This window comes from Brachycentrus maculatus, unplaced genomic scaffold (genome assembly GCF_059751285.1).
Source record: "Brachycentrus maculatus isolate JH-2025_06_01 unplaced genomic scaffold, ASM5975128v1 h1tg000096l, whole genome shotgun sequence".
Lineage (NCBI taxonomy): Eukaryota > Metazoa > Arthropoda > Insecta > Trichoptera > Brachycentridae > Brachycentrus > Brachycentrus maculatus.
Window position 1 is genome coordinate 772053 of NW_028280850.1, and position 144179 is coordinate 916231.

General features: G+C 30.9%; 7 protein-coding genes across 13 annotated transcripts in view; 5 read left to right on the top strand and 2 right to left on the bottom strand.

The window, feature by feature from the left end:
- The first annotated feature begins 3124 nt into the window (after positions 1 to 3124).
- On the top strand, positions 3125 to 30727 carry LOC148310429 (uncharacterized). 3 transcript variants are annotated; one of them, XM_088258457.1, is made up of 4 exons: positions 3125 to 3388; positions 16269 to 16515; positions 23400 to 23666; positions 29815 to 30727. In XM_088258457.1, the coding sequence occupies exons 1-4, from the start codon at positions 3368 to 3370 to the stop codon at positions 30054 to 30056; spliced, it is 777 nt and encodes a 258-aa protein (XP_088114583.1). In that variant the 5' UTR covers positions 3125 to 3367; the 3' UTR covers positions 30057 to 30727. The 3 variants fall into 3 exon arrangements, with proteins under 3 accessions (XP_088114583.1, XP_088114584.1, XP_088114585.1); XM_088258458.1 differs by having other exon boundaries at positions 23400 to 23660; XM_088258459.1 differs by having other exon boundaries at positions 23400 to 23702; positions 29815 to 29893.
- Positions 30728 to 31317: 590 nt separating this feature from the next.
- On the top strand, positions 31318 to 37763 carry LOC148310430 (solute carrier family 25 protein Shawn-like). Its single transcript, XM_088258449.1, has 9 exons — positions 31318 to 31708; positions 31797 to 31957; positions 32294 to 32456; positions 33406 to 33528; positions 33621 to 33719; positions 34784 to 34890; positions 35101 to 35182; positions 35848 to 36052; positions 37582 to 37763. Exons 1-9 carry the CDS (start codon positions 31594 to 31596, stop codon positions 37613 to 37615), a joined length of 1089 nt encoding a protein of 362 aa, XP_088114575.1. The 5' UTR covers positions 31318 to 31593; the 3' UTR covers positions 37616 to 37763.
- Positions 37764 to 41187: 3424 nt separating this feature from the next.
- Positions 41188 to 42121, bottom strand: LOC148310431 (U6 snRNA-associated Sm-like protein LSm8). The gene has a single exon (XM_088258450.1). It carries the CDS (start codon positions 41969 to 41971, stop codon positions 41681 to 41683), a length of 291 nt encoding a protein of 96 aa, XP_088114576.1. The 5' UTR covers positions 41972 to 42121; the 3' UTR covers positions 41188 to 41680.
- A 2594-nt stretch (positions 42122 to 44715) lies between these two features.
- LOC148310432 (uncharacterized) lies at positions 44716 to 46976 on the top strand. The gene is made up of 5 exons (XM_088258452.1): positions 44716 to 44908; positions 45537 to 45614; positions 45699 to 45791; positions 46129 to 46231; positions 46615 to 46976. Exons 1-5 carry the CDS (start codon positions 44803 to 44805, stop codon positions 46664 to 46666), a joined length of 432 nt encoding a protein of 143 aa, XP_088114578.1. The 5' UTR covers positions 44716 to 44802; the 3' UTR covers positions 46667 to 46976.
- A 517-nt stretch (positions 46977 to 47493) lies between these two features.
- LOC148310433 (RUN and FYVE domain-containing protein 2-like) lies at positions 47494 to 86522 on the top strand. 5 transcript variants are annotated; one of them, XM_088258461.1, is made up of 15 exons: positions 47494 to 47755; positions 49197 to 49401; positions 50039 to 50217; positions 52442 to 52551; positions 53821 to 54028; positions 55812 to 55984; positions 58581 to 58717; positions 60781 to 60845; positions 61730 to 61867; positions 63893 to 64033; positions 73492 to 73589; positions 77739 to 77880; positions 81748 to 81822; positions 83440 to 83697; positions 85004 to 86522. In XM_088258461.1, the coding sequence occupies exons 2-15, from the start codon at positions 49239 to 49241 to the stop codon at positions 85127 to 85129; spliced, it is 2013 nt and encodes a 670-aa protein (XP_088114587.1). In that variant the 5' UTR covers positions 47494 to 47755; positions 49197 to 49238; the 3' UTR covers positions 85130 to 86522. The 5 variants fall into 5 exon arrangements, with proteins under 5 accessions (XP_088114587.1, XP_088114586.1, XP_088114588.1 ...); XM_088258460.1 differs by lacking the exon at positions 49197 to 49401; XM_088258462.1 differs by lacking the exons at positions 49197 to 49401; positions 85004 to 86522 and having other exon boundaries at positions 83440 to 83801.
- Positions 86523 to 97403: 10881 nt separating this feature from the next.
- Positions 97404 to 144179, bottom strand: part of Sol1 (CUB domain-containing protein Sol1) — a 243900-nt gene continuing 197124 nt past the window's right edge. Inside the window, exons 10-14 of the mRNA XM_088258466.1 lie at positions 102520 to 102706; positions 101523 to 101713; positions 100293 to 100500; positions 99435 to 99682; positions 97404 to 98313 (exon numbers count right to left, since the gene is read on the bottom strand). Of these exons, the coding sequence (XP_088114592.1) occupies positions 98252 to 98313; positions 99435 to 99682; positions 100293 to 100500; positions 101523 to 101713; positions 102520 to 102706 (896 nt within the window). The 3' untranslated portion in view covers positions 97404 to 98251. The remainder of the gene's footprint in view (positions 98314 to 99434; positions 99683 to 100292; positions 100501 to 101522; positions 101714 to 102519; positions 102707 to 144179) is intronic.
- DNAlig3 (DNA ligase 3) lies at positions 103402 to 110079 on the top strand. The gene is made up of 4 exons (XM_088258465.1): positions 103402 to 105181; positions 105951 to 106104; positions 107450 to 107713; positions 108571 to 110079. Exons 1-4 carry the CDS (start codon positions 103541 to 103543, stop codon positions 109401 to 109403), a joined length of 2892 nt encoding a protein of 963 aa, XP_088114591.1. The 5' UTR covers positions 103402 to 103540; the 3' UTR covers positions 109404 to 110079.

Genomic DNA, 144179 nt, shown 5'->3' on the forward strand with positions numbered 1-144179 from the left:
CATTTCATCTCTCTGAATTTGTAAAATAATCAACGTATTTACGTGTGAAAAAAATAGCACTATTTCTTAAAATCTATTGTGACACCTGTTTCGATGCATTCCGCATCATTATCACCGGTGTTTTAAAATGATGCGGAACGTAGCGAAACACGTACCTATCACAATAGATTTGAAGAAATAGTGGTATTTACCAATTAAAACTTAAATGAAAAATGAATAGATATTACCACAAAGAGACTGTCGAATCGATTAATGAAATTTTAAAAAATAGCTCTTGGGAAAAAGATTTTTTCGCAAACTTTTTTCTATATTTTTATAAATTATTGGAGACAAAGATCTATTCATTATTTTCATAATTATTTTCCAAAAAACTTTTTTATTTATTTAAAAATATATAAAAAAAATTTTAGACTAACAAAATATATGTATGTAATTATAAAATGTCGATTTAAAAAATAACGTAAAGTATTTTATATTAAACGATTAAAAAACATTCACGAATGCCTTAAAAAAGAAGGATTTTTGAGGATTTTCTACGCTTATTATAATTATTTTTTGTAGATTTTACCATGGGGCTTGACCACGGGGTACCAACAATTAATAAAAACTACATTGACTAACTTGCCTCTATTTAATCTAACCGAAATTTATACTAATCCAGCTTTATCTTAAATTTAATTTCAATTTTTGTAGTGAGTAAATAGTAATAGAAAAAAACTTTGGAAGGGCTTTTTTTCCAAAATGCTATCTATACATCGAAATGCCTAACCGCAAGCTTGCCAAATTGAACAAACTCTTATCGTTTAACAATCAAATATGTTTCTATAATAATATTCCATACTTAACCAATACTTTTATATTTTCTTATGCACATTACCATTGAATATTTTTGTTATTGTCAATAAATCTATGTAAATATAAAAGTTGAAAGTTAAATCGTTTTTAATGAATATAAAAAAAAAACATATGTGTCGCCTAATTTAAAAATCCGCCAGATCCATGTATGTCAATTTTACATAAAAATTAAAATTCTCCAGGTAACATTTATGTTTTAAAGATTTGTCAATCTTTACATAAGATATTATGAAATAGAGAATTTTCCCATTTTTTTGGATTTTTTTTCGGTATTTAAAAAAAACAAGAGACACAAACCGATAATGACGACATCTTAATTTATGACCTATCCCCACTCTTAGATTGGCCGATATGGGTCAGAAGGCAAGTTTCATGAATATAGGGAAATTTGAAATACAACGATGTTTTTTAGTATTTTTTAGTAGGGTTTTTATGTAAATAAATATTTAAAACAATAAAACCCACAATTGGCATTCCGATAGAGTACTTATTTTATAATCTTATAAAATTGGATATGGCGGATTTTGAAAGTAGGCGACACATATAACAAAAAAATTATGAAATATTTAAAGTAGGTTTTTAAAAAAATGCAATTTGAAATTGGATTTAAAAATTATAAAAATGCACTATGCAAATATCCTTATTATCCTTGATCGTAGACAAGCCTCGGGTAATATTTTTTTGACTGTAACTGTTATTCAAGGTCTATTAAAATCTAAAAACTATCTTGATATAACGAACTACAATTTATTGTCGTAAATGCATCAAGTATCAAATATGTATAATGCTAACAAGAGTAATTCCAAGAACTCACACTAGGGCGTATAACATGCAAATTAAGACTGTATTGCAATGATTAACAAATCGTTTGATCCAAATTTTTAACATATTTATATTATAATTAGTATCAAGCGATTATAAACATGAATTTTGACATGTACGTCAAAAAGCTCCAGTTTCAAATCCAACGCCCATGTTGCAACTGCTTCTGCATAAAATAAAGGACAAGAAAAACAGGGCTGGCTTAGATAATTAACTAATTAAATTAAAGAAATAACTCTATATAATATAAGAAAGTAGTAAAAATATCATCATGGGCCAGTGTCGTAAGTATTGCTTTAATATTTTGTATATTAAAAGCATTGTTAACTTTGTAGTGTGGTTATATAACACTCTCCCTATCATTCATCGTTTACTTTGTTTAATACCATAGAAAAAAAAGTGGTATTACATAAAGTGAACGATGATAAGGTGAGTGTTATTGATTTGGTATTAACTTGATGATTTAAATATAAAAATTGAACACTTGCATAAGAGTACTTTTGTGTTTATTAAAGCAAACACGACTTGTTTCTAGGACTATGGATGTACTCATCAAAAGGTGAAAATACGAAGAGTTTGTATTTTCGCCTGTTGGTGAGAACATGTTATTGAGTAGAAGAGCCTTCCCGCAGTTATTTGTGCTAGAACTACTCCCGAGCCATGCTTACGGACATGTGCCCCTAAATAATGCCAGTTTTTTTTTATATTTGTAGCATAGATTTTGTATGGATATTGACAGTTTATTTTGTAAAAAGAAGTCTTAAAAAATCCATAAAAGTCAACACTATATGGAAAAGAAAGATTATTTTTTTAAATACACTCGTTAATTACCGCTTATTGGGTTTTATTTCATTACACAAGACTAGTTTAAAAAACTACAGTTGTTTTCATCGACAGGTGATCACAAAAACGACAGAAATATAGAAATAACGTAAGGGTTGTGAGAGAATTCAATAAAGAATTTAAAAATGCAAATGTGTCGGGTTGTGTTCCCGTGATTAGTGTCGCGGACTCTTAATACACAGATTCTCGGTTCGAACCCACTCTACCACAATTTGATTCCTATTTCTAATAATGAGCCACTTAGACTCAAAGAAATAGTATGAAATAGAAATATTTGTGTAAATAATAAAAACACAAATATTTCAAAAAAAAAATTAGGTGATGATTTCTATGCATATTTCCATGTGCTATATTTTACATTGATAAATATCAGATCAAAAGTTAAATAAATGTGTTTTTGTAGATTGCCAATAAATAATGCACAGATATTTATTTATACGACGTAATTTTTTTATTAAAACATACTAATTTTAAAGTAACGCTAGTTTTTCTTAAGCCGAATCCAGACCTGTGTTAAACAGTGCAAATTGGGTGGGTACTTGCAATATATTTCGTGTATTGAGCCCACCGCAACGCATTTTAGTGGGCGCATCAAGAAAAAGAAAGTACTGGACGGACCTTACATCATTTCGCTCACCATCACCGAACGCAGAGGTCTTATTCATTATACAACCGCCATACCATCGCCATACTCGTATTTCGGCGGGAAACGCGCTCGACATAACCATAGAAAATCTGCATTTCCACGAACTGTCACGCGCTGACGTTCGCGTGATGTACATTATACCGGCGCCATTTTCAATTTAGTTAAGGTTTTAAGTGAAGTGCTCGACTTTTAGTTTTAAAAATGGATATCCGAGCCCTATGGGTAAGTCATTCATAGACAATTGTTATAAAATAAATTGTATTTACGTTTTTTCTCACATTTTACTTGATAAAATTATATTTAACAAGTAAATACTTTTTGTAAGATTTTGAAAATAAAGTACAAATAAGTTCACTCTTTTTTTTAATAAGTGGTATTTTTGTAATTAGGAACCGTCGATTGGAATCAAATAAATAAAATATTAAAGAATGAAACTGCATTTAGGTTGGATAAAACTTTATATAAAGATTTTTACATAACTCCTGTAATTGGAGATAATCAATGAACAAGTATTTGGACACACTCAAAATATTTTGCACAAACGTATATGTATGTAATTTTTTACATATTACTACGTATGTGCAAAATATGCGTTTATCGAATGAATGTAGATTTTTTTTTAAATATAAAAATAATTAGCATGAATACAATTTGTCTGTATATTATTAATTGTATTTTATTTAAATTAAAAAAAAGTGAGAACATAATTATTAAATATTTCAATTATTAATTTATTTTTGATGAAAATAATTATTCAATTGAAACAATTATGATTTAAAAATTAAAAGTTTGATCCGATTTCTATCCGATGTTAGTCTGTAAACAGACGCCTCCACAGGCCCGATCGGCACAGCAAACAGACACGAAAATTCTCTGTGGTATCTCCAGGGAATTTTTAGTATTCGCCATGGGCTCACATCTCGAAGGCTTCTAATATTCTTAAAACTTTTTCGCCTATATAACGCGTCTCGCAAACATACAGCAAAAGACTCCACACATATCGCTTACTCCTTTCAAGAACGTCATAAATCAAAAATCGACAATTTTGAGTTGTGCATGTTTTCGGAATGCCCAGAAAATGTACTTTATCCTAGCAAAAGAGGCATATTTTTAACCTAATATTTACCCGCTACAGGGCAGAAAGTATTGGTTTTGCATTTTGAAGAAAAGGTATTGTTTTTTTTAATAAAAACTATTTTCTTTTAAATGAACCAAAATTTTTCAAAAGGAGAAAAAATATTCAGGTTGTATCTAAAAAGATCTGTTGCACAGTAAAAAGTTTAATAAGTGACTTGATATTTATTTTCAATGCATTCTATTATATTTTTAAACTTCAAAAACGTTTTCCTGAAAAATCAAGTTTTTTGATTTATGACGTTCTTGAAAGGAGTGAGCGATATGTATGTCTGGACGCATTGCTTGTGGAACTTAAGGTCCACGTTGTTGCACTCGAAAAATGATATAAAATTCGTAATATTCGTGTTTTTTTGTAAATAACACGTGTTGAATTCCCGTTTAAATAAACTGTAATATAATCCTGTTAGTGAAATCGAAAATCAGTACTAGAGCGAAAAATCGAATTATTTATGCTCAACGCATAACGGTTTCTAAAAAGGCCATTGTCAAACTGCTCATGAACTTCGTTAATTTTTAACCTTTGCTTTTTTGTGATAAACATTTAGATTGACCGATTGGAACGATAATCAATTATCATATGCCTCGTCCATATACTATGCATTTAAAAGGTAGAAAAGGAGAGATCGCTAAACTTCTGTGTTTGCAGACATAATACATAATAATAATAATACCCGATAATTTAACGAACCATATTTATTTTTTATTATTTATTCGGGAATTGTACAGCTTACATATAAAAAATGATATAATAAACAATAGTTACATTAACAATTATAAACATTACATTACATTAACAAAAATAGTTAATAGATTTATATTATCCACTGACACTTCGTGATGGAATTGCATTTTTAATATATTATTAGATTAAAACCAATAATTTGATACCAGTCTGATGATGTCGGTAACGACAAAACTCGGTCGCTGGTCAAATAAAAATAAAGTGGAAAAGCTAAAAATATTGGTTTTAATCTAATAATATATTAAAAAATAGTTACGTTAAAAAAAGCCAATTAAACAATTCCACATTTATATTATAAAACTATTAAAAAACGTTCAGAGATTAAACAAAAAAAAAACAAAAAAGGGTATTATATAAAATAATAGATTTAGCAGGAAGGAGACGGAAAGGAGAGGAATTAATAAGGGTGGTTAAAGGATTTTTTTTTATAGTTAAGAAGTTTAAAAATATATTTATAAATATAAGCATACTAGAGCCATTTTCGTAAAAGTCTACCCCAAGAACGCGAAGTTGTGTTATTTTTTGACAAAAATGTTGTTGGCAGAGAGAGAAAAAATATTTTCATGATGATAGATGACAACTTTGAAAGTCTATATAAGTATTAGAAAAAAATTCCCCATTGGTGACAAAGCAAGAAACTTTTCTTTATTTATCATTATAATAAATTCAATATTTTGAAACACAAAATAAAGGTGAAATAGTCTATTGAGTGTTTGTTTTATTATAAAAAAAATAAAACCCCTATCCTCACCCTAATGGTGCATAGGGCACTGCGTCATATAAACGCAGTGTTATCTTGATCGTTTACACATGAAGGAAAGGTGATCAGCCCTCCGCTTCAAGTACCAGTCCAGGGTAGTATTGAATAAATATTACAGTGAAAAAATCACTCATATTTATTCTTACCCCCCCCTGGGAATCGAACCCGGGTCCTCCAGAACGGTAGCCGAGCGTACTGACCATTACACTACGGAGGCTACTATATATATATATATAAATATATATATATATATATATATATATATATATATATATATATATATATATATATACTACTATATATATATATATAATTATATATATATATATATATATATATATATATATATATATATATATATATATATATATATATATATATATATATATATATATATATATATATATATATATATATATATATATATATATATATATATATATATATATATATATATATATATATATATATATATATATATATATATATATATATATATATATATATAAATATATATATATATATATATATTGGGTTGATGCAAAAGTTTTGACCGTTTTTTACATATATTTTTTTTATTATTTTTTTTCTTGTGTATTATTTATTTTATAAATTATATAATTTCCATCAGTTCTTATAACCTTCTCCCATCTTTCTATCAACTTATTAATACCAGTAGTATAAAATTCCGTGGATTTTGATGCGAAAAATGAAGTAAGGGATGTTTTTACCTGCTCTATTGAATAATTTTTTTCATCATTTAAATTTTTTTGCAGTGATCGGAATAAATAAAATTCAGAAAGAGCAAGATCTGGAGAATACAGTGGATGCTTGATAACATCCCAATTTAACTCATTTAGCTTGTGTTGGGTCATCATAGCCACATGTGGTCGCGCGTTGTCGTGATGAAACACTGCCCCTTTTCTGTTTACCAATTCTGGTCTATCCTTTTGAAGGACCATGTTCAATTTGGATAAATGCTGACAATATCGTTCTGCTGTACTTGTCTGATTGTGTTCCAAGAGTTCAAATTACACAATACCCTTATTATTCCACCAAACACAAAGTATAACTTTTTTTTTATGGATTTCGGCCTTCAAAGTTGTTAATAGGGCTTGTCCAGGTATAGTCCAATGTCTTTTTCTTGTCACGTTGTTGTACACGACCCATTTCTCATCTCCCGTCACCAAACGATGCAAAAAAGGTTCATGTTTTTGTCTCGCACTCAAAGCAACGCGCGTTGAAACACGATCCAATAAATTGGCAGCCGACCATTGATGAGGTATCCAAACCTCGTACCGCGAAACCATTTCCATACGCTTCAAATGTCTTAATGCGATTGTTTGGTTGACTCCCATCATTGACACAATCTCTCTGATGGTTAGACGTGGATTGGTGTCAATTATGACTTTTAATTCGTCTTCATCAGACTTCAATGGCCGCCCGGTACGTGGTTTATCAATGAGTGAAAAATCTCCAGATCGGAATTTTGCAAACCATCTTCGTACCTGTCGAACTTTGATGACATCTGCTCCGTACACTTCACAAATGTTTTTGGTTGCCACACTCGCGGTATTGTCTTTACGGAATTCATAAAGTAAACAATGACGTAAATGCACTTTATCGAACGACATTTTGAAAAAATACAAGGGGTTATTACTGTACTCTGGCCAGGCCAAAACTGAATAGAAAGTAGAGGGAAAGCATCCTTTATACAATGGAATCATAAAAAAAGAAGATACTATTCATAATTTATGAAAAAAAAAATTTTACCTGGGATCATAAAAAACGGTCATTACTTTTGCATCAACCCAATATATATATATATATATATATATATATATATATATATATATATATATATATATATATATATATATATATATATATATATATATATATATATATATATATATTTCTTTTTCAGAATTCGTGAACAAGTAAACAAGTTTTTGGACACATTTAAAATGTTGTAAACAAATATAGCTATTATTTAATATACTCGTATGTACATGTGCACATACATACTTGTGTTTAAATCATAATTCGTATCCACCGAAATCATGTTGCATTATCTTGTATGTGATCTCAAAGAGTTGATGTTTGTTAAATTTAAGTTTGCAAGACTTACATGTAATACAGTCTTTGTTTGTTTCCTAATTAGAATTAAATTGTAACGGATACAAAATAATTTTAAAATGATTCTTATTATTTAAAGACGATAAATTTCTTTTATAAAATTATTTTTAAAATGTCCAGTGTTTGAAATAAAATGTATTATTTGATGAATGACACATCACATTTTAGGTAATAATAGATTCAGACAAACTTCTTTTTAATTATGTCAAACCTTTACCAAACGATTTAGCGTTATCAATTATAAGTTGCTTTTTATATATATATATATATATATATATATATATATATATATATATATATATATATATATATATATATATATATATATATATATATATATATATATATATATATATATATATATATATATATATATATATATATATATATATATATATATATATATATATATATATATATATATATATATATATATATATATATATTTATATATATATATATATATATATATAAATATATATATATATATATATATATATATATATATATATATATATATATATATATATACGACGATTAAATGCGGTGCCCTATGCGCCACTTAGGTCAAATGAAGTAAAAAAAAAATTAAATTAAAAAAATGTTTTCTATCTCTTTTTTTCATTACAAGATAATATACTATCTTGTAATGTATAATTTATTATTCTGCTAGTAGCTTGGTCGTTTGTTATACGAGTATTACATAAATATTTCAATCGATAACATGAAATAATCACATCATTAAAATGCATAAAAATCTAAATTCTGCAACAAATCGAGCGGCCGGTGTACAAACACTGCAAGCATATTTCACACTTCCTTTGTGTTTTGAAAGCTTGGAGCAATTATTGTATGTAAGATACCTAGAAACGTTCATTGATAGTCACGATTTAAAGGAATGAATTATTCCAAGGTAAATAATATTCGATGTAAAATATGCATTCTATTTTACTAAGAAATGAATTTGAGATAGTACATTTATCAAACAAAAAAAATGATTAGAGAGTACTTGCAATTATAAAATTCATTACGTGACCGTCTGCACGAGGAGCCACACGTGTCTCCGCGCACAGTAATAATAAAAACATAATGAAATGATATGTTTTTAGAAAATACATTTGTATATAAATTCTGGCCAATGTCTGTACCCGATGGATTCTCCAGTTCTTTGGACACGTTGCACGTGTCAACGAGGATAGCCTGGAACGACTAGTTGTGATCGGTAGCCTGGAGAGAAAGAGAGGGAGAGGAAGATCGCTACACGATGGACCGATCAAATTAAGGCAGCAGCAGGCACCTCGTTGGTTGGAGCGCTACGTGCAGCGCAGTCAAGGGATAACTGGAGAAGAATCATCGCTTCCACAAGGGTCACAAACATCAGCAATGAGGAATAAGACGGTGAAGAAGACATACATATATTGAAAAAATATTATTATCAACTCCTTACCTTCCAATAATTTTTTTTTTCAATGCCTTATATTTATTTCAAAGAAAAACTTTTTTAATACAATAACTGTGTGTCAAGTAGAAAATTCAATTAGGTAAAATGTTACCTGGGTTTAAATAAAATTAAGTTGCGGGCGATCGATTATCTCGCCTTAAGTAACATCCAGATTTTTTATTGATATATCAACATATATGAAGGAGAATATAGAAGTATGGGCTTTTACAGAGCTTAAAACTTGGCATAGGCTAGTTTAAATGATTGGCTTTCAGTAATCGAATCCATATACCGAATTAGATGACAACATCTCTTAATGAATTTATATGGAGGTGTACGTGTCAATATTTTGAGTCAATAGTTGAAAAAAATATGAAAGTCTGGGCATTTACAGAAATTACTTTCTGACAGAGTGGTGTGGCATTCTATCTTCTTTGCCTACCACTGCAAAGGCGGTGTGATTGTGAGTGAGTGATCGTGTTTTCTTTCGATAAACACATTTGTATTAGTGAAGTAGAGTTTTTAAGTGGTATTACGCAAAGTGAATGATGAATGATAAGGAAAGTGTTATTTACATATGTGCTTATTTAAGATGGTTAAAAAATGTGTTAACACTTCGCTCACTCCTTTCAAGAACGTCATAAATCAAAAAACTTGATTTTTCAGGAGAACGCTTTTAAAGTTTAAAAATATAATACAATGTATTAAAAACAAATATCAAGCCACTTATTAAAAATTTTACTGTGCAATACATCTTTTTAGGTAAAACCTGAATGTTTTTTCTCCATTTGAAAAATATTTAATATATTTAAAAAAATAATTAAACAATATCTTTTCTTCAAAATACAAAAACATCACAACCTTCAGGTTTTACCTAAAAAGATTTGTTACAAAATAGTTCAATAAGTGGCTTGATATTTATATTTGAAACATTGTATTATATTTTTAAACTTTAAAAACGTTCTCCTGAAAAATCTATTTTTTTGATTTATGACGTTCTTGAAAGGAGTGAGCGATATGTCATGCGAGTAAGTTAGGAAAGGCACTGATTTTCTACCTATATGGAATGCACACCCCTGGGTACGAGTATTATGTACTTGTTATTATGTATTATTGGTATGTGGAAATATTGTTAAGAATATAAGAGCAAGTGTTTACACGAAATATATATGCTTATCTATTATGCCTAGTATTCGTTAAATACCAATTTAATTTTCTTACAACCCAGGAAACATTTTACGTAATTGTTTTTTTTTCTTAAAACATTGTTTTTGCATTGAGCAAAATATTTTATCCTTCAAAATAATTATATGGTTTTTAAAAGAAAAGAAGGAATTAAAAATAAATTACATAGTAATTGAAAGGTAAGGAATTAAAAACAAAGTAAAAAAAATATTTTGTTTACTGTATATCTATATATTCTAAAAAACGAAAACAAAATCCAATATTTGGACATTATTTTAAAAAATCGGGTGTGAACAGACATGTTGTGACCTCTCCAGCGGTCTCCGGCGGAAAGAATTCTGTACTTGCGAATATCCCCTTAACACTTGTCTTGTACTCGTATAAAATTATTAATTTGGAGTTACTTACATATGTAGAAATATTGTAAAAAATAATGTTGGAGCAAGTGAAATGGGCAAGTGAAAAAGCGACATATCGTTTACTCCTTTCAAGAACGTCATAAACCAAAAATCGACAATTTTCAGTTGTGCATGTTTTCGAAATGCCCAGAAAATGTACTATATCCCAGCAAAAGAGGCATATTTTTAACTAAATATTTACAGGGCAGAAAGTATTGTTTTTGCATTTTGAAGAAAAGGTATTGGTTAAGTATTTTTTTTTAAATTTACTAAATATTTTTCAAATGGAGAAAAAACCTTCAGGTTTTACCTAAAAAGATCTGTTGCACACTAAAAAGTTCAATAAGTGGCTTTTTTATTTATGACGTTCTTGAAAGGAGTGAGCGATATCAGACGATGTATACTCGTATATTTTATAAAGTTATCATATTATTTTGTGCATTATCGTGTTATAAAGCGCTCAATCCGTGATTGTTATTCGTTTTTTTTTAATCTTATGTCTGACGTCATTCGTGAGTTATTTTGTTAGCTTCTGTTCTCGACATCTTTCATTTTCTTCAAACACGAGCCTACAAAAGAATACACAAGAATGTCATTGAACCTGATTTGAAGGTTCCCACGGAGCTGATTTTAAACTTACATAACTTGAATACAAAACTGAGAAGAAGTTTGTTTGTACACATGAATAAAAAATGAACTGATTATTACGTTAATTTATTTATTGATTTGGCGTTTAATTTGTAGAACTCCATTTTAATTTATGTATTAATTTTGAATCAAACAGTTGTATTTTATTAACAAAAACACATAAAAAATTATACTGTGACAATTGTTTCGCCTTGTTAGGGCATTATCAAACAAATGTGAAGATCAAATGGACTACGGTCCTTATGTAGCTATACAATTCTAAGTGATAGTTTTAACACGTGCAGCAATAATTTATGGGAGACAACAGTAGCTAATGGGGGATGTCGGTATGTACCCGTATATTTATTTCTAGAAAATAAATATAAGGCGAAACAATTGTCACAATATAATTTTTTATGTGTTTTTGTTAATAAAATACAACTTAGTAGACTCAAAAAATCTGTGTTTGATTTAAAATTGATACATAAATTACGTTAATTTATTTCAATCTACTTAGTTTATTTGTTGAAACTTATCTTGATCTTATGTTTAATTCAATCACTAATGATGAATTCTAATTCATCATTACGTCAGAAATTATGTATATGGTACCTTTTTCAACTAAGCTGGGATTCCATAAAGAATTTGACAAATCACTTTATAGTAGTATAACTTTCAATTTGTTTTGTAAAACGTCCAATTTAAAGTGAAAAATATGTAAAAATTTTCATCTCCAATATTATGAGTATGTGCAAATTTTGTTCACAAATTCTGGTTTTCAATGTATTTTTTGTAAAGTAAAAAATGTCCTAACAATTCAATCCATTTTTAGTGGAGCTACTTGAATTTGAATAATTTTGGATACTTTGATCCTTTTATACACATTTTGGGATTGGAATAATCGTAAATAGTAGGTATACGTATAGGTGACTCTTTTTTTTCATAAAAAAATCAGTAGAATTATGAACCATAGTTCGGCTGTCCAAACTCAAAACACAGTAAGGGACATTTTTTGTAGTACGTTTTTTTTTTTGCATTTTTGGACTAAGTAGATTCTACTTAGTCAAAAAATGCAAAAAAACGTACCTATTACAAAAAAATGTCCCTTACTGTGTTTTAAGTTTGGACAGCCGAGTTATATTTATATTAATATCACAGATTTTGGTATTTTTAAAAATATTTTTAAAATTATCTTAGAATGATCCAAAGTACTTTTAAAATGATGACAGTAGGTATACGTGCAGGTAATTGTTTCTTTTTTGTCAAAAAAACAGTACTATCATCTTTAATCGTGTTTTGATTTTCGACTAGTTAGATTAATTAAGTCCTGTTTTTTAGTATTTTGGCAGGATTGTCTGAATAAATATTGTCTGCATCCGTGGTGTAATGCCGAGCGTGTTTAGCTACCGTGCTGGAGGTCGCGGGTTCGATTCCCAGGCGTGAGTAAAAATAAACATTATTGATTTTACACTCTAATATTTATTGAATATTATCCTGAACTGGTTCCTGAAGAGCAGGAGTGATCACCTTGCTTTCGCGTAAGTAGCGATCAAGATAACACTGCGTCAATGTAATGTGCAGTGCCCTATGCACCGTTGGGTATGGATAAGGGATAAGGGAGTTTCTCGGTTCGAACCCACTCTACCACAATTTGATACCTATTTATAATGATGAGCCGCGTAGGCTCACAGAAATAGTATGAAATTGAAATATTTGAGTAAATAATAAAAACACACATTTTTCACTTTTTTTTTAAATTTTTGTTCATTAAATTCAGGTTTTGTTCAGGATTCATAGTTGATTCGTATTTGAGAAAAGATTCTTCCTTTTTAGATCAATCTAACCGGATGAAAACACGATCATCGATGTTGTCGGTAAAAAATTAGCGTCATAGAGACGTCACGGTGTGCTGGTTACCGTCTTACACAACGCCATGAGAGGATTTTCCCATCGGAGATGGATTATGGTCTACTTCGTGAGACCTTTCCAAACTTGCGGTTTCGTAAACGTCATCACACACTGAATTTTGGCGGTAGATCAATATCGTATTGTTCATAGAGTTGGGTGTCGCGAAATTAGCATAATATTTGTATTGAAACATTTTGGCAAATGAAATGAGCATTCATATGAAAATGGGATACTAGATTTGTCTATTTAAATATTTGAATATCAACATTTTGAGTGCGTCCAAATACTTGTTTATTATTATACAAAATCTGGATTATCTCCAATCACAGGAGTTATTTTCATATTGTTTTTTATTTATTGTTTCGGCATTAACTTTGTGGTAAGACATGTTACAATGATTAAAGAAAACACTTCGTTTTTTACCACTTGAGTTTTATTAGACTACATGTTTCAGAAGTTAAACTTCCATCATTCAGGTCTGTATAATAACTTATATATGTATGTTATTATACAGACCTGAATGAAGGAAGTTTAACTTCTGAAACATGTAGTCTAATAAAACTCAAGTGGTAAAAAACGAAGTGTTTTCTTTAATCATATTGTTTTTTGGCATCTCATCAAAGATGAAAATCCCGTAAATGCCCAGACTTCAGACAAAAAGAATATGGAAGTCTGGGCATTTACGGGATTTTCATCTTTGATGAGATGGAAAAAAATTAAAATCGTCATTTTAAGTTAAATCACGCCTAAATTGATTTTGTCGTAATGGCAAGCACATTTCACTATCGCGCGGTAGCGAAGAGGCCATGGGCTCGATTCCCAGATGTCAAAATAAATATATAAATAAAGTGTTTTGTCACTCTAGTATTTATTTGATTCTATCCTGAACTGGTACCCGAAGCACAGAATTGCTAAGAAAACGTTGCAGTGCTCTATGCATCATTGGCTGTGGATAAGGGTCAGAAGAAAGAGATTTAAAATATAATTTAAAAATTTAAAATTACTCAAATTTATGTAAAATATATTTATTTGTAAAATTTTAAGTGACTAATTTGATTTATTTATAAGTTTTACTTTGTGTACATTTGTTCCTATGTCTTTAAAACCGTAAGCTCTTTTTCATTTAGACACCCTTATTTTTAATACATTCTTATTTTAATACATCTTCCTTATTTTTCTTGATATGTATTGAAATGTCAAATAAAAACAATTTGATAATAAAAAAATATTGGAACAAAAAATTTCTTCGACCTTAATTCATGTTTATTTTAACAATATAAAGGTTTATTTATGAATATGCTTTGTATTGTAGAATACTAGCCAAACAAATTTTAAAAGCAAAATTGTTAAGGTACTTGTACCGTGTGTTATTATTTGGCCAAATGTTTTCGCCATCACAAAAAACGTTAATTCGCTAGAAAACTTTCTAGTTTCAAAGCAGACAGATGTAATAATGACTGTGATGAACTTGTACCACGAATACTGGTTAGAAGTCACGGTGAAAAGTAAGCTCTTTTATCGTAATCGTGTATGTAATGTAATCGACATAATATTATGTAGTGGAGTCTACCATATAAAATACTAGGCGAATCAGATATTGTTATAAGGTACATAAATCGACTGTAACCTACCATTAGCGGGAATGAGATAAATAATTACTTTTCTGTATACATAATAGGTCATAATCGCTCACTCCTTTCAACAACGTCAAATATCAAAACTCCTCAATTCTCAGTTGTGCGTGTTTTCGGAATGCCCAGAAAATGAACTATATCCCAGCTAAAGCGGAATATTTTTTACTTAATATTTACCCGCTACAGGGCAAAAAGTGTGGTTTTTGCATTTTGAAGAAAAAGTATTATTTAATTATTTATTTAAATATACTAAATATTTTTCAAATGGAGAAAAAACCTTCAGGTTTTACCTAAAAAGATTTGTTGTACAGTAAAAAGTTTAATAAATGGCTTTATATTTATTTTTAATACATTCTATTATATTCTTAAACTTTAAAAACGATATCCAGCAAAATCAAGTTTTTTGATATATGACGTTGTTGAAAGGAGTGAGTGATATAAAAAGTATCGGCGGTTTTTTCCACGAGATGATATTGATGCCTATATATCAGGCAATACTTATCCGATTGTTTCGAATGAACTTTTACTTAAAAGGGGACATTTTAATTTATATTTTTGGAAAAATTGTTTTCCAATTCAATTGTTTTTGTAAAAAGTTATATTGATTTGAGAATGAATTAAATATCTGAATTTATACGATAGAGGCTTTTTTTGCTCCATCTCTTTCCTTTACCGAGACATTCATTATCCAAATAGCCGCAAAATTGTATTAATTTGATACATGTTTTGGCAACAGCATAATTTTATGTTAACTATGAACTCTTTTATCTCAAAACTACTATTTTAACTTGCGGCTATTTGCCTATGCACATTAGTGCAGCACTATTCACACACTTATAACTACATAAAATATTTTTTGGGAAATAAATTGACTTTGTTTTTCGATCCACTCACATTTTTAAAAAAAACTAACTAGTTTCGGCAACAACCTGTTGCCCTCTTCAGGGTTTGTTTTATAAAACAAACCCTGAAGAGGGCAACAGGTTGTTGTCGAAACTAGTTGTTTTTTTTATAAAAATGTAAGTGGATCAAAAAACAAAGTAATTTTATTTCTCCAATATATATTACAAAGATCCACAATGTTAATGCTTTAAATATTCAAAATATATTAATATTGATTAAATTTTACAGATCACGGTGTCCTTGGTCATTGGCAGCACTTCAGGGTTGAATGTAGGACCATGCAGGAGCAACAAGCTGCTCGCCGAAGGGCGCACTCTGGGGCTCCTGTTCGGGCCTTGGGGGCAAGGCCAGGGCTGGGGGCAGGACTGGGGCCAGGCAGACGACTGCGCCCCCACGGCCGGGGACATCGCCCCCTCCGAGAGCCCCCAACACGGAGAGGATTACGTTGATCCTGTACACAGTGAGGAAGAGACTGGTATGAACTTAAAACTTTTTTTTATTTTATTTATAATTTTTTTAATTTATTTTCTTAAATGCACATTACAATTGTGGAGGTTTTCACCAAGACGTTATATTTCTATTGTAAATGATTTTAAGTAATCAGGAATTTTAGCTTGTAAAATTGTTACGTTTCGGTGCGATTTATTGATTTCACACTCTAATTAATATCTCGATAGAATACTTTTTTCAATAATAAAGTTATTATAAAAAATATCACATAAACAATATTATATAAATTAAACTGCGACCGTAGAAGTTCATACATTGGTATGACTTCCAGAAAAAAAACGAGAATCAGGGAACATGAATTATGCCTAGCATTTCACAAATCGTCGTTTCAATTATGTTAAAGAAAAATATCTCCGTGTTTTATATATTAAATTAAATTGAACAAAAAAGCAATATTGAAATTTCGCAAATCGTCCTTCCAATTATGTTGAAAATTTTCTTTGTTTCATATGTATATTAAATTGAATAACAAATTTATATTAATATTTCACCAATCGTCCTTCCAATTATGTTGAAAATTTTCTCTGTGTCATATTTATATTAAATTGAACAACAAAACAATATTAACATTTCGCAAATCGTCCTTCCAATTATGTTGAAAGTTTTCCTTATGTCATCAGATGGCAAAGGTTGAGGGATATCGAACGTGAATTGCAAAATTTAATGCAAATCAATTGTTACTGATTATACACTATGCAATTGCTAATTAAAGATTTTATCACCACCAGACAATGACGATTCATTAATGATAAAGACGGCGTCGTTATATATTGTTTTAAATTTAATCTCAGCAAAAATAAAGAAGAGTCATTTTTAACATTCATCATTCTACCCGTGATTTAAAACCACACCACTCAAATTTGGAAAGTTGTTTTTATCTTTCGACTGATTTGTATAAACATTTTTAATTTGTTTGCTTATAGATTAAGTTGGAAGTAATACTTTAAAAAATCATTCAGTTTGGTATATATCATAATATCATCAAATTCTTAAAGTTTTAATTCAATCAATTATAATATTTTTTACATCTCATCAAAGATGAAGAAGAAAATGGAAGTCTGGGCATTAACGGGGCTGACGACCGTCATAGGCTGGTATTAGTGACTACTTTACACACGTGTAATATTCACAAATTTTTCCCATTATTGACAACCCCACTATTCAAATTCTTGGAAGTTCTATATATATAAACCAATTTCGAATTATTGTTCTTGAATCACTGGAATTTCACTAGAGACGTCTATTGGTGAGATGAAAAGAAGCTTTTTATTGAGCAGCAACTCTTTTATTAGTATGTGAGATCCGAATCCTGGATTTTAATCACACACACGAGAAACGCCAAAATTATCATTCTCATTTTTTTTATTTCGGCTTATAATTTGATCAGTTAATTTATTTACAACAGTAATAAATAATTCAGAGTATTTGGACAGACTCAAAATGTTGCAATTAAAATGGTTTGATGTATGCTTCTGTCAATCAACGTTTGTTTTTATTTGTTTTAACGCAGAGTGAGTAGATATGTAGTTTTTTTATTGAAATGCAGATGAAAAATACGATTTCTAATAATATGGAGTGAATATTTATGTAAGCCTAAGCGGCTCATTATTAGAAATAGGTATCAAATTGTGGTAGAGTGGGTTCGAACCGAGAATCTCTGACTCTGAGTCCGCGACACTAACCACGGGACCACCACCCGATACTGAATCTACCCATTAATTAATGATTCTACCCATTAAAATGTTTAAAATGTCAAAATGATTTACAATAATTAAATGTAACTACTTTTTTTCAATGTTACAAATGATAATTTCCTTATCATTACTTTAGATTTGGTATTAATAAAATATAAATCGTATTTCGAACTATGAAATTATTGATTTCTTGGAAAATTCACCGTGAAATATTATGGGCAACCACTTATTATTTACATAGAATAAGAATAATTTTGGCGTCAATTGGATATAATTACTTAAATATTTTTCAATGAAACTATTGATAATTCATTACATAATATTATAAATTTACATTTATATTTTATTTTATATAATACCAGTAATTATTCTTTTCGGATATCGCTGATTAAAACCTCATGCATACTTGTTTCATAATCAATCAAACACTTTGCTTGACTACGAAATTATTGCATTGGAATAGCAGTGCTGTGTTTTTTCTACATCCAAACCTATTATGGACACGAAATAGCCTATACAGGTAAAGATTTTTATCAAAACAAAAATGGAAAGTTTTTCAAATCACCGATGTCTATCGCGCAAATGTTATTTTTTTATTATTTAATTCCATAAATATTTTAATGATTATATATGCTTTAAATCTGAAAAATAAAAAATAAATGATGACTTACATAGCGCCATTTTATACATATATATAAAATAGAACGCATTCGGGGATCAAAAATAAATGATCTGAAAAAGTACTTTATGGATAGATAAACAATATGTAGTCATATTTTCTTATTTTGTTTTTACCTTATGTTTTTTATATTTTCTCATTTGTTATATTTTCTCATTTTTTATATTTTCTTTTAAATATGCTTCTTACCTTATGTTTTTCTCATTTATTTATTTTTAATATGCTTGCTATGCCCATTTATTATACCTGCTTATTGTTTTTATATTTTGCCATGTATTAGTTTTGGTTATTTAAAAAAAATCGTTTTTGTAACTTTATTATTTGTGTTCCAGTCTTGTTCACCTTAATCTCATATCCCAAAATGAGAAATAGAAATTACATATCGGGAATATTAAATATATGACTTATGTATGTAATATGTTTTGAAAAAATAAATAATAAAATAAATACTTCAAGGGCGCTTCACTGTGATTTCATTGAGGAAAGGAAAAAGTTTTTAAAAATTTAAAGAAATAAATTAGCGTTTTTATTATTTACAAAAATACTTAAATTCATACTATTTCTATGAGCCAAAGTAGCTCATTATTAAAAATAGGTATCAAATTGTGGTAGAGTGGGTTTGAAACCAGAAACTCAAGTGATCAATTTAGGCGTGAGTAAATTGATCACTTAAACCAGTCTATGACGGTCGTAAGCCCCGTAAATGCCCAGACTTCCATATTCCTCTTCATCTTTATTGAGATGTCAAAAAACTAGGTACGAAATTTTGTTTTAAATTACATTTTTAAGTGTTAAAAAACCTTCGAAATTATCCATACCGCGCCGCCATCTTATCTAACGCAATATACTGTATCTATTGAACAAACCATTAATAATTCACATTAGACCAATGATAATAATTATTCAATGTCGAGATCCCCGTGCCTTGTGCTTGAATGAATTCGATACAAATTGCTGATCTGATAAAATTAATTTAAAAAATACAAAATTGTTTATTTCCATATAAACCTTGATCCAATAAATCACCCATCCATTTTGAACCAATCGCTTTTTTTGAAAATAATGTTTAAATGCTTCAGGTGGTTTTACCTTAAAATGATGATGTTAATTAAAATTAATTAAAGAAGGGATAATTTATTACACGAATCTGTAATTTACACTGTTTGGTTCAGTTATTTCTTCTTCTTCTTTCTTGTGGCCTATTTTAGGAAGGATTAGCCTCCTGCGATGTCGATTCCCAGCTGTCAATCCATCTTTTTGGTGGCCTGCCCGGGAGTTGTCTACCTTGCAGTATACCGCGCAGTGTAATGTGAGGGAGTCTGGATGATTCCATTCTCTCACATGCGTATACTATTGTCTTCTTCTTTGCCTTCCCCACCTTACGACATCTTCGATCTCGCATATTTCTCCTATCCTGGTATTCCTGATTCTATCTCGTAGACTCTTGCCAGATATGCTTCTTAGAGTCTTCATTTCTGATACTCTAGGTGCATTTTTTGTTGCTGCGGTGTCATCCTGCATTCATGCGGTGTCATGAAGTGCTCAGGTCAGGAGTTGTAATACTCGGCGTGTGTGTATGAGATGCATGAATGTGGAAGGGGCGAAGATGTTTCGGAAAAACAGAATGGTGAGGGTTTTTATTCTCTCTTTCTCTAAAAGGATAATGTTTCTTTTTGTCGTATAAAGAATAAAATACTCTCCTTGTCATCCATTGTTTAATTTGTGTAATACCACTTTTATAAACACTTATTCGTGACTAAGTGCATAGATGTTTATAACAATGGTATTACACAAAGTAAACAATGGACGAAAAGGAGAGTATTTTATTACCATACCACAAAGTTATCAATGCATTTAACATACAAAATATATAAAGAATAGCTTACAAAATAATTACTATAAATATATGTTTTAATGTTATTGTTCTAATAAAAATTGGTAGATAAAATTTGAAGGATAAATTTTATTCCTTAGTTACTAAATTATATGTTTTTATAAATTTGTCATAAGAATCAAACATTATACATAGTTTTCCTTATATTACAACACTACAACCTTATATAAAACAGGTATTTGTTTCTATAATTTCATATCATACCTTACATATCGTAAGAAACCCGAAACACGCACATTCGCAAATCGTTTCAATAAACGTATTCTGACGAATTTGGCACGAAGTTTGGTGTAATTATTATGCAATTTGCATTATCAAATCAGAAGTCGGCGATCTATGTGGGTCATGCAGGTTCCTCTACCCACAATACAAGTTTTCGATCCAAAATTATGGCGGTTCGAGTTAAATGACACTAATCGACACACGCCGACATATTTCCATACGTGTGTTCGTACGCGTCATAATCGATGAAAACATAGTACAATATAATAGTGTACACGTAAGTATAAGCCAGGGCCGCTTTTGTTTACCGAAATCCTCACCGCGGGTAATCAAGGTCCAATTAGGGACACAAATGATGCATCACCAAATAAAGCCTTCTTCTTCTTAGTGTAGGTTTTGTGGCCTGTTTTAAAAAGGGATTTGCCTTCTGCATATAAAAATAATATTTTCCCCAATTCATTCACAGTGAAGCGCCCTTGAGGTATTTTTTTACGAAAATGGCGCTATATAAGTTATCCAATTTTATTATTATTATTATTTCTGCGATGTCGATTCCCAGCTGTCAAACCATCTCTTTGGTGGACTGCCCGGGAGTCGTGTACATTGGCATAAATAAATATATATTATATATATATATATATATATATATATATATATATATATATATATATATATATATATATATATATATATATATATATATATATATATATATATATATATATATATATATATATACATATTTCAAAAAACTTAATTTTTCAGGAGTTCGTTTTTAAAGTTTAAAAATATAATCAAATGTATTAAAAATACATATCAAGCCACCTATTGAACTTTTTACTGTGCAACAGTTCTTTTAAGGTAAAACCTGAGTATGTTTTCTCCATTTGAAAAATATTTGATATATTTAAAAAAATAATTGAACAATACATTTTCTTCAAAATGGAAAAACAACACTTTCTGCCCTGCAGCGGGTAAATATTGAGTTCAAAATATGCCGCTTTTGCTGGGATATAGTACATTATCTGGGCATTCCGAAAATATGCTCAACTGAAAATTGTCGATTTTTGGTTTATGACGTTCTTGAAAGGAGTGAGCGATATGTCGCTTTATTTGCGGCAGTATCTATGGTTGATTTCAGTAAGTTTTATTTAGTAGAGACGCTTTTATAAACAATAAATCCAGACTTCCATATTGTTGAGATGGTTAAATGCAAAAATAATTCCTAAACGGAGAAACCCATATGAGATTTGTGAACGTCGATTTGAACTCAGCCAAAATTTGCAAACTCGATATTTGTCCAATTTGTGATTCAACTATTACCTCAGTACTGGCCTGTAAAGGTACCCACACACGTGCCTTTTCACTTTCGTTTTATTTGAATGTGCGTTCGTCCGTAATATGGATAAAAGGACTATATTACGAAACGTGTATGTTTGAAACTAAATTAGATAAGAATACCAATTAACTGCTCTTCGATTACTGATTACGGTGTTTTTTTCCCATACTCGTTTCATACATAAATTTACGTAATTACTGTGTAATACCCAACGCAAAGAGCATACCTACATGCCATACCTTTGAACATACGCCGGTAATAGAACTAAATCAATCTGCCAATAAAAACCTAATAATACGTCACAGCAGTGGTCCTCAAACGGAGGTTCGCCACTGGTACCCTGTGCTGCTGATATATAAATATGAAAACGAAATATGAAATTTGCTCACAGTACAAAAATGATTTGCACTTTCAAAGGCTAGGTTATTAAAATATTTTTCGCGATACTTTGTGGGACATTTTATAAAACTTTATACAATACAACTAGAGCTTTGATTTAAACCCCTTTTATTTACGTACTTTTTATTTATTTATTTTATTTACGTTTTTATGTACTTTTCTCTAACCCGATTATCCATCGAACCAGGGAACTCCAGCACGGAAGAAAATTACTACACCACGGAGGCGGACACGTTATTAAAAAAAATAAACTGTTCACGTATTTTGACAAGTATTTGGACACTCAAAATGTTGTGACAAAATCATGTCAAAAGGCTTGCAGCACTAATGTGTAAAGGCAAATAGCCGCAAGTTAAAATAGTAGTTTTGAGATAAAAGAGTTCATAGTTTACTTAAAATTATGTTTTATACCAAAATATGTATCAAATTAATAAAATTTTGCGGCTATTTGGATTATAAATATTTCGGTAAAGGAAAGAGATAGAGCAAACTCTGTGACTGTATATGATAGAGGCCAGTTATAAGAATGCTTTAAGACGTGTTAAACCAAACAGCCGTAACTTGAGTTACGGCTAGTTGCCTTTACACATTAGTGCATAATCCAGTTTTTTTCTATCCATAGATTACCAAGACAACTACCGCCCTCCAGATAGGCCCCAGACTAGCAATGGCAACACTGGGGGCTTCCTTGACTGGCTGCCTCCGGGCGTCATCACCCAAGACAGCTGGCCCCAGAAGCCCCAGAGGCCGCCGCGGCCTGCCAGGCCCCAGTTCCCCGGTTGGCTGGCCGGTTGGTTCAGCCACGGGCCCAACAGGCCCCAGAAGCCCCACAGGCCCCCCAGACCCCCCCGGCCGACGAGACCCCCTTGGGGCAACCGCCCCGGTGAGAGTATGAATGTTTCTTAACGAGATTAGACCCGAATAGGTAAAAAAACATACTATTTCTATCCTAACATGGGCTTGCTAAATAGTAGCTTAACCTAGTGTGGGTATGTACTACATTCTAAGGTAACCGTGTTATATAATTATCAATTACAAATCAAAGGAAAATAGTTCGTACACTTTAATACACTAGTATTGTAGATGAATATTGGGGGAACATAAATGGTGAGAATATCAATGTTTCTTAACGAGATTATACCCGAATAGGTGAAAAAAACATACTGTTTCTATCCTAACATGGGCTTGCTAAATAGTGGCTTAACCTAGTGTGTGTACGTACTACATTATAAGGTAAACCTTTTGTTCAATTATTAATTACTACATTATAAGGTACCTAACCGTTTTTTATCATTACACATTATAGTAAAATAGTTCGTACACTTTAATATAGTAATATTGTAGATGAACATTACGACCAACCGCCTAGGCGAGGATATGAATGTTTCTTAACGAGATTAGACCCGAATAGGTAAAAAAAAACATACTGTTTCTATCCTAACATGGGCTTGCTAAATAGTACCTTTACCTTGTGTGCGTATGTACTACATTATAAGGTAACCATTTTGTTTGATTATATTTTTTAGTAAAAAAGTTCGTACACTTTAATACAGTAATATTGTACATATATACATATATAAACATTAGAGGCAACCGCCTCGGTGAGAATATGAATGATTCTTGACGAGATTAGACCCAAATAGGTAAAAAAAAATATTGTTTCTATCCTAACATGGGCTTGCTAAATAGTAGCTTAATCCATTGTGCGTATATGATACATTCTAAGGTACCGTAAAGTGGGTATACTTTGCACCATGGGTGATACTTTGCACCACCTTCTGTAAAGAAATTGTAGAGCTGGTCATCTCTGATACATGTCATTTTTCATTCTACTTTCTATTGTTTCTGATAGATGGCACTTCAATCCACTTTTTAGTTTACAGAAGTAACAGTCGGTCGCTATTGCTTCAATGCGTTTTTCCTGTCCGAACGTAAAGAAAGTTTTCTGTCTGAAAATTGTGTCCGAAAAAATCCAGTGGAATCAGTATACTGAAACTAGTTACAACAAGTGAGTGGTCTCTAAATCATAGGTAGATAGGCCCTGCTTTTCTCAAATACTGTATTTTTTAGTTACGTTGTCAAGTTTATGTAAAAATAATATTTTTTTAAGAACTGACTTGTATTGGCCACATTTGGGGTAACATTGCACCAAGTGCAAAGTATCCACAAAAGGCCATAGTTAATTAATTTGATGAAAAGTCTTAAAACGGATAATACAACTTGACATGTTTGCTAAATATCTATTGGTTTTGTGTACTTACTTAATTCCTGATGGTATATTTTTTTCAAAAATGTCAAGAACACACAAACAGCGGCCTTATGCCAGACGATACTGCAATTTTACACCGAAGAGAGTGGAGCAGTGTGTGGAGGTCATTCGAAATGGTACAATCAGTCAAAGAAAGGCTGAAGAAATTTTCAAAATCCCCAGAAGGACGATTAACTATAAGCTCAAAGGTCAGCACACAAAACCTGTGGGAAAACCTCCGATATGTGACAAGTGCGAAGAGCAATCCTTCGTAAACTGCATAGTAGACATGAGTGAGTACGGTTTCCCAGTGAGTGTTTTTAACATTCGCTACATTCTAATAGCCTATTTGGATAGATTTGGCAGAAGAGTACGAATATTAAAGAACAACGTACCAGGCTCTAAATGGATAAGATCATTTTTGCAAAGACATAAAACCTTGACTGTTGCTAAAACTAGTCAGTTGCTTAATCGGTTGCCATTAAAAGCGTATGACGATGACGTGCGCCAGAGTTTTCAACAGTTTTTGGAAGAAAACAGATTCAACCCAAAGAATTCAGTCTTAAAACGCAGGAAAACAATACCGATAGAACCAGGTTAGAGCATTGCTCACAATCCAAATGTCGAAATGAACGTTGACGAGACACAAATGCTACCTGAACCAACTACATCAATGATCCCACCTTCCACATCGAAACTTCCAGCATATCTAGCATTAACTGATTATAGTTGACACGGAAGCTTTGAGGAAGAGGGAGAAGAACAAAAACGATGACTGAAACCAGTTATCGTATTTGTTCTTCCGTTTCATTAGGACCAGTAAAAAAGAAGGTGGGAAAATATGTCGTATTTCATTATGAAGGAGAAAATTTTCCGGGACAGATTTTGGAAATAAAGAAAGACAGAGCTGTTAAATCCATGCAGGAGAGTCTCAAAACGTGGAAGTGGCCGATGAAGGATGACTTTCTTCAATATTCTTGGAAGGATGTAGCGGGTTCCATAAAAGAACCGAAAATGCAATCCAAAAGAGGTTTCTTTACCGTCCCGGAACTTGACCATATTTAGACCTAATTTAATTTTGATTCCTATTACCTATATAGTACGATATGTTTTAATATCCACCTTTTATTTTATATAACTTAAAACCTTCAGTATTGAAAAAAAAAACATTTTTGTTAGATTTTTCAATATTTAAAAAAAAAAAATTGTATCAAGTGTCTTATTTTTCCATAATTATACAATATTATAATCTGCATTTAGTGAACTGTGAGCCAAAACCCTTCATAAGGTGCAACAAAACTTGTAGGATAGCCTTTACTTTGCATAAATTTGGATTCTAGTACGAAAAGTGTAGAGAAAATATCATGGTGCAAAGTTGTACTTTACCCCGGGATACTTTGCACCAAAATATAAATATAAAAAAAAATACAGGCAAAATAGATAAAAATTTAAAAACGTATCAGACATGTTACAGGTATATGTGTTATTACATTGCAATAGTTGAAACCTCAGAAAAAGTAAAAAACCTGATCTGAATAGACAATTTTTTGAAAAAATGCAGTATTTTGGTGCAATGTAAACCCACTTTACGGTAACAATATTCTTGTGTAATTATTAATTACATATTATAGTAAAATAGTTAGTACACTTTAGTACAATAATATTTTAGAATTAAATTGTGAATGTGGACAGGATATAAGGGAAGCCAACAATACTTTATTCCGGTGCCCTCTCATAACAGACTTCCTAAAGAGCTTAACCACTTCCCCCCCCCCTTTTTTTAAAATTATAAATCGACGTGCCCTACGTAAAGTGTTACGTAACTACATTTTTGTCCATTTTGAGATAGTTGGTGTATGTTATCAACTGACCGTTATCTACAAATAAAAACAAACAAAAAAATGAATTACGCCTAGTTTTCAGGCGTATAAGACGCTATCTACATCGAATTTTCGAAATGAACTGAACTCCTAAAACGCTGACTTATGTTTTGTTTAAAACTTTATGGTTTATCAAAATTAAGTATTTTGACAAAGCATAAAGTTTTAAAACGATTTAATACATTGTTTAATACATTTTATCGTGTTTTTAAATGTTTACTACTAGTTTAGAATTTCAGATAAAACCGTTAATTAATTTTAAAAATACGTTGAAAAAATCTTCTATGCTCCCTCCTGTAAAGTAACAGATTTGCAGATAGAGTACCTACTTTACGTAGGGGCCGTCGAAATATTCGTGTTTTTATTATTTACATAAATATTTCAATTTCATACTATCTCTGTGAGCCTAAGCGGCTCACTATTAGAAATAGGTATCAAACTGTGGTAGAGTGGGTTCGAACCGAGAATCTCTGACTTAAGGGTCCGCGACACTAACCACGTTACCACAACCCGTCACAGGATTTTTGTTCGGGATTTTTCTTCTTCACTAAAATAAAATTGAAATATCAGGTCATATTATTTATTTAAAAGTTTACATAATTTATTTGTGAAAAAAGTATTATTATTTAGTCGTTGTTTTATTGTTGTATTTTTATGTTGGTCCTTAATGTTACTAAAAAATATATATAAATTAACAAAATTCATTATTAACCTTATGTAAATAGGATATAATAAAAATAATAATAAATTTGAATAACTTATATAGAGCCATTTTCGTAAAATACTACCTCAAGGGCGACACTATCAGGTGTTGTTACTAAATTATATTATGCAATATTTTATAATGCGTTTGTAAATAAAGTCAATGGACGCTAGACAAAGAGTCCGCAACGAGTGTTGAATTCAACACTTATGTGTGGAATTTAACATTACTTATATTTTTAAAAAAATAAAATAAAATACAACCGCTTATTAAAAATCCGCGAGATTAAAAAAGTTAAACTTTTTTTATACAATAAAATACCTTTAACGTCTTGACATTGGAGTAATTTGGTTGTCAATTATGGGTAAAATGGTGAATATGAAAGTGTATTTAATGATGTCTTAAATCAGCCAATGATAGGTCACAATTCTGTAAATACCCAGAATTATATTTCCCCATTCCTTTTAACCTTTTTCTCATTATGAATATATCAATATGATCTTTGCTTTCTTTGAAAACAGTTAATTCATTGATATTTTAGTAAAAATCGTTTTTCATCAAAGCTCTCTCCAGTGATACTTCACACCGTTTATATTCTCTAAAATCAGCCAATGACAGGTCGTAAGTGATATATAATAAATTACCTAGTTGTAAAAATACTTAGACTAATATTTTCTTATCCTAATAAACTTCTTCTATCGTGATATATCAATAAAATCCTCAAATAAAAGTATTTTTTGAAAACAGGTAATTAGTTAGTTGATATTTGAATAACACCTGATTTTTCAAATTATTTTTTGACATCTAAACATGTTTATGGAAGTCTGGTAATAGATATAAAAAATAATATAAAATAATCTCTATAATTGGAGTTAATCCTGATTTGTGAAGAAGTATTTGGACACACTCAAAATGTTGTTAACATCTGATTTTCTTTAAAGATCTACCCTACTCCATTCATATTCTCATATATTTTTTTAATTGACCGATGGGTCATCTATTACATATTCCAAAAAAACGAAGTGGATGAATTATTGTTGAAGTTATTAACCGTGTTTTTTTTACTAATTACGTATGTAATATCGCATTTCATAGACAAAAGTATATAGCTTTAAAAAAAGTAGGTACCAAAAAAACTACTTTTCATTATTTTTATATGGCAACTGTATTTGCAGAGAAAGCCGTCCGCGAAATTCATTATCAAGTGTATTGCGATATTGTTTTTCTCATTTTTTTATTATTACATATTAGTATGTCAAACGTGTAGGCTTTTAAGTACTTAAACATCCTTGAGGTTGATTGTTTAATATTATAATATGGGTAGGACCGGGAATTTTAAATATTTAGTAATTAACATACATAGGCATGGGTATTTATTTTTTCAACCTTAGAATAAGGAATTTAATGTTATGTTTTGCAAACCATGAGCTCTAAAATACTATAATCTGTGAGCTATAAGAAGCAGGATTTGGAATTGACCGGATAAAATCGAATATAAATTAATAATCATAAAAAGGAAAATGTAAAATTTATTAACCTGATCCAGACCTTTCAATTAAACTTAAATTATGTATCACCTCATATTTTAAAGAAGATAAATTTTGAGTTTTTAAAACAGCAACATTTTTTTTTATTTAATTCTTTTTTATTATCTCATAAAAAATTACACAATTTTGTTTACAGTTTTTTTATATTACACGTATCTACCTACTCATTTATTATATACAGTCAAACTCGGTTATAATGAGGATGAAGGGACCGACTGAATTGGCTCGTTATAACCGTTCCTCGTTATATCATGGATCGTGGATCTATCGTGGAGTGAATCTGCGCTTCTTCTTCTTCCTGGCTCCATCCCAACTTATCATCTTTGTAAACTGTTGAGGTCTGCTCTCCTCGTTCTCAGGTTTTAGGTCCTTCTATCGTATAAATATAAGTGAATTTTTCACTCCATATTACCCTGGACTGGTACTTGAAGCGAAGGGCTGATCACCTTTCCTTCCTGTGTTAACGATCAAGATAATACTGCATCCCATACGATGCAGTGCCCTATGCACCATTGGGTGCGGATAAGGGTTAGAAGAAAAATAATTTAATAACATAAAAAGAGGTGGAAAAACAGGAGAAATACGAAAAATAAAACTGTAAAATAGGTGGAAAAGTAAAATAAAGATATCAAAAATAATCGTGAAAATTATATTTCCAGACGACATCAAACCTGTATATGAACACATCGAAGACGAGGAACCGAACCCTTTATGGAAGCCCGGTGGAGTAGTGGGAGGCCCCAGTAACGATATTATACCAGTAACCCAAGATCTCAGCAACTGGTCAAGACCGCCAACACCACGTCCCACCAGACCAATGATTCCTGGATATCCAAACGACTCAAGAACCAAAACTCCAGGAATACTGGAATCATTCATAGGGCTCATTTTTAAGAGTTGAATACCAGCATTGATCGTACTAATGCATATTAAATGAACATAGTGTTGGACTGACTTTTAAAAAAATAGCGATTTTTAATATCGATATTGATCCGGTGTTCTATATAATTTCAAAATCGGTTCTTCAAATATGAGGGAGAAAATTTTGGCAAATTAATTACATCAAATTGTATTTTTTACTTTTTCATACATGAAATATTTACATGGTTGACTCTATCAACTTGGCAGTCAAACTTAAGGGTGTACTCTCAAATATACAAATTCAGCACGCGTCCAGCTGCGCGGGAAGCCACACGTGTTGTCCGCGCACATTTTATTTTAGAATAAATATTATATGGTTATGAATAACCATAACGCTATAAATAAGGGTTCGAGTTCCGCAAGTCATTTAAGATTATTTTTAAAATAAAAATTAATAGAATATTGGTAAATTTCTCATTTTTTTTTGTTCAATACAAAGCGTATAAAAAATTAGAAGTGCCTTATTTTAAAAAAATAACTATTTAAAAAATACTTTATTAATACTTACTAATTGTGTTTCAACATTTTTTAAATTCTGTTTATTCCCCAAAACTCTTTTAGTAAATGTAAATTACTTATAATTTAAAATTATCTATTTATTCTAGAATTAAATAATATTACGTTATGCAATAAGTATGGATGAAATTTTAAATTGTGAGTTTGTTTATTAATAGCATTTTTATTTTATTTTTGAAACATTAATAATATTTTTGATTGAAAATAACTGTTTTTTGCATAATATTGTATAATATCAACCTTGTATATTTTTTATATAAAAAATGATTTTCTCATAAAAATGTGTTGTTTTAATTTTTATAAAAAGGAATAAAGAAATGAGCTTATTAAGGTAGCTTTTAAATATTTACATATTGAATCAAATTATAATAAACATGGTACGGCTGTCCAAACTCAAAACACAGTAAGGGACATTTTTTTGTAGTACGTTTTTTTTTGCATTTTTGGATTAAGTAGATTCTACTTAGTCCAAAAATGCAAAAAAACGTATTACAAAAAAATGTCCCTTACTGTGTTTTAAGTTTGGACAGCCGAGTACCAGTTGAATGCAATTCAGACTTTCTTCTTATCTCAGCGTCCAGTGGATTTTAGACTGATGCAGAAAGCAAAGTCAAGTAACTATTATAAAATAACTAAAATTTTATATTTTCCCACGTAAAGTAGGTAGGTACCTAATTGAGAGTAAGTATATTGTTTATGGTCTTCTGTCCAGTTTCCCATCACTATGTTACTTCAATCCTTTTGGTTATCGGTTAAAAATATATGAAATAAATAAATAAAAAAACAGATGTTATCAGAGAGATGTCAGTCAAAGATTTGTGAAGTCGGCGTTTCTTGTACGAAGTGATAATACGTCTTAATATTGGGATTACTTTAGTGACCATTCGAGATTAAATAAGTTCTATCAAAAGTAGTTATCACTCGTAAAATGAAGGAATGTCAAAATTAGATTTTTGAATTAAGTACACCTTGTTCATCAAATTGCACAATATTTATACAAAATGTCTAACCAAGTGATTTCTCGTAAAGTCGATATTGACGATCCGCGATTTCGTATCAGGCCGATTCAGCAAATGTCAGCGGCATGTACTGGGGCATTATTAACCTCACTTTTCAGTGAGTATTTTGATATTTTAAAATTGTTTTCAATAATGCTACACGATCTTCATACCCAAAAATTATGTCGCCTTCTTTATATTTCCAGTGACTCCTCTGGATGTAATTAAAATACGCATGCAAACGCAGCAAAAAACGATGTTGTCTAATAAATGTTACTTGTATTGTAATGGATTGATGGATCACTTATGTCCTTGTGGTCCTGGAATATCTCCCATGCAAGGAAAAGTAATTTATAGGGGCACCTTCGTAAGTAATCAATATTCTTATTATTCTATTATATATTTCCAAAAAAAAAATTGGAAATATACTGAGAAAAATTTGGCACAATAAGTATGCCAAATACTTGAAAGTGGTCAGGTTAGGAGTCGAAACAATCGGCGGGTATGTATGAGGAGATGCATGAACGTGGAAGAGGCGAAGTATGTTTGCCAGGACAGAATGGTGTTGCGTTCTATTCTCTCTGCCTACCCCTGCGGAGAAGCGGCGTGATGGATAGTTAGTTAGTTCTATAGTTAGGTAATTTAATTTTTTTTTCAGATTTCTGGGGCTGCAATGTAAAATTGAATATTTTTTGTGTTTTAGGATGCCATGGTTAAGATAACTCGGATGGAAGGATTTACAACGTTATGGTCGGGTTTGAGTCCAACTTTATTCCTAGCTGTTCCCAGTACCGTCATTTACTTTGTATTTTATGAACAAATGAGAGTTAGGTTAAAAGATCGCTACACGGAATATACTGGAAATCGTAAGAATTTCTTCACATTTTCTTTTTTTATACACTACTTATCACATTGACTACCAAAAACCGACTAGTGGGCTAGAAATACTATATGGAAAACCTTTGTGTATCAGTGGCGGTCGGTGACTTTTTGTAGAAGGAATGCTGGACATCAAATGTTTATACTCGTACTTACTACGTACTAGATATCAAATATGCACATCTAGACGCCATCTCCATAAATCCATAAATCAATAATTACAGATACAAAACATGGTTAATTAACAGTCTAGAAGTTAACCTGTCCGGGAGTATGGCCGTACATGTACGGCCATACCAAACTTTCCTCAAAGGAGTATAGCTGCGCTTGTAATTAAAGCCCTGTGACATTTATATCTAAAATGGCACTTATACTGCCATCTGTGGTTATATTGAAATAATATAATTACAAATCAAATCATGTTTACTGGCGTAATTTTTTTTAATAGAAAATATGTTGCTTATAGCATTGACTATGATATAAAATTATAAAAATTAAAAAAAAATCTAGCAAAAATAACTCACTCCCAGATAAAGTTTTGACCGCAAAAACTCACACTCTGACATTCAATAAAAAAATATTGAAAAATCATATAAACTGGAAAATATTGTTATTTAATGCCTATCATATTATCAGAAATATAAATAAAATCTGCCATGTTTCCATATAAAATCTTCATTAAAAGTCATCAATCAATGAGTTAAAAGGTAAATGAGTCATTCTGATAGATTTTGGTATTAGCAGTTAGTATTCTTGTAGCCATTGGTGTAAAGCATTTAGTTATAGTTATAATAGTTTAAACATAAGTAAAAACCATTTTAATTTTGGATTATTTAGATCATGTCCAATTCACTCTGGTGCAAACAATATTTACCAAAATTATATAATATTTTTGATAAAATTTTGTGCTCAAATTAGAAAAATTATTATTATTAGAAAACCAACCTATGTGGATTCCTCTGATGTCTGGTTCCGTAGCCAGAACCACTGCTGTTACGATGGTCTCACCCATTGAACTCGTCAGAACCAAAATGCAATCCCAAAGAAAATCATTTAGCGGTAAGTATTCTTAGAACTACAATTGGAAGTATTATGATTTTTCTAGTCTAATGAGATTGAAACATAAATAATTCTTGTGATTTTTTATTCAGAAACACGTTCAGCTGTCAGGGAGTTAATTAAAGTGAGAGGGGTCAAAGGACTTTGGCGAGGCTTGGGGCCAACCCTTATGCGTGACGTTCCTTTTTCTGGTAATTTTATAATTTACTGAAATTACCTTAATAATTTTCCACATCTTATAGGGAAGGCGAGTTTTACAGTCCGCCAATCGCCGTTTGCAGGAGACTAATCACAATAACCAAAAATTATACAGCTGTAGCAGGAAATAATTTTTTGCTTATGTTGCGATATTTAAGGCTTATAGTGACATCTGTTGAATTTTCGTTAAAGCTTTTATTATAAGAGATTATTATTAAAATTATATTAGTGTAAAATTATTAGAATGTTAAGTTATTATTAGTGTAAAATTACTTTTAGTTTACAATGCTAAATTATATGTGCAAATGAGAAACTAATTATCAAAAACATAATAATATTGTCTTAATATTTTTTCTTTTGGTATCCAAAAGATTTAAACGTTTAAATGATTTACATGCTACCGCAATTGATACATTACGTGAGCGGAATACGCCTGCATCATTCATTAACTTATATGCTCGACCGGTCCCGCATGATCTTTATGAGAATTATGATTTTGAACAAACATTTGGATTTTTACCCGTATTTAGATAATTTACTAATTAAATATGATGTTTTGAATATTGAAAGCATTAACTTTGTGGATCATATTGATATATTATTTCGAGAAATAAAAATACTTTGTGTTCTGATCCACTCACATTTTTATTAACCAACTAGTTTTGGCAACAACCTGTTGCCCTCTTCAGGGTTTCATTTATTTATAAATGATACTCTGAAGAGGGCAACAGGTTGTTGCCGAAACTAGTTGGTTAATAAAAATGTGAGTGGATCAGAACACAAAGTATTTTTATTTCTCGAAATAATAAATTAAATATGAGTTTACTGCCAGGTTGAATAGACTGACTAATTTCCATATTTACATACCAGAAATGTAGTAGTAGGATATTTTCATATGCTAATGCATATTATTTTCAAAAACATCTTATCATTATTTTTACATCTCGGTGAACAGTGCACTAAAAAAAAAGCTTGAAATAAAAATACAACATATTCATAAATGACAATAACGTAAGGCTTTCTATGATTACCTTGTTGATGTTTTCTTGTTTTTCAGGTGTTTATTGGACTAATTTTGAAACAATTAAGAAACATTTTGGAAAACCAAATCCCAGCGACAACTCTTTTGCATTCAATTTCGCAGCAGGCGGTGTATCCGGTTGTGTAAGCATTATCTTTTCCTGTTTTTAGTTTTCAAACTTTGTAACATAAATATTTTAAATGTGTGAACTTTCAAACCTATGGTTACGAACGCTCCGGATCACTACTTATTTAGACTACAAACTAAAAGAAATGAGAAAAGATTCTTGAAAATACATACACGTGACGTCAGTCAATAAAATAATAATTGAAAATGTGATTTTTGTTATTTAGTTTGCTGCCATTCTTACTCTGCCGTTTGACGTTGTGAAAACCCACCAGCAAATTGAATTAGGAGAAAAGGAAATATATTCAGGTAAGCTAAATTCCAAGACCTCCCACTTTGTACTACATAAATGGATTATTTAAATTTTATTTTATGAAATTCATAAGCCAATGGCTCGGATATACATATTATCAATAGATGCAAGAGTAAAAAAAAACTATGGCATTCATCTGAGCCAAGCCAATATTGGCCCCATGTAAATAATGATTTCGAGATAAAAAAAAATGTCCACAAGCCAGTTTTTTAAACCAATCTATCCATCTAATTTCCTTAATTTCAGCGATTCTAATTATTTTAATAAAAAAATAACATACATGTTCCTAATAAGTATTTCATACTATATCATATAAAAATTTAATTTTACACAGAGGTTAGCAATCTTTTTATTAAACATGAATGCTAAATTAAATTTCAGTTTTCTATTATTTTATTTATTTTTCAAATTATTTTTCTTATCAGTTAGTTATACTTATTTTACAGGTATATAAATTCCCCTTTTTATAATTGATAGTTTCTCCCCAGCCAAAAAATGCTTTATGTCTATAGGTAGCTAACAAATAAATTATATCAAGTAAAAAAATCCTCTTATCTTTATATATAATAAATGTGGGAAAATTAACACAAATTCATGCATCATGTGGATTCAGCGTTCCCCATTGACTGTGTAAAATAAAATACAATTTTATACTTTTCAGTCGACCCCAAGTACAAGCCGAAAGGACTGCTGGAGATGTTGCAGAATATTTACCGGAATCACGGTTTCCGGGGACTCTTCACCGGCCTTAGCCCAAGAATTTGTAAAGTTGCTCCGGCGTGTGCTATAATGATCGCTTCATTCGAATACGGGAAGAAGTTCTTCCAAGAGTACAACATGCAGATGTACATCAAGGGTGAAACCAAGTAAAGATGTGTTTTCTATTACTGCATGCGCTTTCCGCTTTGAACTGAAAACGTTTTGTTGGTTTTTGTTATTTGTGACTGTTAGTAACAAATGTGTATTTATGTGTATCGCTCTACCGTTTGAAAAATGACAATCCAAAATACGGGGTGATTTACTATGACCTTTTATTCCATAGACTTTCATTGAGAGATTACGGTTGATTCGTGTTTAATTGTTGCGGTAATTTTGTTTAGTATTGTTTGACATTTCATCTAGTTTCTGTTATGTGTGAATGATGTAACAAATGTATATTTATGTGTATCACTCTACCGTTTGAAAAGTGACAATCCAAAATACAGGGTGATTCGTTATGACCTTTTTTCTATAGACTTTCATCAACAAATTACGGTTGAGTTGTGTTGAATTGTCTTGGTTATTTTGTTTAGTATTGTTGGACATTTCATCATGGAAAGAAATTACAGCAATGACGTTTACAAATTGTTCGATTCCAAGATCTGTGTTTTCAACCAAAATTTAATTCACAACATTTTGAGAGTGTCTAAATATTTTTTCACAAATCTGGATTATGTCCACTTAGGAGTTATTTTAATTTATTTTTAACATCTTGAAATAGATGAAGAATATGGAAGCCTGAGTATTTACAGGGCTTACACCTATCATAGGCTCGATTAAGTGATCACTTTACTTGCATGTAACATTCACCAATTCTACCCATGATTGACAACTACAAGTGGTTTTAAATACTCAGTCTTATAATTTTTTTAAATACATACATATGAGATAACAATAACATCTTAGTAAAAACTTTCTCTCTTAAGGGAAAACAAGAGTAGATAGAAAACAATTATTGACATAAGACATTCTACTCTCTATTTGAGGGAGTATGTAATGTTGAATGGTCTAGTCATTAAATAAATAGAATGTGTAACATAATTCTAACTAAGACTTTTACTAAAAAACAGTCTTTTAATGCATGAAGTAGTTTTAGTTTTTATGAGTTTAATAAATATATTTTATTTTTTCAATTCTCAATTGCTTCACACACCCTGTTGCGTTAACCTTTATTTGTTGTAATAGTTTGAAATGTTTATTTGTACTTGACTTCAACAATTTGACTTTTGGAGCTTTTCCTGTGCATTTTATACAATATTATAAGTTTTATTTTTGTAGGCATTTTTATATACCTTAGCAGTACTTTTTCGGGCATTTTGTTTTGTTTTCAGCATGACCTTTGTGATTTTTCTCTATATAATATGGATGTCATAAGCTACCAAAATTCTTATATACAATTCTAAACCTCCAACTGTTTAGATATCAGAATACTTTCAACGAATAGAATTCTTTCAACGATTCTTTGCTTTTTCACTACTACATTTGAAAAAAAAAAATCAATAAGTTAATTCAAACATTTATTTAGTACTACATACTTTTTATTTCACTTCTTTGTATGATTAGTATAAGTAATAAATACATTATCTTTTTCATATTATACTCAAATACTCATGCATTGATTTAACATTATTTTCAGAATTCCACGGTACAACTTTGCTTATGGAAATTAACCTGCAACAATGGCACAAAGCTTTAAAAAATACATTATTTAATATAAATAAAAAAAATATAGAATTGTGCCTGTTTTGTAACTATACAAATAATGCTGGTTCTCTTGTAAAAATGGTTACCACCTCACCAAAAAATAATTACATAAATAGATCATTCATTTTATGTTGTTAATATATTTAAGTTTTAGGTCTATGGGTGATTTTATTTATTTTTTTCTATGGCAATCAATTACACTCATTTTATTATAAATACAAATGGTATTTGTGCATCTTAAAAATTCACTTTAAATGTTTTAAATTACGAATATTTTAAAGTTATTATGACGGAGTAGGAACACAAATAATTATTTGTTAAATACATATACATTTGTTCCATGAGTGTAAATATAGTGTTTTTTTTTTAAATAAAGGTGATAAATTTTTAGGATGACATAAAGCGTAGAATCTAATTGTAAAAGCAGAGGTGTGCATTCTATATAGGCAGAAAAGCAGTGCCTACCTTGGATTACTCGTGTTCCATGTAGAAACACAACCAGTGCCTACTATGCCTAGTACTAAGTATTGCCTACCTTATCCTACCACCCAACTCTACTGCTTACCCTGATTAAAAACTCTGTGTACGCTACTGTATAAAAATATTAAAATTAAAAGTATATTATTATCACATACATGTATTGGTGTTCTGTAATGTTTAATTCACACACATGTTCAGTGTCCTTTATAGAGAACTCCTTTAATAATAGTACATAATAATGTATTCAAGTTTTATTTAGTTGTTATTTAACAATTATTTTAAAAAAAAACACACATAGGACAATAATATATACGCCTTTTGTTATATTAATATTATAAGAGAAATTAAGTATGTATAATTTGTAATTTCAGTTTCATAAATATAGGAAACAGGAGAGTAATAGATTTCTCCTGATATTTATTCAATATTACTGTGGACTGGTACCTGAAGCGCAGGACACCTTTCACGTATTTGGCAATAAAGATAATACTACTTCTAAAGGATACAGTGCCCTATACACCATTGAGTGTATATAAGGGTTTTAAGGAAGAATGAAAATGGAGTGATTTGATTGCTACACAATTTCTCTTCATTCTTTAGATGCACTAAAAAATAATGCCTTTAATAATCTGTTACTATTTTATTTTTATCGTCTTGAATGTATGTAATACACATTGTGATAGGTTTATTTGAGAATTGTGTCCAAAATACTCCTGGATTTTTTATATTAACCGGGTAATAAAATTTAACGGTTTTTATGTTTTCATAGCCATAATTGGAAAAATATCTAATATTCGTTATATGTATTGGTATTGTGAAGCAACCAACCATAATGAAATTTCCTAAAGAAAAGACTTTAATTGTGCAATCATAAAATATCAGCTTGGCTCTTCCAATATATTGTTAACTAAATCGACATAAAATTATGTATATCTGGCTATTGAATAAAATAAAATAAAATTGTTTTTATAATTGTCAATGACAATGTTTCTTATTTTTAAATAATTACCATAAACAGTTGTATAGAGTAAACATTGTTTCAATTTACACATTAATTTACTTTTAAATTAAAATAATTGTTAATTATTTAACAAAATAGAATGAAGAAAAAATGTAATGGAGTACAATCATTGTTACATGCGTACATATTTTAAAATGTTATTTAAATGGTATGTAATAGTTTATTATTTTTGCTGTAAAAACTTTAATTTATAAAATATATTATTGTCATTCTTTAAAAATGAATAGTGTTTTTTAATAATTACAATGAAATCTTCCATAAATAGTTTCTATAACCGAAACATTCTACTGTTCACAACTGTAAAATTAAAATTTTTCCTATTAATTGTGTTATTACAAATCGTGATACAATATTTGATTTACGAGTTACATGTAGTTAAATTACATAGTTTCTTTAAGTTTTTGTATAATTCAATTTTAATTTAAATAAATAAAAATTTCAAAAATTGTTTTGTCACATTGATCATTTTATTCACAATATATTACTTTTTGTTTTATAAAAATTAACAATTTTAGTGAAAAGTTTTGTTTGCAAGAACTCAAGATAATAATAATAAACATAATATACAAACCAATACTCAGTCAAGAATTTAAACTTTTTTATTTGTAGGATAAAGGAATTGATAATAGTGTGCCCATAGTTGCCATTTAAATATATCGATATAAATATACATTGTACACACTCCTGCAAAATTATGGTCCATATTTGATGTACATATATAAATATTACTCTTGGTTTTATGTATGTTGATTTATTATAATTATCAATATGATGTGTTGTCAAATATTGAGTTGTAGAAAAATCTCTGTGATATATCAATAAGTTGTTAGCTTTAAACATTTGTTCCAGTATGTTACGAATTAGTTTCACATACCAATAAACTAATATTTTTAATTGAAAGTTGTTTTTTTACTTGAATTATTCCTTCCTTGTCCACATTCTATGGTGCATAGCATACTTCTTTCAGAATAATAAGTGGTGTCTTAATAACCTTATTAAACCGGAAATACTTTTGCGGTTTTTTGTGCAAAATAAAGACTTTTATAACCATATTACATAGATAAAAATTGAAGTATTCTATTTTTCGAATTTAAACAAAAAAGTTTTTGTCATAATGCTTTGTTTAGCTCAGGTAGGTACTCATTTTACATATAAAATATTTTACTGTGCAAGCAATCTATGTATTATGATTGATTACGCATTTCGTGATGTAATTAAAAATGTTACTAATGGATATTAAATACACGAAAAATATTTTTAAGAAATCTGTAAATCAAAATTCACTAAATGTATGGGTTCAAATAAGATCCTTTATAATGATTAGTTCAAATTAGTTCAACGCATAACAAAACATATTTAAAATATTATATTTAGTTATTTGTACTGTAATGATATTGCAAAGCTGCATGCTAGTATCAAAACAACAAAATCGTGCAAGATTTTAGAAAATACCAACACCGCATGCGATTTTGACAATATTAAACTACTGCATAGTATGTACTAAAACAGCCCTAAACAGGGTTTAATTGTTATTGGATTATTTTTACCTCTTCTTTTTAGTCCTTTTATTGCTGTACGGATGTGAATCGTGGCACCTCACCAAAGCTCAAAGCAAGAAACTAGCAAGTTTTGAAAATGGGTGCCTGAGGCGAATACTGGGTAAATAGTGGATGTGAGGAGAAGAACTCAACAGTCCCTCATACAGGAAGTCCTGAAGAGAAGGTGGACATGTCCTTAGAATGCCACCTGAGAGCATCAACCCCTCATGTCTCTTCTTCCAACCCCGAGGATTCCGGCGCCCCGGAAGGCCGCTGACAAGCATTCACCGACTATACTCAGCGGACGCCGGACTGACCTGGGAGGAAGCGAAGGAGATGGCGCGTGACAGAGTGACTTGGAGGCGTCTCATGTTGGCCATATGCTCCACCTAGGGAGTGAACATGGAAAGAAGAAGAAGAGTTTTAGTCCTCTGAAGTCCATGGTAAGAGTGTAAAAGGCTAATAAAAATTTAGGTGATAGGTAATTAAAAGAAGCTGATAAATATATAAATTATTTAATCTGGAACCAAATAATTATACCTAATAGTATTTCTATTACATGTAGATGACAAGAATATCAATATATATGAAATATTTCTTCATAAAGTTATCTAACAGTTACAGATTTAGGTTCTTCCGCCATTGGGTGGCCTATAAAGAAAAAACATGAGAAAGAAATTTGAGATGCCACAAATATGTCCCTGAGTTGTGCTTGCTAGCTTCACTTATTAAAAACATACTTATTTTTATTGCAATTTCTTGGCTACGCCACAAATTCACCTTTTTGGGATGACTTATTTTTCCCACCCAATTGGCAGATGAAACCAGATATAAAGTTAAACAAGATGGTAAGTTAAATACCAAAGAATGAGAATTACAAAACATGAGGTTAGATGAAATATTTGGTAGTCCTTCCGAGATGGCTTCAATATGGTAGTGTGTAAAAATGCACACTTCTTTTTCTTTTCATTTCTTCAAGATCCTTAAATTATTTAAAATATTACTGCATTCAGCGGTTCTGCTTTTATACTCGCTAACACCAGTCTGCTGTCCACCGATTCGTCGATTTGTCCGACAATGGCCACATTGTCTCCCCGGATTATATGCAGACCCAAAACAACTTGCGCGACGCCAGCGGTAGATGAATATACTCGTTCGTGTGACTCGTCCAGAATAAGATTGATGGTTTGATCGAATCCTTTCAAAGTTCCAATAAAATTTCTGCCATCGGAGGTTATTATTGACACTGTGTGGTTAACGAATGATTCCAATCCTGAAGCCATGTTTGGAATAACCCGATGATATTGCAGAACTTGATTTTTGTAAAAAATATGAAGGTTTTCTTCAAATACTCGTAAATATCTGTAAATGAGAATGCCGCCAATAATTATTTCGCTTGGTTATTTTCAATTCGAATCGAATGTCAACGTTTGACAGATAACGTATATCTATGACTTTTCCCTAGTCTATGATTTAGAGATGTTATTCATTAATCGATATGGAACGTGGAATTGTACATAATGGAAAAAGTTTTCACCTCGCACGATATCATTTAGGTAGCGTACAGAACAAAAGGATCAATGCCAAAATTTGACCTAAACTAAACCGAAAATTCTTTACCGTTCCTAACCTCTTGATTAAGCAAAATGTGATAAAAATGTCGGTTTCGTATCTTGTTGGTTTCATTCATTTCTTGGTCAATTTTTACACATTGAAGGAAAACATTTTACTTATTAAAAGGCATGTTTTGATTACCCATCAACATTTATGTGAAATAAAACAACTGGAAATATTTAGCTACATAGATACCAGGTATCACTATTTTTAAAACTCATTCTCAAATGTTTTCTGTTTTCTTTTGGATCTCCTGTAAGTTTTTTTTAATGAGCCTATTTTTCTCGTATACCGTGTACCTAGCCCTAAAATGAGTGGCGTCATGCAGAAAGGAACCAGTCCGCATTCAGCTCGAAGATGCTAAGGCTTGAATTCAATTATTCCATTATTATGAATGCCTATAGTGAAACTATTACGTTCCAGCTGTATCCGGCTACGCTTTGCTTTTTTACTTATTTTATTTCTTTTATATGTAATTTACCATTGCTTATAAAACAATAAAAATATATAAAATGTAAGAAAAAACAAAGCACGCTGTCCGCCATGAGGAATATTTAGTACTGGCCGTGTTGCTGTTACGTTCAACAGATGGCGCTGCTATTGTGATAAAAAAAATCGTATCGCAGATTCACATTTTATATTTTCAGCAAACAAAAATTCACATTTTTATTTTGTATTTTATGAACTTAATCCACTCAGCCCGTTTTGATTTTCTTTCAATGTTGATTAGATTTTACGGATAAAAATATCAGCTGTGCTGGAGCTGATTTCAATATGAAAGATCACCCAAAATGTGATTAAAATTTAATCACTTTTTTTTTCAAATTTGTGGACTGCAAAAAAATGAAGTCAATACCGGTGCCTGTATGAAAGAGAACTAATTATATTGTATTTGCTTATTTCAAATAAAATGGTTTATTTCAACATAAAGTACATAATTTTAGAGGTTATATTACGCTATCGTTTTTTATTGTTTCCATCCCTTTGCTTACGCAACTTATAAAACGTGAATATAAAATACTTTTCTCTTTTCTTTTAATGAACAAAAGGGTGGTCTAATCTGCATTTGTCGTAACCTTTCTGAGGGTTGAAAACGAAGTAATAAAATGTCAGTTTTTCAGCGGGGGGTTGTCAAATGCAAGATTTGCGGAAAAGCTAGTACAAAATATTACATCTTATATCGGATGACGTAACGCATCGGGGTTGTCGATGGGATGAAAATTAATATATGGATTTAAAAAAAAACTCTTATAAAACATGAAGTGTAAATTTTATTTTTATTTCTTTCTTTAAATTTTAAGGGTGTAATTACATACATATATCATATATACATATAATATTCCCGATGAGTAATTTCTATTTCTCATTTTGATAATGGGAGACAAAATCTTAATTACTTCTTAATACAAGTTTGTATTTTTTTTTTGAAAATTTGGAGGACGTATGATATACAGTGGTATGAAACAATGTATAACGAATGTATTGAACTAATACCACGACTCTTATGTTTTTTTGAAGAATAAAAATACGATTTTCGTAAATACCGTTTGAAAATAGGGATCAAATGGTAGCAGAGCGAGGGTCGAACTTTGGATACTTCGCGATACTAACCCCGATATCACAAAGCGACATATTCTCGTACATTAAAATATTACTTATTCCCATCGACCGTTGCGGTGCCCTATGCACCATATGGGTGCGGAGTGTCGCTTTGCGCGTTTAAAGGAGAAACACGTTTAAAACTGGTTAAAGGAGCGTGTCGTCGGTCTGGTGGTTAAAGCCCAATACATTTGTCCTAGGGCTTGGATCGACAAAGCTTCCCCTACCATGCTTCTCATACCTCCATGCTGTGACCGAAAGGCATCTAGAGGAAGACCAAAGAATTCATGGATGCTGCAGAAATAAAGTACGATTCAAAGGCATGGCCTAAGTGACGTTGCTCATCAGGACGAGGAGAGCTAACTCCAACAGTCTACAAAGATGATAAGTTGGTAAAGAAGATACTTAGACTCATCCCTATTCAAAAGAATACATTTATTAATTAATTATACCTACTTATATGAATTAATTATGCTATATTTCTTAATAGTTTGTTATGCCATTAATCGTTATATAAGTACAAACTTAAAGCATGACAAACTATTAAGTATATAAGTACAAACTTTAATAGCATAACAAACTATTAAGCAATATAGCATAATTAATTAATATAGGTACCAAGATGGAATTGAACGCACCTTTCCCATATTCCAATACGTTTTACGAAAAAAACATTCTTAAAATAAAATAGTAAATATTTCAAACGCGGGAAAAATCCGAAAATATATTTTTGCCACCCCTGTTTTTTTGTCATAGGCAAGACGTAACATCGCCCTCTGAAAAAGTATATAAACACGATTTTCCTAAAAACTCCACGTCTTTTTCAAAAGAGTATTCACTGAGCTGGTTGTAGGTTTTTCAAAAAAAAATCACGTAAACAAGAGCAATACATAAGTAAGAGATGGCCAAGGGTACAATGAAAATGTCATTTATATTATTCATATTTTTATTTGGATTAACCAAACTCGTTGTCGCTACTACGAAAGACGGATTTAACATATACAAAGGTAATCTCGTTACTTACATAATATCGCAACGTTAATAATTACCGTATCAACTCAAATAAAACGCAATGTTTTTTTTCTTCTTTTAAATAAAATCTACATTCGCATTACGTTGGACATATTAACTACAATTCTGTACCAAAATCGGCGAATATTTTGGTCAAAAAATATATAATTAGTTTTGTTAGTTATCTGCGATTCCACTTACATAATGTAATAATGGTAAATCAATTAAATTATATTAAATTGAATTAAAATAATAAGTAAACATATTAGATACTGTCTATCGTCTTAGATATAGTAACCTACACCTGATAATACAAAACCAACGAGCCCATTATGTGTTACTGAATGCAATAAAAATGAAAAATTTATAACATTTTAGCGTCTCATGTAAGGAGGATTCATATAAGAAACGGTGACCGAATACCGTGTTCTTTGGCAAATAGGTATTTCTAACTAACCGACGTATTTTTTAAAATTTATTAAAAAAACAATTAACATAACGATTCAATTTAAAATTCATACGGGCATGTGATGTATATTTTTTTAATGACATCAGCTCCATGCGTTTTATATGTTTATAATCAAATAAAATACTGTAGGTGGTCTGTTTTTATTTTATTTATAGATTTACTACGAGGCAAGGGAGAAGAAGAAAGTGACGTTGCCGAACTAATAGACGATGGAAGAGGATCGAAAGTGTCGTGTATGTAGTATTGTAGATATTATCATATGTATATTTTCGATCTAATCATTTAACAGTTAATATTTTAAACTTTATACCTTACAGATTTTTATCGCACTCCGGCACAACTAGGAATCAATCTAAGAAGTGGACAAATTTCGTCGGAGTTGGGAAAGAGAACTATAAACCGATTCAAAAGTAAAATTTACGTGTGTAGTAATAGCGTTAAGTTTAAATACATATATTAAAAAAAAAGAGTAGTTGAATCAAAACAGTAAATATATTTCAAACGTCATGTAAATTATTTCATTATACAGTACAACGTTGACATAGGTATCCATTTATCTTGGGGAATTATATAATGGGTTAGTGTTTTAAATTGTATTTTTACATTTTAACTAGCAGAAACAACTGTTGAGTCATTTAAAATTGAAATGCAATTTAAAAACATTAATTTCCCTATAACGTCCCCTCCGATAACGCGTTACCTATCTCAGCATTATAGGGGCGTTTACTATGAATGCTTTTTTTCCAGATTTCATGTTGGGAAAGGAAATGCTAGCTGAAGGTGAAGTACAAAAGAGGGGATCTGAATTATTAGAATGGGCTTTGTCTAACCGTCAGAATTTTAACCAAGAGTAGGTATTTTTTACCTTTTACTGCCGACTGATACATCAATTGTATAGATCATTAAATTATACCTGGTATTATTCACTTAAATTTCATGCTATAGATTTAAGTCGTTCTGGAATTTCCTTCAATCGTTGTTAAAGGTATAAAATTGCAAGAATCTTTTTGTATTGCAATAAGTCACATTCATTGTTTGATAGAAGTTACAAAAGTGATTTATAAAAATCCAAATTAATTTACTTTGAAAATTTGGCTAGCGGCATTATATGTTTATAAATTTATTAATATTTAAATATATAAATATATGTACATCAAATTGTTTGTGCCTGTACTCTTCTTCTTCTGTGATGTAAATTTTAAACTGATGATTTATTTTTTTGAATGACTTTAGTGGCCCATCTCAATACGTCACGATGAATCGACCAGTTCCATTCGAAGAATAATCACAAGGAAATTATAAAAAAAGACCCACAATAGCTTCATTCACATGGACCTGCGCATTCTCAAAAATGGATATGAATATGGAAAAATGGAAATAAATATCTAGATATTTAAGTTACATTATATAATTGTATTGTATCTATCGTAAATGACATCTTTATTGGCCTTTGTAAATATTACTGTGTTAACGAATAAAAAATAATTATACATTTAGCGAAATATCTATATATTCCTTTATAAGTCTAAAAAAGGTAGTACAATGCTCTGACATAACCGGTGTTTTTTTTTAACAATACAACAAATTTGAACAAATATTAAGTTTTAATATACAAAAAAAATCTAACCCAACCAAAGAAACATTGTATATAAGAAAAATGTAGGGAGAATAAATAAACCTTAAAAATATAATTTTATACCAGTAGGTAAAGATGAAATGTCTGTCGATGAAATCTGGCCACGCATTAGGAAAATAAATATACTTTTTTGGATTTTATGAAATGTATTTCTTAGAAATGCATTTATTTTGTATCAGTTCATATACCTAGTATTAAGTTTTTTTTAAATAAAGATAAAATAACGCTTTCCTTGATGTGTTTCTGTTGATAGCGATTGCAGAATACATGCTTAATTTGGTCGTTGATGCTGATTACATTTTATGTTTTATAAATACATACTCGTGAAAGCACGGCTGCGATTATTTGTGTAAAGGTAGCCTTAACATATATGAGTACCTGCCTGTTACCTTACTATCGCGTAAAAAATATAATTTTCTATCATTGCAACATTCTTTATCAGTTTGTTGGCAGCACTGAAAAATGACAAAGTTGACAGATAAATAATTGCGATATGGTTTGAGAGTTTGACACACATTTCATATGTATTTTATTTTATTATAAACATGGCAGCTGCTAATAGCGAGGGCTGCAGATCGCCAATTGATAATTTTAGTGCTAGCTCGCCCGAAACCCCAGTGACAAGAACTGAAAGTGTCAATTATTCCAAAACAAGTTCACTATCGTCCTCCAATCGGGAATTATGGCCAGAGTTATTAGTTTCAAAGCCTGGGACGCCTTTAGAAAGCATCAAATTAAGTAAGTGGTTCTAATAAATTGTTTCCTTTTTATCAAAATTTGTTCACTTCCTGCTGTTCTGCAAAAACGTTTGGGTAATATCACAATAGTGTAGGAGTGTGATATCTGATCCAATCTTATCAATCTTATTTATTAAATTAAATTGTTTATTATATCTATTTGCTTTCTAATTATTTTTGTCATAACGAACGTATTAATAAATTAATATGTTTATTATAAGTCCACCCTTACTCCGAGTTCTGTGTATTACAGATTGAATGAAATGAAAAAAACAAATAAGTAGTATAATATTTTGTTACTGATCTATGAACGTTTGTCTTTGTCCATTTCGATAATGTAGTGGTAAGCACATTTGACGACAATAGGTTACTGTAAACTACCACCTGAAACATAAATCTGAATATATTGCCTTTGTATAATTTACGATAATGATGACACTACATCCATATTTAGTGCCCTATGCACCAATAAAAAATGAACAACATTTTCTTTTTTATTTTGAAGTTTTTTTAAATTAACTAATAAGTTATAGTGTATACGTATCTTTAGTTTTATTTTATTTAAAAAATAATAATTAATTGTTAAATATCAACAAATATGATACTTTAAGAACAGGAATACATATTAGCAATATTTAATTGCATAAATACATCATAAATAAAATATTAAAAATATGTATTAAAAACGTCAATTTTAAATTATACACAAACTATTTTGAAAACTGTTGTTCCATTCTGTTTTTAAATATTTGCAAAATGTTTAGTTGTTTTGCCAATAGATGGCATAGTTGAATCAAGTTATTGATCCATATTCTACCCCTCGCTAGCAAGTACTGAACCACCCTCCCTGTGAGGGAGGCTTACTCACCAGATCAATAACATCATAACCCCCAAATTTATACAACAATTGGTCAGTTTGTTTCCGAAAAAATAAATAATATCTCAAATACAGTGCTGTATGATCGTTCCAAAATTAAAAACACTCATTCAAAATGTAGTGAAATGTGTAGAAAAAATGTGTGGGTGAAATGTGTAGAAAAAATTGCATTATGAAATAAACATATTGTGACATTTGCACCAATATACAAGTGTTTTTTTTGTATTTCTTGTCAGTATCGAAAGGATCTTGACACTGAATGGTGTTTTAGTAAATAAATATTAAGCTAAAAGCTTAATATTTACTGCATTTAAATTTTCTCACTTGCTTTTCAAACAAAGAGAATATTGAGGTCTTGATGTAAAGTGCACTTATAAAAAAAGCTTTTAAAATAAGGCTTTTTCCGCTTGCGCTAATAATTACACGTTGATTAGGGTGAGGTTTGCACGTTTCGAAAGATAGATTTCAAAGGCGATTTCGCTTATCGCTTTGTATGTTATTTTGCCATCGCATTTATTAAAAAAGCAGTCAAATGCGTTCGCTGAATTCTCCCGGCGGTCCACAGGGAACTGTCCCAACATCTCCCGGGGCCCAGGCAGACCCCGACATGGCAGGTGCCCAGGACACCATCTACCTGTGCAACTTTAGGGTCTCGGTGGACGGAGAGTGGCTATGCCTCAAGGAGCTGCAGGATTTGGACATGCAGGAGTCTTACACCGCTCAATCTGAGCATGTCACATCTCCCGATGAACATATCTCACCTATTCTGGGTACTTGTCTAACAATTCTGTTTGCCGAATGTTCCATTATGCCATATAAAATTTCCATTTTTTTAAAATAATGAAATGAACACAGTTTATATATTTTTTTGACATCTCATCATAGATGAAGAAGAATATGAAAGTGTGGACATTTACAAGGCTTACGACCGTCTTACGCTGGTTTAAGTTCCCGGGTTCAATTCCCAGGGGGAGTCAAATAAATATAAGTGATTTTTTCACTGTAATATTTATTCAATATTGCCCTGGACTGGTACCTGAAGCGGATGGTTAATTACATTTTCTTCATGTGTAAACGATCAAGATAACACTGTGTTTATATGACGCAGTACCCTATGCACCATTGGGGTGCGGATAAGGGTTTTACTAACTTTTATTATATACACAAATATTTCAATTTCATACTATTTCTGTGAGCCTAAGCGGCTCATTATTAGAAATAGGTATCAAATTGTGGTAGAGTGGGTTCGAACCGAGAAACTCTGACTTAAGAGTCCGTGACACTAACCACGGGACCACAACCCAACGCTTCATGATTTAAGACCTTTGCAGAGATTTCTGTGAAGTAAAGCTTTTGATTGATCATATGTTACAAGTCATTTTATGCTATGTTTTGTTTTTTTTTTAGATCGGGATCCTGTAGTCATTGAGCGTAGCAACCTTGTGAACATCTCTAAGCTAGTAGTCAAGGAGTTGATAGAGCAATCCCTGAGGTATGGTCGGATGCTGGATACAGATCATCTTCCACTCCGACACTTCTTCATAGTATTGGAACATGTTCTCCGTCATGGTCTCAAACCAAAGAAGGTATTTAAAGATTTTTAATTTTTATTAACCGGTTAATGCTAGGATTTATATATATATATATATATATATATATATATATATATATATATATATATATATATATATATATATAAATATATATATATATATATATATATATATATATATATATATATATATATATATATATATATATATATATATATATATATATATATATATATATATATATATATATATATATATATATATATATATATATATATATATATATATATATATATATATATATATATATATATATATATATATATATATATATATATATATATATATATATATATATATATATATATATATATATATATATATATATATATATATATATATATATATATATATATATAAATATATATATATATATATATATATATATATATATATATATTTATATATATATATATATATATATATATATATATATATATATATATATATATATATATATATATATATATATATATATATATATATATATATATATATATATATATATATATATATATATATATATATATATATATATATATATATATATATATATATATATATATATATATATATTTATATATATATATATTATTATATATATATATATTATTATATTTATATATATATATATATATATATATATATATATATATATATATATATATATATATATATATATATATATATATATATATATATATATATATATATATATATATATATATATATATATATAATATATATATATATATATATATATATATATATATATATATATATATATATATATATATATATATATATATATATATATATATATATATATATATATATATATATATATATATATATATATATATATATATATAATATATATATATATATATATATATATATATAATATATATATATATATATATATATATATAATATATATATATATATATATATATATATATATATATATATATATATATATATATATATATATATATATATATATATATATATATATATATATATATATATATATATATATATATATATATATATATATATATATATATATATATATATAATATATATATATATATATATATATATATTTATTTATAATTTTTATTTTATTTATTTAAATAATAAATATTTTTATGAGTGAACGCTGTTGAAATGCGCTCCCTCAGACGATGTGTGGAAAATCATTCTTCTTATTCTTCTTTCTGTGCCACTTGTAACGAAGATCGACGATCATCATGGCTATCTTCAATTTTCATGCTGCAGCTCGGAACAGAGATTTGGTGCTTCTGCCAAACCATTGTCGTAGGTTTTTCAGCCATGATGTCCTTCGGCGTCCTTGAGTTGAGGAAAATCATTGTATTACAGAATTAAAACAAAGATATAAGAAAGGAATGTAATGCTCAACAAGGAATAATTGAAAAGATTAGGAAGAGTTCTTTACGGTGGTCGGCTGTCCAAACTCAAAACACAGTAAGGGATATTTTTTTGTAGTACGTTTTTTTTTGCATTTTTGGACTAAGTAGATTCTACTTAGTCCGAAAATTATAAAAAAAACGTACTACAAAAAATTGTCCCTTACTGTGTTTTAAGTTTGGACAGCCGTGGTATGGGCATGTGGAGCGAATGGATAGCGAGAGAATGACTAAGAAAATATATGTGGCGAATGTGAGCGGGAAAACAGAACGAGGACGACCGAAAACGAGCGCGATCAGATCAATCAGAACCTAAAATCTGGTGGTGTCAAAAGTCTGCGAAATCGGAGGGCATGTATGACTAGATGTATGGATGTGAAGGAGGCGAGGAGTGTATGTTAGGACAGAAGAGTGTGGCGTTCCATCCTTTCTGCCTACCCCTGCGGAAAACAGCGTGATTAGTAGTAGTAGTAGTATTTATTAAAAAAAATATTATACAATATTTTTACATTTAAACATATGGCAAACTTATAATTTTAGTTTCGCTGTGCCTCTCCAAACAAGAGACTGAGCTCTTGTGCTTGGAGAGGGACTTACAATCAAGGTTTATTGTATCATATTATCATATTACCCAACAATTCAATATGGAATTCTACCAACTGTCTGCAGTTACAATGAATAAATTAATTCTACATTCTTTGTCTGTGTTGAAATTTGAATAAAATAGCGTATTTTTTTATTAAATATGGTTTTCGGTTGTTCAGGGTCTATTGGGGCCGAAGAAAGAGCTTTGGGACATTCTGCAGATGGTGGAGAAGTTTGCTCCGGAAGCACAAGACATAACGGCAAGTGTTCGAGACTTGCCGACTGTCAGGTAAAATATTGGTTTTTTTATTACTAGAAGGATATTATTAACCAGAGCAAGATAACATGTGGCCCTGAATAAACGGTACATAGGTTAAGAACCTCCGAAAAATATTTAATTTAAATAGAGTTATAAATATTCTCAATATTATTAATTTTTAAAGCAGTATTGCATTATTCAACAACAATTACCTGGGGACACCATGCGTGGATATGAAGATCGGAATTGAGACACAAATCATTCCCAAGATCTAAGCATACTCTACCTTGGTTGGCATAATATACAATATTTCCCAGAAACGTCAGGACAATCACTACCACAGCATGCAAACAACACTACCCTTCACTATCATAGCACTATTTACACACTTAAAACTACACAAAATGTTTAACACACGTGTTAAACATTAATGTGTTAAACATTTTGTGTAGTTTTCAGTGTGTAAATAGTGCTATGGTAGTGAAGGATAGTATTGTTTGCATGCTGTGGTAGTGATTGTCCTGACGAAGAGACGGGTACATCTCGAAACCGGAAGACATTAAAATCTCGGTGAGTGGTTATGTACTAATATTATTAACAGTTTTGTAAAAAAAAATTAAACAGTTATAAATACTTTATACATAAGAATTATAATGAAATATCTCTGAAATTTTTAATTTTAGACGGAAAAGTGTTAATTATCATATAAACGCAGTGTTATCTGGATCGTTAACACATGAAGGAAATGTGATCAGCCCTCCGCTTCAGGTACCAGTCCAGGGTAGTATTGAATAAATATTAGAGTGAAAAAATCACTTATATTTATTTGACCCCACCGTGGGAATCGAACCCGAGACCTCCAGTTCGGTAGTTGACTATTACGCTACGGAGGCGGAATTTTTGATTTTAGTATACTTTTTTACATGTTATCACGTGGAATGTATCAACTTTGTAAATGAAGAGTTTAATCTATATACCATGCAGTTATGGATTTTTCTTATTTTGTATCTGGGTCGTGTATTTCGTGCAGAGAAATATTACATTCTGCAAATTTTAATGATGGGAAAAATAGGAGGATACCGAGGACTTGGCAGAAAGCAAGCATCGTGGCTTTACTGGACCGGGGTGAGAGAGGTGGAAGAGTTGTTCCGGACTCGGATGTTTTGGCAGAGTGATCGCCAACGTTGGGGGGACCTAATAAGGCACACAAAGAAAAAGTTATGGAATAGCTAGAGACACACGCCGATTGCGCCATTTCAAATATGTATATCATGTGTTAATTTTGAGGTATTCTCTTAGGACGGCGATGGGCAGAGCCCGGGCGTGGCTCCGACTGGCCCTGATGCAGAAGAAGCTGGCGGACTATCTGCGCGTCCTGCTGGAGCATCGTGAGCAAGCCCTGGACGAGTACTTCGAGCCCCACGCTCTCGTGTTGAGCGACGAGGCTGTTGTCATCATGGGGCTGCTTCTCGGTCTGAACGTTATCGACTGTAACCTATGTGTCAAGGTAACTATTATATTAACCTGTTAACCGGGCGGGACGCATAAATATGTCAAACGTAAACAATATCGGGTACATGTAGGACATATGAATACGTCCTTGAAATATATGTTTATTATATAGTTAATATAGTTTTGGGTTGTGGTCCCGTGGTTAGTGTCGCTGACTCTTAAGCCAGAGTTTCTCGGTGCGAATCCACTTTACCACAATTTGATACCTATTTCTAATAATGAGCCGCTTAGGCTCACAGAAATAGTATGAAATTGAAATATTTGTGTAAATAATATAAACACAAATATTTCTCTTTTTTTAAAAAAAAAAAAAATTATATTTATGAACATATATTTTTCGAACAACAAAAGTATTAGTCATCCATACATGTCTCGACATGAATTTAAGACACGGAGTGAATCAGTGTTCGCGTCCGTTACAAGTTGCGTAATTGGACAGCGGACCGCCCGGTTAACAGGTTGACACATTTCGAGCAGGTATTTTTTATGCCTGCAGACCGTTGGCGACGGGATTTGATAATTATGTACATATAGTTAAGACCTTAAGATTGGTATACAATATTCATATTAAAACATTGGATAATTTGTTATTTTTTGCCTTTGAAATGAGGCTGGCGCAGAAAGTAAAAATACCCTTCCCGTCCTTAAGCATAAATCGACCGAATGGGTAGAATTACCTTTCCCGTCCTTAGTGTGTTAATCTATAATATGTGTTGTGCATAGTTTCACAAGTTACTTAACCATGAACATAACAAGCTAATTTGAAAGTCAGCAGCAGAGGTTGTCTGAACTTGATGACTCGTTAGAGGCAAGCTTCATTGAGATTCTACTTTCTTAGTGACAGTTTAAACCATTAGTCGTTGTATTTTTTTTGAGATACTGAGGATGATTACTGAATACCCATTTCTGGATCACATGTTTGTTGGGTGCCCGTTAAATGACGGCTACCCGAGCTTCCTTTCAGACCTCACCAGCATTAATATCCCATTTCCCACTAATATCTCAACCTTATTAACCTCCCCTAAAAAACTTACCTTACAAAATAATTTGTAATTTTCTTTAAGTTAATTGTATCAATTTATCCGTCCCCGTAGTGTAATGGTCAGTGAGCTCGCCTACCGTACCGGAGGTCCCGGGTTCGATTCCCAGGTGAGGTTAAATAAGTGATTTTTTCACTGTAATATTTTTTCAATATTACCCTGGACTGGTACCTGAAGCGAAGGGCTGATCACCTTTCCTTCACGTGTTAACGATCAAGATAACACTGCGTTTATATAAACAGTACCCTGTGCACCATTGGGGTGCGGATAAGGGTTTGAAGAACAAGAATTGTATCAATTTGTAAAGGTGTATGATGGATGTAAAATAACTCACTAATCAAACTTACATTACTAATAAAACTAACCCTACTAAAAGGAATACTTTAATTTTCTCAATATTATATTAATATTTAAAGCATTTACTTTGTGGTTAGTCATTTTTACTTATTTTTTTTTACAAAAATATTAATAATATTAATATATAACCACTCACAGTGAGTGGTTATATACTTATATTGATTATATTAACATTTTTGTAAAAAAAAAATAAGGAATACTTTAAATTCAAATGTAAAAAGTGTAAATAAAAAATAACTCGACACTGGCTAGAACACTCTAGAAGTGTGAAAAGCCATAAAAAAAACAAAAAGAAGAAATTATAGACTTCCCATTCAACCCTCTTGTATATATATGTATCTTTTGAAAAATATAAAGTTGTTTTCTCTTTTTTGTTCCTAGGAGGAAGACCTGGACAGTCAGCAGGGAGTGATAGACTTCTCCCTGTACTTGCGGGGCTCCAATGGGGATTCGGAGCCAGCCCAGCCGCAGCAGCAACCCGGGCCCCATCGCATGCAGATAGCCGCAGTCCTCGATCAAAAGAACTACATCGAAGAGCTCAACAGGCATCTCAAGTGAGTCTATTACTAAATTGTTGCTACTGATAGGCATACAACAATTGAAAATCATCATCAAATATTTTCGTGAAGGCAAGACGGGTTTGTGTCGCGTTGTGGTCCCGTGGTTAGTGTCGCGTACTCTTAAGTCAGAGTTTCTCAGTTCGAACCCACTTTACCAAAATTTGATACCTATTTCTAACAATGAGTTGCTTAGGCTCACAGAAATAGTATGAAATAATAAGTGTAAATAATAAAAACACAAATATTTCTCTTAAAAAAAAGGACATGCATTTACAACTGATAGTTATACAACAATATAAAATCGTCATCTTTGTCATTTTCGTGAAGGCAAGACTCTGGAAATTGGAGGTGTTAAAAGAAAGGCGAACCTTAGGCCATTGTACATATAATTTTTTGAAAAGTTTTGTACCTGATTTTTGGAATAGGAGCAGTTGTTTTTTTATTTTATTTTAAACTTTTTTTATACATATTTGAAAAATGTTTAGTCAGAATAGTTTTTTTTCAAATTATCTTTTTTTATAACAGATAGTAAAATTATCTTTGTTACTATGATTTCTTATTTCTTCAGTTTATTTGTATCAAATTTTAAATATGATATCTGATAAAATCTTGATACAGTAAAATGATTTAAGAAAACACCTTACATACATTTCTGCTAAATTATTATTTTTACCATAAATGTTGCAGACAATGTTTTACTTTAAGAAATGCAATTGATTTTTTCAATTAAAGCATACATGTATGCAACTTTTCGAAATTGAGTAATGTGGCTTTCAATCATGGGTAGAATGGTGATGGTTACACAGTATACAAAGTGACCAAAAAAACCAGCCAATGGCAGGTTTTAAGCCCTATAATGTTCAGATTTTCATATTCCTACCTCAATTGACTTCTTCATTTATTTTGAAATATTGATAAAATTCTTCACATGAATAACCCTGAAACAGAGCGAATTCAACATTTGTTTACATACTCAAAATAGTGTCAATCTATTTGTTTTTAATTTAATTTACACTTTGTTTTTCGGTTACTTTAAATATTGTTTTTTATTAAAATTCTGAGAAAATAATAGATAAGAAACGTGCATTCTTATATTATCTATAAGTTGTTCAAATAATTTTATCAATTTTACAATCAGATTGAGGGAAAACACCGTATTACTACGATTTGCTTTTTCCATTATTTAATATTTTAAGAGTGACATCCGTGTCCTGTAAAGGATGCAGATAAGCATTTTAATTATTTTAGTTTTTATTTGTAAAAAAAATAACTGAAAAAAGAATTTAGGTAACATATCGCTCACTCCTTTCAAGAACGTCATAAATCAAAAAACTTGATTTTTCAGTAGAACGTTTTTAAAGTTTAAAAATATAATACAATGTATTAAAAATATATATCAAGCCACTTATTGAACTTTTTACTGTGCAACAAATCTTTTTAGGTAAAACCTGAAGATTTTTTCTGCATTTGAAAAATATTTAGTATATTTAAAAAAATAATTAAACAATACCTTTTTCTCAAAATGCAAAAACAATACTTTCTACCCTGCAGAGGGTAAATTTTAAGTTAAAAATATGCCTCTTTTGCTGGGATATAGTACATTTTCTGGGCATTCCACAAACATGCACAACTGAATATTGACGATTTTTGATTTATGACGTTCTTGAAAGGAGTGAGCGATATTACATACACAATCCACATACTTTAAGAGACTTGTCTGACTCATCTGAAGGTAGCATCATTATAAATTATAAGAGCAGTTCATTAACTTAACACACAAAAACTCATATTTTATACTTTAATATATTTCGAGAAATTTAGTTTTTCATCAAAAGGTTAAAAAGACCAACCTTTTTAATGAAATATTAAGTAAAAATGTAACTCCAAAATTATACATACTTTTTATAAATATGTATTGAAAACTATATTAAAATTATACAATTTATGCAAGTGTAAAATGTCAATTTGTGATTATTATTATAACTATTACTTTGTTATTATTCAATGAACCCAGTATTAAAATTTTGAGGTGTTCATTAACACATTTAGATGATCAAACAATACTTCATATAAAGTAAACATTTGCTCATATTAACACACACATAAAGCTATTCATTACTGATTCACTTGTGCAATGTATGTATTACTAACCATTTAAATCTGAGATTGCGGTGTTATCACCTGTCAAATTATATTATTTTGTGTAGGTACCATCGACCTTCTAGGAAACCACAGTGCAAATAATATTACATCATCTTCCCACGATGCTCTTCACCAGTATTTATTTGTAGAATATTCATTTTATGAGTCACAATCCAAAGATAAATGTAATTGTGTTTGACAGTCTATTGTGAAACGTCTTCGAGTCAAGTACTGTTTCCAATTGATTTGTTTTGTTTAGCCTCGGATTGTCAAAACAAATTTACAGTTAATGGTCCATTGTGTTGTAAATTTAATTTAATAATATTTATTTTTTGTTTTGTTTTTTGTTGTTGTGGAAACATGCGGAGTTAACGTTCAGTGTCTTGAAGTTTGAGTCTTTTTGTTCAGTTTTCACGAACATGTCTCGATTTAATTTTCGATTCTCCAGCGCTACCGTGACCAATCTCCAAACAAAGGTGGAAGCCTTGACCACGACAAATGCTCTGATGAAGGAAGATCTTGCGATTGCCAAAAACAACATGCTACAGTTATGCGAGGAGAATAATCAGCTGAAGCATGCCTTGGGTGAGTAAAAACATGTATATATTGGACAGTGGCATGCGCAGATAATTAATTAGGGTAGGCCAGGGGCCGGCAACTAGTAGCTTGCGAGCCGCATGTGGCTCTTTCTTTATTAAATTCAAAATGACATTTTTTACAATTTTTATTTTTATTTCTTTATTATTCTTTGCCTGAAAGAAATTAGGACTTTTGTACTAAGTGTACTTTAGTTTTATTCTGTCTTCTTTGCTTAATAAATTCAAAATGCATAATAAAATAAATAAATCATTGAATGCTAAAAGGTACCTTTCAATAATTTTTGAGTAACAGAGATACTTACAAAAAAAACGTTTTATTCTTAAATAGAAAAAGGCGTTGTCAATTTTTTTTGTGCTGATTTATACATCTATGATAGACGTTTAAATCTGCTCAAAATGTATCTCTGATTAAAAATCTATTACCTGAAACATATGTGAAAGTTACTTTGAACTTTTAATAAATTTAAAAGTTAAATTATTGTAAATTAAAAATTGTCTCCCCAAAAATTTCCAAATCGTTTTGCTACTCACATTTGGCTCTTTTGGTCCAAGAGGTTGCCGACCCCTGGAGTAGAGGTAGGTAGTAAGGTAAGCTAGGTACTACTTAGTAAGAAAGTAGGGTAGGTACTGGTTGCGTTTTTATATGTCACGTGGGTAAGTTAGGATAGGCAATGCTTTTCTGCCTACACGGAATGCACGCCCCTGATATTGGATGGCGTGGAATGCTCTTTCACTAGTACATAGTTAGAAACAGTATGAGATAATCTTTAGAGAAAAAATAAAAATGCATTTGTTTGCTAAACAATTTCCACAATCTCCTTTTCTCGAACTAAATCACAGTGAAGCGCCCTTGAAGTAGTATTTATGATAATTGCGCTTTGTAAAATTATCCAAAATTATTATTTTAATTATGTATTTGTATTCTCATGTATGTTATAAGTTACAATAGCATTTGCAATGTCACCAAAACTCTTTATTCTTAAACATTCTCCATATGCATTTTTTTTATTAAAATTTATACAATTTTCTTACGTTGAGTAATCTTGAAGTGATTGGTTTCTCAATATTTTTTTTAATTTTTTTTTATATTCTTTATTTTATAGTCATTCAAGCAAAGTGAGCAATAGACTTCCTTGAGCATTGTCAAAGTTTTTTTTCTTAAACGTCTAGTTATCTTTTTATACCTGTGACTAAAAGTTTCAAGTGCACTTTTTGTAATTTTTTTTTTAACAATATGTATTGGAATGAAGTAACAAAATATTTTTATATTTATTATTCTGTATTAAAACTATGGTTTGTATGTACATACTTAACTAATGCAAAATGATACATTTCATAATTTACATACAGTTGATTCACCTTTTCAGAACATTTTGTATTTTTTCATATTATTTAGCACTAGCTGTACCCGTTCGCGCTTTGCTATGACTCAGTTTCGTTAAAGAGAATACAGTAAACCCCGCTTCAAATTGAATTTTTACATTTTAACTAGCGGAAAAGACTGAAATGAGTCATTCAAAATTAAAATACAATTTAAAAACATTTACCCCAAATAAAGTTCCATCCGACAACGCGGTACCTATCTCAACGTATTCACATGTTTGATTTCACAATACTTTTGATCAAACAACAATGCAATCGAAAACGTTCTCTTGCGTGTTCTGAAATGTGTGAATACTTAGGTGTTCTGGTGATTTAGATAATCGTGGTGCATCATGGAAAACTGATTGGAGATTCAATTCGACATGTTATAAATTTGTCCGCCTCCATAGTGCAATGGTCAGCACGCTCGGCTACCGTTCTGGAGATCTCAGGTTCGATTTCCAGGGGGGGTGAAATAAATATAAGTGATTTTTTCACCTAAATATTTATTTAATATTACCCTGGACTGGTCCCTGAGGCGGAGGGCTGATCACCTTTCCTTCGCGTGTTAATGATCAAGATAACACTGCATTTATATGATGATAAGGGTTAGAAAGAAGAAGAAGACTTATGTATACATGTGTATATTTCTATATTAAAAAAAATACATATTCTAATTCTGTTTAGGTCAGGACTTGCATCATCGTGACAACAGATTAAGGATCACCGAAATATATTCAACGGAAGAAGAGGTTCGTTAATATGTGTAGTATAATTCTACTACTATAATAAAAATACTGACTATTATCTGCGCCCAATGGTGCATAGCACACTGTATCAAATTGATGCAATATTGACTAACTAACTTTCTAACAATTTCGCCGCTTCCCCGAAGGCGTAGACAAAGATAAAAGAATGCCACACCTATCTGTCATTACAAATATCTGCCTTTTCCATATTCATTCATCTTCTCAATCATGCCTACTGATTATTCCACTTTATTTATTGATTATTCCAAGTATTTGAGATACTTGATCATTCTGAGTTTTCATCGGTCTTTCTCTACTTCTGTCTCCAACAATATTTGCCTCATAAATTTGTTTTACTGTTCTTCCTTCACTCATTTAATTCACTGGCCAAACCATCTCAACACTCCTCTGTTAATTTGCTGGATAATGCTCATTTCAGCCTTACATTTTTTCCTTACATCATCATTCGAACATCTATAGTACATAATTTTATCGCACATTCACCCGAGAGATTGAAGCGCCCTTGAAGTATTATTTTACAAAAATGGCGCTGTATAAGTTATCCAATTTTATTATTTATTATTATTATTGCATTTCGACTGCCTTCAGTTTGTTTTCATCCTTCCATTTCCAACTCCATGCTTCAATTCCATACGTTTTGGAACCAGGACTCCGTTGTGTACTGTCAGTTAAGCTTTCACTGATAGGTTTTTATTTTAATTAAAGTGAAAAAAAACTTATATTAAAAAAAAAAACATAATACCGAAGCAAACATACCACTCACCTACATAGTTTGAGTCTACATACATAATCCTCGACATTTTGTATTACAATCTTTAAATATTTTTTTACTTCAATATTTTTATTTCTTTGTATTATTTTTGCAGGAAAAAGCGAGCAATAAAAGTTTGAACGGGAGTGAAAAAGATAAGAATAAGGAGAAAGAGACAGATAGTGAATTGATGAAGGTGGTAGAAGAAGAGAGAAGCAAAAGACAAGAAATTCAAAAGGAAATGGAACTACAGGTAAAAATTATTTATTAATAATTAATTGACATTATGATTTATATACAGTGAAACCTCTATCTATCGTTTTTAAAGGGACTGCGGGAAAACAATGAATGCGGGATTAAGAGGTCAATACTCAAATAGATACGAACGAGTAAAGATCCCGTCCTCCCAATCTGCATAACCATTCGTAGGCTAAAATTCTAAGAAGAATACATGTTTCAGATGCAAAAAAAAATATTTAAAAAAAATACAAACCTGAATAGAATTTAAAAAAAATACTTTTTTTTTAACTGTTTTATTTTCGCAAGTCAATAGTTTATTTTAGGCTTTGCAAATAGTATTTTTTTCAGCATCGGTTATTGAATGTGCGTTGTAGAAAGTTTTCTTTCAAAGAGTGTGCTCGCTTCTGGAAATGCAGGTACAGGCAGCGGCTCCTTTTCATCAATATCGACCTCACCTGCTATCGATAGTTTCTATCCCATACGTTGCCGTTTAATGTAAGAAAATTGGAAATAATGTAAAAAAACAGACAAAATGTATCAAATATGCAGCTTAATTCGAATGATAAATGCGGTAAATGGTGATAGAGAAACGATCTATGCGGTTTAGTTTAGTATGAAGTTAAGTCGGGATTGAAGAAATAAACGACTCATCCGGGAAAATGATTATTCGAGGAACGATAGATAGAGGTTTCACTGTATCAATCATACTATTCCATCATAATAATATGATGAATAAAATATATTTATAAGACCAATTTTTTGAGTTTATGAGAACATCTACAGTTCTCAAATTAATTGTGTTTACATTAATAAACTCAAAAGTTGTCTTATACAAGTGTTTTATTTTATTTTTATTTTGATTTATATCAAGACTTTGCACCAAATACATATGTGTCGCCAACTTTCAAAATCCGCCAGATCCAATTTTATGAGATTTTAAAATAAACACTATATCGGAATGTTAATTGTGGGTTTAATTCTTGAAAATATTTATTTACTTGAAAACCTTGCTAAAAAATACTTAAAAACAGCGTTGTATTTAAAATTCCGCTATATTCATGGAATTTGCCTTCTGACCCATATCGGCCAATCACAGAGCGGGATAGGTCAAAAATTAATATGACGTCATTATCGGTTTCTGTCTCGTGTTTTTATTTAAATACTTAAAAAAATTCCAAAAAAATGGGAAAATTCTCTATATCATAATATTTTATCTAAAGATAGAAAAATCTTAGTAACATAAATGTTACCTGGAGAATTTACAATTTTTTGTAAAATCAACTTACATGGATCTGGCGGATTTTTAGTAGGCGACACATACCTGCAATAGTAGAATTTTATCGACAAATATTAGCAATGTTTTTATTATTTATTGTATCAGACAGCGAATTTTTTAAAACCGGTCAAATACCACTTAGTAAGCCCTGGGATGCTCCATCTTCTTTCGTATAAAAACAATAGATCTTCATCTCAATTTGATACACCTATGATATTGAAAAATATTGATGTTAAAGAAGTTATTTTTCTTGAATGTTTTTCGCAGATACTTTGTGCCATATTTTATAAACTTTATAAAATAAAACTGCTCTGTTTTTAACCACTTTTTATTGGTACTTTTCTCCAACCGGTTTCGACAAGAACTCGGTCATCACCAAGGTTTAGTACATGTTTAACCCCGATGATGACAAGGTTTTTGTCGAAACCGGTTGGAAAAAAGTATCAATAAAAAGTGATTAACCCTTTTTCGGTCCCCGAAAATTAAAAAAAATAATCTAGGTAGACAGTTACATTCCAATTGGAAAAGAGTATTTTGTCCTCTGCCCCACATACTGTTGTAATATATACGAGTGACAAAAATGTAAGCTTGGAATTAAAATAAATAATATTAATGATGAAAAAAATGTGGAATTACATCCGACATGGGACCTAAGAGGAAATAATGGATGTCAAATGAGATTTAACATTGGACCAGTAAGGATTAAAAACAAAATAGTTTTATTTTATTATGTTTAAAACTAGTTATGTTTAAAATGTTTAGATGTGCCTAAAAGCCGAGATGGAAGTGGCTATGAAGCTTCTCGAGAAAGATATCCACGAGAAACAAGACACAATAGTGTCTCTGAGGAGACAGCTTGATGACATCAAACTGATCAACTTGGAGATGTACAAGAAATTGCAGGTAAGATTTCATAACCAGCACCCACCACCCACACACACACACACCGCATTCAATACTATCATCCCACATCTGCTATAACTTATAATGTCTTCAGCATATCATGATAGTGTGTAGGCATAAACCCGTAGGCCTCCGTGGTGTAATGGTTACCGTGTTTAGCTACCGTGCTGGAGGTGCCGGGTTCGATTCCCAGGGGGGATGAAAATAAATTACACTCTAATGTTTATTTAATATTTCCCCGGACTAGTCCCTGAAGCACAGGAGTGATCACCTTGTATTTATGAGAGTAACAATCAAGATAAAACTGCGTCAATACGATGCAGGGCCCTATGCACCATTGGGTGCAGATAAGGGTCAGAAAAGTAGGCATATATGTAGTCACCGTTCTGTGTGTATCATGTCAGGTCCCCCTGATGTTGACTATCAGCTGCGAGGGATTGTCCTTGTCTTGGGCAGCTCTAAACAGTCCTGATCCCCATCCAATCTCATATATTCCAGAGCCAGGAGATATGGCTCACTCCTTTCAACAACATCATATACAATATTAAAAAACTTGATTTTTCAAGAGATCTTTTTTAAAGTTTAAAAATATAGTGAAATGTATTAAAAATAAATTTCAAGTCACTTATTGAACTTTTTACTGTGCAACAGATCTTTTTAGTAAAACCTGAATGTTTTATCTCCAATTGAATTTTTTTTTGGATATTAAAAAAAAAAAAAAAACAATACCTTTTCTTCAAAATGCAAAAACAACACTTTCGGCCCTGTAGCGGGTAAATATTAAGTTAATAATATGCCGCTTTTGCTGGGATATAGTACATTTTCTGGGCATTCTGAAAACATGCACAACTGAAAATTTACAATTTTTGATATATGACGTTGTTGAAAGGAGTGAGCTATATGTCTTCTGCCCACATCTCGTCGACCCTCTATTTTGCATAACACTACAAAATAAACTAACTAACCATCATGCCAAGAGAATAGAACGCCACCTAATCGGTCTTTGCAAACAATCTTTGCCTCTTCTACATGCATGTATCTCCACATACATACCTACTGATTATTCTGACCTGAGACTTGATCACTTTCACTGAAGTATGCTTGATCATGTCAAGTTTACTACAAAATATGACGCCTATACTTTAGACCATGGGTCGGCAACCTTTTGTTGTAAAAGGGCCAAATATTTTTCATGGGGATCAGTGCGGGCCACACTTGCAGTAGGTATACATACAAAATTTATGTACAAATATTTTAGTTTTAAAAATAAAACGCTAAGTGTATATTTTAACGACATTTGTTGTATTTAATAAAATCAATGAGATTCCCTTCGCTCCCTTTCTCGCTTCCTTTCACTCGATTGTGTATAATGTCGTCCGTCATGTGCGTTGCGGCGAGAATCTCGCGGGCCGCACCAAGATGTCTCGCGGGCCGCAGGTTGCCGACCCATGCTTTAGACTATGATAGCTTTGAAAAAAATATATTTTAAGGTAATTGTAGTTTCATTAATTGATTCAGCATTTTGTGGTAATCTTTTTAAATAAATTATAATAGGTAAATCATTTTGTGGTAATGTACTCGATAAATATCACCATTGTGACACATGTTTTGAGACATCCAGCTTCATTGTATGGTGTTTGATAATGTTGAATGCATGGAAACATGTCGCTCACTCCTTTCAAGAACGTCATAAATCAAAAAACTTGATTTTTCAGGAGAACGTTTTTAAAGTTTAAAAATATAATACAATGTATTAAAAATAAATATCAAGCCACGTATTGAACTTTTTACTATGCAACAGATCTTTTTGGTAAAACCTGAAGTTTTTTCTCCATTTGAAAAATATTGAGTAAATTAAAAAAAATAATTAAACTATACTTTTTCTTCAAAATGCAAAAACAACACTTTCTGCCCTGTAGCGGGTAAATATTAAGTTAAAAATATGCCTCTTTTGCTGGGATTTAGTACATTTTAAGGGCATTCCGAAAACATGCACAACTGAAAGTTGACGATTTTTGATTTATGACGTTCTTGAAAGGAGTAAGCGATATGTTAAAAAACAAACTTAAATATATTGTATCTATTATTTTATTAAAAAAACTGTTTTATTTGTATGAAGTCAACTAGCAGAACTATTTAAACAAAATCATATTTGTAAATAAAGGCAGTATCTTTATGGTATTTAAACAGGATATTCAAAATTTCAGTGTGTCTCTGATACCAGATGATATCACACATAAAATCAGTACCGTAGAACGGGGCTAATTGAACTTTGATGTGTTACTTGAGCCCAGTACAAAAAAGAGATATAAATCTGTATTTATAAATCTTTAAATCTGGTTTACAATAATGAATGTATCGTGACAATAAGTGTCACCTGTCAGGGAAACAATGAATCATGTCGATACGTTCATTATTGTAGACCAAATACAGATATAATTTTTTTTTTGGTCTGGGCTCAAGTAACACATCAAAGTTCAAGTAGCCCCGTTCTACGGTAGTGTCAATAACTGGGAGGGAGGGTGTCTACTTTATATCCGTATACCCTACATACATATATACATATCTTGCTTCTTTTGTAATGTATCATATAATTAACAATTTTTTTTCAGTATTCAGTCAAAAATGTATTTTTATAGAATGCATATATTACAATTTTTATTATTATTTAGCTGGATCATCAGAGAATATTGGTGTACTAAAAACAATAATTTAATTAAGATTATTGACATTTTATTTGATTTTATTATTTAATGAATTCAAATAAAATCCCAAAAATCTTTAATATTATAATTATTTTAATTCTGTGCATGTTAGTTATGATTGATTTTTGGTTGGTTAATTAATTCATTATAACTATAAATTAAAGCATTCAAGTGGTATGATATGTTACAAAATTAAGTTTTCATTTTTACGTTCAAAGTTCTTCATATTATAAATGAATAACTTTGGAAAGATAGATTTTTAAAAGTGGTATTTCAATCAAACTAATTTGTGATGTAAAAAAATATACATAATGTTAGGTTAATTTCAGATTCCAATTGATTTGATTGTACATTCTTGGCCGTCCTCGTTCTGTTCTCCCATGCAAATTTACCAATTATAGTCTCTTAGTCTTCTCTCGTCATCCATTCATACCACATGTCTATACCACTTCAAAGAACCCTTTTTAAACTTTTCAATTATCTTTAACTCAGCCTTATGTTATAAAGACTTTTAAAATTGTATTATGTATACCTACATATTTTATTGAATGCTTAGTCTGTTTTTCTTAGTCTTAACCACTTCTATTCTTAGAAAATTATTTCTTATATGGTATATATTTTTTGCAGAGATTAATTTACATATGTTATGTATCGCTACATAAAGCTTAAACTTTTAATTTTAATTTTATTTTAATTTTAAACTTGTGTATGCCTTTATTATGTATAATTATGTACACATGGTATTTAAAGAAATATTTAATATTTTATTATTTGATACAAAAATTATTAGGCAATTTTATAATTTATTTTGTATTTGTAGCTTTGTGCACCAATTTCAAATGACATACGATATATGGAGGGTGTTAGTTGCAAAATTAGAATATTACAATAAAGTAGTACATAAAACTATATTTTGATATGATTGACTTATTTTTAGGCTAGGTCATAGTTTCCCAATGCGGTCCATATGGACTCCCAAAGGTTGATTTTGACTTGCAAGGGATCTACGACTACGGATCCCTTTTTGGCAGATAATCATCAGTATTACTAGACTTGTACCAAAAACTTTGCACAGAATTGTTTGAAATATCAAGGCAAATAGCATCAGCTGGCAAAAATACATTTGAAGTTTATAATAAGTGTAGGAAAATTAAATATTTGGCACGCAGGGGGTCTACGGAAAACAAAAAAAAGTAACAACTGGTCTCCAGGGCGAAAAAGTTTGGGAAACTATGGGTTAGGTAGATGATTCTTTTTTTGTATATTAAAAGCATTGTTAACATTGTGGTATAGTAATATAACACTCTCCTTATCATTCATCGTTCACATTGTGTAATACCACTTAAAAACACTACTTCATAACTACCAATTTCGGAATAACCATTCCATTATCAGTCTACAGTTGACCTAATAATAGAATTATACAACATTTTGAGTGTGTCCAAATACTTGTTCACAAAATCTGGATTATCTCTAATTAAAGGAGTTATTTTCATATTCTTTTTTGACTTTGATGAGAAGTCAAAAAATAATATAATAATAGAATGCTTATTCTGAAATCGGTAGTCATGAAGTAGTGTTTTTATGTAGTATTACACAAAGTGAATGATGAATGATAAGGAGAGGACAATCCTTGTTTGTCTGTTTGTTTCTAATACCCCCATATATAATGCATTTTTAATTAATTTGATATTTTGTATATTCTCAAAACTGTAGTGTATTTTATATTAAATTTTATGTATGTTGAATTAATTGTAGGAATGTTTTCAATTAATCGTATTTAATTCATTATCTTAGCAATATTATATATATATATATATATATATATATATATATATATATATATATATATATATATATATATATATATATATATTTATTTTTATTTTTTATTTTTTATCTTAAACACTTGATTAGAATCTTCTTACAAAATTTTTAAACCCATCCAAGGAATGCGAAATGGAACTCACGCAAAAGGGTGAGATGGTGTCTCGGCTACAGTGCAAGGCTGAACAGATTGGCAAGATCCTCAATAACCTGGAGAAGTACAATCACTTGATCAACCAAGACGGCGAGGGGAAGAGCGCCCGCTCGCCATCTTGCGAGAAGAGCCTAAAGTCGCCCTCGGACGCCAAGGTGCCCGGGAAGAGCTCCCTCAGCCTCCTCGGCGACCAGGCCAAGAAGAAAGACGACGGACCGCCCCACAAGAAACTGGACCTGAAAGAGATACCCCCGTTTAAAATGAAGACCAAACGCGTCGAAGAACTAGCCTCTTCTCCCGTCGGGCCTAGCAATGCCGTCTCGGACATGTAAAACTTGAAATCACATACAGTAGAGTCTTGGTTTTCCGACCTTCGGTTATCCGACCTTCGGTTATCCGACCATCAGTTATCCGACCTTCGGTTATCCGACCTTCGGTTATCCGACCTTCGGTTATCCGACCTTCGGTTATCCGACCTTCCGAGTTGTCCGACCTACCAGGGCAATGCTCCTTTTCTTTACCCCGACTGCACGCATTATATTCGCGCGCTAGCCGACAGTCCTCAGTCCTATTTGCCGTAAGTGCATTTTGATGTTTCAGTTCGTTACATTCAGTTATGTTACATGTACATATTTGAAAAGTTTTCCATGTGCAAATAAACCTAACACGTTTTCAACATCGTTTTTATCATTTTCCGTGTTATCCGACCTTGCCGCGGCCGGTTTACGTCGGATAATCGAGACTCTACTGTATTAACACATTGTTGCGGGGCATTTTTTTCATCAACCCCGATCCTAATTACTCTCAGTCTGCCACCCGACCCTCAGTATACTAATCGTAAGTGACCGCAAACGTAATTCCCATCTGTAAAATGTTTTTTGGCGTCTTGTACCTACCAAAAGCAAGTAAATGTGTATAATGCTTTTAAGCGTCTCCCACTCTCTGCCAACAGTATATAAAAGACGCTTTCAAGCGTTTCTCGCAAACAATGTCTTTGTAAACTGTGTCTGCACATGTTATCTCAAAATCATACATTTTAGTTAGAGATATTATTATTATTAGTCATTATTTTTGTTATAAAATAAACTTCTTGGTGGGCTGCTTGCCTACTAAAATCGTTCTGGGTAAGAATGATTGGCTCATAAGAGTCGTAAGATTAGAATCATTGTCAAAAATGAAAGTGATATTACTGATTTCTCATTTTATATTTAAGGTCAACATTGCACCATCAACTTATTTCTGTCGGGCAGTTTTTTCATCAACCCCGACGCTAATTAGTATATTAATTAGTGTCGTGTACTAATCACAAGTAACTGCAAACCCAATTCCCAACTGTACAATGTTTTTTGGTCTCTTGAACTCTACCAAAAGTAAGCAAATAGAACGCTTTTAAGCGTCTCCCGCTCTCTACCAACAGTATATAAAAGACGCTTTTAAGCGTTACCCGCAAACAATGTGTTAAAACTATTTTAGATTTGTGTTGTGATAGATGTGAAATTTATAACGTCATTTTATTTTTATTATTAAGTATAAGAGTATAATAATGTGAAGCCAAGCGTTGGCTTTATTTTATTAATAAACTTCTTTTATATAATTATTATAAAAATAGTACTTAGAGTGTCATTAAACCTCATTGGTATATTTTGTCACCTGAATGTAAAAATGTCACGCGTTCAAGTCGCGTGACAGTCAATTGAATTTTTATTCATATTTTGTGTTCTTCACACAACTCTTGTTATGCAGAAGGTTCCTAGTCAAATTAATTAGTATTCATTTGTCATGAATCTAAATAATAATACACATTAACTTTGTGGAATAACATAATGATTTTGATATTAAAATTACACACTTATGATCACTTTTGAGTTTATTAATGTAAACACAATTTGTTTCGGGAACAACAGATGTTCTAGTCGTGTTTACATTAATAATCTTAAAAGTGGTGTTAAACAAGGGTTTTGTTTTTATATTTAAAATACATATTATGCAATAATTAATAAATCATGATTCGAATTCATGAATTAAAATTAGCTATATGCTACGAAATTATAAAAATATTAGGAATGAATTTGTAGTGTGATATTAAAAAATTGCATTTCTTAACTAAGGCTATGATCGTACGGGGATTTGCGCATATTTTGACAATTTTTTTAATATTCATTTTGTTATAATCGAATAAATGGTGGCTGTTTAAAAGCTGCTTACTTAATTTGTTTTTTTTTTTTAATATATAAAAAAAACTATGATTTGTACATAAACTATTTGAACGAGGACATTTTAAAATGTACAGAACTAAATATGTCAAAATACATTTGGTTTACTCCGCAAGTCCTGTGAGCATCTGAGAGTTTAAAAATGTACCTTAGTTCTGTCATATAATATATAACATTTTTTGGGGACCTGTTTGATAGCTGGACGTAATTGGAATCATCCAGTGTCTGTAAAAATATGTGCGGTACATCTCTATATGAACATATCCTAACAGTTAAGCACAAAAGCACCAATCAAATGTTACAGACAAAATTGTTGTGGATAGATTGGTTGTGGTACAAAATATTGTTATTTTTTCTTTTTCATATCACCAATACAAGTTGTTATATTATAAACAAATGAAAACAAAGAAAAGTGCTTATATTTAGAAATAATAAAACAAAATTATGCTTAGAAATAATAAATATAAAATGGACAAATAAACCTTGAAAAAATGACACACATCATATTTAAATGAACGATAAAAAGCATATAATAAATGATATTAGTTTTCGGTAAAAATTAATCAATAATTAAAACGAAAAATAAATCCAAAATCATATTTTAGACATTTTAAATTGTTTTATTGTATAAAATAAAATCAATTGTATGATTCCTTATTTACAATTTAATAAATAACATATTATAACCCTGGATTAAAAGGAATTGAAGACAGTCGAAATAAGTACAAGATGAATTAAAATAATGATATCTCAATAAATTAAAAAAAGTGTAAATGTGTGTATACTTTAGTACACTTTAAAAATTATATGCCAAATGATCACATAGCACAATTTTTGTATGAAATTCTCAAAAAGTTGCAATAATTATTATTTGCGACATTTTTTTAATACACCTTTTTTATTATTTGATATTGCTACACCGGAATGTCAGAAATACCAATGATTGTGAAAATAATTTATTTATAAGGTTCCCTTATCTGTATTACTGGGTAACTGTATAATAAGACTTGCACATGGTTGTTGAATTTTCCACACTTGCATAATATTAATATTTTAACTATGGGTAGGTAATAATACGCCCATGCTGGTAATTTTAAATCATGAATTGTCATGCCTAAGAATGCCGTAATTATCCCAAGAAATGTCTCTGCTTGTCATGTCTTAGTATGTCATTATTATGCCATGAGATGTCTCCGCATGTTCCAATTTTGACACTGTCAAAAACACCTTTAGTAATAACGAGAATTAAGTTGTATGTCTAAACATGGAACATTTGCAAAGCCGGCATAGCTAGCTAGCATGGACACATGAACATTTTAACTCTGTTTTTGCAGTTAAAAGGTTAAGTAAATTGAGAGTCAATCTATTTGTCTATTGTGGTACATAATATGGTTAAATCATTGAAAAATACATACCGCTCACTCTTTTCAAGAACGTCATAAATCAAAAAACTAGATTTTTCAGGAGAACGTTTTTAAAGTTTAAAAATATAATACAATGTATTAAAAATAAATATCAAGCCACTTACAGAACTTTTTACTGTGCAACAGATCTTTTAAGTAAAACCTGAAGGTTTTTTTCTCCATTTGAAAAATATTTAGTATATTTTTAAAAAAATTATTAAACAACACATTTTCTTCAAAATGTAAAAACAACACTTTCTGCCCTGTAGCGGGTAAATATTAAGTTAAAATTATGCCTTCTTTGCTGGGATATAGTACATTTTCTGGGCATTCCGAAAACATGCACAACTGAAAATTGACGATTTTTTATTTATGACGTTCTTGAAAGGAGTGAGCGATACAACAGCTTCAACAAGTCTATAATTAAATCATTCAATAATAATAAAAAAAATTGTATTCCAATTTAATGTTCAATTATGGTACATTTATGGCACCTCACTTTATGTGTTGTCTTGTTTTGTATTGGCAAAAAAATTACAAAATACTTGTTTTGAAGTTGATCAACTTAATTTTAAAAATCGACAATATATTTATGATAATTATCATCAAATGTTCTTGCAATACTGAAATGTAATGATTTTCTCTAAGGCACTGCTTTTTCAAAAGTAATTCCTATATTGAGTATGGTTAGTCTTTGCTTGATGATCAGTTTATGTTCTACCAAATTTGTAAAGGGATAATATGATTAATTTAATGTAGTATTGGTAGGCAGCAGCCGTAAGCATAAGTGGTCATCAAATGAGGTGTTCATTGAGCGAGGACTACCTTTATATCATCAGGTTAATGCCAAAGTCGCAAATATATGAAGAAAAAATATTTTAAAATGTTGAATTTTGAAGTTCAGAATTGGTATCGCAAGTAATTTATAAGGCTACTAATCTAGATATCTAAAGAATGTATAATTTAAGACGTGAAGATTGTAAATGGGGATTTGCAACTTTGGCATTCGCATCACAATATCAACATTTACGAAAGCAGTAGAATTTTATAATTGTATAGATGCTATATTTATATTATTTGTTGATGTGCTGGTTAGCCGCAGATTGTTCCACGGAAAAGCGAGTATTGTTTTGTTTACCGTTGCCATTTGTTTTAGGTGTGCGAAAGTTCGTTGAAGCATAGAACAGAGTTGATAACGAAATTGGAAGAAAAGACTGAATCTATGGCGAAAACAATTGAACAACTTGATGGAAAGTAGGTTGAAATCGCTTTTTGTGTGTTTTTTTTTTTAACAAATTAACAAATAAAATAATACACACTAACATATTTTTGTGCCATCTATATTAACTATCGGCTGTGGAATATGATGAAGGGAATTGTGATATTTGATGTGTTAACAATTTTCTTGTGGTTTAATGTTACGTTTTTATTTACTAACGGATTATAACATAACCTGTTGAATTTTTTAATTTTTTACTAATTGAAGGTGTTGGAGACAAACATCACTGTGAAAAAAAATCACTTTTTCGCTATATCTAATTCTTAAACATCAGATTTGATATTGAAACTTGTCTATGGCAAGAAATCATAAGAAAGAAAAAGATTGTTTAAAAATACTAAATGTTTTTTTTCTTCATGAAATCCACTTCTATACCCTAAATATAGAGATTATATTATGACAATTTTTTAACATTTTGATATCCAAGATATTTCAAAAATTTTAAATACCCTTTATTGGCATAAACTTTGTGGCATTAGATAATGATTTTAAAATTAAAATAAAACACTTGTGCAAGACAACTTTTTTGAGTTTATTAATGTTAACATCTGTAGTTCTCGAAACTACTTGTGGTCACATTAATAAACTCAAAAAAGTGGTCTAATACAAAAGTGTTTTATTTTTATAACTAAAAATAAAATATTATTATTTTTTAGTCCTAAATGTCACCATACTAGTTGTCGTTTGAACATGCTTATTAAAAATAGGTGTAATACATTTTACCCATCTCTAAAACGTACATAATCACCCTTCTGTTTACATAAAATTCAAAACTTTCACTTTTTACCTTTTGTTAGGGCTGTAGATTTGAAACCAGGAACTTCCAGTCAGAGTCTAAGCAATTTTAGGAACTTCTTCAAATGGAGCCAGGAATCGGTTAAAATACACCATCGTAGGCTCCGATCCAAATATAACATATAAACCAATTGCTGCATCTCTTTATTATTTATTATTTTTAAACACATATTTTGTTGAAAACTATTTAATAACAGATATATAAGTATATAGCAAACCTTTAAATTTAGATTTATAAGTATCTTGTAAATACATCAAATATCACAATTCGGTGTTGGTTACATTTGAAATATCGCGTGGGAACAACCTTGATTCTAGTATAATGTACTCAGTATTGTAGAAAAATTAAACTTGTAGATAAATTTACTATGTATTTAATGCAAGTTCAATTGGAAATAGTTTTCGGTCACTCACAGATAATCAGGATATTCATTATAATTTTTTACTTTGTTTTAGTAAAAAAAAACAAGAACACTAGAATACTTTGGTATTGAATGTATTATATTGTAATTGTCTCAAAGTACTGAAAACTTTTCCCAATTCTATTTGAAATGTAAAAATGTAAACATGGATATTGGCAAACCTACGCTACAAGCAGCTGACATGTTTTTGGTATAAAAATGTAAATCAAATTTTAAAATTGTATAATTTGTGATAAGTACGCTTTATATAACCAGAGATTAAACGTAGTTTTACACATTATCAGTATTTATACATTTTAAGCTAAAGAAATTTGTGTACAATACATTATTGATTGTGCTATTAACATTTTTAAAAAGATGTGCTTGTTCGTAAAAAAATTCAATGCTTCTGTAAGGTTTTTTGTTGATAAATAAATCACTATGCATTGAAAAAATGTTTTTCAATCAAGTAACGCTACTTGTCCCCTACATTATCAGTATATATATATATTTTTACATTTATATTTTATATATATATATATATATATATATATATATATATATATATATATATATATATATATATATATATATATATATATGTATATATATATATATATATATATGTATATATATATATATATATATATATATATATATATATATATATATATACATATATATATATATATATATATATATATATATATATATATATATATATATATATATATATATATATATATATTTATTTTTACTCTTTAATTTTTTTATTTTATTTTGTAGGTTTGCCATATCTTTTTTTACATTTATTCGTAATGGAAAGTTCTTTTTTATCATTATTTTCATATAGAAATGTGAATATCAGAGGAATAAAAGCTTCTTAGAGATGCGACTGTCTACCTCTATAGGTTGGCGCGTTTAGCTACCCAGCTGGAAGCTCCGGGTTCGATTCCCAGAGGGGGGAGGTTAAAATAAATACAAGTGATTTTTTTTTCCAATATGTATTTAATATAGAAACTCATTCCTCTTACATAGAAACTCATACATAAAAAACCCATAGAAACTCATTCCTCTTACATTTGTACACATTTAAAGTAATGTTTTGTTTAAAAAATGTGATTAATGCACCAATGTTATCATTTAAGAACTTTTCATTATTATTATTATTTAAAAAAAAATTGTTTGTTTTTTTTTGTATTTTGTTTTCTTTATCGTTATAAAAATAATAGAAATGCGCTGACTTCTCTACTGATTCAGATGAATGCATTTTGAAGGTACTAGAGGTCACAAATCGCTCACTCCTTTCAAGAACGTCATAAATCAAAATACTTGATTTTTCACGAGAATGTGTTTAAATGTTGAAAATATAAAACAATGTATTACAAATAAATATCAAGCCACTTACTGAACTTTTTACTGTGCAACAGATCTTTTTAGGTACAACCTGAAGTTTTTTTCTCCATTTGAAAAATATTTTGTATATTTAAAAAAATTATTAAGCAATACCTTTTCTTCAAAATGCAAAAACAACACTTTCTGCCCTGTAGCGGGTAAATATTTAGTTAAAAATATGCCTCTTTTGCTGGGATATAGTACATTTTTTGGGTATTCCAAAAACATGCAAAACTAAAAATTGACGATTTTCGATTTATGACGTTCTTGAAAAGAGTGAGCGAAATATGAAGTTATTATAGTGGAAATGCGATAATTTGTCACTCCTAGATTATGGGATATTGTCACTAGATTATGGGATGTTCGTAAAATTTACGACGGACATCCAAACCGTGGGGAGCACTGAGGCAACGTAATGAATGCAGTGTTTTACCAATATTTTATGTTCGTATTTTACGTAAAGTTCTCAAAAAACATGTCGCGTTTATTTAAAAATGTTTTTAGTAAACATTTTTGGTAAAATGCGAGTTCCTTATAATTGTACATTTTACGATAGTCCCGTATTCCCGTTTTCTAGGGTTAACAGGCATTAAGAAATACATTAAACCTCAATATAATAGACTAATTGGGGGGAGGAGGTGTCCATTAAAGCGGATAGTCCGTTATATAAAAAAAATGCTTAAAATAAAACAATAAACTTTAAAAAAATATAAACACTGTATATAAATATAAATAAACAATACAAAACACGAACAAAATTCCATTGTATTCGGGCACTTATAATAACGACGCGCTTTCTTTCGTTAATCTTGTTTTGAAAAATGAATCAAGTTTTGTTTGTCTTTTTGAAGTTTCGAGATATAGTTTGTGATTACCATGACCTGTACAAATTATTTACATGCGGCAACACTTGAATTTAAGTATATATGACATAAACATGAAGTTTTTTTTTATATATTATTTTGAGAAATAAAAAGACTTAGTTTTTTTATTCACTCACATTTTTATTAACAACCAACTAGTTTCGGCAACAACCTGTTGCCCTCTTCAGGGTGTAATTTATGACTTTTAGTCATAAATTTGACTTTAAGTCATTAATTAAACCTTGAAGAGGGCAACAGGTTGTTGCCGAAACTAGTTGGTTGTTAATAAAAATGTGAGTGGATCAAAAAACAAAGTCTTTTTATTTCTGAAAGTAATATATCAATATGATCCACAAAGTTAATGCTTTCAATATTCAAAACATTTTTTTTTACATTTTACCGGATTTTGTTTTTTATATTCGAAGTTTGTTAAATAGAGGTCCGTTATATTGAGGTTTTACTGTATATACATGGAGGTTCTCTATTATGTTATTGGGATTGCTTAAATTAAAAGTGGAATGGGAGTACCTTTTTATAAAACATTTTAAAATAAAGTCGTTTAAAAAAAAATCTTCCCATCATTTCGAGGTAACACAATCTTTTTGACACTTTTTTGGTATGAAAAAAAGATGACGAAGTATTGTTGGAGCTAACGCAGGGATCTTTGCAGATTGAATTTAGAGAAGGATGCAAAATTAAAAAGAGAGGAAACATCGAGGGTTCTGGGAGTGAGAGCAGCTGAGGCGGAGAAGGTGGCATCCGCAGCTGAGAGCGATTTGAGAATAGAACGGGAATGGAGAATATCATTGCAGGTAAATAAAGTTCTACATTTTCTGCAAGCTTTGGTATGGTGTTGAATCTCCTAGAATTTGCCTAGAATTTTCACTCATGAATTACATGCAATTATAGTAACTTTAAGCATAAAGAGTAAATCCACTCACGAGTAGGCATAGGCTATGAAACTTATAAAGTTGAAGCCTGAGTAGGGACATGATAAACGGTGTTGCATAAGCTGTAGCTAGATTTCAGAGTCACTTTGATGTTAAATAATAAAAAAAAATCTCACAGATTGTTGCTGTCATGTTCAACAGATGGCGCTGACGTTGCAGCAAAAAAACATTGTTTAAAAAAAAAATGTTTTTTTACGTGTCATAGGCATTATATACAAACACAGGATACAATTCACTGTGTCAAAATTGCAAAGCAATCAGCAAATTACTTTGTGAGATTAACCCTTTCCGGTCCCCCAAAGAAGTAAAAATACAATCCAGGTAGACAGTTACACGTTACAATGGGCTAAAATTCATTTGTCCTCTGCTCCACATACTGTTGTAATAAATACGAATGAAAAAAAATTTGACTGAACACACTATCGACTGGAAAGGTATTTCTACCCGTTCAATCGATTGATGCTTAAGGACGGGAAGGGTATTTTTACCTTCTGTGCTGGCCTCATTTCAAAATCAGAAAAAAAGAATTACATAAGTATTTATTGTTTTTATATAAATTCTTTAGAAAAAAATTAATGTCCATTACATATAAATCTTGAAAAAATATATAAAAAAGACTATTATACCATTAATTATATAAAACATTAAACCATGAGTGTAAGTCCTTCTCCAAGCACAAGAGCTCAGTCTCTTTTTTGGAGAGGCACAGCGAATCTAAAACTAAAAGTTTGCCATATATTTAAATGTGCAAATATTGTATAATTTAAAAAAAAATATATTAAATAAATATTACTACAGTATCTACTCAATGAATTAGGGCCACGCAGAATTTCACGCAATTTCTCAATTCAAACAGGAATAACTCAGAGAAAACCTTAAATAAAACAACATTGAATTTTATTTACACATGAACACTTTATTACGCTTAAATTATGCATATATTTTCATATGAATATAGTTAGTATTTAGTATTTCCACCTTTGGCAGAAATAACTGCCTCAATTCTTTTTGGCATACTTAAAATGCACTGTTTTATTATGTTTTTTATTTCTTCGTCTTCTGACCAATTTTTTTGAATATTTTTTTTTTGACAGTCTACTGTCGGATTTGGAAATGAGTAAACCTTATTTTTTAACATGCTCCATACGTTTTCTATAGGATTAAGGTCCGGAGAATTTCCAGGCCAGGGGAGCAAAGGCAGATTTTTGTTAGACAAAAATTTTATTATTGATTTAGCCCGGTGGCAAGGTGCCCCATCCTGCATGAAGGTGTATGGACCTTCTGTTGGGTCGAGTGTATGGTAGAAGGGCAATAAAATTCGTTCGAGGACCTGCTTATAGGAATTTTGGTTCATTGTTCCTTCCACGAAAAACAACGGCCCAAGTAAATTGTTAATAATACATGACCATATCATTGTTGCAGGGGGGTGTTTGATAACTTTTACCACACAGGCCTCATTGTAACGTTCCATTGGTGCTCTCCTGACGAATCGACGGCTCTCTGTCACGGCTTCTAACCGGCACTCATCACTAAAGATGACCTGAAAAATAATGAAAATTTAAGTTTAATTCAAATATATAAGTTTATTTACTAAAATGATATGTTGAAAATTCAATTTAAATAAATACCTTTTTCCAATCATCTACCGAGTAATTTCGATGTAGCCTGGCCCATTTTAATCGATCCGCTTTCATTCGTGGTGTCAATTTTGGTACTTTTACAGGGCGCCTGCATTTCAGATTTACTTCGTAAAGACGTTGCCTCAGTGTTGATACCGATATATTTATACCCTCTTCTTCCAATTTTATTTTTAATGTTTTAACTGATGCACTACGGTTTTTTAACGCACTTTGAACGATTTTTCGATCAGTCCTCGGTGTTGATTTTCTAATCCTACGACAGTTCTTTCGCCGATTGCTGGAGGCGGGTGACTGATTTTTTATTGATTTTGAAATTCTGTCCACTGTTTGATGAGAAACGTTTTCTTTTTTTGAAATTTCTCTATTAGATAGTATTCCTAATTTCAGTAGCACTATAACACTAGACTTTTTTTCCTCAGAAATGTCTTTACTTTTTCCCATTTTGTCTTTTTCAAAAAAAACACTTGTGTTTACAAAAAAAAATTATACTTTATGAACTAAAATTAAAAATTAAGTTTTTTTCACAAGACACGATAACTATATAACCTCTCTGAACAAAACAATAACCAGAACTCAAGAAACTTCACTAATAAATAAGATAGGACTAATTTTTGAACTTTCAACTATCTGTCTACCTGTGCTAATTAGGGACCTTTCTCAGAAAAAGGGTTTTAAATTTTGTAAAGGCTTAAATAATCCAGGTATATTTTACATATTATTGAAGGTAATATACATGATATTAGATGTCGATAGAAAACTTAAAGTATTTATGTAAAATAAATATAATAATCCAAAAGATTTCAGAGTATTCAAAAAAATAATGGGTGGCCCTAATTCATTGAGTAGATACTGTACTACCACTAATGTAGTAATGTAATGTTTAGAAAATGTATTATGTTGTACTTAAAATGTAACTATATTAACTAAATAATTAAAAAAATAAAAAATAAATAAAATATATATATATATATATATATATATATATATATATATATATATATATATATATATATATATATATATATATATATATATATATATATATATATATATATGAATATTATGTACCAATATCTTTGTTAAGGTGTTAACTATATGTACATAATTATTGAATCCCGTCGCCAGCGGTCCACAGACGTTAAAAACACCTATAATACTAATGATGAAAAAAATGTCAAATGATATTCGACATGGGACCTACGAGGAAAAAATCAATGTTGAATGAGATTCGGCATAGGACCGATAAGGGTTAAGGGTTTTAAACAAATGGAACATTTGTATTTTAATTTATAAAGATTCACTGGGTTAATACCAATTTTTATTAAAATGTATTGTGACCTAGGTTTGTGTCTAATCATCGGGCCCTCTTATCCCATCCAAAGCCAATACTTTTATTATTTATACTGCAATTTAATGAATAGTTCTAGTGCCAAATACGATAGGAAATGAAATGAAGTTTTGCAGAAGTCGATGTATCTAGAACTACCTTTAACCTTTGTCCGCCTGGTCAGCACGCTCGGCTACCGTTCTGGAGGTTCTGGGTTCGATCCCCAGGGGGGGACAAATAAATATAAGTGTTTTTTTCACTCTAATATTTATTCAATATTACCCTGGACTGGTACCTGAAGCGGATGGCTGATCACCTTTCCTTCATGTATTAAAGATCAAGATAACACTGCGTTTATATAATGCAGTGCCCTGTGCACCTTTGGGGTGCGGATAAGTGTTTGAAGAAGAGTGATGTTAGAAAAAACATTTTAAAACAAAAAACATTTTTATATCTCACGCAATAAAAATTAAATATGTATTTTAAAAATATATTAAAACATAAAAATGAAAGGAAGAATAATGGCGTACTGATACTACTGTTCTTCTAAAATTTCAAATTAACTCAAAGTTAATTTGAAATTATGCCAAAATGCGTGTTTCGGTGCATTTCGCATCATTATCAAACACTGTATGTGAAGCTTTGCTTAAATTTGTGAGTTTGTACCCTTGGGATCCCGAAAGATGAGGAGGAAATAGACGCTTTTTATCATATTTCATTGCATTGTTTAAAAATAGAAGTCAATGATTTATATTTTTACAGGAAACTATGATGAAAGACAGAGACAGAATATCAGAACTGCAGCAGGATATTGAAGCACTCAAGCATGTTGAAAAGGTTTGTTAAAAACTCTCTTGAAATGTGATCTTCTACATTCTAATCCGTATACCCTATCAATCCCAAAATTAAACCACTTACAGTAACAGAAAGGCTCTTACAAAAATAACTTCTAAGTGGACAAACCCAGTTTTGAACACACGCAAAATTTGTGAATAAAATAACTGGTCAAAGGATAATGAAAATTTTAAATCATGTTTTAAGGCATCTGCCAGTATGTAAAATAATTTCGGAAGAATCTTAATACATTTCATAAATATTTCATGGTCGTACAGGAGAAAGTGACCAAGTGCATTTGTTTACAAAAACGTGATCATTGACTATTTGACATCTTACTAGCTTAATATTGCCCTGAAAAATTCCCAAAGCGATTTTAAACTTGGAAGTATAATATATTGACTTGTTAAAAATGACAAACTGCATCGATGTTTATTTTCTTGCCAAACAAAAGTGACTTAAATATTTTGCTTTTTATATTTTGTTAGTTGGTTACTTTCTCCTGTACGATGACGATTTGTGCCAAATAAAAAAAAAACTTAACTCAACCGTACACGGTGACTTTTTGTTATTTTAACATCTCAAAAAATAAAAAGAAAAAAAATATGGAATTCCGGATATTTACAGTGCTTATGGCCTGTCATAGGCTGATTAAGTGATCACTTTACACACATGCAACGTTCACCAATTCTACCCATGATTGGTAACCACACTTACTCAAATTTTTGGAACTCCTAGATATATTGATCAATCTCGTAACACAGTACATAGGTCATAAGCCCTGTAAATCCTTAGACTTCCATATTCTTCTTCACCCATGTTGAGATGACAGAAAAGTAAAAATAACTCCTAAGTGGAGATAATCCAGATTTGTGAACAAATATTTGGACACACTCAAAATGTTGTAAATAATTTAACTGGTCAAATTATAACCTAAAATGATAAAAGTGAAAATGATATTTTCTGGCGTTTCTCATGTATGTGATTATAATGCAGGATACGGACCTCACATACTAATATAAGAGTTTCTGCTTAGTAAAAAGCTTCTTTACATCTCACCAGTCTCTAGTGAAGTTCTGGTGATTCAAGAACAAGGTTTCTAAATTGGTTCATATATATAGAACTTCCAAGAATTTGAGTAGTGTGGTTGTCAATAATGGGTGGAATTGGTGAATGTTACACGTGTGTAAAGTGATTACTTAAACCAGCCTATGACGGTCGTCAGCCCCGTAAATGCCCAGACTTCCATATTCTTCTTCATCTTTGATGAGACGTCAAAAAATAATATTGTGTATGCCTTTATTATGTATAATTATGTACACATAAAGAAATATTTAACATTTTATTATTTGATACAAAAATTATTAGGCAATTTTTTAAAGCGGTTTCGTACTATACCTATGTGCACCAATTTCAAATGACATCCGATAAATGGAGGGTGTTAGTTGCAAAATTAGAATATTACAAAAAAGTAGTAAAACTATATTAAATTAAAACTATGTACTAAAACTAGGGTTCTCAGCCCCGTAAATGCCCAGACTTCCATATCTTTTACATCTTTGATGAGATATCAAAGAATAATAAAAGGATTCAGGATTTGAATTCTTTTGTGTGTTTCAGAAAAACACGAAGCTCGAGGAGGAGCTGGAGTCCCTGCAGGCCAAGTACGCGGACGCGCAGACGACGCTAGAGGAGATCGGCGACGCGCTCAGCGCCGACAAGCTGCGCCTGGCCGAGGTGCTGGAGGCGGCGGGGGGTGTCGGGGGCGGCGATCCCGCGGGGGGCGTGGGCGGCGCTGGCAGGGGCCGCTGGACCAGCGACAGCCAGGCCACGCGCTGCCGCGGCTGCGACAAGGAGTTCAACATCGCCAGAAGGAAGGTATGAGAAATCGCTCGCTCCTTTCAAGAACGTCAAATCAAAAAACTTGATTTTTCAGGATAATACTTTTCTATTAAGGTTACGCAATCATATTACTTTCATTATCAGATAAATATCATTATGTTTCATATCACCAGAATCAACAGGCATAATTGTATTGGTAACATCTTTATCTGAAAATGTCATATTTTTACTATATTGTGTGAACATGTCGCTCACTCCGTTCTACAACATCATCTATCAAAAAACTTGATTTTTCAGGAGAATGTTTTTAAAGTTTAAAAATATAATAAAATGTCTTAAAAATAAATACCAAGCCACTTACTGAACTTTTTACTGTGCAACAGATACCTTTTCTTCAAAATGCAAAACCAACACTTTCTGCCCTGTAGCGGGTAAATATTAAGTTAAAAATATGCCGCTTTTGCTGTGATATAGTAAATTTTTTGGGCATTCCGAAAACATGCACAACTGAAAATTGTAGATTTTTGATTTATGACGTTCTTGAAAGTGAGCGACATGTCCATAAGTGTATTTCACTCTTGATTCAAATCTGACCATATAAAATCACAAATACATCAAGCAAAATCAAATATACCACGTTTGGCCAAAACTCTGAGCATGTCGCAATAAAGCTCTATAACACGAGTTGTCAACCTGGTCCGTACCGCCCGCTTCTTCTTCTTCTTCTTCATGAGCCCTCTGACCTCCACTGCTGAATATAGGCCTCTTCCCCTTTCCATTTCTTCCGGTTGGTTGCTGCTTGCACACAGTTTTTACCCCCCACAGCGATCATGTCCTCGGACCATCTCTTTTGGGGTCTTCCGACACCTCTTTTGTTCTCCCAAGGCTTCTATCGTAAAATTATTGGGGTCCTGTCTTGCCCACCAGTGGGCATTAACGACTTCACACAAAAAAGTGAAAAAATAACTCCTGATTGGAGAAAACCCAGTTTTGTGAACCAGTATTTGGACACACTCAAAATGTTGTAAAAATGGATAGATTACTACAATCATTTAATGAAACTATTTATAAAATGGCTAAAGCTAATGGTCAGCATGCTTGGCTACCATACTGGAGGTCTCGGGTTCGATTCCCAGGGGGGGGGGTTAATAAATATAAACTATTTTTTTTACTTTAATATTCACTCCATATTACCCTGGACTGGTATCTGAGGGCTGATCACCTTTCCTTCATTTATTGAAGATCAAGTTAACACTGCGTTTATAAGATGCAGTGCCTTATGCAGCATTGGGTGCGGATGAGGGTTGAAATGAAAAAGGCTAATTTGTAACCTTTCTTTCAGCATCATTGTCGCCGTTGCGGGCAGATATTCTGCGGGGCTTGCAGTGAAGGGTCCATGGCGCTCGAAGGGCACCCTCGTCCTGTGAGGGTGTGTGACACCTGTCGCAGTTCAGTGTCCAACACATGATATCACGCTATCCACTATTGTTAATCTCCATTTATCCTAAGCCCGAATACAGGACCCTAATTTTACGAATATTACGAATATAGAACCCTATTTATTGTAACTGCAGGCAGTTGGTAGAATTCCATATTGAATTGTTGGGTAATGTATCCAAAATAAAACAAGGTTCGTTGGATTGAATTCCACATTTATTTATGGATATGTTAATGCGTGACGCGTTTCGTCTTCTTAGGACATTATCAAACACTCTAAATAAATGTAGAATTCAATCCAACGAACCTTGTTTTATTTTGGATAGTGAAATAATAACAACAATAGAACCCTATGTTTGTGACAGTGAAATGAGTCACCTCGGGACCCTAATTTTACAAATATAGAACCCTTTGTTTGCGACAGTGAAATGAGTCACTATCTTTCATTAATTTATTTATAAATTTGGCGTTTAATTTGTAGAACTCTATTTTAATTTATGTATTAAATGTTAAATCAAACACTGATTGTTTTCAGTCTACTAAGTTGTATTTTATTGTTTAAAAAAAAACACATAAAATTAATCTTGTGACAATTGTTTCGCCTAGTTAAAATAAAGTCTTTTATCAACCCTGGCCCTAATTAGTATACTAATTAGGGTCTTACACTAATCACAAGTAACCGCAAACATTTGGCATCTCTCGTGCTCTACCGAATGTAAGCAGATAGAACACTTATAAACGCTTCACGCTCTCTACCAACAGATTTATTTACCAAGCGTTTCCCGCAAACAATGTGTTAAGGTACATTGAAACAAGTCCTATGGTCTAGGGTTAGCAGGCATTAAGTAATATAAACATGGAGGTTCTCTATTATGTAAATTGGAATGCTTAAATTAAAAGTGGAATGGGAGTGCCTTTTATTATGAAGAGTTAAGTTTCAAGGTAACAAAATCTTGTAAGCAGTTAGAATGCTTATAAGCGTCCCCTAATATCTACCAACAGTATGGAAAATACAGTTTTAAGCGTTTTTTAAACTTGTGGTCATCACTGCATCATTGTTTAAAATTTATTGAAAGTCACTTTCATTTCATGGTCTGTTCGGGCTTATTGATAAATCCTTTATATTTTATCGACAAATGTTATTTATTAAATAAATATTTTTACTGTTAGATTACTAAGCAATTTAAAAGACTTTTCCAGCCAAAGTAATAATTGTAGTACCTATCTCCGCTTTCAACGCTTTCATCAAAGTCTGCAATATTTGAAAGGATTACTCAATACATTGTGTGACCAAATAAATATATTGACGTGCCCTATGTAAAGTGCTTTAACTACATTTTTGTCAATTTTGAGATATTTAGTATATGTTTTCAACTCACCGTTGAATCTACAAATTTAAACAAACACAAAAAAATAAAAATAAATTACGCCTAGTTTTCAGATATAAGACGCTATCTACATCGAATTTTCGAAATGAACTGAACTCCTAAAATGCTAACTACTTAATTTTGACAAAGCATTAAGTTTTAAAACGATTGAATACAATATTTTATTGTGTTTTTGAATTTTTAATACTAGTTTAGAATTTCAGATAAAACCGTTAATCAATAAAAAAAAATACGTTGAAAAAATCTTCTAAGCTCTCTCCTGGAAAGTTACAAATTTGCCGATAGAGTACTTTATGTAGGGGCCGTTGATAAAATCTACCTTAGAATGATCAAAGTGCAAATTGACACCCTCTTTGTAAGAAAATATTTCCATAACTACGCATTTACTAAATTTTTTGATTATGATAACGTATGACATTTCATTTATCCAAAAATTAATTGATTTGTGTATGGCCAAGTCTGAGTAGGAATGCGAAACTGATGTTATTTTTATATTTAACTGTAAATTATTGATGTTTGCTTAACTTTAAACAGTGACAGTTTGCTAATCCGAATGCTCCGTAATCCGAGATGCGCTATAATCCGAACAATTTTTACTCTGATGACGGCGAGCAGCTGATGTCAGTTGAGTAAAAAATTACACCTTCTGGAGCTGCGAAAGCTTTCATCATAGCTATCAACTAAGCGGAAGAAGTCGTGCATAATATGGACTGAGAAATTGATGGTTTTGAGACGAATGTGTGATCTAGCCCTTAAACACCATCTAGGTTTGTTGGTTTAAAAGAAAATATCAATTTTTTTCAAGCTAAAGTAAAAATGTTAATTTTTCAAATTATTCATTCAGTACTCAATCTCTCTCTCTGGTCTCAATCCTGCGGATTGGTCTGTAGCAACAGATGACATCTCTTTTGCCATTCTCGCCTATTTTCGGAAGTCCTCTTCAGCTCCTCATTCGTCGAGCAGTCCATGTCTTCGCATAAGTCACTTAGGTATTCGTGGCGTGGGCGTCCTCTGGCGTTTATTCCCTCAATCGTCCCCTCTATTATTTGGTGCAGGAAACCCTCTTGTCTTAGCACGTGGCTAATCCATTCGGCGCGTCTTTTAGAGATAGTCGCGAGTAGGTCCTTTCTTTCCTTGATCAATCGTTGTATCTCGTCGCTGGAGATGTGGTCTCTCCAGGATATCCCGAGCATTCTTAGTACTAAATAAAAATGAAAATAAAGAGCATTTTCATACACCGAAATTTCCTGTTTTCTCTCATTATTCTTAAAACATTCAGTAATCTAAACGACCCACTGCACGATTTACGTTCGAATTATCTAGCTGGCACTGTATATTTACTTCAATATTTTTTGTTATGTACATACGAATATGCTTGTAAATTTGACCACACTTGTCTAAATATGTTTGTATATTATAAGATCTAAAATGTCCATTAAGTAAATGAAAAGAATATAGGTGACTGTTTTCTGATTACATTATTGTATGACTTTTTGAGATGTTATTCCTGTTTGGTATTCAATATTTTTTCATGAATGATTTTTATATTATTTGATGTCCAGGGATGAGGATTTTTTTTGAGATCATTTGAAAAAAGTTGAATTGCACGGGTATTATTGATTTGGCATTAATTTTGTGAAATAACATGATTTAAATATAAAAATTGAACAATAAGACCTACCACTGTTGAGTTTGTTAATGTATGAAGATTTTTTTAAAGGAGTAACCCGCAAAGTCTCTATTTTTAGAGTAAGGATAGGGAAGGTAAATGAGAAAATTACATCGCAAACACCCAGACCAGTTGAAAATAAATATTTCTTGAATTAATTTTGCAATTGGCGGAAATCGAACCTGCGATGCCAGTTTTGCAGTCAAGCGTCTACCCAACTACATTGTCAATTCCCTGTCAACTGTTGAGAATATCTGTAGTTCTCAAAACTAGTTGTGTCTACATTGATGAACTCAACAGTGGTCTTAAACAAGTGGTCTTATAACAGTGGTCTTGTTGTGTATGTGGATATTGTTATTATTTCTATGATATCCTATTATATATATTATTTATTTAATTAAATTTATTTAAACTTCATGTACAGAAAAAAAAGTACATTGGCGGGCTAGTTGCTAAAAAGTATATTACATAGTATAAGTCGTACAAGTTGTAATATTTCAATTGAAATTCATTCTTTATCACAAGAATGGACAAGAAATGGATATTTTTTTTTCACTTGTCATAGCATATGCAAATTAAACGATGTATAACGATGTATATCACAAATCGAAAATGAATTATTTTTGCTTTGTGTATCTTACTTTTGACCAAGCTTTACATAAAGTCTTTTTATTCCATTTTTATGATCTCTTTTGTATTTTACATAAATTGAGAATTATTTATTCGTTTGATAAAAAAATTATTATAATTTTTTAATAAAATAAAACCGAGAAGTGCCTCAATTACACACTTATATCTCGAATAATTTAGTTTTTTTTAATAAAAAAGTTTAAGATATTTATAAAGCTTAAATAAATGTTAACAAGTAAACAGATACAGTAAAAAACATTAATTTGAAATTGAAGGGATTAAAATAAAATAAATATGTAGTTTATTAGAATGAATTAATTTTTTTTTATAAAAACTCATACATGACTGATGTCTTCTTTCTTAACGCTTATCTGCACCAAATGGTGCATAGGGCACTGCGTCATATCTACACAGTTTCATGATTGTTAATTGCATGAACGTAAGGTGATCTGTCCCGCGCTCTTTGTTTAGGGTGATAATAAAATAATATGTCAGTGAAAATCACCAATATTTATTTTTATCCCCCCAGGAATCAATCCCGGGAAGTACCGTAGCCTATTATGTTTACCACTAAACTACAGAGGCGGACAAATTGTGATGTAACAAGGCGTGATAACACAAGCAGTGAATGAAATTGATTAAAAATAAATTTGTTTTTGTTATTTTGGTAAAAAAAAGAAAAACTTATTTAAAAATTTTGATTATAATATTTTTTAGGGGGGTGAGAATTACATTATGTTTTTCAAAATAAGCCTAAATTTTAATCATGAACATTTAAATTATCTGGCTTTTACTGTATCTAGTTTTGTGCTGTTACATGTTTATTCATATTACAAAACAACTCAAAGAACAAATTAAATTTATAAGACAAATTAAATTCTTCAAAGTATGGTTTAAAAAAAAATTAAATGGTGATCTTTTTTGTGTTGGGGTTTTTTTTAAAGAAAATTAATTGGTGATTTTGATGTTTCTCTTATTTTAAAACAAAATGCCTTGTGTCAGGTATAATTTGTCAAAATACTACTTGGATCAAGATTTGCTGTGCTATTTAATTGTAAATCTAAAATAAATTTTTTAAACAAACTGCGCAATAAACAATAATCATTATTAATCAAATAATGTACATTTTACATTTTTTATTTAGTTTAGTCTGTGTACCTATGTATTTAATATTAATTTATTTTACTAAGATTTATAGTTATTTCTTACTCTTAAAAGTGCAATAAATAATAATGTGTATGTTTTTAAGTTAATATTTATTAAAAGGTAATTATTTATATAATATAAGTTTAAACTATTATTAATATGTATGTTCTTAAAGTCATTATAAAAAAGCAATTACAAGTAATAAAACATAGAATTATTTTTAAAAAAAACAGAATTTCAAATAAAATGTTCAGAAATCCAAAAATATGTGATAAATAATTCTCAATTGTAAAATGATCTATTGAAAACTTTTGAAAAGTAAATATTTTCTTCATGCTACATCTTGATATGTGGTATATTTTTCAGGGGTTAGATCCAGTGCTTGAGTACAATAAATTAAAAAATATTAATTATGTTTTAATAAGCTCATAAAAAACGAAATACGTATTTCAAAAAATTAAATAATTAAAATAATTTTTAATTTATGTACATCTTGTCTGTATATTGTTGATTCTTTATTATATTAAACGAAGTGAATTGTCCGCCTCCGTAGTGTAATGGTCAGCACGCTCGGCTACCGTTCTGGAGGTCCCGGGTTCGATTCCCAAGGGGGGTAAAATAAATATTAGTGATTTTTTCACTGTCATATTTATTCAATATTACCCTGGACTGGTTCCTTGAAGCGGAGGGCTGATCACCTTTCCTTCATGTGTAAACGATCAAGATAACACTGCGTTTATATAACGCAGTGCCCTATGCACCATTGGGGTGCGGATAAGGGTTTAATTAAAATTAAATTAAATATGTTTTGTTGAAATATTACATGATCTGAATGTAAATAACAATAATATTTAGGTTTTAAATTATTTTAATATTGATCATTTATATTTAAAAAAAAAAGACATTTCCTATCTAAGACAAGATTTCGGATTGAAAATTCTTCTTGTAAAAAAATATTCAGTTTAAAATGTGTGAGATTAGATTGCTACAAAATTTTTGCAATCCTTTCTTTAATTCAAATAAGATAATATAATTTATATTTGAAGCACTAACTTTGTGATTTTCCATTTTATAATTAAAATGTAACTTTGTTTTAAAATCACTATAAATATTTTATTATTACTTAATTATAATGTCTACTGGTTTCGAAGCTAACCGCTTCTTTATCAAGACTGATTAAAACAATTAAGCAGTATTAATAGTATTAATCAGTCTTGATAAAGAAGCGGTTAGCTTCGAAACCGGTAGACATTATAATTAAGTTATAATAAAATATTGATGGTGATTTTAAAACAAAGTTACATTTTAATTATAAATAAGATGAATTTTTGCTGTTAAGGTATGTAAAATTGTTTTATAGAACTTTTGAAAAGTGTATAGTAATATTCCTATGTATGTTTGTAAATTTTGCTTCAAAGAATTTTATAAATTTATATATAGAAAATAAAGTATGTTGTTGAGAAGATATTTTTTATTGCATATATTATTAACATTGCCACTTATCATTAGCTTCTCCGAGAGTGTGGCTGAACCTTATAGTTCCAAAGAAGTATGGATGAGGTATTATTACATCTTTGCGTACAACTTAAGCATCAAAATTTTTTTTTAAATTTAAAAATAGGACTTGTAGTGACACCTGTTGATTCCTTTGCATGGTTTCTTGAATTTTTTACTTTACTTATAACCCTTATCCGCACCCAATGGTGCATAGGTCACTGCATCGAATTGACGCAGTGTTATCGTAATCATTACTTACATGAAGGCAAGGTGATCACTCTTGCGCTTCAGGAACCAGTCCAGGGTAATATTAAATAAATATTACAGTGTAAAATCACTTATATTTATTTTCACCCCCCCTGGGAATCGAACAAAGGACCTCCAGCACGGTAGCTAAACACGCTAACCATTACACCACGGAGGCGGACTTTTACTTTCTTTTCTGGAATTTTTACTTCCTTTAACATAATAAAATAAAACAATTATAACATTTTATTTATTTTTTTTTTTTATTTTTATTGAAAGGGATAATTAAAACACATTTCTCTTCACACATTTCTTTATATATATCAGTGTCAGTACAAATTGATATTGAATACCTTTTAAATATAAAAAAAAAACAGAAAAACATAAACTATTGCTTAGTTAATTAAAATATTAACATGAATTATTAAGAATAAACTTTGAAAAAAAAAGTATCTTTTTAGAGAAATGAAGTCATAATAATATATTTAAAAAAGGTATTAAAACATTTTTATTTTAAAATAGGTATAATAATAAAATTAAATAACTTTATTATAAAATGAAACCTTGGATAAATTTTTATTTTTTATTTCGAGCAGCTAACATCTAAAGTGGCCTACATAAGAGTAAAAGCATTAAAACATTGACTGCCAATAGAATACAATATTTTCTGTTTTATGGTTTAATTTTATCAAATAGACATGAATTCAATAATTGTATTAAGGTGGAGACTGACCGGAGCATTTCGTCTTAACATAACGTCGTAACATCGCTTGTGGGGAGCATCAGCCAGCATCCAAAACTATGGATGGAGCGCTTGGCTCGCTGTACTGACTGCCTGAATGCTCGCATCGTAACATGTTTCGTTACGACAAAATGCTCCGATTAGTCGTCGCCCTTAGATTTCATATAATTTTATGGTAAATCATTGAGTATTTTCATGTGTCAGACACGGGTAACTTTAAAGGGGCAATTGGAAGAGTTAAAAATATGTATGGTGCTGTGTCAAACACCTTGTCAAGGTGAGTGCGGAGTCGTGTCACTCTGAAAAGCAATTTATATAGTGCTTGTGTTTGACAGCTCAGAAAATGAAGTCAAAATGAGGTAAATAGTGTCTACCACTTGTGGCCAGCAGGGGGCAATTGGAATGTCTTGTGGAAGTGACATGACAGTCAACGTGTAAAGACTAAGAAGCATATCAGGTAAGAATCTTCGAGATAGAATAAGAAACACCAGGATCAGGGAAATATGTGAGATCGAAGATGTCGTTAGGTGGGGAAGGCAACGAAGGAGACAATGGTATGCGCATGTGAGGAGAATGGAACCATCCAGACTCCCCCTCATCGCACTATACGGCCAACCCCATGGTAGACGACTCCCGGGCAGCCCACCAAAGAGATGGGTCGATAGCTGGGAATCGACATCGCAGGAGGCTAATCTCTCTTGAAAACAGGCCACAAGGCCTACAACAAGATGAAGAAGAAGAAGCTTATTGATTTTGATTTTGAAAGTGATGATCAATTATTAAATTCAGTAAAACATTTCCTTTTAATGCTTATTTTTTGTTTGTTATTCCATTTCATCACTTCTTAACTCTCAATATACCCAACTATTTTTAGTGACTTTTGATTAATTCATGCGGCGGTGACTTTGTGCTAAAATCTTTCCATTTTTAATTCATGTTTTGCTTAGTAAATACTAGTATTTCTTCAAATCTATTGTGACACGCGTTTCGACGCATTCTGCATCATTTTACAGTGTTTGAAAATGATGGGGAATGCCACGAAACACGTGTCATAGATTTAGTGTTAACTAAGTAAAACTTTTTGAAAAAAAAACAATTTTTTTATGAGATGTTTCGATATGTTTAATTTTTGCAATGATATATTCTAATCAAAAACATTGTAATATTGACCACTTTATTTCGATGCTAGCTCTCATGAATTCAAATTATGTTTAGTGGCATAAATTATACATAAGTAATTAGGTACTAATATTAAAATTCAGTGGGTAAAAATATGTTCTTAACACTCTAAAGGGTTATTTTTATTGCTTATCTATTACATGATTGACAGTATTTACAAATTCTAGTAGTTACTATTAGTCCTATATTAAAATTCCATGCGCGGCGCAGTATTTCTTAAACCAATACATAAACATACAAATGAGTTTCAATAAATTTGTAGAAGTGACATTTATACAAATAAATTGAGTTAATTGTATTTTATCCTTGTAGTGGTAAGCTTCATCAGCGTTTTTCAAACATAATAAATATAAATAATAAAACCCTTATCCGCACCCCAATGGTGCACCATTGCATAGGGCACTGCATTATATAAACGCAGTGTTATCTTGATCGTTTACACATGAAGGAAGGGTGATCAGCCCTCCGCTTCTGGTACCAGTCCAGGGTAATATTGAATAAATATTACAGTGAAAAAATCACTAAGATTTATTTTACCCCCCTTGGGAATCAAACCCGGGACCTCCAGAACGGTAGCCGAGCGTGCTGACCATTACACTACAGAGGCGGACAGAACAAACATTTTTTCAAACATAATTATATTTAGTTGAGCAGTTGTATTCTAAAACCAGTTTGAATTAAATATGGTGCAGCTTACACTTTTTTTAACTTGTTAACTACCATGTCAGTTTTTCGGAATTTCTGTCTAAAAAGCCAATTTCATTTAATCATGTTCAATGCAAATATTCCTTTATTTCTTGATTTTGAATACATTTTTTATAATTATATTTTCTGTTCATTTATTAAAAAATTTTCTGTTCATGTAAGCCAGCATTGATTTTTGTTCTCTTCCCATGCGCCATCTATCCATATTAGCACTGATATACTAGGAATTTTACTGTAGCTGCACGAATACGGCAAGTAAACACAGTACGAGATAACTCGTAGTCAGCGTCCTAGCAATGAATGTATCTACGAGTTACCTCGTATTTGGCAGTCAGCGTGTTAAAAATTGAAATTTTTTCGTTTACCAGATTTGGTCACATCCTTGATGGAGAATACACTTGAAGCATCAACTTTCAAACGATCTTTACGAGGTAATATAAGTCAAATTCTCGTAAAACCTATAGATTCAAGTAACGAACACCAAGTAGAAGAACCAGAACCAAAAAAACGTAAATATTGCGCATTTTGTTCGTACAAAAAGAAAAGAATGCCAAAATTAGTGTGCTGTAAATGTAAAAAGTCAGTATGTGGCGAGCATAAAGTTGATGTGTGTGTAGTCTGCGTTTAAATTATCACTGTTCACTAAAAGTCTGATTGTGTTTGATGTTTGTCCTACGCAGAAGATTTAAAAAAAACTTAATAGTTTATTTAAAAAAAATGTTTTACTTGATTTTTCAGTTATTTTTTGTTTGTTTGTGAATTCAGGAATAATATTAAGTTTCTTCATAATAAAGAGCTGCGATCGTATTTTGATTGATAAAAATGTGTTTTGTTCTTAGTTTATTTCCTAACCTATATTTCCTTCAAGTAATAAACCTAAAATAGGTATATTTTTGCCTATAGACGGTCAATTATATGTGTACGTCTCTGAGATGTATGCAGTTTCCGTAGTGTAATGGTCAGCACGCTCGGCTACCGTTCTAGACGTCCCGCATTCGTTTTCCAGGGGGGGGGGTTAAATAAATATAAGTGATTTTTTCACTCCAATATTTATTCAATATTACCCTGGACTGGTACCTGACACGGAGGGCTGGTCACCTTTCCTTCATGTGTTAACGATTGAGATAACACTGCGTTTATATGATGCAGTGCCCTATGCACCATCGTGTGCAGATGAGGGTTTGCCAGGAGCGGTCAAGTGGATGGAGAGTCTAACCCTTTGCCCGCAATATGGCCTAATAGTCTAGAAAACTCTATTTACCGCCATATGCCATACAAAAAGTAAAGCAACATCGTTCCGATGTAACATATAATTTTGCTGGTTCCTTCAATGACCTTACAAACGAGTTATTGGGTTGATGCAAAAGTTTTGACCGTTTTTTACATATATTTTTTTTTTAAATTTTTTTCTTGTGTATTATTTATTTAATAAATTATATAATTTCCATAATTTCTTATAACCTTCTTCCATCTTTCTATCAACTTATTAATACCAGTAGTATAAAATTCCGCGGATTTTAATGCGAAAAATGAAGTAAGGGATGTTTTTACCTGCTCTATTGAATAATTTTTTTCATCATTAAAATTTTTTCGCAGTGATCAGAATAAATAAAAATCAGAAAGAACAAGATCTGGAAAATACAGTGGATGCTTGATAACATCCCAATTTAACTCATTTAGCTTGTGTTGGGTCATCATAGCCACATGTGGTCGCGCGTTGTCGTGATGAAACACTGCCCCTTATCTGTTTACCAATTCTGGTCTATCCTTTTGAAGGACCATGTTCAATTTGGATAATTGCTGACAATATCGTTCTGCTGTACTTGTCTTATCGTGTTCCAAGAGTTCAAAATACACAATACCCTTATTATTCCACCAAACACAAAGTATAACTTTTTTTTATGGATTTCGGCCTTCGAAGTTGTTAATGGGGCTTGTCCAGGTATAGTCCAATGTCTTTTTCTTGTCACGTTGTTGTACACGACCCATTTCTCATCTCCCGTCACCAAACGATGCAAAAAAGGTTCATGTTTTTGTCTCGCACTCAAAGCAACGCGCGTTGAAACACGATCCAATAAATTGGCAGCCGACAATTGATGAGGTATCCAAACGTCGTACCGCGAAACCATTTCCATACGCTTCAAATGTCTTAATGCGATTGTTTGGTTGACTCCCATCATTGACACAATCTCCCTGATGGTTAGACGTGGATTGGTGTCAATTATGACTTTTAATTCGTCGTCATCAGACTTCAATGGCCGCCCGGTACGTGGTTTATCAATGAGTGAAAAATCTCCAGATCGGAATTTTGCAAACCATCTTCGTACCTGTCGAACTTTGATGACATCTGCTCCATACACTTCACAAATGTTTTTGGTTGCCACACTCGCGGTATTGTCTTTACGGAATTCATAAAGTAAACAATACGTAAATGCACTTTATCGAACGACACTTTGAAAAAATACAAGGGGTTATTACTGTATTCTGGCCAGGCCAAAACTGAATAGAAAGTAGAGGGAAAGCATCTTTTATACAATGGAATCATAAAATAAGAAGATACTATTCATAATTTATGAATTTTTTTTTTTACCTGGGATCATAAAAAACGGTCATTACTTTTGCATCAACCCAATACATTGAGTAAAACATTTATGCTTGAAATCAAGAAAAAAAATATGAAGAAGGCCACTAAGGAAAAAATACAAAATCCCTTATAAATGTCACTTCTTTCCTTTATTTTTTAACTCCCTCAAAAAACTTTCAACCTGTGATAAAGGGACTTTTGATAACATTAATTCTACCAAGATGTGCTGAAACAGAATTTGGGTTGTGTTAGATATTTACAGATGGACTGTTTATTATTTTGCATGTGCAAATCTAATTGACGTGATTGGTAAACAAGAATTGTGATTTTAAATTCATCTATGTATTTGAGTTAAAATTCTAAAATTAACGATAACCTCAGTTCTTGTGCTTAATTACATAGAATATTTTATTGCTGTTTTAAAATAATTTCAATTATTCATAACATGATTCATAATTGCAAAACTAATCCATAAAATTAAAGCCCAGTGAAAAATAATAAGTAGTCATTTGATTGATATTTTTTTTGTTGGTAACAGTTTATATTTTGTCATTGTGTTAGGAATATATATTTTAAAAAATATTTATGCTTACCGTTTTATGTAATTATTCTGATCTTTTAATTTGACAACTAATCACATGTGATTGATAACACTGACCATTTAAAATTGGTAAGTACAGACCATTATGATAAACATATGCTGACAATTTATTAGATTTATTGACCAAAATACCAAAAAGTAAAAATGTTAATTTCTGATCTATTAATTAAACAACTAATCACACAAATATTGATCAATGACATGATCATTTATACAATTGGTAAGTACAGACCATTTTGATGTAAATATTACTGACAAATTATTTGATACACTGACCAAAATACCAAATAATAAAAATATAAACACCTGATTTTAATTTAACAACTAGTCTCATATATGTTGAATGATGATACTGACTGTTTATAATTGGTAAGCACATACCATTTTGATATACAAATTACTGACAAAATATTTAATACGAAATAAATATGTCTTTTAAAATTGTTTCTGGACAAAAATAAATTAATGGCATTTATAATGGATTTACCGATTGTTGTTATACAGGAAATATTATTGAAACAGGTTTATTTTTTTCCTTTGTAATATTTTTAAAATATCCTGTGTAAATTCAGAAGGTAGAATGTATTATTTGTCCGATAAAAATATGTATATAAAATTATCTTAACAATTCTTATTTACATATCTACATTAGAATTTTGTTTTGATTATTTACAATATTATTATTGTATAATGAGACCTAGAAAACCATATTCGATACTGGTATTATTTGAAGTATCTGCCTTGATAGTATGCCCTCGAAGTTCATTCAATTCACAGCAGCTAGAGTAGAGGCAACACAGAGGATTGTAACTGCGATGAGAGATGATTCTAGAAGAAGCAAAAGTTAGTTTATAATATAGATTGATTTTAATATTTACCTCACTGATGATTGGTGCTGAGATTACTAAAACAGAGTACAGAGATTTAAATCACGGGAAAGATGAATTGATCATAACATTCAAATAAAGTAGGGAACAAAATTAAGAAAATGTGTTAGATACATATCGCTCACTCCTTTCAAGAACGTCATAAATAAAAAAACTTGATTTTTCAGTGTTAAAGTTTAAAAATATAATACAATATTTTAAAAATAAATATCAAGCCACTTATTGAAGTTTTTACTGTGCAACAGATCTTTTAAGGAAAAACCTGAAGGTTTTTTCTCCATTTGAAAAATATTTAGTATATTTAAAAAAATAATTAAACAATACCTTTTCTTCAAAATACAAAAACAATACTTTCTGCCCTGTAGCGGGTAAATATTAAGTTAAAAATATACCTCTTTTGCTGGGATCTAGTACATTTTCTGGGCATTCCGAAAACATGCACAACTGAAAATTGACAATTTTTGATTTATGACGTTCTTGAAAGGAGTGAGCGATATGTTATATGGATTAACTGCAAATTGTTACTGTATCCACCCTTGTATTGTCATCTCTGGATCTCTGCTGCTGAGACATGGACCATAAAAGCAGCAGAAAGGAGAAAACTTGACGCTTTCAAAATGTGGTGTTTGAGGCGCATGCTCCGAATTCGGTGGACAGCTAGACGCACCAACGAGTCTATTCACAAGGAAGTACACTTAGATGGCTTGACTCTGACTAATGTCTGTACGCCACGGATTCTTCAGTTCTTTAGACACGTTGCGCGTGGCAATGAGGATAGCTTGGAATGAAGAGTTGTGATCGGTGGCCTGGAGGGGAAGAAAGGAAGAGGAAGATCCCCACCCGATAGACCGATAAAGTTTAGTCAGCAGCAGGCACCTCGATGGTTGGAGCGCTACATGCAGCGCAGTCAAGGGATAACTGGAGAAGAGTCATTGCTTCCACAAGGGTCACAACCCTCAGTAATGAGGATAAGACAGAGAAGAAGTCATCCCTGGAAATCACGATGGTCAGCAGTAATCGAGACGAAAGAGTAAAAGACCAATGAAAAAGTACAAAACTTACCAAAAATAGCTGCAGAACTCCTGTTGTCCGGTTTCATGCTGTATGATTCCACTTCGTCCAAGAACTGATAATTGGCCTTGAAGCCAGTTCCATCCAGCCTGTCGTTAGATCTAAAAGTTACCCTGAAGAACTTTCTGTCTGATTCGATGTGGAACTCTTTTAGCTGCCCACAGTATCGGTTATATTTTCTATCTCTGGCCATAAAATTTGAAAATTCTACATAATCGCTTGCTGATATTGCTTCACACCTGCAAATTGATATTTTATTTTTATTTTGAATATTTGATTAGTAAAAAAGATTTTCATATGTGGATGTAATAGATTTGTGAATTTATTCATCAGAGAATTATCTGAGTAAATGACTCTCCCAACCTATGTTGGAGCCATGACATCAATTTATGATCTGCAAACAGACTGTGGAGGGTAAATATGAGAAAAAGCCCTTTAAAAAATTCTGGTCCGATCCTTGTGAATAGACAATGAGTAGAGTATATTTTAAAAACACTTTTATATAACTTTATTTGATTTGATGCTGTAAAAACTCGTCAATTATATTTTTTAATTTTTATATTTGTAAACTTTTGCCTGATAATTTTAAGTGTTAACAAAATAACAACAGCAGTGAATGAGATCGGAAATTTAAATAAATTAAAACAAGGAAATAAGTGTTTTTTTAGATCTATTCTTATAATTTTATTTCGAATTTTGTATGAAATATTTCTTTGGGTTTAGAATTAAACATATTTTTTGAATTATCAAAAGTTTTGAGCAATTGAATCAGAATTAAGAAATACATTTTTGAATTATGGCAAAATTCGAATGATGGTTGTTCTACTTTTTACTGTATTATTTACTCACGGCAGAACTCCCTCTACATCAAAGTAGGTGAAGTGCAGATGAACCTTTTGGTGTGGTGCTCCATGGAAGAAGTAATGGCACTCCGTGTCCCTCGGGTAAGGCCCGGGATAGTTGGGCGAACTGAATGTCCCGTTCCCCGCCTCCGAGCTGTTGTACACAAAGGCACACGGGAACTCAGCTAGTTGCTTTCCCTGGGTTATTCCATAATCTGGAAATCACACGTTGACAATATCTATTAACTGAAGCCCTGGTAAGTTTTCATTTAAATAATATCATATTTCTTAACACTATTTTTATATCACAAACTTTAACACATAGAGCACTTGTCCACTACCCGGAATTTTACCGCCCGGCACGTCAATTAGCGTTTTAAAGCGATGATTGGCTTGTGCTATTGTCCATATTTCTTCGGATCAGTGCTCTTGATCGGTGCGTGTAAATTTGCGCGTGAATTCAATCACACTAAACTATCGTATTTGTTTTTATTTTTCAAAACCGGACTACCGGACGGTGAAATCCCGTGTAGTGGACAAACGCCCGTATGGTTAACGTATATTTTGTTCAATTTTTAACTTTGATACAGCTTTTTTATTTGATATTTTAAGTTTACCTTGTGTTTTACCTATAAATTAAAATTATAATTTTATTTTGAAATATATATTGTAAAGCGTTCTCCCTCCCTAAACACAAGCAGTGCGCTTGAAAGAGATAACTCGTTACTAAATTATTGTATCGTCAAATGTTAGTCTAATTTTGACTTATGTTATAAATTTAACACAATAAATAAAAAATAAAAAATCTGTAAAATGTTGAATATTAATATTAAAAGATTTTTTTAATTGTGGGATACTATATATTTCAGTTATTATGGTTTTCCCAATGACAGAATAAAATGCTTTATCTGGAGCTTTATCACTTTTTAAAAAGAGACTGGAATAGAAATGTTTGTAAATAGAAATATGTATTATTTTACATTTTATCTTTTTAATATATATGTAACGGAATTTCAAATTTTTGGGCATTAATTTAAAAAAATCCATAAAAAATCCATACATTTTACATTCCTCCATTATTTAGATAAAAAGTATTATGAAGTTAATGATGTTAATAATTTACAGGATGAGATTTTAAAATCATCATTTTAATGCCTCTAATCTTTTAATATTTTTCAGGCCAGACACTAAATAATTAAAGATATGTTTAAATGTAGTATAAATTTAAGATACTTACTTTCAGTAAAACTATAAAAGGCTTTGAATCCTCTAATGTAACGAGAAGAATATATCCCCCTAAACTCCAGCATCATACGAGGTCCATTGGACATGATTGGTCTTGGTAAGTTGGTTCCACAAAAGGAATCAATTTTCTCCATTCTTCCATCAATATGCACAAATGCTTGTAATGCATCAATGCTATCACATCTGGAAATAATGAATTGGATATAAATTAGGATGCATTAGGTACATTCAAATTCGTAAATTTTTACACAAATAAATAAAAAATTGTTCAGTGAAATTAATATTGATTGAGAGTTTTTAAAAAAAATTATCTATTCATTCTTTGTATATGTTCCTAGGAAATATATTTATATCATGTTGATAAAAAAATTACTTTCTATTTCTAATTTAAAATAATACAAGTAATAATATGTGATAATTTAATTAGGAAATTAAAAAATAGCTCAAATCCATTAAAGTACACTCTTAGAGCCATATAAAACTGTACACTTTTTGAATGCGTTACCGTTTTTTCCAATTTTATTTGGATGGATAGTTTAAAGTTTTAGAGTCTAGGATAGCCAAGATTATCTGGTAAAAGTCTTAGGTATCCGGTAATAAAAATCTATTTAAAAACATACAATACAGTAGAGTTTTTTCTTGTCATCTTAGAATCTAAGCATATACGCAGTATTTGCTCATTAGGAATATTGGATTTAACTAAAAAGATTTTCACATTATTTACAAAAAACAGTAATTTCATTAATTATCATAAATTTAAGCAAGTTGGTTTGTTCAAATACCATATGCCATACCGATTATATGTCTTTTATTCTTTGTTATTATAAGATTAGTAGGTACCAATTTATTATAATATTTTAATGTTAATTTTTTGCTTAAATAATAAAATCACATGCTTTTGAATTTAAAAAAAATTTACTTATAGTTTTCAAGCATTCTGAATCAATTAATATTTATTACAGTTAATAAGTTCAATGATTTTTTCATACTCTTTGGAATCATCTGTTGGGTGGTAGAGGTTGAAGTCTTGAAAGGTAATCTGTATTCTTTCTTTCCCTCTACCCTGGAAGTCGTATCTACAGTGCGACCGAGCAGGGTACGGAGAAGGGTAATGTGGTGATGTCAGGGTCCCGTTCTTACTAGTATCGCTGTTGAAAACTGCGTCACAACTGGAAGCTGAAAAAAAGTTTATAAATACTTTAATAAACTATACATATTACCAAATACTTTATCTTTGCTTTTAAAATTCCTTTTCTGGCGTAAATGGTGCAAAGGGCAGCGCATCAATCTAATCATTGACTTTATTGTTAATTATGTGAAGCCAGGATGATAAGTCCTGAGCTTCGGATTCTTGGATATAGGAGTGGAATATCTTCGATGCGATGCAGATGGTGAAAATGTAATAAAGTAGCTCAGGATGAAGGGGATACTGCTATTTGTGAAAGGAAATAAAAATAAAAGAGGAGGAATAATAAGTACCTACTATAGAATTGTTCACTCACTCACTCAGGGTTGCATGCCTTTACCCACACTAGATTTTGTAAATTTAATACTTCTAATACAAACAGTATATGTTCATTGAGCAAAAATATTAAATAATTGCAAAAATACCAAGGTAAGTATGTTCAAAAGATGAAAAGAAAAACTTAATACTAACTGAGTAGGTAAGTTGATACAAAAAAAAGAAAAACTAATTTTAGCCACCCAAAATTCATAAATTGTTTGTATTCACATTTTTTCAGCTCCGGCTAAAATCGTTCTACAGATAAGTTTGTGGAAGTAAGTACCTATGTATTTTTGCAGATAGGTACCTAAATTGATTTTTCACTACATTACTTCTGCGCACGCGCAAATTTGAAAAATCTGACGTCAGAGGCATTTGACAGCATTGCTGTCAGGTGTGTGCCTGTCAAAATTAAGTTTTTGTGTTGATTTTCCTGTAATGGGGGTTATGTTTTGATGTACATTTGTTTAATCGTATAGATTTGTAAATTTATTGATCGATAAAAAATGGGGGATGCAGACGGTCAGGAAGACCTTCCATTTTATGTGGATATAGCGAAAGGCGGTCGCGCAAACTGCAAAGGGTGCAAACAGAAATGTCCAGATAAGGAGTTGAGGATCGCTAAATTAGTCGCCAGTCCATACGGCGAAGGAAAGAAAATGAAATCTTGGTATCACGTGGATTGTTTGATGACAGCATTTTTAAAACAACGGCCCACGACCAAACGGATCGACAGCCCGGATGATATTGGAAACTGGGAAAACATTCCGGAATCTGATCAAGAATTAATATTGGAAAAAGTGAAAGAAACCGAAGAGTTGTTTCACAAAAAGTACGGAAGCAAGCCTACACCGAAGAAAAAAACGCCCCAAAAGAATGTAAACACAACAAATCCTCCAACAAATGGAAGTGATTCAGATCAAGGTGTACAGCATCAATCCCCGAAGAAGACTTGTTCGAATGTTCTTGTGGACCATAAAGATAATTCGTTCAGAGAATTCAGGAGGATTTGTGCCGAGGTCACTAACCAGGATGCCTATACGGCCAAAACTGCGGTTATACAACAATTTTTTTCTGAAGGTACGGATGGAAAAGGGTTCAAGAGTGACATCACTCTCTGGTGTCGACTGCTACTTCCCGGAGCTATTAAAAGGGTATACAATCTAAAAAGTAAGCAGCTGGTGAAGCTCTTCTCGGCAATATTGCAAATAGATCACGACGACATGCTGACAGATTTAGAAAATGGGGATGTAGCGGAAACGATTAGAATATTCTTCGAATCGTCCAACGCTTACAAACCGGCTAATAAAAGCGTACTCACATTAAACGATGTGGATTCATTCTTAGATAAACTCTCCACTATGACCAAAGAAGAAGAGCAAATTTATCATTTTAAATCTATAATCAAGCAGTGCACTTCTAATGATATGAAAATGATCATACGGCTCGTAAAAGGCGATCTCAGAATCAATTCCGGCCCTAAACATATACTGGAAGCCGTGCATCCTGATGCGTATACAATCTTCCAGTCTTCGAGAGATATCGATGCGGTCATAAGTCGAGTCAAGAATCTGGCCGAGAAGGCTGGTAACTCGAGTCCCGTGAAGAACTCGCTTAAAGCGAATGTCGTGTTAATGACGCCGGTTTTGCCTATGCTGGCGGAAGCCTGTAAATCTGTCGAAATGGCCATGAAAAAATGTCCGAACGGAATGTATTCCGAGATAAAATACGACGGGGAAAGAGTGCAGCTGCATAAAAAAGGGTCGGAATTCAAATATTTCTCCCGATCTTTAAAACCTGTCATGCCGCACAAGATTAACAGGTTCAAGGACTTTATTCCCAAGGCTTTTCCTCACGCTAAAGACCTCATCCTGGACGCTGAAGTTTTGATGGTAGACACCGCAACGGGAAAACCTCTACCATTCGGATCTCTGGGCGTTCACAAGAAAACTGAATTTAAGGATGCCGAAGTTTGTTTGTTTGTATTCGATTGTATCTATTATAATGGAGAGATTCTGATTGACAAGCCGGTGAGGGTCAGACGAAAGATTTTAGAAGATAATATGATCGAAATTAAAAATCACGTCATGTTTTCTGAAATGGAACTTATCAGAAAGCCAAGCGATCTCGCTAACATGATTGCTAAGGTAACAAACCAATTATTTTTTACATACTTTTATTACATACGTAACGTAACTTTGGATGATATTTATTAACCAAACTTGAACTTCATAAATTCTATTCCCAAGAGGGTTTAAATATATATATATATATGTGATGTTATAACAATGTATGATACATGGTCGAATGGTGAATGAAAGAAGAAATGCAAGGCTGAGGTAAGCATATTATTGAAAGTGTAATATTGATAAAATTAAGAAAGGTGTGTTGAAATGGTCTGGAATGTGGAATGAATGAGAGAGGAAAGGACGGTTTAACAGATTTATGAGACGAATGTAGTAGGAAACAATAGCAGAGAAATATTGAGAAATTTTAGCATGACCAAGTATTTCAAATACTTGTGCCTGATCAGATCAAAAGTCACAATAATCGGTGCATGAGGAGATGCATGTATGTGAAAGAGGCGAAGATTGTTTTGCAAAGGCAGAGTGGTTTGGCATCTATTCTGTCTGCCTACCCCTGCGGGAAAGCGGCTATCAGAATCAAAATTAACATAGGAAAGAAATCCAACATGAGTGCTTGAACAATTGATGCAATTTTGATGTTTGATAATAGTCAGAATGGTGTATGTGTATAAAGTGATCACTTGAACCACCCAAATGCCAGGTCGTAAGCTTTGGAATGCTCAGAGACTTTTATAATATGATAAGGAATTGTGATAAAAAGATTTTATGTAATTTTTGACATTTTGACAAAAGCAAAAGTGCTTTTTTATTTACGGATGATTTTTTCAAGGTTCTGAAATTAGGGCTCGAAGGATTGGTCCTTAAAGATCTTGAATCAAAGTACGATCCTGGAAAAAGACACTGGCTTAAAGTGAAAAAGGATTATCTGTTTGGAGGTGCAATGGCCGACAGCGCTGATCTCGTTGTACTAGGAGCTTGGTTTGGTGAGTCAATCTTTTTAGCTTATTTTTAAAAGAAATGCTGAACGTTTATAGATTATTACCAATCAAAACATAATCAATCCGTTTTATTTTTCTTCTTGGTGTAGGCCTTGTAGCCAATTTAAAGAGGATGGCTCTTGCAATGTCGATTCCCAGCTATCAATCCATCTCTTTGGTGGTCTGCCCGGAAGCTGTCTATCTTGCGGTTGGCTGTGCAGTGCAATGTGGGGGGAGTCTGGATGGTTCCATTCTCCTTACATGCATATACCATTGTCTTTTTCTTTGCCTTACCAACCTAATGACATTTTCGATCTTGTATATTTCCCTTATCCTGGTGTTCCTTATTCTATATTGTAGACGCTTGCCAAATATGCTTCTTAGAGTCATAATTTCTGACAGTCAAAGCGCGTTTTTTGTTACTGCGGTGCCATCATGACATGGGATCGAATAGTATATGATCTATACCTGTTTATGTAAGTATATTGTTGATGTGAAAACTTTTGTGGTAATCTCTCTTAATAAATAATAAATGTTTGATAACATTTTGACAAATTATTATGGTGATATTGTATTTATTTCTTCGATATAAGCTTATCTCTTATCTCAGTAATTTTTATGAATGTATACGACTTTATGAATTTGGATTACAGTCCTGTAAAAATTATTGATGTTTTTGATGTTCATGATTCGATTTTCCATTTTATTATTCACAATTTAATTCCTATTTTCTTGGACAATACTAAACATCACAAATCTGTTTTTTAATTTTTTATTATTTTTATTTTTAAAACTTTTAATATAGCAAGAAAAAAAAACAGCAACAACAAAGACGTCATTATGATGTCATGGTTTCCTAAACCTGCCTATGAGAAAATTAGAATGAACTTTTCCAACAACCTAAATCACGCATAGAAGTATTGTGACCGGTGCCATGACATAGTTGGGTAGACGCTCGAATGCGAAACTGGCATCATGGGTTCGATTCCCGTCAATTAAAAAAAAAATCAAGAAAGATTTATTTTCAATTGGTCTGGGTGTTTTGATACGTTTTTCACATTTACTTTCCCTATCCTTACTATCATGTCTGCAACAAATCTCTAAAAATAGGAAACTTTGTGGTTTTTATTTTTATTTTTAATTTTTATATTTTTATAAAAAATAATTGCCAATAATGGCAAAGCACCCAAAATTGAGTGATACATGCCATACTAATGATTTTACTTAAACATTTTTTTTAATGATTTTACTTGAAGATACTTAAACGTTTTTGCCATACTTTTTAAAATGTTCTTTGACCGCACTGTTATTCCTTAATTGATTTTTTCTAAATCAGTTTACTTTTTTTCAGGTACTGGCAAAAAAGGTGGCATGCTATCGGTCTTCTTGATGGGGTGTTATGATAATGACCGGGACAGGTGGGTCACGGTGACCAAGGTACACACGGGGCACGATGACAAGTCTCTGGAAGATCTTCAGGACCCGTTGAGAGATGGGATGATCAAGATATCCAGAGATAGTAACAGAATCCCACATTGGTTACACTGTACCAACACAATGGTTCCCGACTTCGTAGCCAGAGATCCCAAAAAGCAACCTGTTTGGGAGATTACAGGTTCGTAAAGGGTTTTAAATCTTGATCCCTTCGTCAAAGTGATTGTGGATGAATGAATACATAACCGTCAACTTGAAAATGAAAAAGATACATAACTATCATCGCCAGTCGTGATTTTTTTAAATTTATGTTAATTTTTTAAACTAACTACTCTCATCACAGTCTTCCGTAGGGATTGACAGCGAGAATATAATGCTACTCCACTCTGTCTTTTTGCTAACATTTTTTGCCTCTTCCACATTCATATATCTCCTCAAATAAACTCATCGATTATTCCGACTCCTGACTGTCCATGCCCAAGTATATTAATTACTTGATCATCCTGATAGATCCAGGATTTAAAAAAAATATAAAGCATATATTTTTTTTCAATTCAAACACTTTTCCGCACCCCAATGGTGCATAGGGCACTGCATTATACACACAGTGTTATCTTGATCGTTAACACACGAAGGAAAGGTGATCAGCCCTCCGCTTCAGGTACCAGTCCAGGGTAATATTGAATAAATATTAGAGTGAAAAAATTACTTATATTTATTTGACCCCCCCCCTGGGAATCGAACCCAGGACCTCCAGAACGGTAGCCGAGCGTGCTGACCATTACACTACGGAGGCGGTATATTTTTAGTACAAAGCAATAAAAAACATATTTCTATAGACTCCAACAGCCAAATTTTTACATTCAACAATGCATAGTTTTGCAATGGTTTTTTGGATGTCTGTATTGCTCTGTCTCATTGTCATGAGAGAATTTTTGAATTGTATTTTTAGCTTTTTAATCTGAGAGAATACTGGATTTGCGAGGTGTCAGAATACTTTTTATAATAAATAATTATTAATTTTGCTTTTTATTCAAGGTACGGAAATAACGCAGGCCAAAATCCACACTGCCGATGGAATTTCTATACGATTTCCGCGAGTAACAAGAATACGAGATGATAAGTCTTGGAACACAGCCACGAATCTAGCGGAACTCAAGTTGTTGTATAAAAACTCCAAGGAGCACACGGACGTTTCTTTACTTAACAATTTGGCTGCCCAAAGTGATATTGCTGAACAGGGAGAGTCTTCCACAGCTACAAAGGTTAAAGTCAAAAAAGAACCCAGTGATAATGGTAATATACAGAAAATCGATGATCTTTTCAAAAACATGAAGAATAAAAATACACCGATTAAAAAGGAAGTCATAGAGGATGATATGGAAGTGAATAGCGTAAGAAACTTTAAAAGACGAAACTCTGATGAAGAAAATGATGATGAACTACCTAAGAAGAAAAAGAATTCTATTAAAAAGGAATTATTCGAAGTGAAAGAGGAGAGCAGTGATTCTGAATCTTCTTCTACTCAATCTTTTCCTTCAAAACCTTTGCCGAACATTTTCAAGAACTGTATTCTGCAATTTTACATTGATAACGATAAAACTAAAATCAGCGACGTTTTGTTAAAAGAATATTCGCGGCATTGGATCGCTTTTGGCGGTAAACTGGACCAAAGTGGGAGTTGCACGTCCACGCATGTTGTACATTTTAATCCCGAGATAGGAATACGAGACTTGAATAAAAGTAAAATTAATTTCCCTAAAAGTGCTCGCCATGTTACAATAAAATGGTTACAATCCTGTATAGAGTCTAAAAAGATTCAGTTAACTTCAACTTATAGTGTTTTGTTGCGAAACAAAGTCCATGGGTGATATTAAAATGTTGAATTTTTTTATTTATTTTCGACAAGCAACATTCTATGGAATTTATTTACAAATGAATTATGAATTTCATTGCTTTTTATTTATTTATTTATGAGTACACTATTGAAGTATTAGGCCGTTAAACTTGGTGATTAGCATTTAAAAATATTAACTGTTTTCGCTTGACTTTAGCTGTTATGGTCGTAAGACTATACAGTTAACTTTTGCGAATCCCTGTGATTTTTATTACCTGCCCTATATACAAACGTACACAATACGTCTACTATATTATTGCCTGAACGCAACAAGCTTTATCCCGTACGTTCAGGCACAAAAAGTATACATGCAAACACAGAAATATTTGTGATATGTCAACTTGTTCCTACTCGCTTTACGCATGCGAATACGTCATATGGCGCATTTAGTATTTCAAGGTCAGTCGAAGTTAACCGATGTGTTCATGTTTTTCGTCTCTTCCATGCAAGCTAAGTCACTAGTCAATGGTACTCTTAAGTTCCATAATAAAAATATTCAATTCAATATTATAACAAAAAATTATCTGGCGGCATCTTATGTTGAGAACCTATGACTTATAAAAGGGTTATAAATGAGTATTGTTTAAAAAAAAATATCTGGTACATTGTAAATAAGTGTGTTATTGAGAAATCAAAAAAAAAAAGAAAAATCCTGATGATTTTTTACCAACTTATTGAATAAAAACCAAAAGGCAGGGTAGCTAATTTTAGTATATGGGTTTATGCACTTTCAAATTTAGCAGGGAAAATATTGATTTGTACTCTTAGTTTTTTATTTGTATATTTTTTTAATGTACATAATATCATCATTGTTTTTTTAAATTAACAAAACCAAGTAATCGCTTTAATATTCGATAAATAAAAAAATAAATCTACCTCATCACATCAAATGAATTATGAAATATTATTACTATATATCATAGTAATTTGATAAGTTTATTGTAATTTTATAACAGTGCGTGAGTATTATTTTCCTAAATTATTTATACAAAAATAAACCTGTTGTATTGTAGAAGGTTATCTAGGTTAAGAAAATTATCTACATTAATAAATTTTAATTTTATTTTTATCAATTTTAAATGAACTTATTTGATAACACTTTATTAATTATGGCATTTTTTGTTTTAATCAATGCAATTTAAACTGTGAGAATATTTTTTACACATGTTATGATTATACAAAAATGTACAAAAACTGTTATGGATTGCTTAAAATAAAACGAAAAAATACTTTTTGTTATTTTCTTTTCAGTTTTCATTACCTATACATATAATGTTTATGTATTAATTTTAAATCAAACACAGATTTTTTGAGTCTACTAAGTTGTATTTTATTAACAAAAACACATAAAAAATCATATTGTGACAATTGTTTCGCCTTGTTAGGGCATTATCAAACGAATGTGAAGATCAAATGGACTACGGTCCTTATGTAGCTATACAATTCTAAGTGACAGTTTTAACACGTGCAGCAATAATTTATGGGAGACAACAGTAGCTTAGAATTGTATAGCTACACTTAGAATTGTATAGCTACATAAGGACCATAGTCCATTTGATCTTCACATTCGTTTGATAATGCCCTAACAAGGCGAAACAATTGTCACAATATAATTTTTTATGTGTTTTTGTTATAAAATATAACTTAGTAGACTCAAAAAATCTGTGTTTGATTTAAAATTTATACATAAATCAAAATGGAGTTCTACAAATTAAACGCCAAATCAATAAATAAATATATATATAATATTTGGTCATATTTCCCTGATATAATAATCCTTCAAAAGCAGGGTGCGTATAAATAGTGTTATTTGGGATTTAAATTATATGAAAAAGGTTGACATTTCCATCTTTATAAAGACAGTGGTCAAGAGGAAGGATGTTATTGAAATTGTCATTAATTTAAATAAAACATTATTCTTTATCAGAAATTGTGAAAAAAATTATCACAATCAAAAAATATTTTAAATATTAAAATCAAAAGCTGACTTTTAGGGTCTACTAAGTTGTACATTTTATTAAAAAAAAACATAAAAAAATAGTGACCATTATTTCGCATTGTTAGGTCATTATTAAATTTTTAAATTAATATTTTGAAAATGCTCTAACAAGGCAAAACAATTGTCACAAATTTATTTTTATGTAAAAAAAAACAACTAAGTATACCCAAAAATCAGTGTTTAATATAAATATTTCAAAATAAATTAAATTAATTATAAACATATTAATCTAAAAATGAAAAATTTAAAATAAAAACAAATTATATTACCAACAAACATGTACAATAAATAATAAGTGTAAGTCCCTCTCCAAGCACAAGAGCTTAGTCTCTTTATTGGAGAGAAGATTCTGAAGATTCTAAGATTGTAAAATCTGATATCTAGTAAATGAAAAATATAAAAAAAAAACTTTTGTTACTATGGTTTCTAGTTGAATACCACTTTAATTTATCAGAAGGGAAGCAAGATGAAAGCGGATTACTTTTAACACAAATTTATTCAGTTCTATCAAATTACAATCAAGAAAATACTCAAGAATAATCGCGTGATTCTAATATGAGAACAGTTGAAGTACGTGTCAATCCGAGGACGGGCGGCGACGAAGTGTGACGGGCTCGTTTCCGTTCGTTGCGGGCCTCGTGTAGGGAGCTCGCTATTTCACTCGATTTGAGTTGCCATAGTCGATGTGTGGGTTGCCACATTACTATATTAAATGATAAAAAAAACATTGATCCCCTATAACGTTCCCTCCGATAACGCGGTACCGTACAACAGGGTTACTTGAACATTGATGTGTTACTTAAGCCCAGTACAAAAAAAAATATATATCTGTATTTGGTCTACAATAATGAACGTATCGTGACAATAAGTGTCACCTGTCAGGAAAATAATCAATCATGTCGACACGTTCATTATTGTAGACCAAATACAGATATAAATTTTTTTTTTTGTACTGGGCTCAAGTAACACATCAAAGTTCAAGTAGCCCCGTTTTACGGTACCTATCTCGACGTTATAGGGGAGTTCGTTGTACACGAGCACCTGGAAAATCTTTCCACGCTCGCCTGATTCTTCTTTATTATTTTCATATTTCCCGAAAATGCTTTCTTTGATGCGTAAAGAGAAACAATTTTCTTTTTATGACGGCGTGATGTATGAGCGATGTACGTGTTCGTATGCGGGCAGGGCCATCTTTCATACGCATTATTTTATTTCATTTTCAACCATTTCCAGGTATTTCGAAAAACGCGACGCTTAAAATAAGAGAAGAGAAACACATATTCGGATGCCGTTACTCTCTAATTTGGGAAAATATTCCGTAATGTGAAAATAATGATTTCTTGCGGATATTACACTTTCTTAATACGTATTTGCTGTGATCATTTAAAACATTTTGAGTGTGTCCAAATACTTGTTCACAAAATCTGGATTATCTCCAATTACAGGAGTTATTTTCATATTATTTTTTGACATCTCATCAAAGATGAAGAAGAATATGGAAGTCTGGGCATTTACGTAATATAAGAATTTCTGCTTAATAAAAAGCTTCTTTACATCTCACCAATAGATGTCTCTAGTGAAGTTCTAGTGATTCAAGAACAAGGTTTCTAAATTGGTTCATATATATAGAACTTCCAAGAATTTGAGTAGTGTGGTTGTCAATAATGGGTAGAATTGGTGAATGTTACACGTGTGTAAAGTGATCACTTAAACCAGCCTATGACGGTCGTCAGCCCCGTAAATGCCCAGACTTCCATATTCTTCTTCATCTTTGATGAGATGTCAAAAAATAATGTGATCATTTAACACTCATTAAGTACGTCGACATTGATATCGCAGTATCCCTCATTTCGTCTAATTTGTCTTTGAATTGGCCTTTGATATTTCTCCTTTCCCCTTTTCCTCCCTCCCATTCCTCTTCCAGGTATTTTTAGATATGAGATTTTTTGGGAAAAGATGATGAAAGTAGACTGAATGCAGTCGAAATGCGATCCCTCAGACGAATGTTGGACAAATAGATGTTCAAATAGTAAAATAAGGGAAGATTGCATTTTTTTACATGCTCTTATTAAATACATAATTTAACCTTGATAAATATTTATCATCCAAGGCTAAAATAAATATACTCAATTCCCATGAAAGTTAAAATAAAAAGTATATGTGATTTTATTAACGATGTATGATATATGGTTAAAAGGTGAAATACGGAAACAATACAAAGCTGAGGTATGTATGAGATGTATGAATGTAGTAGGGGCGAATAATGTTCGCTAAGACAGTGGTGTGGCGTTCTATTCTCTTTGCCTACCCCTGCGGGAAGCGGAGTAATGGTTAGTTAGTTAGTTTTTAAATTTTAGAATAGGAACAGTACAAGTATTTGTTTTGTACTATAATTTGATGTAACTATTAAACTCTGTTAAATTCCCAAATAAAATAATTTGGAAAAACTGTCGAAAATTTTGTGGTTTTCCATTGTCTTTCCTTGCGCTATTGTGGTTTATTTAAATTTTATGAGAGCAATACTTTTTGTAATGCTCGTTAGGTTATTTTTTTCAATTAATCATTTACCGGGAATATTCGAGTTGGCGAGAAGTCATTAAAAATATATTAGGGAGAAAAATTATTTTAAATCACCTTAATTTGGTTTTAAGGGTTGTGTTTGTAAATTGGCTTAGCTGGCTATATAATTATCACCGATGAGATGAAGTGCTTGTTAATTTCGGGATATTTAGATTTTAGAAAGTTTTCGACGAACTGATATTAAAATAATTATGTTTATAATTTGTGAAACCTGTTAAAGTTATTTTACGAAATTTGTGTAAGGAAAGATTTGATTAAAAATATATCGCTCACTCCTTTCAAGAACGTCATAAATAAAAAAATGTCAATTTTCAGTTGTGCATGTTTTCGGAATGCACAGAAAATGTACTATATCCCAGCAAAAGAGGCATATTTTTAACTTAATATTTACCCGCTACAGGGCAGAAAATGTTGTTTTTGCATTTTGAAGAAAAGGTATTGTTTAATTTTTTTAACAAATATATTAAATATTTTTCAAATGGAGAAAAAACCTTCAGATTTTACCTAAAAAGATCTGTTCACAGTAAAAAGTTCAATAATAGGCTTGATATCTATTTTTAATACACTGCGTTATATTTTAAAACATTAAAATCGTTCTCCTGAAAAATCGAGTATTTTGATTTATGACGTTCTTGAAAGGAGTGAGCGATATGAGAAAGTACTTAAATCTAATACAGGTAAATATAAATCTCATATTTCTTTTTTGACATCTCATCAAAGATGAAGAATAATATGGAAGTCTGGGCATTTACGGGGTTGACGACCGTCATAGGCTGGTTTAAGTGATCACTTTACACTCGTGTAACATTCACCAATTGTACCCATTATTGACAATAACACTACTTAAATTCTTGGAAGTTATATATATGAACCAATTTAGAAACCTTGTTCTCGAATCACTAGAACTTCACTAGAGACATCTATTGGTGAGATGTAAAGAAACTTTACTAAGCAGAAACTCTTATATTTGTATGTGAGGTCCGAATCCTGGATTAAAAAACAAACAAAAAAAACAAAAAAAAAAATTGAAAATAACTCCTGTAGTTGGAGTTAATCCAGATTTTGTGAACAAGCATTTGGACACACTCAAAATGTTGTAAATATAAATGTAACTAAGTAATTAGTTTCACATACAATAATCATCACACTGATTCCTGCAGGGATGGGCAGAGAGGATAGAATGTCACATCACGCTGTTTTTGCAAGCATTCTTCGCCTTTTTACATCCATGCATCTCCTCATACATTGGAGAATGAAACAACATTTCGAAAAAAAAGCGTACAAAAAATTAAAAAAAAAACAGAAACGTCATGATGATCATTCCAATTATCAATATAATTTCTATCTGAAACCGGACCGTTACGCAAGTTATATGAGATAGAAAAATAAATATATATATATAATTCTCAAAAAGTATTCCAAATTCTGCAACTTTCTTATTGAACGTTGCCCAGACGACCTTTCGAGGATTTGAAGAGATTACCGAAGCCAAAAATGACCACTGTAATATATAACTTGTCCTGGAAATTAAATGCTATTGTAAATCATATAATTTATTGGAATTGGAAATATCTCCTATCAAAGTATCCCCAATTAACCTCTATCAAATGTTTACAAAGGATATGATAATTTCCTTGCGTAACCGCCAAATCCTTAAAGCACCAGTAAACATTAATATGTGTATGCAATCCTCGGTGCCCTAACCATCGTGCTATTCTCATTTTCCTGATTATTTTTCCTTAATTTATTATTTTTTTCAATGCAAGACTGACATGAGCATCATCGATAAAATTAAGAAAGGTGTGTTGAAATGGTCTGGACACGAATAAATAACAAATGAGAGAAGAAAAAACGGTCAAACAAATTATGTTAATGTAGTTGGATAAAGGAGGAGAGGAAATCCGAGAGAAACTTGGCATGATTAAGTATTTAAAAATTTATTAAATTTAAAAAAAAAAGTATTTTATATATATGAAAATGGACTGGTCAGGAGTCAGAAGTTGGCATATGAAGAAGGCTGAATGTAGTCGAAATGCGATCACTTTTGATGAATGTGCGGCAAAACGGTATATGCTAGGTGTTTGGATGGTGAAATAAGGAAAGAATAGAAAGGTGAGCTAAGCATTATCAATAAAGTAAAAAAAATATGCTTTATAAGAGTGGAGTGGCATTATATTATCTCTGCCTACTACTGCAAGAAGTGGCTTGATGGTTAGTTAGTTAGTACAAAAATCTCTTATTCTAAATTAAAAGCAGTTTGCGCAATGAAGCAGAAATTTTCGCATGAAAAAATTAACGCGTTTTCGGTGTGAGCCATTTTTTGAGCAGCGCGTAAATATTGAATGGGGGTCTAGATAAAACGAGAGTAAATAATTGAAAGGCCAGAATGGGAGATGACGCCACGGCCTGCGCTGACCGGATGGCAGGAAGTGCCATATCCGGCCGCCGTAATGCTCTTATTTCCGGTCGCCCCCGGGGACCCCCCGCGGCGAGCGTTTCAGGAAACTACCCTTACGAAAATAAAACTTGGGAATTTTGCGATTGTTCAAATGATCCGAATTGGGGAATATTATCTTTTGTGTTTTTTGCAGAGAGATGTAACGGTATTGATTGGTTGTAATTCGGTGTGTAAGGGCGTAGATATTTTATTTCCTAGATGCCGGATATTTTTTATTTGAAAAATAAACTTTTTGATTTATTTCTTTTCAACATTTTGAGTGTGTCCAAATACTTTTTCACAGATCTGGATAATCTCCACTTAGGAGCTATTTTAATTTTTTTTACATCTTAGCATAGATGGAGGAGAATAAAAAGAAGTATGGATATATATATATATATATATATATATATATATATATATATATATATATATATATATATATATATATATATATATATATATATATATATATATATATATATATATATGTATATATATATATATATATATATATATGTATATATATATATATATATATATATATATATATATATATATATATATATATATATATATATATATATATATATATATATATATATATATATATATATATATATATATATATATATATATATATATATATATATATATATATAATATGTTCATAAAGCGTAGATAAGAAAGAAAGGAACCTTATGTCAATGAATTCTTTGTGCAGTTAAATTAACTAAATAAAGCTAAATAAATTATAATATGAAAAAATGTATGCTTATAAAATATAATAAATTAACAAATATTTATTTTTTTCCACATAAATTTTATTTGACCAGTGGCCGGGTTTCGTCGTATCCGATATTATCAGACTGGTGATGTTGTCGGTCCCAGTCTGATGCCCATGTCGATCACGATGAAACCCGGTCGCTGGTCAAATGAAATTTATGTGAAAAAACTATGCAGTTGTTATTTTATTGTATAAAATGCAGTCCCACCGAGAAATATCGGTACAAAACTAAAATATGAAAATACTTTTACACAACCCTAATAAACCTTTCATAATTAGTAGAATAATTAACTAAAACGTTGATAATCTACACAATGTCGTCATAAATACAGGGGGTGCCACGAGATAGTTTTATTATTTGAAGATATTATGAACGAGGCGTGTTTTTAATTTGGCATCGTATGTGCACATGAGAAATACCCGTAAAAATAATTTTATAAGCCAAAATATAATTTTCCTTGATAAAACACGCCCTTTTGTACTTATGAGGTATGTAAGGGTGTGTCAGGAAGTACGAAGTGGGACATTATTGCAGTACAATGATGTAAAATATATGTTTAAGACCACTTTGGAATTTATTATTGTAAATACGACTAGTTTCGAGAACTGCAGATGTTCTCGAATCTAGTCGTGTTTACATATCGGTAGTGTAAAGGCAAAGGGGTATATCTGTCAAATTTTTCATTTTCTAAGTTTATTCCACAAAATGTGTAAAATAGTATATTCCATAATCTGGCAAAAGGATAAAGCTGTAGTTGTAATATCTTAGGTTTATTAAGATATGTACATTTAAAAATACATAAAACAAATGAGTATTTTAATTAAATTAAACACTTGAATAATCCACTGAATTGAGTTTTATTTTTATTTATGACTAGTTTCAAAAACGACAATTATTTTCATCTTCTAGTACAAATTAAAACTTAAACTGTTTTAATTTGTACCAGAAGATGAAAACAATTGTCGTTTTCGAAACTAGTCGTAAATAAAAATAAAACTCATTATTTACGACTAGTTTATGCAGTGGATTATTCAAGTGTTAAATTTAATTAAAATAATCATGTCATTCCACAAAGTTAATGCCGAATCAATAAATAATAAAACAAATGAGTTTTTTAATTTCACAAGTTTGTTTTTGCTCTCCTGTAAAATTTGGTCTGAGACAGATATACCCCTTTGCCTTTACACTACCGATATATGAACTCAAAAGTGGTCTTATCTAAGTGATTTATTTTTATATTTAAGTCATATTAATCCATAGTTAAGGACAAATAAAAAAAATTGTAAATTATACACAATAAAAATATATTTTCTCATTTCAGTCATTTCCGCGAGTTAAAGTGTAAAAATATAATTTAAAATATAATATTACCCCTTATAAAATTTCCAACGATAAAGGGGTTCCTATGTCAACGTTGTAGGGGGTTAACGTTGCTCGTATTATATATTCTGTTAAAAAATCTGTCATGATAGTTTAACCTAATAAAAATTTGTTCTCAAAATTATTTGCCAACTCTTATTTTAAAATTTCAAATTGGATTTTCGTAACAGAAATATATTGACGTATTAATTAACATCTTCGATTAATTTCTTTGCCTAGTTGTTAAATTGGATATTCGAGAGCCTATTTTGCAATATCACTGAAAATATTCAAAGTTATTTGCAGTATCGACGGATAGGTTTTAATGAATTAGGTCATTCTAAATATACCGTTGTGATCAATAAATAAGAAGCGATCTTGATCAGAGGCATCTTCATACTTTCCAAACTTTAAGAGATACATACTTACTTTCAGTCAAGTTCATATGATTTTTTTTACTTCTCAATAAAGATGAAGAAGAATATGGAAGTCTGTGAGTTTAAGTGTTCGCTTTATAATAAAATAATAATAAAACCCTTATCCGCACCCCAATGGTGCATAGGGCACTGCGTCATATAAACGCAGTGTTATCTTGATCGTTTACACATGAAGGAAAGGTGATCAGCCCTCCGCTTCAGGTACCAGTCCAGGGTAATATTGAATAAATATGACAGTGAAAAAATCACTAATATTTATTTTACCCCCCAAGGGGGGGTAAAATAAATATTAGATTCTCAAGAGAATCGAACCCGGGACCTCCAGAACGGTAGCCGAGCGTGCTGACCATTACACTACGGAGGCGGAAATAAGTGTACGGAGGCGGAGTTTAAGTGTTCGCTTTACACACGTGTAACATTTACCAATTCTAACAATGATTGGCAACCACACTACTCAAATTCTTGGAACTTCTATATATACTCGTATAGTTCAATTTCGAAATATAGTGCTTGAATCACTAGAATTTCACTAGAAACATTACGGTGAGATGAAAGAGGCTTTTTATTAAGCAGAAACTCTTTCATTTGCATGTGAGGTCTGAATCATGGATTATAATAACATACATGAGAAACGCTACAAAATATTCTTTTCAGTTTATTATTTTAGCTTATAATTTGACCAGTTAATTTATTTATAATATTTTGAGTGTGTCCAAATGCTTGTTCACAAATCTGGATTAGCCCCGTAACTGCCCAGACTCAAATATTATTCTTCATCCATGTTGTTATGTCAGTAAATAAATAAAAAATATGTCTTGTAATTCCTTTCAACAACGTCATATATCAAAAATCGTCAATTTTCAGTTTTGCGTGTTTTTTGAATGCCCAGAAAACATACTATATCCCAGCAATGGCAGCATATTTCTAACTTAATATTCACCCGCTACATGGCAGAAAGTATTTGCATTTTGAAGAAAAGGTATTGTTTAATTATTTTTTAAAATATACAAAATATTTTTCAAATGGAGAAAAAACATTCAGGTTTTACCTAAAAAGATCTGTTGCACAGTAAAAAGTTCAAAAAGTGGCTTAATATTTATTTTTAATACATTGTATTTTATTTTTAAACGTTCTCCTGAAAAATCATGTTTTTTTGATTTATGATGTTCTTGAAAGGAGTGAGCAATATGTCAACAAGTATTTGGACACACTCAAAATGTTGTACTTTTAGTTAAGTTCATATTATCTGCAATGCACCAAATATGTCATAAATTTAAAGAGCGCCTCAGAAGTTTATTATATCCATGAAACATGTCCAATACATTTTTCAATAGTGTCCTGATCATCAAAAGATATGACAATTGTAAACTTTAAGGCGCATTGAAAATTCATAAAGCTCTCTCTGTTATGGATGAATTTCCAATAATGTACCGAAATATTGTTTTATTGCGTAAAGTTAGGTACCTAACATTAGATTAGGTTGTTCGGGTTACAATAAATATACGTGATTCTTCACTCTAATATTTATTTCATACTACCCTGGTATCAGAAGCGCAAATTTGATCTTGTCTTAATGGAATTAATAATCAAGATAACACTGCGTCGTTGAGATACAATGTCCTATGCACCATTGAGATGCGGATAAGGGTTTGAATTTTAATGAATATATATATATATATACAATATATATATATATATATATATATATATATATATATATATATATATATATATATATATATATATATATAGATATATATATATATATATATATATATATATATATATATATATATATATATATATATATATATATATATATATATATATATATATATATATATATATATATATATGTAAATATATATATATATATATATATATATATATATATATATATATATATATATATATATATATATATATATATATATATATATATATATATATATGTATATATTTATTTACATATATGCATAAAAATTTAAACATGTATCGATATCATGTGTTATAAAACATTTTTTTAAAAATCATTATCATTATGTCCCAAAATGACTAATATATTATGTACTACAATATTTTTTTGTACAAAAACCTGAATATCATTTTGTACAGCAAAAACGTAATAAAACTTTTATGTATTTAAAATTTACAAACAACTCGTAAAATGATAACCCTGTCGGGCGAATTTCTAGTAAAAATTAACGTGTCGCGTGAAAGGTAAAAGGTAACGCTGTCGAAATTAAATTTTCACGACTTGCCAAGTAATTTAGAATGTTTTAAAATTTAGCACCCCCTTTGTTTCTCGCCCTTATCAGGTATTCATTTTTGAACACGACCCTAGAAATTTTTACCCCAAATCTGAATGTTTAACGTGGCTTCCTGAGGTCACAGATTCCGCGCACTGCTGTGCAGAGAACGGACTATAAATGATTTAATTTTTAAGTATTTTATTGATTTCATCGCAAACATTATACATAAAACATCACAAATTAAACACAATACATAAAACATTTAAAGAAACAGCTACTGAACTAGATATCAATATTTTTATGTGTTACTTAACCCCTTGTGTGATTTGCCCGAATACAATTCGGGTAGGTATTTTGCTGACAAAGTAAATTGCCCGAATCCAGTTCGGGCACATGGTACACGAAACTTTTTCAAGTGATTTGCCCCGTGCAATTTATAATGAAAAAAATTGTTTATGCAATCAAATACGACAAAGCAGAATGAAACGAAAATAACTCGACAACACCCAAGATGGGTGAGAAGCCATTAAAAAGAAGAAGAAGAAGACAATGAAACGATCTAAGTCAGATATACTCACTTCCATTATCCATTTATAAACAGCAGATTTGTGTCTGTGTGTTTGAGTTTATTTTTTTATATTATTTATAAAGTTTAGGGGCATTTTAACAATAATAATAATAATAATAATAAAACCCTTATCCGCACCCCAATAGTGCATAAGGCACTGCGACATATAAACGCAGTGTTATCTTGATCGTTTTACACATGAAGAAAAGGTGATCAGCCTTCCGCTTCAGGTACCAGTCCAAGGTAATATTGAATAAATATGACAGTGAAAAAATCACTTATATTTATTTTACCCCCCCTGGGAATCGAACCCGGATCCTCCAGAACGGTAGCCGAGCGTGCTGACCATTACACTACGGAGGCGGACATAACATAATATTTTAACAATATGTTAAGATAAATTAAAGATAAACAAAAAATAAACGATGAATGATGATAAGGGGAGTGGTATTATACAAAACAAAATAAAAAATGGTTTTAATACGTATTTAAGTATCCTTTAAAAAAAATAAACATTGTAAAATACATTAAATATATAATGTAATAACTCCTAAGTGGAGTGTATCTAACCGTAAATAATAATTTGGACACCCTCAACATATTGCAATACTAGTTATGCTCGTGTAATTGTATCCTTGATAATAATAGAAAATCAATTAATTTTAAAATTTAAATTGAACGTATTTTAATTTGAATTGTAATAAATATTCAATTCAATTCTTGGATTCTTGGCGCAGACAATCATTGTGAACTGTGAAGCTTCAAGGCAAAGTTATAAATACCCTTCAATCAAACGTCATGAAACCCGTAAAGGTTTGTAATAATAAGCTTCTCACGCGGGGGTTAAATGTACTTAGGTGCTAAAGCTTAGTTTACATGGGTAGTCTTAGCAGCAAAAACTGTTTATAAAAATACTAAAAAGAAATTGGTAATTTTAGCAGCTTAAGCCTAGTTTACATTGGTAGTTTTAGCAGCAAAAACTATTAAAGAAAAACAAGAAAATACTAAAAAGAAATTGGTAATTTTAGCAGCTTAAGCCTAGTTTACATTGGTAGTTTAAGCAGCAAAAACTAGAAAAATAAGAAAATAATAAAAAGTAATTGGTTGTTTTAGCAGGTAAAGCCTTGTAAATATTGGTTGTTTTACCGGTAGAACCCGCTAGCATATTTGTCTGTAAACTACCCTACTCTACCAATATGGCAAACATGTCTGCACGTATTTTGGCATATTTTTGTTTACTCCTGTCTTTATTTCTTCAATATCTATATATATAAAAAAAAAATAATCACAACCCTGATAAATAAAACACATTGATCTACAAACATAAAAATATTGCTGTACTTTTGTTCGAAACCTTTAATCTTTTTACATGATTTACTTATTGCTTTGAAATTTTCGTACAATACGTGTTAGTTTTCAAATGATTTAAAAATGTTTTACAGAGTATGTTTTACCTTTCACAGGTAAAAACATCCCGTTCTGACCTAGAATTAAGGTGAAAAAATAACGAGGTAACTATGTGCTTTAAATAACAATCACTTTGTGGATTTTGAATTTTGTAACCTGTTAACGATCGATATTGACTGGAAGATAATGATACAAAAAAGAAGAATACTACATATTTGTTTTTTTTTTAATGGAATAAAAGTCATTCAAAATTACTAATACTCTGAATGGTTACAATATTTACTTTCATATTCAATCGACGTTTTAAGTTGAGATGCTGCATCAATTCTAGTAACGGACCACTTTTCATACAACCACCAAATCTTTCAGTGTAAATTTGGCCTAAGGGATGAGATTGGAGTGAATAAACCTCCGGGAGTCTTGATTTTCAGACACCGAATGGTTTTTACGACTGGTATTGTGAAACCGAGATAAGGAAATGGATAATTTTGAAAATGGGAAGTCGGAAGGTACATACTCATACCATAGTTGTAATAAGCATGAAAAGGAAAGATAAAATTATATTTTTGTTACGCGCGCCCTCGATAATAAAAAATAACGAATTACCCATAATATTAACATAAAAGAATGTCATTATACAGGATATTCAGGGAAATGCTTCATTGCACAGTAAATTAAAAAATAATTTATTTTGTACATTTCTTAAAAAAAACTTTATTAAATGATAATTTATCGTGAAAAAACCGTTTTTAAGCATTTTTTGGTACTTTTTTCCAACCGGTTTTGACAAGCATCTTTAGGGATGGATATGTACTGATGCTTGTCGAAACCGGTTGGAGATAAGAATCAAGCTAAAAACAAAGATTATATTTCATTTCTTAAAAAAAAACTTGAATGTTTTCCTCAATAAATTTTCTAGTGTCAGCTTTGTTTAAAATTCATGCGTTTTGTTGGTGAAATATAAGATTTTTTTATATATAAATTATTTTAACCAGGTTGTAAATAATTTGTTGGTGGTGCCATGAATTAGAGACGTTATATTTGATCCTTTTCTAACTATTTAATGCCTTTTTAAAACTCAAAACCACCTAAAAACAGTGATGAATTGAAATATTTGTGTTTATAACAAGAGTAAAAACATTTCTTTAAAGAAATGAGGATTTAAAAAAAAAGTATATGATTGTTGTTATATATCATTAAATAGCCGTCAAGTCATTTTATAAATTAGATAAATGATTAAACAATTTGTAGAAATCATTGAAATGATTTCTAATAATCGGTTCAAATTACCTGTGAAAGCTCTAAGCTTAAGATGAAAGCTTCTTAAATTCGATCGCAATTCTCGAAAGCCATCAGCACAACATCGCCAAAGCCTTAGCAACCGTAATTCAACCTAAATCTAATCACCGTCGTTGTATTCAATGATAAAATATTTCAAGATAAGGTTTTTCATGAAAAGAGAAGGAAAAAGGCAACGCCTTCTCATTCAAAGGAACTCCATTCTCGTGAATGCATTTATTATCTTAATCGTTACCGATTTTGTTTTATATAAGGATAAATGGAGAAAAGATTTTTTTATTATATTGATTAATTTGTGATTTTCATATATTCAACTAACTCTTTTACGAACCCTATGGTGCATAGGGCACTGCATCGTTTCGACGCAGTACTTTCTTGATCGTTAAATACACGAAAAAAGGGTCACTTTTCAATCCCGCGCTTCAGGTATCGGTCCAGGGTGATATTAAATATATATTAGAGCAGTGTTCCGTAAACTTTTTCTGATCAAGGTACACATGCCCAATTAAGAAATTTCAAAGGTACTTCAAAGAAAAAAAATATTTATGGATTAATCATTAAAATATAATGCGAAAACATATATTGTGGCAACCCACACATATAATGTACATCGACTATGGCAACCCACACATCGACTATGGCAACCCACACATCGACTATGGCAACTCAAATCGAGTGACATAGCGAGCTCCCTACACGAGACCAGCAACGAACGGAAGCGAGCCCGCCACACTTCGTCGCCGCCCGTCCTCAGATCGACACGTACTTCAACTGTTCTCATATTAGAATCACGCGATTATTCTTAAGTATTTTCTTGATTGTAATTTGATAGAACTAAATAAATTTGTGTTAAAAGTAATCCGCCTTCATCTTGCTTCCCTTCTGATAAATTAAAGTGGTATTCAACTAGAAACAAAGTTGATTTAATATCTTCACAAAACTAGACTTTTTTCAGCGACACACCAACTAATCACCACGGCACACCAGTGTTCCGCGGCACACACTTTGCGGGACAATGTATTGGAGTAAAGAATCACTATAAATAAGATCCACCTCCATAGTATAATGGTCAGCACGCTCGGCTATCGTACTGGAGGTACCGGGTTCAATTCCTAGGGCTCAAATAATTATAAACGATTTATTCACTCTAATATTTATTCAATATTACCCTGGACTGGTACCTGAAGTGGAAGGCTGATCACCTTCCATGTGTTAACAGTCAAGATAACACTGCGTTTATATGATGCAGTACCCTATGCACCATTGGGTGCGGATAGGGGTTGGCAGGAGAAGAAGATAAATAAGATAATATTTAAAAGTTTTTTTTTATCAAAACAAAAAATGTCAAATCAACTCCAGACTTCTTTATTTCTGTATATGTTTCCTCCTAATATCTTTGATGAAAAATGAGATTTGATGAAAATATACAGAATTTAATTCTTTCGTTGAAAGGTGAGAGACGTAAGGAAGATGTCAGTTAGTATTGGAAAGGAAATGAGTTACCGGAAGGATTGGAACGGGGGTAGGAGACTGAGGGAGGAACGACGAGATAAGGCAGTTACGGCTGAAGAAAACCGAATAGGGCGCAAAATCTGATTCCAAAGAATTCAATGAACCCGAACAAAATGAATTACGAACTAGTTTCCTTTCTGAACTAGCTGTAGGATCGTTGCACTGCGATTTACTGTAACTGTTGGTGATATTATATATGTTATTTAAGGATGTGGAATTTCTGAAAGGAATTCCTTACATTGCTCGTGGATAAAAGAAATAATCTAACATTTCAAGTGATACTATGTGTAGTTTTCTAAGCTTTATATGCTTGTTAAATCTTCTTAAACCTTCTTACTCAGAATGTATTCTGTTAAATTATATAAATATATTAAGATAAAGTTTCACTCAAATCTTGTTTTCTGGTATTTTATCATAAAACAATGCTTTGAATGTTTTTCGTAGATACTTTGGCACATTTTATAATCTTTATAAAATAAAACAGCTTTGTTTTAACCACTTTTTATTGGTACACTTTTTCCAACCGGTTTCGACAAGAACCTTGTCTATCATCCTCAGGATTTATTTACTAATTCTAAAACATTGAAATACTCACAGTATTTCAATGTTTTAAAATGAGTGCATAAACCCTAAGGATGACAAGGTTCTTGTCGAAACCGGTTGAAAAAAGTGTACCAATAAAAAGTGGTTAAAACAAAGTTGTTTTATTTTATAAATTTTATTTAATAACGCACTTATACACTGATTATATGTAATAACTGGAGAGCAACATTTCACATATAAAACTGACCCTTGAAATAAGTAAATACAGTGTTTTTAAATAAACTACGCCCCTAATTTTAGGTTGGGAAGGGTAATAAGTAGTAGGTAAAATCCATCAAAATACGTTACTATCCGAAAGGATTGCAAGAATTCCAAGAGTCGTAGTATTTAAAGACATAAACCAATTCTGTAGGGGGTGCCTTACACATATCGCTCACTCCTTTCAAGAACATCATAAATCAAAAATCGTCAATTTTCAGTTGTGCATGTTTTCGGAATGTCCACAAAATGTACTATATCCCAGCAAAAGCGGCTTATTTTTAACTCAATATTTATCTGCTACACGATGACCCGCAGAAAGTGTTGTTTTTGCATTTTGAAGAAAAGGTATTGTTTATTTTTTTTTATATCCTAAATATTTTTCAAATTGAGAAAAAACATTCTGGTTTTACCTAAAAAGATCTGTTGCACAGTAAGAAGTTCAATAAGTGGGTTGATATTCATTTTTAATACATTGTATTATATTTTTAAACTTAAAAACGTTCTCCCGAAAAATCATTTTTATTTTATTTATGACGTTCTTGGAAGGAGTGATCGTTGAGTTGATTTTGTTAAAATTATTAATTGTAAAAAAAAATGAATAAAAAATGTTTATAAGCAATAATATCGGGAGGATTATGATGAAAAAATAGGGCATGTGGTAATTTCCTGTTATAAGGAGTGTTTGATAATGGTGTTTTTCCATTAACAGTCCCTAAGGGTTGAATTCTGCAAATGGAATTAATTCAAGAGAATCGGGATCACGCATCATTAACCGTGTAAATATAAATCATGATGAAAAACGTTAAGAAATAAACGAAAAAAACAAAATAATTAAATAATCCCCGCCCTTCTTCAAAACTGCCCTGATGAGTTCAGTCTGATGAGACAAGTCAAGCAAAATGAACGTGTTTTTTTTTGGAAATATCATTTTCCATTTAAATTTTTGGTCTTTCTCTAGATGTCTTTCGAGGAATACCATATCAATTGCCTTTCCTCAACCTTACTATCGAGGTCTGTTACACACACACACACAGATATATATATATATATATATATATATATATATATATATATATATATATATATATATATATATATATATATATATATATATATATATATATATATATATATATATATATATATTTATATATCTATAATCTATATATATATATATGGATATATAGAAGTAGTAAAACCCTTACCAGCACCCCAATGGTGCATAGTGCACTGCGTCATAAAACGCTCGTTTACACATGAAGGAAAGGTGATCAACCCTCCGCTTCAGGTAATATTGAATAAATATTATAGTGAAAAAATCATTTTCATTTATTTGACCCCCTCTGGGAATTGAACCCGGGACCTGCAGAACGGTAGCCGAGCGTGCTGACCATTACACTACGGAGGCGGACAGGATATATATATATATATATATATATATATATATATATATATATATATATATATATATATATATATATATATATATATATATATATATATATATATATATATATATATATATATATATATATATATATATATATATATATATATATATATATATATATATATATATATATATATATATATATATATATATATATATATATATATATATATATATATATATATATGATTATATATATATATATATATATATATATATATATATATATATATATATATATATATATATATATATATATATATATATAATTTTATACTAATATGTATAAAACTTTTTACACTAGCTTGAAACAGATGTTGCAAATGTATTTTGTGTTATGTGTTTGTATGTATAAATTTCATATTATTAAAAATAGCAAAAAAAAAACCTTTTACATGCGTGTAATCACATCTCGTACAAGTATTTACATTTTTAATATTTTTATGATTCCACTCTGAGAGTATGTGTATTTAAAATGTCACGTTCACTGGCTAGGAATGGTACAGTGCCAGAATGCAGGTGTGCAGTTTGACTTCATAAATATTGCAAGGGCTGCAGGTTTATTTTACGAGGGTTGTTGTGACCTCGCTCCGCCACTGCGGCCATTCTAGATTTAGAGTAACGTATTATTATTGCTAAGGGAATTGGGTACATAATGCTTGACCTCAAGAGATCTGGCAAGATGTATGTATTCCGATATCTAATTCCGTGCATGCCTATGTTTTACTAAGTATTCAAATCTTATGTAAGAATATTTAAAAAATCGTATTTTTGTAATCTTAAGTCTGGCCTTATGTATAAAGTACATATTTGCCATCTCGTATAAAAAAATAAGGAGGTATAAATCGGTGATTTTTACACAACAATTAAATCAACAATACATATTCCTGTGCATATTTCTGTTAGTTTCAATATTTCGTTAAATGTCTTATTATTATGGTGATCATTTTGTGTGTGTTATTGTGCGGGAGCCCAGAGTAGGAAATTTAAATGAAATGCTTACTTACAGTTTGTTTATTGATATAAAATTCTTACACGATTTGATAACGATTTGATATTAACTTATTATAATTTATCTAATTGATTATTGAACTTTGAATGAAATATGAAGCTAAAATATACGTTCTTTAACAATCAAGCGATGGCAGGCGATTCTCGCCCCCGCGCTCCGGTTGGCTGCTTTTGTTGAATCCGCTCAGTGTTGTCAACCTGACAGTAGCAGTATAATTCAGTGTTGTCAACCTGACAACACCAAATGGCGTGGCCGGACGGCTACATTATTAACTTATTAACGAATGTATAAAAATCTTTTTTTGTAAAAATAGCTTTGTAAATAATAATTTAGTAAAAAAGCTGCATGTATGTAAATAAATAATTAGATCGATTGTGACTGGAGCTCATACAACTGGTAGGGTGAGATTTTATACACGCCGTAAATATAAATCATTGACGTCTCACACTAAAAAGGTTGAAGGAATAAAATAAAAAGGTTAAAGGAATAAAAAAATAAGCAAAATAATTAAGCTTTTTATTTTTTATAACTAAAATTATACATATCAATAAAAATAATAAGTATTTTGCATAAGAAGCACTATTTAATTTTTATTAAGGTTTATGGTGTTTTTTATTTGTTCCACATAGAGACATATACGCAAATTATGCGTAATGAATTAAAAAATATCACTCAGATGAATGTGTGTCCAAACGATGTATGATAAATGTTCGGAAGGTAAAATTATGAAATAATTCAGGGCTGATATAAAATTAAGAAAGTTGTGTTTAGATAGTTAGACATATGAAACGAGTAAGTAAAGAAAGAGAGGTAAAATAAATATATGAGGCGAATTAATTAACAAAATTAAAATGTTCCTTTGTTTTAAAATAACGATAAATATTTTTTAATGTATGGAAGTGAAACATGGAGTTGGCAAAAGAAGGATGAAAGCAGACTGAATGCAGTCGAAATGCGATCTCTCAGAAGAATGTGCGACAAAACGATGTATGATAGATGTGCGAATAGTGAAATAAGGAAGGAATGCAAAGCTGAGATAAGCATTATCGATAAAATTAAGAAAGGTGTGTTGAGATGGTTTGGACATGTAAAACGAATGAGTGAGGAAAGAACGGTTAAATAAATTTATGAGGCGATGTTAGTGGGAAAAGAAGCAGAGGAAGACCGAGAAAAACATGGCACGATCAGGTATGCCAAATACTTGAAAGTGGTCAGGTTAGGAGTCGTAACAATCGGCGGGTATGTATGAGGAGATGCATGAACGTGGAAGAGGCGAAGAATGTTTGCAAGGACAGAGTGGTGTGGCGCTCTATTCTCTCTGCCTACCCCTGCGGGAAGCGGCGTGATGGTTAGTTAGTTAGTTAGTTTTATAAATATTTTATTATAACTTAATTATAATGTCTACCAGTTTCGAAGCTAACCGCTTCTTTATCAAGGCTGATTAAAACTTTCATTAATACTTTATTAGTACATTAATACTTGAATAATACATAAATACTTTGTTTGACAAAAGTCTTGCTAAAGAAGCGGTTAGCTTCGAAACCGGTAGGCATCATAATTAAGTTATAATATTTATAGTGATTTTAAAACCAAGTTACATTTTAATTATAAAATGTAAAATCACAAAGTTAGTGCTTCAAATAGAAATTAAACGTATTAATTAATTTTGGGAATAGAAGCATTGGAAGATCAAAGAAAACTCGCAAACAATAAAAAAGCATGACCAAGTATTTAAAATATTTCATTGTGGTCAGGTCAATAGTCAATAATTGTTGGGTATGTATGAGGAGATACGTGCATGGGGAATAGGCGTAGAATGTTTTCAAAGACAGAGTGGTGTGGCGTTCGAATATCTCTGCCTATGCCTACGGTGAATTGACCTGATAGTAAGTTAGTAAGTTAATAAAAAAAACGTATTGGCTAAAAAACAGAAGCTTGCTAAAAACAGTTTGTTGTTTAAAACAATAAAAGCTTGCAACGTAAGCAGAACGTAGCGTAAACTAAATATTTTGACTGCGCTGTATTCTGTGAATTAGGTAGAAAATTGAATAAACTACAGTTTCCAAACCCGAGCGTTTTTGCTGTGACCACAGGTTCATTGTTTGGGGTTTTCCAGCCTTCACTGTTGATTTTGAAGCAGTACTGACAAGTAAATTAATTAAAAATAAACAAAAACATAAATTCTCAATATTAAATAGAGTATATAATTTGATTCACTAATATGTTTAATTTTAGTGCATGTTTAACCTCGGCTCGTAACGCATGTCTGTGCTGAAACATTCAGTGCATGTTGGTCTTCGGGTCGACCAAAAATCGCATGTGTTAAACATTTTGTGTAGTTTTAAGTGTGTAAATAGTGCTATGGTGGTGAAGGGTGGTATTGTTTGCATACTGTGGTAGTGATTGTTCTGACGAAGAGACGGGTACGTCTCGAAACCGGTAGACATAAAAATCTCGGTGAGTGGTTATATACTAATATTATTAATATTTTAGTAAAAAAAATAAGTTGAAACGTATATTTTATTTATTTTTTTGGCATTAACTTTGTGGTAAGACATGTTACAATGATTAAAGAAAACACTTGTTTTTTACCACTTGAGTTTTATTATAGACTACATGTAAAGGCCAAATTATGAATTATCTTGAAAATTTATAAATCCAAAAAAACCTAAATTCTAATAATTATTTATTAAATAATACATTGTTTCAAAATTCTTCACCTTTGCTTTCCATTTTTCCTTTGTTAACCCCCTCCCCCTAACTTTCCCCTCTCCTTATTTATAGAACAGTTTTATATTTTATATTTAAGTTATTATACAGACCTGAATGTTTAACTTCTGAAACATGTAGTCTATAATAAAACTCAAGTGGTAAAAACAAGTGTTTTCTTAATCATTAAAACATATATTGTAGTTCAACGTAATACTATGAAATTATTTTTTGAAGGCATAAAGATAAAATGTATCCCCCAAACACCTTAGAATATCTCTCTGTATTCTCAAAGGAACGAAATGAGAGGGGAATACCATATAAGTGCTCCTCATTAGTGAAGTTCTGATTATTTTCTATACCTACAGTAAAATTGGTGTGAGTATAATAATCCCCATACAGCGGAATTTTCTATGAACTGATACCTATGAAGATATATTCATATAAAGACGTACATATGAATATATTTATATGGGTTCATTAGGGTGCGCCTCCGTAGTGTAATGGTCAGCACGCTCTGCTACCGTTCTGTAGGTCCCGGGTTCTAATCCCAAGGGGGTAAAATAAATATAAGTGATTTTTTCACTGTTATATTTATTCAATATTACCCTGGACTGGTACCTGAAGTGGAGGGCTGATCACCTTTCCTTCATGCGTAAACGATCAAGATAACACTGCGTTTATATGACGCAGTGCCCTATGCACCATTGGGGTGCGGAAAAGGGTTTTATAATTTTTATTATTCATTAAAGTGTGTCATTTTTGTAAACCAGTGCATTTCTATAACCAAGAGGGTTTAATTTTTTAGTATGCTACATAGCTGGCTGAAATGACACTTTTTTATTTTTTATTTTTATATTGACATCTCAACATAGATTTAGTAGAATAAAGAAGTCAATATTTATTCACAAAAATGGGTTTATCTAGACTAAAGACATATTTATATTGATATTTAAACATAAATGGAGAATTACATGGAAGTCTGGGTATTTACAGGGCAAATAATTTATCGTTGGCTGGTGCTAATAATTATTTTATACAGTGTGTTAAACTTTACTATTCTACCCATTGACAACCATACTTCTTTAATTTTCAGAAATTATATTTATGCTTCATTTGACGCCTTATTTCGCATGCTAGTACTTGGCTACCATTCTGGAGGTCCCGGGTTTGATTCCCAAGGGGGGTAAAATAAATATTAGTGATTTTTTTCACTGTCATATTTATTCAATATTACCCTGGACTGGTACCTGAAGCGGAGGGCTGATCACCTTTCCTTCATGTGTAAACGATCAAGATAACACTGCGTTTATATGACGCAGTGCCCTATGCACCATTGGGGTGTGGATAAGGGTTTTATTATTATTATTAGTACTTGTTACCATATATAATTGAGATAAGCATTTTTTTTTATTTAGCAGAAACCTTTATTAAATGTATATAAGATAAGATTCATCCAGAATTATATTGTATCCAGGAAACACACACACTTCCACATGTAAAAAAGTGTTAATCAAAGCATATTTACAGCATCCAAAATGTGGTAGTCAATCATGGGTAGAATAGTGAATGTAACACGTCTATAAAATGATAACTTAAACCATGTCGTAATCCCTGCAAACACCTAGACACATACATATTCTTCTTTATCTTTGTTAAGACAGAAAATAAAAAATATAACTTCATGTAGACAATATTTTAGGCACAGCTATAATATTTTTTTATTTATAAAAAGAGAAATATTTGTACAAAAATACTTCAATTTCATACTATTCGTGTAAGCCTAAGCGGCTCATTATAAGAAATAGGTAACATATTGTGGTAAAGTGGGTTCGAGCCAAGAAACTCAAGAGTCCACGACACTAACCACGGGACACTTACCAGACACTGTTTTATTTATTGTATTTTTGTTGTTGTTTGAAATTCACCTAAAACAAATGTAGCATTTATCAAACTCGTATATATAAGTATGTCATATCTACGTGTTTGGATGACAAATTAAAGGTTCAAAAAATACACCAGCAATTTATGGGGGTTACAAGACTTAACACAAAAACAACTATTCAAGGCTTATCTGCACGTTCCTTTTTCGACCCACCCTGCTGCTTGTAAAGCCACAGAGTTGGGGTTAAAAACACACCCCATTTTTCATTTACTCGGATTCTACACATTTTTACACGCAATGCTAATATTGTATACGAATTTTAAGAGAATGAACATTTGAATGTCAAAAGTTTTTAATTAGAAAAAATTCTGTTCCTCATATTCATTTTTTTAAGATGAAAGAAGTCCGTTAATAATACAGTGGAATCTCGACGTAACGAATCTCAATGTATCATTTTTTCAATCCTCTTAAATCCGCTTAAACTAGGCAAAGTATTAAATGAAAAATATTCTTAATCTTTCTTTCTTCTAACCCCTATATACACCGAATGATATATATATATATATATATATATATATATATATATATATATATATATATATATATATATATATATATATATATATATATATATATATATATATATATATATATATATATATATATATATATATATATATATAGTGTGTACAGTACTTTTTATCTGCATATATGAAAAAATCAAGGTTTTATACACTTTTAAACCTTAATATGATGAATTTCATTATAACAAATTACTCTATATACGGAGTTTTAACAAAACTCCCTGAGATTCGTTACATTGAGGTTCTATTGTAATATTTATTATTACGAAATATCGTTGTATAGTAAATTTTATAATATCTTATTCTACTGATACTCGTACCATTGTGCGATGGATCAATATATCCTTTTAGAGCAATTGGCCTTTCATTGGATCTTTTTTAAAAAGATTTATCTCTAGGGATAGAGGTATCACATTGAAAAAATAATTGCTTCAATAAATGTTGGGAATGGCGTTGGGTCTACAAATAAGAATATATTCCATCAACGTATGGAGACGTGTGAGGGATAAAAATATACATATAGGTGAGCAGGATACAGTAAAATGTATTACCGAAGCGAAATACGAATAATTTCATATGAAAAATACATATAACGTACTTATTTTAAAGGAATATCTTTTTATGGTAAAGTAGCTTCTAGATTTCCGTCAAATTGAATTTTGTGAGGATATATTCATTTCTGATACAAGGCGTAATTAAACCTTTTAATTTTAATAAAAAGAAGAAAAATATGAGTGACGTTTGTAATTATTTGAATAATAAAAATAAATAATGATTAATAATAAAACCTAGTTCGATAATTTATGGTGAGATGTTCAAAGGAGATTTACACTTATGAAAACGAGATATTAACAATATTTTGAGGGTATATAAGGTTCGTGAACAAAATTTGGGCAAAATATACAAGTTTAATAAAATTTTTAAACAATACTTTATATTTGTCCGCCTCCGTAGTGTTATGGTCACCATGCTCGGCTACCGTTCTGGAATATAAGTGATTTTTTCACTCTAATATTTATTCAATATTACACTGGACTGGTACCTGAAGTGGAGGGCTGATCACCTTCCCTTCATGTGTAATCGATCGAGATAACACTGCGTTTATATGAAGCAGTGCCTTATGCACCATTGGGGTGCGGTAAGGGATTTATTATTATTATTATTATATTGAGCGTTTTAGGTTCATTAATTAGTGTAATTAATATCAGTAGAAATATTTATTTATTTTTTATTCTTGACACTAGTGTAATGACACTGTTTCTTATTTTTTTCTCAATATTTTTACTGTCACTAAAAATGGAGATCACTAGTTTTGATTATGCACGTTCAATATATGAATAATTAAAAAGAAGCTTTTTCTTACCCCTCATTTCATTCATATCCTTGGCTTCAGCGTGAGCAATCTCTACCATCGATAAAATCGTGAAAAGTCCACAAAGTACTTCGTCAAAGTTGGTTTTCATTTTTAAACACTTAAACTGAAATAAAAACGAAACTTTTGCGATCTAGAATTTTGGGATGAAGGCAATTTAACTTCGTAGTTAGATTTCGAAATAATTATACTGCTTCAAAGAAAAGGTTAATTATGCTGTCTGTGGTGTAATTTTTTTTTTCAAAGTGAGGTGAAAATAAAAATAAGGAATAAATCGATAAATTTCTCTTTCAAATTATGATAAAACGTATAATATTTAAAACGTTCGGATAATATTTCCTTCATTTTCATACGATAATTGACTTAAAAAAGGGGCGTGCCTTAAGTAACTCTCGATTTTGAATTAAAAATACAATTGGTTTTATGAATAATTTCAAAAAATTCATCAAATTCAATTCATTTAAACCAATAAGTAAAAATTAATATTCAAAATATTTTCAATGAAACCACGTTACATAAATTATTAAATGAATAATAAGAAAAAACGTGTTCGCAAAATAAAATTCGTTTTTTTATGTTTTAATATATTTTAGATATATTTAAGTTATTTTGTAAGAAAATTATTTAAAAAATAATCGTCATGGGTTTAAATTCCTTAAATAACTGAAATGAAAAGAAAATTAAGATGATTTCTACCGCAGTAAAAGATGGCGTCAATTTTGCTTCGAATTTACTGAATTTATTTATTGTACGTAAAATAATTAATCAATATTTATGATATATTTGTAGTAAATAAGTCAATTGGAGAATGAGTATATAATATTATATCCAAGCACGTGAGCTTAGTCTGTTTTTGCAGAGGAACAGCGTTACTTGCATCAATATATGTTAAAAATAATAATGTCTAGGAAATTAATGAAATTATAATATTATTTTGTGACTATTTTAAATGAAATAAAAAAATTAAAAACGTTAATAAAGTTTACAATAAATACGTTTAAATTAAGTTTGTAACAGACAAATCATTTGATATACCTACAAATTTAATTAAAGTACTTTAAAGCAGTTGAAGGTGTTCTTTAAACGATAAAGATTTCAGATGCAAAAAGTTGCTTAAAACATTGACAGCTGAGCGGAAAGCGTTGCTTCAAATTATGCGTAATGAATTAAAAAATATCACTCAGATGAATGTGTGTCCAAACGATGTATGATAAATGTTCGGAAGGTAAAATTATGAAATAATTCAGGGCTGATATAAAATTAAGAAAGTTGTGTTTAGATAGTTAGACATATGAAACGAGTAAGTAAAGAAAGAGAGGTAAAATAAATATATGAGGCGAATTAATTAACAAAATTAAAATGTTCCTTTGTTTTAAAATAACGATAAATATTTTTTAATGTATGGAAGTGAAACATGGAGTTGGCAAAAGAAGGATGAAAGCAGACTGAATGCAGTCGAAATGCGATCTCTCAGAAGAATGTGCGACAAAACGATGTATGATAGATGTGCGAATAGTGAAATAAGGAAGGAATGCAAAGCTGAGATAAGCATTATCGATAAAATTAAGAAAGGTGTGTTGAGATGGTTTGGACATGTAAAACGAATGAGTGAGGAAAGAACGGTTAAATAAATTTATGAGGCGATGTTAGTGGGAAAAGAAGCAGAGGAAGACCGAGAAAAACATGGCACGATCAGGTATGCCAAATACTTGAAAGTGGTCAGGTTAGGAGTCGTAACAATCGGCGGGTATGTATGAGGAGATGCATGAACGTGGAAGAGGCGAAGAATGTTTGCAAGGACAGAGTGGTGTGGCGCTCTATTCTCTCTGCCTACCCCTGCGGGAAGCGGCGTGATGGTTAGTTAGTTAGTTAGTTTTATAAATATTTTATTATAACTTAATTATAATGTCTACCAGTTTCGAAGCTAACCGCTTCTTTATCAAGGCTGATTAAAACTTTCATTAATACTTTATTAGTACATTAATACTTGAATAATACATAAATACTTTGTTTGACAAAAGTCTTGCTAAAGAAGCGGTTAGCTTCGAAACCGGTAGACATCATAATTAAGTTATAATATTTATAGTGATTTTAAAACCAAGTTACATTTTAATTATAAAATGTAAAATCACAAAGTTAGTGCTTCAAATAGAAATTAAACGTATTAATTAATTTTGGGAATAGAAGCATTGGAAGATCAAAGAAAACTCGCAAACAATAAAAAAGCATGACCAAGTATTTAAAATATTTCATTGTGGTCAGGTCAATAGTCAATAATTGTTGGGTATGTATGAGGAGATACGTGCATGGGGAATAGGCGTAGAATGTTTTCAAAGACAGAGTGGTGTGGCGTTCGAATATCTCTGCCTATGCCTACGGTGAATTGACCTGATAGTAAGTTAGTAAGTTAATAAAAAAAACGTATTGGCTAAAAAACAGAAGCTTGCTAAAAACAGTTTGTTGTTTAAAACAATAAAAGCTTGCAACGTAAGCAGAACGTAGCGTAAACTAAATATTTTGACTGCGCTGTATTCTGTGAATTAGGTAGAAAATTGAATAAACTACAGTTTCCAAACCCGAGCGTTTTTGCTGTGACCACAGGTTCATTGTTTGGGGTTTTCCAGCCTTCACTGTTGATTTTGAAGCAGTACTGACAAGTAAATTAATTAAAAATAAACAAAAACATAAATTCTCAATATTAAATAGAGTATATAATTTGATTCACTAATATGTTTAATTTTAGTGCATGTTTAACCTCGGCTCGTAACGCATGTCTGTGCTGAAACATTCAGTGCATGTTGGTCTTCGGGTCGACCAAAAATCGCATGTGTTAAACATTTTGTGTAGTTTTAAGTGTGTAAATAGTGCTATGGTGGTGAAGGGTGGTATTGTTTGCATACTGTGGTAGTGATTGTTCTGACGAAGAGACGGGTACGTCTCGAAACCGGTAGACATAAAAATCTCGGTGAGTGGTTATATACTAATATTATTAATATTTTAGTAAAAAAAATAAGTTGAAACGTATATTTTATTTATTTTTTTGGCATTAACTTTGTGGTAAGACATGTTACAATGATTAAAGAAAACACTTGTTTTTTACCACTTGAGTTTTATTATAGACTACATGTAAAGGCCAAATTATGAATTATCTTGAAAATTTATAAATCCAAAAAAACCTAAATTCTAATAATTATTTATTAAATAATACATTGTTTCAAAATTCTTCACCTTTGCTTTCCATTTTTCCTTTGTTAACCCCCTCCCCCTAACTTTCCCCTCTCCTTATTTATAGAACAGTTTTATATTTTATATTTAAGTTATTATACAGACCTGAATGTTTAACTTCTGAAACATGTAGTCTATAATAAAACTCAAGTGGTAAAAACAAGTGTTTTCTTAATCATTAAAACATATATTGTAGTTCAACGTAATACTATGAAATTATTTTTTGAAGGCATAAAGATAAAATGTATCCCCCAAACACCTTAGAATATCTCTCTGTATTCTCAAAGGAACGAAATGAGAGGGGAATACCATATAAGTGCTCCTCATTAGTGAAGTTCTGATTATTTTCTATACCTACAGTAAAATTGGTGTGAGTATAATAATCCCCATACAGCGGAATTTTCTATGAACTGATACCTATGAAGATATATTCATATAAAGACGTACATATGAATATATTTATATGGGTTCATTAGGGTGCGCCTCCGTAGTGTAATGGTCAGCACGCTCTGCTACCGTTCTGTAGGTCCCGGGTTCTAATCCCAAGGGGGTAAAATAAATATAAGTGATTTTTTCACTGTTATATTTATTCAATATTACCCTGGACTGGTACCTGAAGTGGAGGGCTGATCACCTTTCCTTCATGCGTAAACGATCAAGATAACACTGCGTTTATATGACGCAGTGCCCTATGCACCATTGGGGTGCGGAAAAGGGTTTTATAATTTTTATTATTCATTAAAGTGTGTCATTTTTGTAAACCAGTGCATTTCTATAACCAAGAGGGTTTAATTTTTTAGTATGCTACATAGCTGGCTGAAATGACACTTTTTTATTTTTTATTTTTATATTGACATCTCAACATAGATTTAGTAGAATAAAGAAGTCAATATTTATTCACAAAAATGGGTTTATCTAGACTAAAGACATATTTATATTGATATTTAAACATAAATGGAGAATTACATGGAAGTCTGGGTATTTACAGGGCAAATAATTTATCGTTGGCTGGTGCTAATAATTATTTTATACAGTGTGTTAAACTTTACTATTCTACCCATTGACAACCATACTTCTTTAATTTTCAGAAATTATATTTATGCTTCATTTGACGCCTTATTTCGCATGCTAGTACTTGGCTACCATTCTGGAGGTCCCGGGTTTGATTCCCAAGGGGGGTAAAATAAATATTAGTGATTTTTTTCACTGTCATATTTATTCAATATTACCCTGGACTGGTACCTGAAGCGGAGGGCTGATCACCTTTCCTTCATGTGTAAACGATCAAGATAACACTGCGTTTATATGACGCAGTGCCCTATGCACCATTGGGGTGTGGATAAGGGTTTTATTATTATTATTAGTACTTGTTACCATATATAATTGAGATAAGCATTTTTTTTTATTTAGCAGAAACCTTTATTAAATGTATATAAGATAAGATTCATCCAGAATTATATTGTATCCAGGAAACACACACACTTCCACATGTAAAAAAGTGTTAATCAAAGCATATTTACAGCATCCAAAATGTGGTAGTCAATCATGGGTAGAATAGTGAATGTAACACGTCTATAAAATGATAACTTAAACCATGTCGTAATCCCTGCAAACACCTAGACACATACATATTCTTCTTTATCTTTGTTAAGACAGAAAATAAAAAATATAACTTCATGTAGACAATATTTTAGGCACAGCTATAATATTTTTTTATTTATAAAAAGAGAAATATTTGTACAAAAATACTTCAATTTCATACTATTCGTGTAAGCCTAAGCGGCTCATTATAAGAAATAGGTAACATATTGTGGTAAAGTGGGTTCGAGCCAAGAAACTCAAGAGTCCACGACACTAACCACGGGACACTTACCAGACACTGTTTTATTTATTGTATTTTTGTTGTTGTTTGAAATTCACCTAAAACAAATGTAGCATTTATCAAACTCGTATATATAAGTATGTCATATCTACGTGTTTGGATGACAAATTAAAGGTTCAAAAAATACACCAGCAATTTATGGGGGTTACAAGACTTAACACAAAAACAACTATTCAAGGCTTATCTGCACGTTCCTTTTTCGACCCACCCTGCTGCTTGTAAAGCCACAGAGTTGGGGTTAAAAACACACCCCATTTTTCATTTACTCGGATTCTACACATTTTTACACGCAATGCTAATATTGTATACGAATTTTAAGAGAATGAACATTTGAATGTCAAAAGTTTTTAATTAGAAAAAATTCTGTTCCTCATATTCATTTTTTTAAGATGAAAGAAGTCCGTTAATAATACAGTGGAATCTCGACGTAACGAATCTCAATGTATCATTTTTTCAATCCTCTTAAATCCTCTTAAACTAGGCAAAGTATTAAATGAAAAATATTCTTAATCTTTCTTTCTTCTAACCCCTATATACACCGAATGATATATATATATATATATATATATATATATATATATATATATATATATATATATATATATATATATATATATATATATATATATATATATATATATATATATATAGTGTGTACAGTACTTTTTATCTGCATATATGAAAAAATCAAGGTTTTATACACTTTTAAACCTTAATATGATGAATTTCATTATAACAAATTACTCTATATACGGAGTTTTAACAAAACTCCCTGAGATTCGTTACATTGAGGTTCTATTGTAATATTTATTATTACGAAATATCGTTGTATAGTAAATTTTATAATATCTTATTCTACTGATACTCGTACCATTGTGCGATGGATCAATATATCCTTTTAGAGCAATTGGCCTTTCATTGGATCTTTTTTAAAAAGATTTATCTCTAGGGATAGAGGTATCACATTGAAAAAATAATTGCTTCAATAAATGTTGGGAATGGCGTTGGGTCTACAAATAAGAATATATTCCATCAACGTATGGAGACGTGTGAGGGATAAAAATATACATATAGGTGAGCAGGATACAGTAAAATGTATTACCGAAGCGAAATACGAATAATTTCATATGAAAAATACATATAACGTACTTATTTTAATGGAATATCTTTTTATGGTAAAGTAGCTTCTAGATTTCCGTCAAATTGAATTTTGTGAGGATATATTCATTTCTGATACAAGGCGTAATTAAACCTTTTAATTTTAATAAAAAGAAGAAAAATATGAGTGACGTTTGTAATTATTTGAATAATAAAAATAAATAATGATTAATAATAAAACCTAGTTCGATAATTTATGGTGAGATGTTCAAAGGAGATTTACACTTATGAAAACGAGATATTAACAATATTTTGAGGGTATATAAGGTTCGTGAACAAAATTTGGGCAAAATATACAAGTTTAATAAAATTTTTAAACAATACTTTATATTTGTCCGCCTCCGTAGTGTTATGGTCACCATGCTCGGCTACCGTTCTGGAATATAAGTGATTTTTTCACTCTAATATTTATTCAATATTACACTGGACTGGTACCTGAAGTGGAGGGCTGATCACCTTCCCTTCATGTGTAATCGATCGAGATAACACTGCGTTTATATGAAGCAGTGCCTTATGCACCATTGGGGTGCGGTAAGGGATTTATTATTATTATTATTATATTGAGCGTTTTAGGTTCATTAATTAGTGTAATTAATATCAGTAGAAATATTTATTTATTTTTTATTCTTGACACTAGTGTAATGACACTGTTTCTTATTTTTTTCTCAATATTTTTACTGTCACTAAAAATGGAGATCACTAGTTTTGATTATGCACGTTCAATATATGAATAATTAAAAAGAAGCTTTTTCTTACCCCTCATTTCATTCATATCCTTGGCTTCAGCGTGAGCAATCTCTACCATCGATAAAATCGTGAAAAGTCCACAAAGTACTTCGTCAAAGTTGGTTTTCATTTTTAAACACTTAAACTGAAATAAAAACGAAACTTTTGCGATCTAGAATTTTGGGATGAAGGCAATTTAACTTCGTAGTTAGATTTCGAAATAATTATACTGCTTCAAAGAAAAGGTTAATTATGCTGTCTGTGGTGTAATTTTTTTTTTCAAAGTGAGGTGAAAATAAAAATAAGGAATAAATCGATAAATTTCTCTTTCAAATTATGATAAAACGTATAATATTTAAAACGTTCGGATAATATTTCCTTCATTTTCATACGATAATTGACTTAAAAAAGGGGCGTGCCTTAAGTAACTCTCGATTTTGAATTAAAAATACAATTGGTTTTATGAATAATTTCAAAAAATTCATCAAATTCAATTCATTTAAACCAATAAGTAAAAATTAATATTCAAAATATTTTCAATGAAACCACGTTACATAAATTATTAAATGAATAATAAGAAAAAACGTGTTCGCAAAATAAAATTCGTTTTTTTATGTTTTAATATATTTTAGATATATTTAAGTTATTTTGTAAGAAAATTATTTAAAAAATAATCGTCATGGGTTTAAATTCCTTAAATAACTGAAATGAAAAGAAAATTAAGATGATTTCTACCGCAGTAAAAGATGGCGTCAATTTTGCTTCGAATTTACTGAATTTATTTATTGTACGTAAAATAATTAATCAATATTTATGATATATTTGTAGTAAATAAGTCAATTGGAGAATGAGTATATAATATTATATCCAAGCACGTGAGCTTAGTCTGTTTTTGCAGAGGAACAGCGTTACTTGCATCAATATATGTTAAAAATAATAATGTCTAGGAAATTAATGAAATTATAATATTATTTTGTGACTATTTTAAATGAAATAAAAAAATTAAAAACGTTAATAAAGTTTACAATAAATACGTTTAAATTAAGTTTGTAACAGACAAATCATTTGATATACCTACAAATTTAATTAAAGTACTTTAAAGCAGTTGAAGGTGTTCTTTAAACGATAAAGATTTCAGATGCAAAAAGTTGCTTAAAACATTGACAGCTGAGCGGAAAGCGTTGCTTAAAATTAAACGAATTCTGCTATAATCGTTCGAATTCGAAACGAAACATTAAATTTTAAAATGATCCCATTAAAATTCTGTCGGAAACTTTTCGAGATTCGACCGCGAACTTTGCGAAC

Bases quoted from the DNA above. Each gene is read 5' to 3' on its own strand.
- LOC148310429 (XM_088258457.1), top strand. From the start codon at position 3,368: ATGGATATCCGAGCCCTATGG. The intron at 3,389-16,268 runs GTAAGTCATTCA...TAAATTTTACAG, and splicing joins TGGATATCCGAGCCCTATGG to ATCACGGTGTCCTTGGTCAT. The intron at 16,516-23,399 runs GTATGAACTTAA...TTCTATCCATAG, and splicing joins ACACAGTGAGGAAGAGACTG to ATTACCAAGACAACTACCGC.
- LOC148310430 (XM_088258449.1), top strand. From the start codon at position 31,594: ATGTCTAACCAAGTGATTTCTCGTAAAGTCGATATTGACGATCCGCGA. The intron at 31,709-31,796 runs GTGAGTATTTTG...TTATATTTCCAG, and splicing joins ATTATTAACCTCACTTTTCA to TGACTCCTCTGGATGTAATT. The intron at 34,891-35,100 runs GTAAGCATTATC...TTTGTTATTTAG, and splicing joins CAGGCGGTGTATCCGGTTGT to TTTGCTGCCATTCTTACTCT.
- LOC148310431 (XM_088258450.1), bottom strand. From the start codon at position 41,971: ATGGCTTCAGGATTGGAATCATTCGTTAACCACACAGTGTCAATAATA.
- LOC148310432 (XM_088258452.1), top strand. From the start codon at position 44,803: ATGGCCAAGGGTACAATGAAAATGTCATTTATATTATTCATATTTTTA. The intron at 45,615-45,698 runs GTATGTAGTATT...TATACCTTACAG, and splicing joins AAGAGGATCGAAAGTGTCGT to ATTTTTATCGCACTCCGGCA. The intron at 45,792-46,128 runs GTAAAATTTACG...CTTTTTTTCCAG, and splicing joins AACTATAAACCGATTCAAAA to ATTTCATGTTGGGAAAGGAA.
- LOC148310433 (XM_088258460.1), top strand. From the start codon at position 47,563: ATGGCAGCTGCTAATAGCGAGGGCTGCAGATCGCCAATTGATAATTTT. The intron at 47,756-50,038 runs GTAAGTGGTTCT...TTTTTTTTTTAG, and splicing joins TTTAGAAAGCATCAAATTAA to ATCGGGATCCTGTAGTCATT. The intron at 61,868-63,892 runs GTAAAAATTATT...TAAAATGTTTAG, and splicing joins AAAAGGAAATGGAACTACAG to ATGTGCCTAAAAGCCGAGAT.
- DNAlig3 (XM_088258465.1), top strand. From the start codon at position 103,541: ATGGGGGATGCAGACGGTCAGGAAGACCTTCCATTTTATGTGGATATA. The intron at 106,105-107,449 runs GTGAGTCAATCT...ACTTTTTTTCAG, and splicing joins TGTACTAGGAGCTTGGTTTG to GTACTGGCAAAAAAGGTGGC. The intron at 107,714-108,570 runs GTTCGTAAAGGG...TTTTTATTCAAG, and splicing joins ACCTGTTTGGGAGATTACAG to GTACGGAAATAACGCAGGCC.